The sequence below is a fragment of the Hemiscyllium ocellatum genome, chromosome 11 (assembly GCF_020745735.1).
Source record: "Hemiscyllium ocellatum isolate sHemOce1 chromosome 11, sHemOce1.pat.X.cur, whole genome shotgun sequence".
Lineage (NCBI taxonomy): Eukaryota > Metazoa > Chordata > Chondrichthyes > Orectolobiformes > Hemiscylliidae > Hemiscyllium > Hemiscyllium ocellatum.
In genome coordinates, this window is record NC_083411.1 from 26,348,309 (window position 1) to 26,492,487 (window position 144,179).

General features: G+C 40.5%; 1 protein-coding gene across 2 annotated transcripts; it reads right to left on the reverse strand.

Annotated features, from left to right (window-relative positions):
• Positions 1-47,689: 47,689 nt before the first annotated feature.
• On the reverse strand, positions 47,690-110,602 carry chrdl2 (chordin-like 2). Of its 2 annotated transcripts, none has more exons than XM_060832080.1 (12): positions 110,216-110,602; positions 108,825-108,986; positions 106,732-106,844; positions 105,366-105,462; positions 96,399-96,544; positions 85,984-86,077; positions 82,469-82,536; positions 70,536-70,710; positions 65,085-65,279; positions 61,807-61,989; positions 53,137-53,235; positions 47,690-48,293 (listed from the first exon to the last, which is right to left on the reverse strand). In XM_060832080.1, exons 1-12 carry the CDS (start codon positions 110,301-110,303, stop codon positions 48,163-48,165), a joined length of 1,551 nt encoding a protein of 516 aa, XP_060688063.1. In that variant the 5' UTR covers positions 110,304-110,602; the 3' UTR covers positions 47,690-48,162. The 2 variants fall into 2 exon arrangements, with proteins under 2 accessions (XP_060688063.1, XP_060688064.1); XM_060832081.1 differs by lacking the exon at positions 110,216-110,602 and adding an exon at positions 109,635-109,734.
• Between the last annotated feature and the right edge of the window lie 33,577 nt (positions 110,603-144,179).

Genomic DNA, 144,179 nt, shown 5'->3' on the forward strand with positions numbered 1-144,179 from the left:
CAATTAGAAACGGAGTTGATCTAAAGTTGCTGCAAGATGCCCTTTGACAAACCTATGGATTTGATTTGAACGCGGAACACAGAACAGTACAGGACAGGAACGGGTCCTTCAGCCCACCATGTCTGCTCTGACTATGGTTACCATTCTAAACTAATCCCATCTGCCTTCATGTTTTCTGTAAGCTTCTATTTCCTACCTGTTCTTGAGTCTGTCTAAATGCCTCTTGAATGTTGCTTTCACATCTACTTGGCAGACCAGTCCAGGCACCTTCTATCTTCTGTGGAACAACCTTGCCTCCAAGATCTCATGGGCGGCATGGTGGCACAGTGGTTAGCACTGCTGCCTCACAGCGCCAGAGACCTGGGTTCAATTCCCGACTCAGGCAACTGTCTGTGTGGAGTTTGCACATTCTCCCAGTGTCTGTGTGGGTTTCCTCCAGGTGCTCTGGCTTCCTCCCACAGTCCAAAAATGTGCAGGCCATGCTAAATTGCCCATAGAGTTAGGTGATAGGGTAAATGGGTCTGGGTGAGTTGCTCCTCGGAGGGTTGGTGTGGACTTGTTGGGCCGAATGGCCTGTTTCCATACTGTAAGTAATCTAATCTAATCTCCATTAAACTTGCTCCCTCTCACCTTAAACCTATCATACTAGTATTTGATATTTCCATGATAGGAAAAAGACTCCAACTATCCACCCTATCCATGTCTCTCATAATTTAAAAAATTCCTATCAGGTTACCCCCCTCAGCGTCTGATGCTCGAGCAAAAACAATCCAAGTTTGTCCAACCTCTCATTATTGCTAATACACTCCAGTCCAGACAAAACCATTTTCTCATCCTCTCCAAAGCCTACACATCCTTTCTATAATGTGATGACCAGAACTGCAAATAAGGCTTGCAAAGGTTTCCACTTAATTTTGCACATGACACAGCTGCTACTGCGACAAACAACCCTTAGCAATATTGGACTCTGTTGCAGGAAAGGTGCCAGATGAAACTTCCTAGAATGGAGCTGATGGTCAGATTCATGAACTAAAGAGCTGTTCAGTTTTCTTAAGGTTGATATAATGAGAAAAGGAGAGCCTTCTGAAAAAATAAGAGATGAGAGAAAGAAGGGTTCGGAAGCAGAGAAAAAAAAGGTGGGAGAAGGAGATAGTGGATGGGAGAAAGATAAGGTGAGGGAATGAGAAATGTATAGAGAAAGTAAATGTGAGAATAAATAACGAGAGACCCAGAGTGTGTGAATTAAACAAAAGCAACAATGGGAATGGGTAACAGTGGAATCAGAAGAACAAATGAAAGAAACGTATGAGGGAAGGAGGGAAAGAAAGTTTGACTGCCAAAGTAGATGCAGTGGTTAGAATGGCATTAAAAATGCAGCCAGGACACATTTATAGTCCAGACCTTCGCTTAATGGCATGTCAATTAGTGGAGTTTGCATTCCAATTTCCTTCAATTTTACAGAGGGTTCTGACTTTTATGAATGGTGCGCAGAAGCAACTGGCTACGGAGGGCTGCTTGGTTAAAGTGGTGCCAAAAATGTCAGAGTTCAACGTTATCTTTGCCATGCATTTACACTGAGAGTCAATGTGTGGAGGAATGGGGAATGGAGTCCTTTGCTATAAACTGGCAAAAGGAGTATTAAAATGGAAGCATTAATGAGAGGCAGTGGAGAGATATGTAACGCACCAGTGGGACAGGGATAGGGGCATTGGCTTCATATAGCTGACAGTACTGATAGACAGGAGCAATTCTGCTAGGAACACAAGGGAGCAGTGGCAACTTCTCCCAAAATATAGAGAGGAAAAGGGAAGGTAGGCTGCCACAAATGCACAGGAAAAGGAAAGAGCATAAAGGGCATGGGCATATCCATTCCCTCTTCAGGGTCTTCCTGAGGAAGAGCAGTATTGATGGGAGGAGATCAAGGAACCATTGATGGCTCAGAGGATTGCCAGAAACAACAAGGGGGGTCACTATCCTGATAGGCATGCCAGAGAATGGCATTGACCAAGGAGGATTCATTGTTGCCCTATATCCTGCTGGTTAACAAAAATGTGCATGAAAAGGAAAATAGTTGTGGCACACATGAAATGAGAGGTGTCAGTGTCTTGACTTGAAGGGAAGGGCTGCAACCTTTTAAAGAGAAAGAATGTTACACGTAGAGGCACACAGTGTTCAGGACACAGACTTGTAGGCTCCCTAGTTCCTGGCCATCCAAATTTATTGCCCCTCTGTTTACTGTGTATCCCCCTGCCACAATATCATTGACCAACTCATTCACTTTGAGACACAGAGGCTAGGGAAAGACCAGGGATGTTGTTGTTTTTTGCTTTAGTAATATAGGCCCAGAATCAGATGTCATGGATGCCATGACTCAGGGTAAGTAGTTAATGAGGCACGTTTAGTAAGATGTGGTAAGAAAATTCACTCTGTCTCATGGTAAAAGACCCTCCAGATGCTCTAATGCAACTCAGCCTTAGCCAAAAACGGTAAGGATCAGCCCGTTGTTACAGGGACCATGAAAAGGACCTGGATGATCAATCTTATTCCTTTGACAGCTAAAGCTGATCTCCCAAAAATCTGTATGCCATCATCAATTCAGGTAGTGCTTAAGCCTGACTTAGCATTAACTGCTTCAGATTCATGCACCCTTTATCAACAAACTTGAACAACCTCCTAGGTGAAGCAAAATATCTTGGGGAATTTTTTTATTCATTCTCAGGATGTAGGTGTCACTGACTTGACCAGCATTTATTACTCATCCTTAATTGCACAGGGGGCAGTTAAAAGTCAAGCACATTGTTATGAGTCTGGGATCCCATTTAGGCCAGACCAGGTAAGGATAACAGATTTCCTTCCCTAAAGGACATTAGTGAATGAGACAGGTTTTTCTGACAAACAGCAATGGTTTGTCTCTTAATTCCAGATTTTTATTGAATTCCAATTCTACCATCTGCCATCATAGGATTCGAATGAACTGACTTTGCATTATGGTGCAATGTCAGCTTAGTGCCAAGCAAGCAACACCCAGCGGGCAGCAATCTCTAGAAGGTTCGCAGAAACAAATTCTTAGTTGAGTAACAGAGGACATTATTTGTAACATTAACCTTCTGGGCTCAGACTTGGAACAATACACTGGAACTTAACTAGTTCATTCTATTGACGTTTTTCAGTGCATAATTACATCTTTATAATTTCATGGAAAATATTATTCTCAAATATGCAAAGGAACTGAGCAAGTATTCATGGACTTTTTTTTTGTGCCAGGAACCTTATTCCCATATGTAACATACTTGGGCTTGACTCACATCAGGACTCAAAGGTAAATTATTTGACTATGAATTTGTTGCTGGCGAGTCACTTAACTTTAAAAATGCACTACTTAGATCAAGATTTTCATGCTTAAAGCCAATAAGATTTTATTGAGTGAACTTCAAAGATTTTTGTCTCCTTTGCCACAAATGAATGAAAATAATATCTTTTTATTTGAAAAGTTTATTCTAAGGATCTGATTATTTTTACTGGACCAACTATGGTGAAGAGTTTTGCACTAAAATCAGCACAAAGGTCCTGCCATTATTTTAGAAGACAGGAAATACTAAAACAGTGAACAATTTATGGTAAATATTTAGCAATTCACAGAGTCAGTTATTTTGCGAAAAAGGATAAGAAATAGACTTACGTACCTGTAGCGTTTAAATGTATGATTTTGAAACCAAAACAATATTGAAAGATCTAGCATCAAAAGTGTAATAGCATTGAAATAACATAGAACGAAGTTATGTGGATTGCTAGATAATGTGGTCAATAACATTAGAGAATTACAATGCCATTTATTGTGACAAACAAAATGGAGACAGCCAAGCCACATTCTGAGTTGCAGTTGTTACTACAAATTACTAGCTGCAACCCACCACCAATATAAAGCAAAGCAACTGCAGAAATAAATGTCAGTTTGATGGTGATTCAGACATATGCTAAGTGGTGTGAATTGTCATGAGAGTAGCAATCTATGATGTGCAACTTAGATAGTGTTGAAGCCCAAAGAGATCAAATTTTAACTATCTCTTTATGTTAGCAAACTGCTTCAAATCGGTTCTGTATTAGTATAGGTTGTTTGCTCTTGTCACCTTGCCCTTGCCCTGTTCAAGTGTAGATTCAGCAGGAACAACTGGTTTCACATCCACACCTTGCAGTGTTCGAAAATCATTTTGTTGCAGCTATATTTTTGGCTGGTAGACCTCCTTCAGTGATGAGGAACATGTGTGCAAACTAATAATGGAAAAACCTGCAGCCAGAACAAATAGCGACCTCTTCATCACAAAACAGTCAAAGTCTGATATTTCTGCTCAGGTACTTTTACCCTTGGAGGTATCACCTCTTCCTTTACATCTCAGCATCTCCCAGGGGAGTACCACTCATTTATGTATTCGATATGCTCAGAGCTGATATATTTGTAAGGCGCTGTAAGTAATGTCCTAAAACTAATGGCCAAGATGTTGCAAAGTCATTCACGCAAGCAGACGTTCTGCCCTTTAGAATAATGCAGTCCAGATCCCAGCCAGTTTACAACAGCCACAGTCTTTTGCAATTTTCAGATATGTTTGCCATCCACCTACAGTGGCTCACCAAGAATGATTGTGACAGGCCAAGCAGTTGCAGGAAATTTTAAGCCAAACGTATTCAAAGAGAGTTAAAATTCTTTCTAAAATGAACCAGTGACTGTATGTAATTAAACACTCAATGGTCTTCAGGCGCACACAGTTGAATTTCCATTAATTGTGTTCAACCAGAGTTTAGTTGCTTATGTTGGGGCAGATGTGTCATATAGCTGATACATTTTCAATACAAAATACAAGAAATTGAGAGGTAATGGTGTAACATCATGTCCATACTCAAACACAGACTGTGGTGGTTACCCAACTTAACTGTCCTGGCAAGAAGTCTCATCCACCTGGCACACATATTGGAGACATTTGTGATGATCAATTATAAAGCCATAAATTTAAATAATGCATAGGAAGCAGTCCAAAATTTTGGCAAGTGCTTCAAATGCACAATATTGCCCGCCAAAAGCATGATGTCAGAAAATACCTTGTTTTCTTAATCAGTAGAATGTGAAGTTTTATTAGATATTAAATTTTATGTGCTCAAATGGACAGACCTTTTTGATTAAATTGATATGCATTGAAGAAAAAGTTGTTGCTTGGCACCAGGTCACATTTTGAAGGTAAGTCTTATTGAAATCAGTGAACACATCTAAAGTCTTCTTAGGAAATCACACTATATAACTTCCACAGCCAATAGAGAGATGAACTGGTCCAAACAAAGATGGCAGGGTGAGCTACTCAGATGATTTTGCCACTCACCATTGTAGCTCTGGCAGAATGCCTCAGAAACTCAGTATAACAGTGTAAGAACAGTGTAAACTCTGAACAGAATTTTAATCCTTAAACTTGGGCTGGAAGGAGAAGTGCAAAATGTTTCAACTGTGAAACTAACCTGTCTTAGGCCTGCCCATCTCTGGAAGTAGACCACTCATTTAAATACTTTGATGAGGCTGACTGCCTCCTTTTTCTCCCCAGATTTCAGCTTTACCATTAGCTGATTGGGTTTCCTGGGGCATAGGAAACTTGGCAGCTAACAGGATGTGGAGGTGCTGTGGGGAAGAGCTAAATTGTTATTTCTACTTCTCCCTCTTTTTCACACTGAGTGCAACTTCTCTCCTGCACTTCTTGGTTTCACTCTTACAAATCAGCTAGTCCTCACTGTCTCATGGATCTCTCTTAATGTTGGAGTCCTCGTTTCGACATTTCTTACACTGAAGTTATGGCAGACGACAGTAGAACTACACAGACTCAAATATAACTTGATGCAGCAGTCACAAACTATTTTTTATTTTCTCCTGAAGAAGCATCATATTAGAGTCCAAGTACTAGCTGTTACACAGATAGTGCTGTGCCTACTGAGTTTCTGCAGGACTTGCGTTTCTTTTTTAATTTCAGAAAAGAAGATTGGTAAAGGCAGAGCAGTAGATGTTGTCGATATGGACTTCAGCAAAGCATTCAACCAAGTTCCACATAGTAGACTGGGTAGAAAGGTTAGATCACATGGGAACCAGGGAGCTCGCCAACTGGACACAAAATTGGCTTGAAGGTAGGAGACAGAGTGTTTGTTTTCAGACTGGAGATCTGTGACCAATGGTGTGCCACAAGGATTGGTGCTGGGGCAGCTGCTTTTTGTCATTTATATAAATGATTTGGATGTGATTATTGGGGTCATGTTTAATAAGTTTGCAGATGACATGAAAATTGGTAGTGTAGCAGTAGTGAAGAAGATTATCTCATTGTGCAACAGGACCTTGATCAGATGGGCCAATGTGCCATGGAATGGCAAATAGAGTTTAATTTAGATAAATGTAATGCAATGCATTTTGGTAAGACAAACCAGAACAGGACTTATACAGTTAATGGGAGGGTCCTGGTGAGTGTGACTGAACAAAGAGACCTAAGGGCGTAGGTGCATCGTTATTTAAAAGTGGGGTCACAGGTAGACAGGGTGGTGAAGAAGGCATTTGGCAAGCTTGCCTTCTTTAGTCAGAACACTGAGTATAGGAGTTGGGATGTCATGTTGCAGCTGTAGAGGACATTAGTGAGGCCACTTTTAGAATACTGTGTACAATTCTGCTCACCCTTCTATTAGGAAGAATGCTGTTAAACTTGAGATGGTGCAGAAGAAATTTACAAAGATATTGCCAGGATTGGAGGCTTTGAGTTATAGGAAGAGGCTGAATAGGCTGTTTTTTTTTCCCTGGAGCATTGGAGACTGAGGGGTGATCTTATAGAGATTTATAAAATCATGAGTGACATGGATAGGGTAAAAAGCCAAGGTCTTTTTCCAAGGGTGGGGTGGGGGAGGGGGGAGGGTTGGTGGTGCGGGAGTCCAAAATAGAGGCTATAGTTTTAAGGTGAGAAGGGAAAGATCTAACCTTTCCATACAGAGTTTTGCATATATGTAACAAACTGCCAGAGGAAGTAGTTGAGGCTGGTACAATTTAAAGGCATCAGAATGGGTATATGAATAGGAAGGGTTTAGAGGGATAAGGCCAAATGCTGACAAATGAGATGTCTTCTTGCCCCAAACAAGTTGAACTGATGGGTCTGTTTTCAAGCTGCATGACTCTTTGACTCTATAACTGTATCTCCAGCATCTGTCGTATTTTGCTCTTGTTATTATTATTTTCTACCATTCTAATAATTTGCTGAAGCTTTCCAAATCTGTAAACATACATGCGACAACTGTATGCATTTGTCCTGTTCCTAATTAGTGAACTCACCAGCATGTTCACAAGGGCAACTAGGGATGGGCAATAAATTTTGGCCACGTCAGCAATGCCCACATCCCAGGAGTAAATAAAAATAAAGTTACTGCAGCACTTTCTGAATCAAAGACAGTACGAACTCATGAGATAAAGTAGCGACTGAAATAGATTTATTTCTTGGCCATACAACTGACTTACTTTAAATATCTGGGCAATTGAAAATGCCTTTCCTGAAATTCTTGTAATAAGCTCACCTGTTTGAGTAGTCTGAAACTTGGAAGTGAAAAATATTTAGAGTGAGAAGCTGAGAAAATAAAAACGTAACAGTAATAGCAATTCATAGGAGATGACCGTCAACTGCTTCATCCTTGAGCTGACACACAAACACATGCCAACCTGCAAAACATTCATAAGATTGCCAACAGCTTCAAAATAGCTGCCTGCTCAAAAGCAACTCTTGGATATAGACTCAAAAAAAAAGCTGTACTCACAACACAATAAGGCATTCATCTACCAGAACCTAAGTTGCAGATTTATCCAACATTCCATTATTTATTCAGTGGAAGGAAGACCATAAGCAAAATAACCAGCTAATCTCTTGAAAGGAAGTTCCAGTCTGTTGGGGATATGTGTTGACAGAGTCCATTGATACTTTTTTGCTTGTTGAATTTCTTTAAAATCCTTTACATGGTTGTTACATTGACGGAGAGATACTTTTCTTTTCTCCATTTACCAAATCCCTGTTCCATTCAAAATTCCTCAGAAAGTGCATGGAATTTAATGTAGCTTGTAAACACGAGAAGCATGTGAGGCTGTAGAATCACATGGGACAGTGCATCTTGGAGACTCTGTGTTGGAAACTGAGGGCCAAGTCATGCAGGTGACTGGAAAGCATAGAGATGAAAATGCTACACGCAAATTGTTGAAAAGGTCTGCTACTTCATGGAATCAAATGTACCTTGCTAATTTAACCATCAGTGAACAGGCATCAAAGCCATGGGTTCCTGAGAATACAACAGCGGTGGTTTCCAGGTGGGGTCTTGGACTCTGTCAGCAAGGTCAACCATTCTGCAGCTACATTCTGCAGGAGGATACAGGAGGCAGCTTCAAGAGACAGTGCAGCAGTGTAGCTGAGGGACAAAACTGCACAATACAAGGGCAGCTGGACGAGGCTGAAGGGGCAACTGCTGGACATTTCCTCCAAGGACAGCATGGAGCATCTTCTAAAGATGATTCACATCCAAACAGACCTCCAGGATCCAAGAGTGTTGGAAGACAACCACAGAAGAAGGTTATGCCAGCCCCTACAGCCTCCATTCTTGGGCCCACCGGAGCAGCTAATGGAGCAGCTTGCACCAAGATGCTACTGGGGATTGCAATGCAAGAAAGGCTGACAGAAACATGTTCTCTATCCCGGAATCTTCAGAAGTTGTTCATGTCAATCTGCAGTTGTTGGAGCAGCAGTGCCAGAGAAGAGTACATCTCTGTCACTGAACTTTACATGGATGTAAAAGGACAGCCTGTGTGCAATGGGACTGGATGGGCATCTACACCCATGTTGACAGAAATCACCATGTGTGTTGAATTTCTACACCTGCAGATCATTAAAGGATCCACCAGGGATATGTTGAGAATATCCCAGGCAACCACACACTCCTGAGTTAGGAAGATGACCAATGTGCTAGTAAGAGGGCTGGAGAGTATATGTGATCCCTAGCTATTCCTGAGAAGCTGAGAAGTATGCTGTCTTCAGGTCACCTGCAGGTTTTCCACATGTGATGGGCATAATAGATAGCATCGATGTGGCCATCAAATCTCCAATGGACCACCTTGCGGCCTTCAACAGCACAAATAACTTCTATTCCATAAATATTCAATTGTCAAAAATCATTCAAAGTGAACCCTGAAGCTATGTGCCCAATTTCCAGGGGATGTTAATGATACATATTTACTTCAGCACTCCCAGATGCCACAGTTATTCCAGTCATTCATTGACCTCTCAACTCCTCCACAGATTGATCCTCAGTGACTAGGGCTGTCCTCTCGAGACATGCCTACTAATTCTAGAGGGGAATCCTGGTCCTGAAGTGAGGACCAGTATGAAACCTTCCCATGGCTCACCCTAAGCTAAAGATAGACAGAGCACTTGCTCAAGATGTGATTCTGTTCTCTGGGTTCTTCTATAGGAGGTCTGCAATATAAGACAATGAGGTTTTCCACAATCATTGCCAGCTGCTGCACCCCGTACAACCTGGTGCAGCACAGAGATGACGTCTTACATCCACACAACACTGGGAAGAGTAGCTCCTCTTTGATAAAGAGGATGTGAAGGAGGAGGCAGGGCAGCAACATAAAGCACCTGGACTAGAAACCAAAAAAGAAAGATACATACAATGGAGGCTTATGATGATCTGATTCACAGCCATTATTTTATTAGTATACTCATGAGAATGGGGAATTTCTGGGTGGCCAGTATTTATTGCCCATCCCTAGTTGACATTGAGACAGTGATGATGAGCTACCTTCTTGAACTGTTGCAGTCCACATGTTGTAGGTTGACCCACAATGCCGTTAGGGAGGGAATTCCAGTGACAGTGAATGAGTGGTCACATAGTTACAAGTCAGGTGGTCGTGCTCCTACATATCTGCTGCCGTGGTCCCTCTAGATGGAAGTAATTATGGGTTAAGAAAGTGCTGTGTGAGGATCTTTGATGAATTTCTGCCATGCATCCTATAGATAGTACACATTGCTGCTACTGAGTGTCGGTGGTGGAAGAAGTGAATGCTTGTGGATGTAATCCCAATCAAGTGGGCTGTTTTGTCCTGATTGTGTCAAGCTTTTTGAGTGTTGTTGGAGCTGCATCTATCCTGGCAAGTGGGGAGTATTCCATCACACTCCTGACTTGTATCTTGAGGATGATGGACAGGCCTTGGGGAGTCAAGAGGTGAGTTACTTGACACAGTATTGTGAGCCTCAGGCTGCTCTTGTAGTTATTGTGTTTATGTAGCAAGTCCAGCTGAGTTTCTGATCAATGGTAACTCCAATGATGTTGGTAGTGTGGGATTCAGTGATGGTAACATCATCAAGGAATGGTGATTAGATTGGAGAAGGTCATCACCTGGCATTTATGTGGCATGAATGTTACTTGCTACTTGTCAGCCCAAGCCTGGATATTGCCCAGATCTTGTGGCATTTGAACATGGACTGCTTCAGTATCTGTGGAGTTGTAAATGGTGCTGAATACTGTGCAATCATCCACTTCTGACCTTATGATAGAGGGTTGGTCATTGATGAAGCAGCAGAAGATAGTTGGGCCTAGGGCACTCCCCTGAGGAACTCCTGCAGACATATCCTGGAACTGAGATGACTGACCTCCAACAACCAAACTCAACTTCCTATGTGCCAGCTATGACTCCAACCAGTGAAGAGCTTGCCCCCTGATGTCATTGATTACAATTTTGCTAGGCCTCCTTGATGACACGCTTGGTCAAATACAACCTTGATGGCAAGGGCTGTCACTTTCACCTCTCCTCTAGAATTCAGCTCTTTTGTCCCTGTTTGAACCAAGGCTCGAACAAGGTCAGGAGCTGATAGATACTATGCGGCACTGAGAGGTTGTTGCTGAACAGGTACTGCTTGATAACATTGATGAAACTTTCTACTACTTTACGAATCGACTGGATTGAATTTTTCCAGCTTTTTGTGTCAAGAATACACTTGGTCAATTTTCTACATTGTCGGGTAGATGCCAATATTGTAACCGTACTGGAAGAACTTGGCTTGGGGAGTAACAAGTTCTGCAGCACAAGTCGCCAGTACTTTTGCCAGAATATTGTCAGGGTCCATAGCCTTTGCAGTATCCAATGTCTCGAACTGTCTTTTGATATCACATGGGGACCACTGGAAAGGCTGAGACGGATCATCTACTTAGCACTTCTGGCTGAAGACTTGAGGTTGATGAGCTAATTGTTGAACACCATCAGCAGGCCACAGCTCCCCCTGCACCTCATCAAATGTAATACTATCAATCTCCATCACCCACCCCGTCTAAACTAGTGTCCCATACATGGAGATGAGTACATTCCACCTTCACAAACAGATCACTATCTGAGGATTTTCAGAGCAATTGGTTAGTTTATCCTGCTCCTGTATTCAAATTCTCTCACTACAAAGACCAAAGTACCATTTGTTTTCTAACTTTTAGCGGCTCATGTGCAAGGATACCCAGCTGTCATTACACTTCCCCCATTCCCCATCTATTGCCATTGAGATGATAATCTGCTTTTTTGATTTTTCAACAGAAATAGTTAATCTCACATTTACCCACTTTCTTACTTCATTAGCCATGCATTTATCCACTAATTCAACTTGTTCACATCACACTGAAGCATGTCCGTATCTTCCTCATAGTTTACCCTCCTACCCAGCTTTGTGTTACCTGCTGACTTGAATATATAATATTTAGTTCCCTCATATATATTGTGAACAATGAGGTGTACTGATTCATCAACTGACCCGGGATGGGGGTAATCAGCAGAAGGTTTCCTTACGCCTGCTTGACCCCATGTCATAACATTTAATGTGGTTTGGAGTTAATTTTGAGAACTCCCAGGACAATTACAGCACCACTGCTGGATGAGAGCATACTCGATGATGGTAGTGTCTCGGAAGTCGTCAGTAAGGCACGATTCTTTGATTATCATTATATCAGACTGCTGCTTGACTCATCAGTGAACAGCTCTCTCAATTTTATTGCTAGTCCCTCAGAGTTTAATTTGTCTGTCCGGTTTCACTCCTTTATTTTTTTTTACCATTTTGAGTGGCTTGCAAGGCTATGGCAGAGAACAGTTAATAGGTTGTATATTGCAGGGGGTAGGGAGTTCCTCAGATTGGCCAGGCCAGCGAATGGTAGAGACAAAAATGATGGCAGATTTCCCTCCACAAGGACATTAGCGAACCAGATGAATTTCGTGGTCATTATTAGACCTTTAATGCCAAGCCTTCTTGAAATTCAAGTTTCACTATCTGCCCAGGTGGTATTTGAATGTTATGTGGATCTCTAGATTACTTGCTCAATGGCAATCTCACTACATCATCGCTGCCTTCCCTCTAATTTACACATTATACTGCAAAAACAAACAAAGCCTATTTTGACAGCAAGGCACCAACAGAACTATTTTCTATTTTACGTTCTGAATCTATTTTCAGAAAGATTGCGAGTCAAGCTATATTATATAATTATTACTGCACATATATTCCAGCAACCTGGAAGTTTATTTTGCAAAGTTGTTGGATAGTATATCTGCTTTTGAAATAGTCTAAAATGGCCTGCTTCCAACAGTGTGAGAGTTATATCATATTAATAAATCTGTCTTGTATTTATAGAACATTTATAGATTCAGTAATTGGAACATAATGCCTACTGATTCTTTTAATATAACAATAAAACAATCAGGGTGGGTAATGTGTATTTCAAATTAACTGAATCATAAATATGTTTTGGGAAATGTGTGTAATTTATAATATTTTATATAAATGAACATAAGGTGTGTTGTTATTAAAACAATGTTTACTTAGTGGCTACATGTGATCACAGTTGAGATGAACTAAAAAGTCCAGTTTATTTCTCCCAATTGATGTTACTTTTTACCTCTTTTCTGCCAGTTTCATTTTTATGTCTACATAATGACTACCAATTTCCCTTTGGGAAATGTTACTCTAAATTGAATTATTTTAGTCTGATATCCTTATTTGAACAACATTCTAACTTCACCACTCGCTGATCCAACGTCTTGGATTCAATTGAAAAAAAAAGACAATTTTCTTAATAACTTTTTGAAATGCCTTAAATTTCAGTAGCCTCCCTCTAGAATAAAACAATAGGTGCAAAACCTCTTTTCAACAGAATAATTCCCATCAAATCAATCATACAATTTAAATTGCAAATATAGCATTAATAAAAACTTTCAAAAAAACAGAAATGCTAAATTTGCTGGAATGAGACTGGTTGGATAAGACAATTTGGATTTGATAATGACATATACAGAGATCACTTTTTAAGGCTGTCTGATTAATTTAAATTTTAAGAATGGCACTCCAACTTTAAAATTCTCTGAATATTTGAACTATTGGAACAGATCTCTTTTCTCATGTATACCCATACAGATGCTATTTATTTTAGGCCAGAACAATCAGAGTTCAAAGTAAGCAAATTCCAAGCAATTGTGCAACTGATTGCTCTGTGCAATCATGACCAGTCTTGGATCTAGAGATCATCAGACTAATGACAATTTTTTGGTGAAAACAAAAAATGCTGGCAATCACAGTGTATCAGGCGCATCCATGGAGAGAAAGCAAGCTAATGTTTCAAGTCTAGATGACTCTTCATCAGCTGTCAGCTTTTTGGTTCCTGGATAGCTGAACAGCTTTTGGGTTTGAATGTTACAGTGAGAGATACTCATATCTCTGGAAAGGGATGGTGGTGTGTCCCCCTCTCCAGTAAAATACCTGAAGCTAAAGAAAGTCAGTTGTTTTTGAAATAACTCCATAGAAGTCAGTATCCCGTCACCAAGTCACCCTTTATTGACATGTGGAAAGTCCTTGACACTGATTCAGCTTTCTCAGAGCTAGCTCTCAGAGTAAACGAAATCTCAGACACTCCTGTTTTTGTCAGTCAGCCGGGGCTCCCTGATGGGACCAAATTAACAGCACCAATTAAGAAAGTTGTACTCTGAGGTCCACCTAGCTGATCTTATTATAATCACTATGGCTTTCTCCCACCCATTGATTTAATTTGTTGCTTTTAACCAATGAGTCAGAGACTTGTGAATTTGTGAATCAGTTGCTCTGCTCATGTGAAGAAGTGGAAAAACCTGAAGGAAAAGCGGGAAGAACTAATGGACTTGGGAAACAAAAGGAACTCCTTTATCAAATCTGACCTGGTGCCACTAAATGATTTTATCAGTATTGTTCTCCTCCATTCATAATGCCAGTATTTTTGTGCCTATCTATATATGTGTGTAGGGTTTTTGAAGGGAGTTAAAGTTTTGACAAGTAGAGTTGTATGTTGATAGTTGATAGTTGTTTACCTGGGATTAAGATCTATTTATTTGTAAGTACAGAAACCTGGTCCATGTTTTCTATCAACCAGGGTCCAACAGAATGCAAGTTAAGCATCTTTCATACTTTAATAAAATGTTTAAGTTTTGTGACAACCCTGGCGATAGTGGAACTTGCTTTCCAATGCTTTTCCCCAGACAAGTATAATGATAAGAATTTGATATCTGTCAACATCTCTGAACTTAAATTGGCCAGTAAAGTTGAATAAATCAACAATGCAGTTTAGAACCCATTAGTGCTTTTAAAGGCAATAAAAAATCTTGCTTGCAGGCAGCCAAACAGATGGCTGAATGATTTGTAAAAAGTGAATGAAAGACATTGGAAGAGTTTGAACTTTTAGCTCTGGACTTCACACTGGACTAGGATTTTAATGTTGTACAATACAGAATAGAACTTTATCCAATGGATAATCTATTCCAATACAGACTGCAGATATTTCTACTTTATAGTGCACTTAACAGTCCTTTTTTTCACTTGTTCACAGGACTGGAGCATTACTAGCTAGACCAGCATTTGTTGCCCATCCCAAATTGCTCAAAGTGGAGTTAAGAGTCCACAGCATTGCTGAAGGTCTGGAGTTACATGTAGGCCACACTAGGTATGGATTGTAGATTTTGGTCCCGAGAGGGCAATTAATGAATCAGATGTGTTTTTCATCACAATCAACAATTTTGCACCATTGCCATTAGATTAGCTGTTTATACTAGATTTTCATTGATTTCAAATTTCAGCCTCCGTCATAATGGAAATTTACAGAATATTAACCTCTGGTTCTGGATTACTAATTCAGTGACTTTACCACTAGGCCACTTATCAGAAGTAACAATCCAGCAATCACATTATTTCCTGATCACTTATCATGATCACATCACTAATTACCGGCTGTCACTGCTCACTTTACTAAACATGGAAGTTATTCAGATTACAGCATTTCAGGATGACCTCTAAAGGTAGTAACTCCGTTGTTATTATTAACCTTTTTATATTCACAGAAAGAGTTGGGAAAACTTGAACTCTCTACCACAAAATACAGTGAATGCTGAGCCAGATGTGGGTACAGAAGTGGGTGTGAAGATTGATTATGACCTAAGATTTAAGGGTGTGTGTGACTTGCCATGTTTCTATGGTCCTGTGCCATTCTGATTTAACTGAAGATGTTTGTGATTACTTCTGTCTTATCTTTGCATTCCTATGTTGAACTCCACTATCATTGATATGTATTGTCACAGGGCTTCCTTTTCCTTGATAGATTGGGGAAGGTTACTTAAAGGTATAACAGTGGATAGGCAATGGCAAACATTCAAGAAATATATGGGAGAACTGCAAAAACTGTATATTCCTGTCTGGCACAAAAGCAAAATGGGTAAGAGGGATGATCCATGGATTTTAAAGGAAATTAGAAATAGTATCCAATCCAAGGAAGAAGCTTACAGATTGGCCAAGAAAAATAACAGATCTGAGGATCGGGAGCAGTTCAGAATTCGGCAAAGAAGGCTCTAGGAATTGATTAAGAAGGGGAAAAGACCGTATGAAAGTAAGCTTGCACGGAACATAAAGACTGACACCACTGGTATATTTGGACTTTCAGAAAGCGTTTAATAAAGTCCAGCATACGAGATCATAGTGCAAGATTAAAATGCACAAGATTAAGGGAAGTGTATAGAAAACTGGTTGGCAGGGAGGGGCAAAAAAGACTAGAAATTAATGGGTTCTTTTCAAATTGGCAGGCAGAAACTAGTGGGGTGCCAAAGAGATTGGTGTTAGGACCTGCGTGATTCACAACATTTATTATTGACTTGGATGAGGGAACAAAATGTAGCAGTTCAGAGTTTGCAGATGATGCCAAGTTGGGTGGGAGGATGAACTGTGATGAGGATGATCCAGAGTAGAGTCAAGAGTGTGGTGCTGGAAAAGCACAGCAAGTCAGACAGTATCCGAAGACCAGGAAAATTAACGTTTCGTGCATAATGCCCGAAATGTCGATTTTCCTACTCCTTGGATGCTGCCTGATTTGCTGCGCTTTTCCAGCACCACACTCTTGACTCTAATCTCCAGTATCTGCAGTCCTCGCTTTCACCTATGATCTAAAATAATTGGTGAGAGGGCAAATTAGTGGCTGATGCAGTATAATATGGATAAATGTGAGATTATTCACTTTGGAATCAAAAACAAGAAGGCAGAAAACTGCCTGAATGGCTGTAAATTGGGAGAGGGGACTGTCCTTGTGCACCAGTCACTAAAGGTAAGTATACAGGTGCAGCAGGCGGTATAGAAGGCAAATGGTTTGTTGGCCTTCATTGTGAGATGTTTCAAGTATAGGGGCAGGGATGTGTTACTGCAGTTATACTGGGCCTTGGTGAGGCCAAACCTAGAATATTGTGTGCAGTTTTGGTCTCCTTCTGAGGAAGGATGCTCTTGCTCTCAAGGGAGTGCAACAAAGGTTAACCAGACTAATTCCAAGGATGGGTGGGACTGAAGTATGAGGAGAGATTGACTAGGTTAGGATTGTTTTTGCTGGAGTTCAGACGAATGAGGGGGATCTCATAGAGACTTAAACATTCTAACTGGACTAGATAGGGTAGATGCTGGGAGGATGTTCCCATTGATGGGTGCGTCTAGGACCAGGGGTCACAGTCTCAAGATTTGGGGTAGACCATTTAATACAGAGATGAGGCGACATTTCTTCACCTTAAGAGTGGTGGGCCTGTGGAATTCATTATCGCAGGAAGTAGTTGATGCCAAAACATTGAATGTCTTTAAGAGGCAAGTAGATATAGCACTTGGGGTGAATGGGAGCAAAGGTTATGGGGAGAAAGCAGGAGTAGGCTATTGCATTGGACAATCAGCCATGATTGTGATGAACAGCAGAGTAGGGTCAGAGGGCCAAATAGCCTCTCCCTGCTGCTATCTTTTATGTTTCCATGTTTCCTATTAATTAGTTCATCACCATTTAATCACAATGTAACTGCAATGTTTTGCCCTGATTTTTTTGGGACCACTTATCTCTCTCTCTGTAGAATCCTTTTTATCCTGTTCAGAATGCATGTGGTTTTGTGATGTAACTTCACCAGATTGGCTCCTCATTTTTAGATATGTCCAGATGTTGTTTTTGGCATGTTGTTTTATACTTTTTATTGTTGGTCATCTGGGGTGATGGTCATTAAAGAGTTAGGAATCTGCTGAACTGTGAGCTTACACATTGTGGATATAACAAATTTTCTGATGCTAATAGCTCACAGAACTTTATTGTAATCTAGTTTTGAGATCTAAAGTTGTTCTTAATCAATATCAATCTGTCCCAACCAGATGCTGGAAATCTGAAACAGAAACAGAAATTCCTGGAAAAACTCAGCAGGTCTAGTTGCTCTGCAGAGAAAGAAAACAGAAGTTGGATAGAACTGTTCTCATTCATAAAAGGATCAAGAATTACAGGGCACAGATTTAAAGCAACTTGCAAAAGAAGTAAATGAGATATGAGAAAAAAACATATTCACTTCCCATGTAGTTGAGATCTGGAATATTCCAAATGTATTTCCTGCAAGAGTAGTGGAGGCAGGCTTAATTGAGGCATCCAAGATGATTATTTGAATAGAAACAATGTGTAAGGTTACAGGGAAAAGCAGAAGAACAGCACTAAGTTATAATGTTCATTTGGAGAGTTGATGCAGCTATGATGGGCTGAATGGCCACCTTCTGCACCATAACAGTTCTTTGATTCTGCAATTCTGTAAACAACTGCTGCAGAAAAGAACTTAGAAATATACAAATAAGGAAAGTGCTTCAAGGACCCTTAAGGCAATCCTGTATGAAGAAAGGCTAAGAAGCTGTAGGCTCTCCTTCTGTCTTTGAAAGTGATTCTGCAAAAGTGACCATCAGCCACAGGAAATCAACTGTGAACAGAAATCTTTTAAAACATGGAATTCTGCTATATACAGCTGCATCAATAAGGACTGCTGAACTAAAGAGAACAATGTTGAATTCTGCAAATAGAGATCAAGGTACAGCTAACTTTGACTATGTTGCCTCAATTTTCATGAAGGGTAAAATCCTTGTAAGCCTATCCTATAGTAATGTCTGTATGCAAATACAGATAAATGTGTTTGACTCTAATAATGGTGCCACACTACTTAGACTTTGTTAGCTCAATAAACTTCTCCTGTACTTTGTTTAACCTAAGGTAACCTGACTAAATAACTTCGTCATAGCCTCAAAAGGTAAATAGTGGGAGACTTACAGAGTTAGCAACGTATATGCTCTCTCAATTCTAAAGCAAAAGCCTTATTATGGTCAAATTACGAGTGGAATCATAGGGAAGTTTTTTCATCAATCCGCCTCTGGTCATAACAATGTGAAGATACAATCACCTCTTAATAAAGGATAGCAGATTTATTTCCATAAAAGACATTACTAAACCAGTTGGGTTTTCAGATCATTCAGCATATTTCCTGGTTTCTTTAATCACAACATCTTTTTATTTCCATAAATTGAAATTGAATTCTCAAATTTCAATGGAACCCAAAATGCTAAAACTGCAACTTCAGTAAATACAACTACTGGATTACAATACCTAAATGACCATCCCTAATATATTAATACAGTCTGTTAATAATTTTTACTCAATTCTTGAATCACCTCCAAGTGACAACATTCTTTAATGAGTTATGTTGATTTTTGATATCACATTTCAATCAGTTTTACTTCCTAGTGTGCTCATAGCATTGACTAAAATGGTTGTTCAGCACACATTGTCCTTGTAATAAAGAGAACCCATAAAAATTAAATCCCAAAATATTCAAAATATTCCCTAACATGGTAAAATTAGTGCAGTGGGTCAATATTTTTCAGATTTCTAAAATGTTAAAAGCAGTAAGTGAGAAGCAGATGGAATATTGGCAAGAGGGGCCAGTCTTAAGGATATGTAATTAGAAGGTGTTGTTGGCTGGAATTGAAGTTTACTCCATCATTCATTATTCTACAATGATTTAGTATGTTGCTTTTTTTCTCACTACATTTAACGAATATCACGATATGAGTTTACACTCTTCATTTGGGTTTGCACAGTTTGTCAGGGCATCCTTGATTGTTTTAATATTTTTTTTAAAAGGAAAATTCTTTGCTATTGCCTAAACTGAGTGAAAGTCAAAAGTCTTATGACACCAGATTATAATCCAACAGGTTTATTTGAAATCACAAGCTTTTGGAGTGCTGCCCCTACACCTGACGAAGGGGTAACGTGATGTTGTGTGACTTCTAACCTTGTCCACCCCAGTCCAGCACTGGCACTTCCACATTATAAAATAAGTGTGGTTAGCAGCAGCAAATAGGAAGGAAGGCTCAGTTAGCGGTGGGGGGGAGAGAGGAGGAGGAGGAGGGGGGAGGGGGTTGACATCAATAGTTGCACAATCATTTCATGCTGAGGGTGACAGTATCAAAATCAGGCTGAAGTAGGACTGCTGAACCTCATGTTGTACTGAGAGGCTGAAAGTTTCAAGCGTGCTTCAATCACATTCTTAAAGCATTCAACAGGCTTCATGAGAGTCTGAAGGGTAAATTGAAAAAAAAATGTGCAAGTAATCAACAGATACAACTTGCCTATATTTACATCGTGGGCTGGATGTTACATGCTCTTGTCCAGTCTGGTGGGGTGAGTGGCATGTAAAATCGATAGGATTTCCCAGTCTATCACTGTTCTACCAACCCCAAACTTCCTCTCATAATATGGAGGATGGACTGCTGCTAGAATTTCACAGGGCAACCATGGTGTTGAAAAAGTAATTAAGTCTTAATTGAACTTGTTAAGAGCTTGATTGAGCCTGATGATACACAATCCATGCATGAATATGGTTGGCGTAGGCAGTCAGACTTGACGGGGAAACTTGTTTTAAATGTCTATTTGAAGAAAGGTGGGAAGGGAGGTGACACTTAAATGCATATAAAACAAGACATGACACCACATCACATTATGAGATCTTGGGTTAGATGAGTAAAAGCCTAGTGAAAGAGGTAGTTATTAATGAGTGTATTAAAGCAGGAATGCATTGAGAGAGAGGCAGTGAGGTTTAGGGAGGGAATTACAGGGCTTAAGGCTAAATTAACAAAAGGCACAAGCACTATTGATTGAAGTAATTGTGCTCGAGTGGAGCACAGCACTTTGAAGGGATATAGGGCAGAAAAAACTAACCGAGGTAGGGATGAGTGAGGCCCTGGAGTGATTTGAAAGTAAAAGTGAGATTTTAAAACAAGCCTATGTTTGATCTGAAGAAGGGCTTATGCCCGAAACGTCGAATCTCCTGTTCCTTGGATGCTGCCTGACCTGCTGCGCTTTTCAAGCAACACATTTTCAGCTATGTTTGATCTGGTGCTAATGTAGGTTCATGAACACAAGGGGGACAAAGAAGCAAGACTTGGTATGACTTTGGAGACAAGCAGTAGAAGTTTATGAAGGATAGCAAGTGTTTATCTAAGAAGGCGAATTTAATCTTGGAATGCAGTTTAAAAGCAGTGTACGCAAGATTACATACATAGGACATAAAACACAGAAACAGGCCATTTGGCTTGAACAATCCTTGGCAGAATTTGTAATTGATTTAAGGATCTTTCCATCTTTCCTCATTTGAACCTACCACTGAAACTTTCTATTCCTTCTCTGTCCTATTATTGTCTTGACACATAGATACTTGCAGCACAGAGGGAGGCCACTTGTACAATTGTGTTCATGCTAGTTAACAAATATGACTCCATCATCCATGGTGAAAATAAATCTCTCCTCTGAGCTTTCTACACCTTAGGTTAAATCTATGCCCCTTGTTATTGACCCATCTACTAACAGGAAAAACTTGCTTACTATTGACACCTCATATTATACACCTTTATCAGGGTTCATCTCCACCTTCTCAAGGAAAGCTACCAAAGTCTATCCAAGCTTTCTTCATTGCTCAGACCCTCCAGCCTGCAGCATTCTGGTAAATCCCCTCTGCACCTGCTCTAATACAATCATGTCCTTCCTATAATGTGCTGACCAGACTTGCACGCAGTACTCCCAATGTGTCATGACCTGCATTTTATGCAATTCTAGCATAACCTTTTGTACTTGTGTTCTATATCTTGGTTAATAAAGGCCAGTATCCCATATACCCATTTAATCACCTTATCTGTCTGGCTACCTTCAGAGATCTGTAGATATGTAAACCAATTTCCCTCTGATCTTCAGTACTTTTTAGGATCCTCCCATTTATAGTGCATCCCTCGCCTTGTTAGTGCTCCCAAGTACATTACTTTGCACTTTTCTGGGTGGAGTTCCATTTTCCACCGCACTACCCATCTAAGCAGTCCATTGATATCCCCCTGCAGATTATTCTATAATTCTCACCATTTATCACCCCACCAATTTTCATATTATCTATGAATTTCTCAAATTAGTAAGCTTCCTTTAAACCCAAATCATTAATGTACATCACAAACAGCAAGGACCACAGCACTGAGCCATAAGACCATAAGACATAGGAGTGGAAGTAAGGCCATTCGGCCCATCGAGCCCTGCAGAACCTCACTGTAAACAGACCACCAGCCACAGAAATATCCCTTTATCATCACCATTTTCCTTCCTGCTTCTCAGCCAATGGATCCAATGTGCCACTTTGTATTGGATCCCATTTGCTCTTAATTTCTTGGCCAGTCTGCCATGACTTTATCAAGAGCTTTACTAAAGTTTAAATAGAACATATCAAATGCAATGCACTCATCAACACTGCTGATTATAACATTTATAAAACCCAGCCTCCCTTTAACAAGTCTACACTGAGTATCTCTGATGCATCACAGTATCTCCAAGTGTAGATATAATCTGTTCCTCAAAGCTTTTTCTAATAACTGCCTAGCACCAAAGTTAAACTGTGGTGAATAGTGAAGAAGGTTGCCTCAGAGTACAATGGTATTCTTGATCAGATGAGCCAATGGGCAGAGGAGTGGCAAATGGAGTTTAATTTGGATAAAAATAGGGTGCTGCAAAGGTAAAAATCAAACAACTCCAGGCTATAATCCACAGGTTTATTTGGAAGCACTAGCTTTCAGCTGATGAAGGAGCAGCACTCTAAAAGCTAATGCTTCCAACTAAACCTGTTGGACTATGACCTGCTATTTTCCTCTCGGGATTCTGTCATATTGAGCCTTCAATATAAGCCATAAGATTTTTTTCTCTTCATCCAAATCCTTATGTCACTTGACACCCAGGATCTTTCAGTCATGCTCCTATACTTTGTTTTGACAGGAACATAGGTGACCTGTACTCTTGTCAATTCCTCCTTGAATGCCTCTCACTGCTTTGGCATACTTTCATCTGCAAATAACTGCTCCCTGTCTATCTTAGTAAAATAAACCAATCCTTGGTAAAGATTTTTTTTGTTTCTGGCCCATCTTTATGCTTTTCCACAACTATCCTATTTCTAATTGAGTCATGGTCACTATCTCTGAAATGCTACCTTATTAATATTTCTTCCACCTGCCTGAGCTCATTTAGATCCAGAACTGGCCCTTTGCCTTGGTTGACCTTTCTAAAAATATTCAAGTGGAAGCAATTTAACTATTTAGTTCCCTCCTGATCTTCCACAATGAAACAGTCCCAGTTCATATTGAGTTAAACTTCCCAATTGTTATTGCCTTCTGATCCTTACACTTCATATCTGATCCTCTATCTGTTTGCAGAGCTGTGGGACACAACCAACTACCTTTTCGTCATTTTTTGTTTTCAACCTCTACTCAAGAAGCTTTATTTTATGATCCTTCCAAGATACTATCCCTCCTCCTTGCTCCTATTGATTGCTGGATTAACATTGTGACCATACCTCCCCCTCTTCTAACACCCCCTCTATATCACCCTCTCTATCACCCTCTTCTATACCTTCTCTATCACCCTCGCCTATAACACTCTTCTATCACCCTCTTCCAATACCCTATCACCCTCTTTTAACACTCTCTCCAACACCGTCTTTATCACCTTCTCCATCACCCTCTTCTATCACCCTCTCTATCACCCTGTCGTATGACTATCTCCTATCACCATTTCCTGTCACCCTATGTATCACCCTCTCTATCTCATCACAATATCCTACAATCAAAAATGTTGAGCTGTCAATCCTGCCCATCCTTCAGCCAAATCTTGGTACTATCATAGTCCTAAATGCCTACCAGTAACTTCTTCTCATTTATCTTATTCCTCGGGCTTCCTGCATTAAAATATGTTCCATTTAGCTTTATAAAATCCAAAGGAACTGCAGATCCTGTAAATCAGAAACAAAATTAGAAATTGCTGGAAAATCTCAGCAGGTCTGGCAGCATCAATGGAGAGAAATCAGAGTTAACATTTCAGATCGAGTGACTCTTCCCCATTTCTGAGGAGGGGCTGCTCGATCCAAAATATTAACCCTGATTTCTCTCCACAGATGCTGTCAGACCTGCTGAGCTTTTCCAGAAATGTCTATTTTTGTTTCCATTTTGCTTTGCTAAACTCAATTCTATCCTTTGTTTCCTGGCTTTTTAAACTCACTTACTCACATTTTAACTTCTAATTTTTCTCAGCTTTCCTACTAGTCAAGATCCCATTCCCCTAGCAATCTAGTTTAAATCAGCCCTTACAGTATTTGCAAACTACACCACGAGGATGTTGGTCCCATTTCTGTGTAGACCTAACCATTCCAAGTTGTACAGTTCCCACCTCCTACAGAAAGAGCTGGAATCTGTCAGGAATATTAAGCCCCCAAGTCCTGCACCGTCTCTCCAGCATCAGATCTTCTATTCCTAAACTCACTATTATGTGCCATCGAGATTAATCTGATGATTACTACCTTTTTAAGTCCTGCTTTTCAATTTCACTAAAGTCTTCCTATAGGACCTCATTTCTCTCTCCCCATGCCACTGGTCCAACAACACCACCCCAGAGTCACTTCTACAGCTGTTATACCCTGAACTAACGAATCCCTTACCACTATTGCCTCCCCACAGCAGTCGAATCACCCACCATGCCATTGCCTTGGTTCTGTCTGGTGTCTACATTACTCTCACTGGTTTCCAAGACTGAAGCGCTCAGAGGATTCCCTCACGCTCTGGTCCCCTTCTTCTATCTGGCAGTCAACCATTGCTCAGCTGCACTTCCATAAGCCTCATTCCAGGAGTGACCTCATTCTGAAACAAACCTCTCAGTCTCATGAATGCGTCATATTGCTCTGTTTGCTGCCCAAACTTTGAAACCCAGAGTTCATATTGTTCTAGCTGGAGGCAGCTCCTATATGTATGGTCTTCCAGACTGCCAGAGCACGTAGGAATTTCCAGATAGTGCACAGTATGCAAATCATGGAACTGAGTTCCCCTAACATAACTTAACTAAAAAGAATATTTAGAATACAATTTTAGTTTTATTTTACCATTACTGCTATTTAAGTATAGACTAGAAAAACTTTATTCTAGTTTACGTTCCGTCCCACTCAGGTCCACCAGCAGTCTGCCTACCTACTTCTCTGTGATGGTTCTCAGCTCACCCCTTCCTCTCAATGATGCTTGCTGCCTATCCCGAGTCTGCATTTAGTCCACTCTTCTTTGTGATGCTGACTACCTGCCGCAAGTCACCACCTTGCCTATTGTCTCAATGATGCTGACTGCCTGTCACAGGATCCTCACCTGGCCTGTTTCTCTCGGTAATGCTGACTGCCTGTCACAGGGTTTGCAACTTATCCCTTCCTCTACCTAGCTCCCAAATCCTTTCAGGGCAGAGTAAGAGTCTAGCTTATCTTTTAATGCATCTATACTATTCTTTCCAGTACGTCCTTTGGTAATGAGCTACACATTGCATATTCTCACCACCTTTTAGTTAATAAATTTATCTGAATTGCCTTTTTTCTTTGGTGGTAGCCTTACACTGATGGGTAAAAACAATGACTGCAGATGCTGGAAACCAGATTCTGGATTAGTGGTGCTGGAAGAGCACAGCAGTTCAGGCAGCATCCGAGGAGCAATAAAATCAACGTTTCGGGCAAAAGTCCTTCATCAGGAATACAAGCAGAGAGCCTGAAGGGTAGAGAGATAAGTGAGAGGAGGGTGGATGGGGAGAAATTAGCATGAAGTACAATAGGTGCGTGGGGGAGGGGATGAAGGTGATAAGGCAGGGGCGGGGAGCAGGGTAGAGTGGATAGGTGGAAAAGAAGATAGGCAGGTAGGACAAGTCATGGGGACAATGCTGAGTTCGAAGTTTGGAACTGGGGTGAGGTAGGGGAAGGGGAAATGAGGAAACTTTTGAAGTCCACATTAATGCCCAGCAGGTAAAGGGGGTGCAGTGGTAGGCTGGTGCACTGACCTCTACACCGCTGAAGCCAAACAAACTACCTGGATTACACCTCTTCCCATCCTACCTCCTGCAAAAATGCCATCCTGTATTCCCAATTTCTCCGCCTCCGCCGTATCTGCTCCCAGGAGGACCAGTTCCACCACAGATCACACCAGATGGCCTCCTTCTTTAGAGACCGCAATTTCCCTTCCCACATGGTTAAAGATGCCCTCCAACGCATCTCATCCACATCCCACACCTCCGCCCTCAGACCCCACCCCTCCAACCGTAATAAGGACAGAACGCCCCTGGTGCTCACCTTCCACCCCACCAACCTTCGCATAAAACAAATCATCCGCCGACATTTCCGCCACCTTCAAACAGACCTCACCACCAGGGATATATTTTCCTCCCCACCCCTTTCTGCCTTCCACAAAAACCGTTCCCTCCGTGACTACCTGGTCAGGTCCACGCCCTCCTTCAACCCAACCTCCCATCCTGGCACCTTCCCCTGCCACCGCAGGAATTACAAAACCTGCACCCACACCTCTTCCCGCACCTCCATTCAAAACCCTAAAGGAACCTTCCACATCCAGCAAAGTTTTACCTGCACATCCACCAATATAATTGATTGTATCCGTTGCTCCCGATGCGGTCTCCTCTACATTGGGGAGACTGGATGTCTTCTAGCAGAGTGCTTTAGGGAACATCTCCGGGACACCCACACCAATCGACCACACCGCCCAGTGGCCCAACATTTCAACTCTCCCTCCCACTCTGCTGAGGACATGGAGGTCCTGGGCCTCCTTCACCGCCGCTCCTTCACCACCGCTCCCTTACCACCAGACGCCTGAAAGAAGGCGTTTGGTATGCTTTCCTTTGTTGGTCAGAGATTGAGTATAGGATTTGGGAGGTCATTTTGCAGCTGTACAGGGCATTGGTTCGGCCACTGTTGGAATATTGTATGCAATTCTGGTTGCCTTCCTATCGGAAAAATGTTGTGAAGCATGAAAGGGTTCAGAAAAGATTTACAAGGATGTTGCCAGGGTTGGAGGATCTGAGCTATAGGGAGAGGCTGAACAGGCTGCGTCTGTTTTCCCTGGAACCTCGGAGGCTGAGGGGTGACCTTATAGAGGTTTGCAAAATTATGAGGGGCATGGATAGGATAAATAGAGTCTTTTCCTTGGGGTCGGGGAGTCCAGAACTAGAGGGCAAAGGTTTAGGGTGAGAGCGGAAAGGTATAAAAGAGACCTAAGGGGCAACTTTTTCCACGCAGAGGGTGGTACATGTATGGAATGAGCTGCCAGAGGATGTGGTGGAGGCTGGTACAATTGCAACATTTAAGAAGCATTTGGATGGGTATATGAATAGAAAGGGTTTGGAGGGATATGGGCCCGGTGCTGGCAAGTGGGACTAGATTGGGTTGGAATATCTGGTCAGCATGGACAGTTTGGACCATAGGGTCTGTTTCCATGCTGTATATCTCTGTGACTCTAACTTTAAGTCTTGTCTAACCACAATTTTGCAACAGGTTTAACATAACCTCCCTAAATCTCAATTCAATCCCCCTTGGAATAAAGCCTAGTGATGGATTAGATTTATTTACAGTACTGCTAATCTGTGACATAACTTTCAGCCATTTCTGTATTTCTACTCTGAGATTCCTTTGCTCATCTTCACCACCCAGACTCATACCTTTCGAATGATAAATAAACTTCTTCCCTTCTTCCTGCCACAAGTTTATATATGTCTATACTCAATGTCATTTACCAATTATTTAACCATTTTGCATGTCTACTAATGTCCTTCTGTAATTTATTGCCGAACTCCTCAATATGCAAAAACCCTGAAACTGATGTAATCTGTGATTTTAGAAATTTAGACTTCAAAAATCTAAATTGGTAAAGGATAGCAAAGATAATTATCAATAGGAGCGAGAGTGACAGGGTAGTTGTTATGAGGGAATTTAACTTTCCAAATATTGACTGGGAATACTATAGTTCAAATACATTAGATGGGTTAGTTTTTGTACTATGTGTGCAGGAGTATTTCCTGACACAGTATGTAGAGAGGATAACAAGGGATGAGGCCACATTAGATTTGATACTGGGTAAAGAATACAGGCAGGTGTTAGATTTGGAGGTAGGTGGGCACTTTGGTGATCGTGACCACAATTTGGTTATGTTTCCTTTAACAATGGAAAAGGATAGGTATATATGCAGGTCAGGTGTTATAGCTGGGGGAAAGGCAATTACAATGCAATTAGGCAAGATTTAGGATGCATAAGATGGGGAAGGAAACTACAGTAGATGGGCACAATTGAAATGTGAAACTTACTCATGGAACAGCTATTGCGGGTCCTTGATAAGTATGTACCTATCAGGAAGGGAAGAAGTTGTCAAACGTGGGAACCGTAGTTTACTAAGGATGTCGAATCTCTTGTGAAGAGGAAGAAGAAGGATGAGATATGAAGGCCCAGTTAGGGCACTTGAGAGTTACAGGTTAGCTAGGAAAGACCTAAAGAAAGAGTTAAGAAGAGCCAGGAGGGGACATGAGAAATCGTTGGCGGATCGGATCAAGGAAAACCCTGAGGGTTTCTATAGACATATCAGGAATAAAAGAATGACTAGAGTAAGATTAGCGCCAATCAAGGATGGTAGTTGGAAGTTGTCTGTGGAGTCAGAGGAGATAGGAAAGTGCTAAATGAATATTTTTCATCAGTATTCGCACTCGAAAAAGACTATGTTGTCTCGGAGAATGCTGAGATACAGGCTATTAGACTAGATGAGTTTGATGTTCACAGGGAGGAGGTGTTGGCAATTCTGAAAGTATAAAAATAGATAAGACCCCTGGGCCAAATGGGATATATCCCAAGATTCTCTGGGAAGCCAGGGAGGAGATTGCTGAGTTTTGGCTTTGATCTTTATGTCATCTATGTCTCCAGGAATAGTACCAGAAGACTGGAGGATTGCAAATGTTGTTCTCTTCTTCAAGAAGGGGAGTAGAGACAATCCTGGGAATTATAAACCAGTGAGCCTTACTTTGGTGGTGGGTAAAGTGTTGGGAAAGGTTATAAGAGATAGGATTTATAATCACCTGGAAAGCTGATTAGGGATAGTCAACACAGTTTTTTGGAGGGTAGTTTGTGCCTCACAAACCTTCTAGAATTCTTTGAGAAGATGACCAAACAGGTACATGAGGATAAAGCAGTTGATGTGATGTATATGGATTTTGGTAAGGCTTTTGATAAGGTTCCCACAGTAGGCTATTGTACAAAATATGGAGGCATGGGATTGAGGGTGATTTAACAGTTTGGATCTGAAAGTAGCTCAGTGAAAGAAGACAGAGGGCAATGGTTGATGGGAAAAGTTCATCCTAGAGTTAAGTTATTAGTGGTGTACCACAAAGATCTGTTTTGAGTCCACTGCTGTTTGTCATTTTAATAAACGACCTGGATGAGGGCGTAGAAGGATGGGTTAGTAATTTTACAGATGACACGAAGGTCGGTAGAGCAGAAGGATGTTGTAGGTTACAGAGGGACATTGATAAGCTGCAAAGCTTGGCTGAGAGGTGGCAATTGAAGTTGAATGCAGAAAATTATGAGGTGATTCACTTTGCAACGAGTAACAGGAATGCAGAGTAGTGTGCTAATGGTAAGATTCTTGGTAGCATAGATGAGCAGAGGGATCTCAGTGTCCATGTACATAGATCCCTGAAAGTTGCCAAGCAGGTTGTTAAGGTTCTTAAGAAGGCATACAGTATGTTAGCTTTTATTAGTAGAGGGATCGAGTTTCGGATACATGAGGTCAAGCTGCAGATGTACAAAGATCTGATGTGGCCACATTTGGACTTTTGCATACAGTTCTGGTCACTCATTATAGGAAGGATATGAAAGCTTTGGAAAGCGTTCAGAGGAGATTTATTAGGATGTTGCCTGGTATGGAGGGAAGGTCTTATGAGGAAAAGCTAAGGGACTTTAGGCTGTTTTCAGTAGAGAGAAGAAGATTGAGAGGTAACTTAATAAAGACACATTAGATAATCAGAGGATTAGATAGGTTAAACAGTGAGGGCTTGTTTCCTCAGATGGTGATGGCTAGCACGAAGGGGCATAACTTTAAATTGAGGGGTGATAGATATCGTCAGGTGTCAGAGGTCATTTCTTTACTCAGAGAGTAGTAGGAGCATGGAATGCACCACCTGCAAAAGTAGTAGATTCACCAACTTTAAGGGCATTTAAATGGTCATTGGATACACATATGGATAAAATTGGAATAGTGTAGGTTAGATGGTCTTCAGATTGGTTTCACAGGTTGGCGCATCATCAAGGGGTGAGGGGCCTGCATTGTAATGTTCTATGTTCAATGTTCAAATTTTGAAGTGTAGAGATCTCAGTATTAATCCTCGTAGAAGACCATTTGCCACTCTGAATAAGTACCTTTAATCTCCGCTTTCTGCTTTCTATATTGAACCTAGATAGCAATCCATTCTGTCACTTGTCACCTCTGTTCTCATCCCTAACATTATGTATCAATCAATTATATTGCAGTTTCTCAAAAGGTATTTTGAACATTTAGAAAAATCACTTCTAATGCATTAACATTACCTGTCATGTCTGTTAAATTGCCAAATTATTCTGTAAGGTTGGTAAAGCAAGATTTCCCCATTTGAAATGCCTGCTGATAATTATATTTCTTTTTGTGAGATATTCTTCCATTCTCTTCATTGTAATTCCATTAATTTTCTTATCACTGATGTTAGGCTGACCGGTTTTTAATTCTGTCTCCCTTGTTATCTGTATCATCCCAAAAGGCACCAAAGCACTTTAATTACTGTGGACAGATTATATAAATCAAGTGGTGGATTGGCAATATATCCATCTGCTTTACTTAATTACCGCAACTTGAATTGCTTGTGCTTCTACATTCACTGTCGAATGAAAAACAAACAGCTCAAATGACAAATTACACAGTAACATCTGCACGCTGGTTGCATGTGAATAGTTTCTGTTCCCAATATTTACTTTAACTGTAAATTGGACAATTAAATTTGATATTATTTCTAATAGCATTTCTTAAAATAAGGCATTTATGTTTAGGTTTCAGACATTTGTTGCAAATGTTGAGGGGAAACAATTTCAAATAAGATTTTATACCATGAATATGGGTTAAATTTTTAAACCTATGCAGAAATATCATTAATATTAAATTGTACTTGAATCCATGCAGTGATGTTTTGTATGGGAAGTGGAATAAATGAAACTTAGTTGAGCAATGCAAATTAGGATTGCTTGATGTTAACAATGAGAAGTGGAAATGAAAATATATGTACATTTCCCAGCATTTAGGCAATTCACCGCATGATTAAAAGACATTAATTTGAATAGGTTTCTTCTTAAATATTCAAGGAGAGATTAGCTATGTAAAAACTGAAAACTGCATTTGCTTTATTTTAATAATTTTTCTTTATATTTTTTGTTTACATATTCTATTTGAACATTTTGACCTTTTTTGACTGGTTGTTGCCATTAATACCTTTGCAGGTCTTGCACAATGAAAGATTGTTATAGTTATACGGTAGCTCAGATACTGACTGAGCAATGTGAATCCTGTACTGGAAACTCACCACTGCTGCAATGGCAGTTGTCAGCCAATAGCTAGTTAACTGCTGTCTTGCTGTCCAGTTCTAGGATCTTGGCTGTTAGGTTATATTGGTCATATAATGGATGAATTTCACGTTCCCACTGTAAGCAGTGAGGACCATACCTCAGTCCAGGCACCACTTTCCATATATTTATCTGGACAGGTGCATTTTGTAACTTTTTGGTGGTTGGTTATTCTACATCCATGTATGTGCACTTCATGGCAGGAAGACAGAGTAGTAATTCAGAACAGGTTACTTATTTGCCTAGCCCAAATCATGAAGCTAGTTATAATGCTGAAAATGTGTTGCTGGAAAAGCGCAGCAGGTCAGGCAGCATCCAAGGAACAGGAAATTCGACGTTTCAGGCATAAGCCCTTCATCAGGAATGAGGAAAATGTGTCCAGCAGGCTAAGATAAAAGGTAGGGAGGAGAGACTTGGGGGAGGGGCAATGGATATGTGATAGGTGGAAGGAGGTCAAGGTGAGGGTGATAGGCCGGAGTGGGGTGGGGGCGGAGAGGTCAGGAAGAAGATTGCAGGTTAGGAAGGCTGTGCTGAGTTCGAGGGATTCGACTGAGACAAGGTGGGGGGAGGGGAAATGAGGAGACTGGAGAAATCTGAGTTCATCCCTTGTGGCCACAACCTCCACTATGGCTTAGATTAAATCCTTCGAAACAAAGCAAGAATAACACAGGACACGTTTAGCCTGGTATGTCTACATCCAATTATGTCTATAAAAATGGATACTTAAAGAAATGTTTTTCTTTTAGATTCCTTCATCACAGTCAGTTATCATTTCTTGAAAGAGAGGATGGCCAGACAACAATTTTTAGAGTGCTGTTGAATTCACTTTTTGAAACTCTTAATTAGGAGATGTTTAAAGCCACACAATTTAGAGGCGTATTCAGCTTTCACTGGCTGTCAACAGGCAGAAAGTTGGAAACTAGTTGCACTGATCACAGGGACTAACCACAAAGCAAGATATATTCTGTCTTTTTGTGGCATAACAAATTGGAAAATTACTACATTTTATACCATTGTGCGTATTTAAATCTTAAACTTGAACAAGTCTAAAATCAATTGTCTGAAATTGTAATTTTAAAATACAAAATATTGGCAAGCATAATTTACATATTACTGACGTGTCACCCTAAATTCAACTTCAATCTAAATTTAATCTTGGCAATTTGAGATTACTTATATAACAGTAATTCATTATAATTAATGCTTTTATTCCACCAGTTTTAAATTAATACATGTGTTATGAATAAAGTAATTGCACGACATTCTGTGGTAACACTCTAAGCCATTAATTTGTTTTCATAGCAGCTAGCAGCGAGTCCACTGCCAAAAACATGCCTTTGACATTTCAGTGATGTCATCACTCGAGGTGGAAGAGCCAGATATTTTCGAGGTCAAGCCGAGCTTTGAGCTGAGTCAAGAATTTGGCTTCAATCTCTGAAGCAAAGTACTGCCTGGGCCAAATTGATTTGGAACTCACCACCTCTTCTTTTATATATACACGTACAAAAATTGTACGGGAGAATGACTATGTATTGTATCCTTAGCAGCATCATAGTGTTTTGTTTGTTTTTTTCAGATTTTCACACTTTTACCTTGAAGATCATCATAAGGCAATGAAAAGATTGCTCGACTGATGAACAGTCTGAAACATCAACACTCCTTCCATGGCCATAGCCACCTTTATATCAGCAGCTTGGAGTGGTTAGTGTTGAATGAGGATTAACCACATACAACAATATACAAGCTATACAAGCATCACACCAGGTGTTAGTATAAGACATAGAATGGAGAACCAGTCTCTGTACACCACTGCACCTCTGCACCTTCTGACTCATGGCCAGAAATGCTAGCATTAAACTAAATAATTACTCTACTATGTTTACAACCTAAATGGATATGTTGATTGTTGCTTTGCTGCTACTTCTATAACATTGCGACTAGCATTTATTGGTGTCGAGTTTGAGTTAATGGAGTTTATCATTAGAGTGACCTTTGTTGCAATAATATCTTTTGTCTTTAAGATTTTCAAAAGAGGTAGCCCAAAGTAACAATTTGCATTTGATAATTTCTCTCAGAAATAGCTCAAAGTGCTTTGCATATCTAGAGCTACTTTTGATGTTCTGTGATGTTATGTCTGTTAAAAGAAAGCACTTTGGCACAAAACAAGATCCCAAAAAACAGCAATGCTATGATGTGGAGATGGTGGTGTAGTGGCAATAATACTGGGTGAGTGATCCTGGTTAAAATTCGAGGAACAAGTATCAAAGCCCATGATGACAGCTGGTGAAATCTGAATTAAATCAAAAGTTGAACTGAAAACTGATTTCAGTAATGATGACCATGAATGGATCATTGTAAACACTCACATGGTTCACTAATGTCCTTTGAAGAAGGACATCTGCTGACCTTACCTGGTCTGGCCTAAGTGTGATTCCAGTAATGTTCTTAAATGCCCTCTGAAATGGCCTAGCAAACATTTCAGTTCAAGGGCTATAAAAGATGTGCAACAAATGCTGGCTATGACACCTTCCTTGAAAGATTAAATAAAATCGGTTCATTGTCTTGCTTAAAGGAGGAATTTCCAGCAGGATACTTTTTGTCCTATAGAAAATACAGCCAAGAAATATTTAATTCTGACTTGAACATTCAGATATGTAAACTATGAGGTGTAGTTCCAGTGCATAGAACACTGAAAGTAGGGAGGGCATGGTCAGGATTTTACGGTCACAGGAATGTGCTGGCAGACAGCAAACTGGTTTGAAGTGTCTCTACTTCAAAGCCAGCAGTATCCGAAATAAGATAGGTGAGTTTGCAGCATGGATAGATATCTCAGACTTTGATGTTGTGGGCATTTTGGAGACATGGATAGAGTTGGGTCAGAAAAGGATGTTGCAAGTTCCAGGGTTTATATCTTTCATTAAGACCAGGCAAGATAGTAAAAGAGGGGGAGGTGTGGCTTTGTTAGTCAGGAATAGTATAACAGTGGCTGAAAGAACTTTTGACAAGGGGTAGTATGAGCTGAGGTTAGAAAGAGGAGAGGAGAGGTCACACTGCTAGGAGTTCTTTGGAGGGATTCTGGGTAATCCAAGATGGAGGACTGGAAACATTTCTGGCTGTAAGAGTTGCTCCTTTTTTTTGAGGTATTTTAGGTGCTGGAAGTGATTTCCTCGAATTCCAGGAGCAGCAATTACTGTTTTATATGATGTTGCATTGTTTTGGAACTTTGGAAAAAAAAAGGCAAAACAACAGCAGCTTAAAGGGGAGAAGAGCAGACAAAGGAAGTACATGGTGAGGACAGTGCAGGAGAGAGAGAGAGAGGGAGAAAGAAACCTGCATAGTTACTGCCTTTGCTGTTTGAATTTGTGTATCGCTGGACATCGGAGTGCACCTGGGAAAATTAACAAACAGCGAAATTCACAACTAATCTTGGAGGAACTGTTCGGCAAAGTTCACAGCACTGAATCAGATAAGATAATTGTTGTTTTAAGTCTGTCCAAGAGAAAGGTTGCAGTAGTGAGTATAGTGGGTTCTTTCTTGATTATATGTTTTTGGAGATAAGACTATTAAACTTAAAATATAAGCCATAACTATTAATTTAACCTGGTGCCGTGTTTTGTAGAGGAATAAGACGGTCTTATTTTCTGGGTCTGTAGATTGTGAAGGAACAAAAATGGCCTTTCCAGTGATATGTACTTCTTGTCAGATGTGGGAGTTTAAAGAGAGTTTAAGGATTACAGCGGATTATATCTGCCATAAAAGTTGTTGGATGCGAATCTTATCAGATCAAGTGGATCGGTTGGAGAGACAGATAGAAATTATGAGGAATTTGCAACAGGAACAGTATGTGATGGATGGCAGTTATAGGAAGGGGGGAAAGTTTCAGATACAGTCACATAGATGGGTCAACTCCAGGAAGGGTAAGAGAGGTAGGCAGCTAGAGTAGGAGTCTTTTGTGGATATACCCATTTCAAACAGGTATGCTGTTTTGGAAAATGTAGGGGGTGATGGATTCTCAGGGGAACGTAGCACAAACAGCCAAGTTTCTGATATTGAGACTGGCTCTAATGCAACGGGGGGGGGGTATGTCAGCTTCCAAGACATCAATTGTGTTATGGGATTCTGTAGTCAGAGGTACAGACAGACATTTCTGTGGCCAGCACAGAAAAAGCAGAATGGTGTGTTGTTTCCCTGGTGCCAGGATCAAGGATGTCTCAGAGAGGGTGAAGAATGTTTTCACGGGGGAGAAGGGTCGGCAAGAGGTCATTGTCCACATTGGAACCAACAATATTGGAAGGGAAAAGGTTGAGTCTCTGAAGGGAGATTACAGAGAGTTAGGTAGAAATTTAAAAAGGAGGTCCTCAAGGGTAGTAATATCTGGATTACTCCCAGTGCTACAAGCTAGTGAGGGCAGGAATAGGAGGATAGAGCAGATAAATGCATGGCTCAGGATCTGGTGTATGGGAGAAGGATTCACATTTTTGGATCATTGGAATCTCTTTTGGGGTAGAAGTGACCTGTACAAGAAGGACGGATTGCATCTAAACTGGAAGGGGACTAATATACTGTCAGGAAAATTTCCTAGAACTGCTTGGGAGGATTTAAACTAGTAAGGTGGGGGGGTGGGAACCACGGAGATAGTGAGGAAAGAGATCAATCTGAGACGGGTACAACTGAGAACAGAAGTGAGTCAAACAGTCAGGGCAGGCAGGCACAAGGTAGGACTAATAAATTAAACTGCATTTATTTCAATGCAAGGGGCCTAACAGGGAAGGCAGATGAACTCAGGGCATGGTTAGGAACATGGGACTGGGATATCACAGCAATTACAGAAACATGGCTCAGGGATGGGCAGGACTGACAGCTTAATGTTCCAGGATACAAATGCTACAGGAAGGATAGAAAGAGAGTCAAAAGAGGAGGGGGAGTGGCATTTTGATAAGGGATAGCATTACAGCTGTGCTAAGAGAGAATATTCCCAGAAATACATCCAGAGAAGCTATTTGAGTGGAACTGAGAAATAAGAAAGATCACCTTATTGGGATTGTATTATAGACCCCCCAATAGTCAGAGGGAAATTGAGAAACAAACTTGTAAGGAGATCTCAGCTATCTGTAAGAATAATAGGGTTGTTAAGGTAGGGAATTTTAACTTTCCAAACATCGACTGGGACTGCCATAGTGTTAAAGGTTTAGATGGAGAGGAATTTCTTAAATGTGTACAAGACAATTTTCTGATTCAGTATGTGGATGTACCTACTAGAGAAAGTGCAAAACTTGACCTACTCTTGGGAAATAAGGCAGGGCAAGTGACTGAGGTGTCAGTGGGGGAGCACTTTGGGGCCAGCGACCATAATTCTATTTGTTTTAAGATAGTGATGGAAAAGGACAGGCCAGATCTAAAAGTTGAAGTTCTAAATTGGAGAAAGGCCAATTTTGACGGTATTAGGCAACAACTTTCAAAAGCTGATTGGAGGCAGATATTCACAGGTAAAGGGACGGCTAGAAAATGGGAAGCCTTCAGAAATGAGATAACAAGAATCCAGAGAAAGTATATTCCTGTCAGGGTGAAAGGGAAGGCTGGTAGGTATAGGGAATGTTGGATGACTAAAGAAATTGAGGGTTTGGTTAAGAGAGAGAAGGAAGCGTATGTCAGGTACGGACAGGATAGATCGAGTGAATCCTTAGAAGAGTATAAAGAAAGTAGGAGTATACTTAAGAGGGAAATCAGGAGGGCAAAACAGGTTCATAAGATAGCTTTGGCAAATAGAATTAAGGAGAATCCAAAGGGGTTTTACAAATATATTAAGGACAAAAGGGTAACTAGGGAGAGAATGGGGCCACTCAAAGATCAGCAAGGCGGCCTTTTTGTGGAGCCACAGAAAATGGGGGAGATACTAAATGAATATTTTGCATCAGTATTTACTGTGAAAAAGGATATGGAAGATATAGACTGTAGGGAAATAGATGGTGACATCTTGCAAAATGTCCAGATTACAGAGGAGGAAGTGCTGGATGTCTTGAAATGATTAAAAGTGGATAAATCCCCAGGATCTGATCAGGTGTACCTAGAACTCTGAGGGAAGCTAGAGAAGTGATCGCTGGGCCTCTTGCCGAAATATTTGTATCATCAATAGTCACAGGTGAGGTGCCGGAAGACTGGAGGTTGGCAAACGTGGTGCCACTGTTTAAGAAGAACGGTAAAGACAAGTCAGGGAGCTATAGACCGGTGAGCCTGACCTCAGTGGTGGGCAAGTTGTTGGAGGGAATCCTTGAGGGACAGGATGTACATGTATTTGGAAAGGCAAGGACTGATTCGGGATAGTCAACATGGCTTTGTGCGTGGGAAATCATGTTTCACAAACTTGATTGAGTTTTTTGAAGAAGTAACAAAGAAGATTGATGAGGGCAGAGCAGTAGATGTGACCTATATGGACTTCAGTAAGGTGTTCGACAAGGTTCCCTATGGAAGACTGATTAGCAAGGTTAGATCTCATGGAATACAGGGAGAACCAGCCATTTGGATAGAGAACAGGCTCAAAGGTAGAAGACAGAGAGTGGTGGTGGAGGGTTGTTTTTCAGACTGGAGGCCTGTGATCAGTGGAGTGCCACAAGGATCGGTGCTGGGCCCTCTACTTTTTGTCATTTACATAAATGATTTGGATGTGAGCATAAGAGGTACAGTTCGTAAGTTTGCAAATGACACCAAAATTGGAGGTGTAGTGGACAGTGAAGAGAGTTACCTCAGATTACAACAGAATCTGGACCTGATGGGCCAATGGGCTGAGAAGTGGCAGATGGAGTTTAATTCAGATAAATGCGAGGTGCTGCATTTTGAGAAAGCAAATCTTAGCAGGACTGATACACTTAACGGTAAGGTCCTAGGGAGTGTTGCTGAACAAAGAGACCTTGGAGTGCAGGTTCATAGCTCCTTGAAAGTGGAGTCGCAGGTAGATAGGATAGTGAAGAAGGCATTTGATATGTTTCCTTTATTGGTCAGAGTATTGAGTACAGGAGTTGGGAGGTCATGTTGCAGCTGTACAGGACATTGGTTAGGCCACTGTTGGAATATTGCATGCAATTCTGGTCTCCTTCCTATCGGAAAGACGTTGAAACTTGAAAGGGTTCAGAAAAGATTTACAAGGATGTTGCCAGGGTTGGAGGATCTGAGCTACAGGGGGAGGCTGAAAAGGCTGGGGCTGTTTTCCCTGGAGCGTTGGAGGCTGAGTGGTGACCTTATCGAGGTTTACAAAATTATGAGGGCATGGATAGGATAAATAGACAAAGTATTTTTCCTGGGGTCGGGGAGTCCAGAACTAGAGGGCATAGGTTTAGGGTGAAAGGGGAAAGATATAAAAGAGACCTAAGGGTGACTTTTTCACGCAGACGGTGGTATGTGTATGGAGTGAGCTGCCAGAGAATGTGGTCGAGGCTGGTACAATTGCAACATTTAAGAGGCATTTGGATGGGCATATGAATAGGAAGGGTTTGGAGAGATATTGGCCGGGTGCTGGCAGGTGGGGCTAGATTGGGTTGGGATATCTGGTCAGCATGGATGGGTTGGACCGAAGGATCTGTTTCCATGCTGTACATCTCTCTGACTCTGTAGGCCTTCGCAGAATTCCAGGGAGGTGGAGGAGAGGATTGGCAAAATTATTCTGGGTAGGAATGAAAAGAACAGGGTGGTCATTATTGGGGGACTTTAACTTCCCCAACATTGACTGGAAATGCTGTAACTCTAGTACATCAGAAGAATCAGGTTTATGTCCAATGTGTACAAGAGGGTTTCCTGGCATGGTATGTTGAAGGGCCAACAAAAGGGGAGGCTGCGCTAGATCTGGTGCTTGGGTAATGAAGCAGGCCAAGTGTTTGATTTAGTTGTAGGTGAGCACTTTGGAGACAGTGACCATAATTCAGTACATGCCACAGGGCAAGAGTTATTGATGGGGCAAGGGCAATTATAATGCGATTTGGCAAGACTTGGGAGGCATAGAATGAGATAGCAAAATGCAGGGGATGTGGACAGTCGAAATGTGGAGCTGGTTTAAAGAACAGGTATTGCGTGTCCTTGATGGGTGTGTCCCTGTCAGGCAGGGAGGAAGTGATAAGGTAAGGGAACTGAGGTTTACTACAGAAATTGCATCTCTCGTTAAGAAGAAAAAGGAGGCTTATGTGTTGATGAAGCAAGATGGTTCAGATGAGGCGATGGAGAGTTACAGATTAGCTATGAAGGATTTAAAGAGAGAGTTAAGAAGAGCAAAGAGAGGACACGAGCAGTCTTTAGCAGGTAGAACAAAGGAGAGCCCTAAAACTTTCTATAGGTATGTAAGGAAGAAAAGGATGACCAGTCAAAGACAGAAGTGGAAAATTGTGTGTGGACCCTGTGGAAATCAGAGAGATGCTAAACAAATATTTCTCATTGGTTTCCACTCAGGAGAAGAATAAGATATGAAATATTAGGCTAGAAAGGATCAAGGTTAGTAAGGAAGAGGTGTTATCAATTCTAGAAGGAGTGAAAGTAAACAATTCCCCTGGGCCAGATGGGATTTATCTGAGGATTCTCTGGGAAGCTAGGGAGGGACCTCTGGCTTTGGTATTTGAGTCGTCATTGTTTACAGGTTTAGTACCAGAGGACTGGAGGATTGCAAATGTTGTGCCCTTGTTCAAGAAGGCCAGTAGAAATGACCCAGATAATCATAGACCAGTGAGCCTTACGTCTCTTGTAGGAAAAGTTTTGGATAGGATTATAAGAGATAGGATTTATAATCATCTAGCAAGCAACAATTTGATTTCAGATAGTCAATATGGTTTCGTCAAGGGCAGGTCATGTCTCACAAACCTCACTGAGTTTTTTGAGAAGGTGACTAAGCATGTGGATGAGGGTAGGGCAGTTGATGTGGTGTACATGAACTTCAGTAAAGCCTTTGATAAGGTTTCACATGGTAGGCTGTTGGAAAAAATGTGGAGACATGGGATTGAGGGCGATTTAGCAGTTTGGATTAGAAACTGGCTTTCTGTAAGAAGGCAGCGAGTGGTGATTGATGGAAAATATTCAGCCTGGAGTCCAGTTACTAGTGGTGTGACACAAGGATCCATTTTGGGACCACTGCTATTTGTCATTTTTATAAATTACTTAGATGCAGACATAGGTGGATGAGTTAGTAAGTTTGCAGATGACACTAAAGTCGGTGGAGTAGTGGACAGTGTGGAAGAATGTTGCAGGTTGCAGGGAGACTTGGATAAACTGCAGAATTGGGCTAAGAGGTGGCAAATGGAGTTCAATGCAGCTAAATGTGAGATGATGCACTTTGGACAGAATAACAGGAAGGCAGAGTACTGGGTCAATGGAAAGATTCTTGGTAGTGTGGGTGTGCAGAGTGACCTTGGAGTTCATGTACATAGAGCCCTGAGAGTTGCCACCCAGATGGATAATGCTGTTAAGAAAGCATATGGTGTGTTAGGTTTTATTGGTAAAGGGATTCAGTTCTGGAGTCATAATGTAATGCAGCGACTATACAAAACATTAATGCAGCCGCCCTTGGAATATTGTGTACAGTTCTGGTCACCCCATTACAGGAAGGATGTGGAAGCATTGGAAAAGGTGCCGAGGAGATTTACCAGGATGTTGTCTGGTCTGGAGGGAAGGTCTTATGAGGAAAGGCTGAGAGACTTGGATCTGTTCTCAATGGAAAGAAGAAGGCTAAGAGGGGATTTGATACAGACATACAAGATGATCAGAGGAATAGATAGGGTAGACAGTGAAAGTCCTTTTCCAAGGATGATGATGTCAGCTGTTAGGGAGGAATTCCAGGATTTTGACTCAGCAATAGTGAAAGATTAGATTAGATTACTTACAATGTGGAAACAGGCCCTTCGGCCCAACAAGTCCACACCGACCCTTCGAAGAGCAACTCACCCAGACTCATTCCCCTTCACCTAACACTACAGGCAATTTAGCATGGCCAATTCACCTAACCTGCACATCTTTGGACTGTGGGAGGAAACCGGAGTGCCCGGAGGAAACCCATGCAGACACGGGGAGAATGTGCAAACTCCACACAGACAGTTACCCGAGGTGGGGATTGAACCCAGGTCCCTGGCACTGTGAGGCAGCAGAGCTAACCACTGTGCCACCCAAGAACGGCGATATATTTCCAAGTCAGGATTGTGAGTGGGTTGGAGGGGAACTTACAGGTGGTGGTGTTCCCTTGTCCTCCTAGGTGGATAGTGGTCATGGGTTTCAAGGTGCTATTTGAGGATCTTTGGTGAGTTTCTGAAGTTTATTTTGTTGATTGTACACACCATTGCTCCTGAACGTCAGTGGGCGATGGAGTAGATGCTTGTGGATGGAGTGCCAATCAAGTGGGCTGCTATATCCTGATGGCATTAAGCTTCTTGAGTGTTTTTGGAGCTGTACCCATCTAGGCAAGTGGGGAGTATTTCATAAATTCCTGGCTTGTGCCTCATAGAGTGAAAGACAGGCTTTAGAGAGTCAGCAAGTGTGTTACTCTAGACAACAGTGAGGACTGCAGATGCTTGAGATTAGAGTCAAGAGTATGGTCAGGCAGCATCCGAGGAGTAGGAGAGTCGACGTTTTGGGCAAATACCTTTCATCAGGAATCAGTGAGTTACTCTCCACTGTATTCTAACCTCTGACCTGTCCTCATAGTCAATGTGTTTATATGGGGGTCCAGTTGAGTTTTTGGTGAATGGTAACCCCAAGGATGTGAGAATGGAGAATTAAATGATGGAAATACCATTGAATGTCAAGGGGCAGTAGTTAGATTGTTTCTAATTGATGATGGTCATAGCCTGGTATTTGTGTAGAGTGAATGTTACTTCCACTTGTCAGCCCAAACCTGAATATTGTCCCAATCATGGACTGCTTCAGTACCTGAGGAGTCGTGAGTGGTGTTGAACATTGTGCAATCATAGGCGAACAACCCCACTTCTGACATTATGATGGAGGGAAGGTCATTGATGATGCAGCTGAAGATGGTTAGCCCTATGCCATTAACCTTGGAAACTCTTGCAGAAATGTCCTGGAGCTGAGATGACCACAAACATCTTCCTGTGTGTCAGGTATGACTCCAAACTGCAGAGAATTTGGCCCCTAATAACCCATTGATTCCAGTTTTGCTAGAGTTCTTTGATGCCACACTTGTTTGAATGCGGTCTTCATGACAAGAGCTGTCAGTCTAACCTCACCTCTGGCATTCAACTCCTCTGTCCACATTGGAACCAAGGCCATAATGAAGTTAGGAGCTGAGTGGCCCTGGTAGAACCAAAACTAAATTCAAAACAAATGGTTCTGCTTTGTAATTTCAAGCATAAGTACCCTTTAACATTGGAATAAGTGGTAATTATTATCAATGAACACCACTGGCATGAAAATTAATTGAACTAGAGGCAATGGGAGATGGTTAAAGCGGGAATGGTAACATTGGGGGAGAGACATCCATGTTGACGTTCTCCCTCTCTTACTCATTTTCAATTGCAGCCTGCTACTTCTTTCAAGTTGGAAGGCTTCAAGACCCTTTTTGGCATTCTTAATTTGGACGGCCAACATCCCCCTTGGCCATTAATCATTATTCCTCCCCAGAGGCAAGTCAGGATTGCAGAAATAATCTCGACCCTGGGTTTCCACCCTGGATGAAAAATCCAGGGTACTTTGTCTCCCTTTAGGGTTGAACAAGATTGCTTCAATAAGCTGAACAATGTTGTGGTGGAATGTAAAATGTCCATGCCATTTCTCACACAAGTAGTTTCTGTTTTCAATTAAACTTGGCTTTCTTACATGGAATGTGGGGATCACCCCTGCCTCCTAATATTTATTTTCTAGTTCCACCATGTGTTCCCAAGGCTGCATGCTTTCGAAATTGTGACTGCGAGTTGTGGCTACCTGCATTCTTACTGCAATGTGTGAAAAGCTGCAGCACACGTTCCCCTTATGATTATAACAATATGTTACACTCTGAAAGCAATTTGGAAGTTTGGGCTCCAGATATCTGGACATTCGTAGCCACCAGCTGTGGAGCACGAGGCAGAAGGTGAGGACTGCAGATGCTGGAGAGTCAGAGCCGAAAAGTGTGGCACTGGAAAAGCACAGTAGGTCAGGCAACATCCGAAGAGCAGGAAAGTCGACATTTTGGGCATAAGCCCTTCATCAGGTATGATCATTCCTGATGAAGGGCTTATGCCTGAAACATGAACTCTTGTGCTGTTCTGATGCTACCTGACCTGCTGTGCTTAGCCCCTCTAAGCTGAACCCCTGGTTTGTATAACTCTGTAACCTGTATATCATGCAACTGTATCTTATTAAGTTCAGCTCCTTACTGCCAATTGGCAGAATGCATCCTTCTTTGAAATTTGCCTGAACATGAAACATACCTCTTAGCACATGCCCCTCTGGATGGCATGCATTTCTGTTGTTCTTAGGACTACAGGTGATGGTAGTGGACAGGCAGAGGCAGGAGACGTGAAAATCAACATACCGAAGTTCATTCGAGGTCACAAGGATATTTAAAACAGCATAACAAAAAGGGCAAAGTTTATCCTTGAAAATAGCTGATAGAACAATGAGGGAAAGGAACTGTGGAAAGCATAACTAGGAGTCACAGAAGGTAGAGTGGACAACAAACATACCAGCATCATAAATTTGAGATCTGGGCTATTTTATCTCTAAAAGCTATTACATTTGACTAGCTGCCCATGACATTGTGTTGGAAATATTAGAGATCACTTCCAAAGGTGTTGTAAATCCTCAACAAAGAGCCTAAAGCGTCAAAGTAGTGGAAGGCAAATTAAATAGTTGGCAACAAACAAATAGTTTTTAAGAGCCTCTAACCAATAAGGTTACATGTGAGATATGTGCATAAGCAGAACATTCTATCTCTTCATATCTTCTCATTAAATTGGAACTCTTTTCTGGAAAATGTGTTCAGTTCTTATCCAAATTGTAAGAAAAAACAGTACATTTTCATTTTCACGACAGTGCTGTCATATTCATTTTTGTGATAAGTCTGATTTAAATTATTGCAGCAAACATAACCACAATTTGACCAGCATTTTTCATGAAGATAATGAGGGCCAATGTTTTTCATCTGACTGTAAGTGAGATCAGCACTGGATACCTCCTGATTGTTATTTCTATTCGCAGCTAGAAGGTATAAGTCATCATTCTTGCTGTTGCAAGTCTCTCAAGTCAGCAATGCTGCTTGAATTACCACAACTTTTTTATAATTGCAAAGGGGAGAGTTTAAATGGTACACTGTCCTAGGTGAATGACCTGAACCTTTATTTCCAACTGGATTCAGGTCAGGTCAAATAGACTGCATTTTGATTGAATATTGGCTAATGAAGTTTAGATCAATGGAAATACCAGGCATACATAAAAATGAGGTGTCATCCTGTTGAAGCTATCATCCTTAATTTTATTAATTTATGGGACAGCGTTTATTGCCTATCCCTAGTTGCCCTTGAGAACGTGGTAGTGATGATGAGCTGCTTCAGTCCATACAGTGTCAGAACAACCACAATGCTGCTGGGGAGAAAACTTTGTGATTTTGATCCAGGAACAGTTCTAACAGTTAAAATTTGAAGAAATCAGACTTTAAACTTGTAGTGAATAATTTTAAGCGGTGTTGATTGACAATAACTCCCAATATTACATAGCTAAAAGGGTATTTACGCGTGAAATGACAAGCCATAACTTTCTCTATTGAGTTTAGTTCTTGGATGAATATCACACATTTGCACCATTCAGTAAAGGACATGGTTAATCAGACAATGAACCATTGTTTTTACAAGTTGAACAGTGATGCTCCACATCTTTGTCAGTGTGGCCTGGTGGCTAACAGTGCCAGGAACCAGGGTTCGATTCCACCATTCCACGACTGTCTGTTGGAGTTTGCACATTCTTCCTGTTTCCATTGGGTACTCTGGTTTCCTCTCATGGTCCAAAGATATGCAAGTTAGGTGGACTGGCCATGCTAAATTACCCATAGTGTTCAGGTATGTGCAGGTTAGGTATGTTAGCAATGGGGTAACAGGAATAAGACAGGGGAATGATTCTGGATGGGATGCTCTTCAGAGGGTTAGTGTGGACTGATTGGGCTGAATGGCCTGTCCCTACAATGTAGGGATTATATGGATAACACCTTTTTGGTCAGGGGGAATCTCTAATTAATCTCCTTGTGTAGCTTGTTGAGTAAGCTTGGTGACAGGCAATGGCTTGCCAGGTTGTAGTTCATCACCTGAGAATGTTATAAAGTCGATACTGATGAGGACTCTTATGGTGCAGTTCTAGTAATTGAGCCAGGAGACCAGGGTTCAAGTCCACAGGTGTGTGACAAAATCATTGTACAGATTGACTAGAAATAGCTGATAAAATAAATAAATACACCAGACACCAAATTTCCCATAATGGACTTTGCTTGTAAATACTGGACTGGCTACGCTACATTGGTGATCACTGGTGATAGTTAAAGGGAAAAAAAAAGTCCTGATGATCTTGGTGGTAGGAAAGTCATTTGCTTATGCATGATAGCACATTGGAGTATATAAAACCAAGAATAAAGCAGACCCTCCCAGATGACCGCAGTTTATAGACTCCCAATCCAGCTGTTTACTTTATAGTGCTGTGGAATCTGTGAAACATGTTTATGTTGGTTGTAGGCAATTGCACTCCCTTTTCAGTTATTTGAAAAATCTTTTGTTGTGTATTTGGTTGCACTTCAGCCCGACACTCCTGATCTTTGGACAATTGGGACATGGGCAGATCAGAGGACTTCCTTGTGAGTCTGCACCTGGGCCTGGCCAAACTGGAAATAAACAGGTCCAGACAGTGGGCTATGGAGAGGGTAAATCTACTGAATGTCTGCCCTTTTTCTGTGGCAATGTTCATGCCTGGATGTCCTTGCAGAGGGAGCAGACGGTATCCATCAATGCTCTCAATGCCTTTAGAGGGAGATGTTTACCAAAGGGTATATAGTGCTTTAATTTCCCTCCAACTCCATTTTGATTTAGCCCCTTCCCTCTTGCCCTACCCTCACCATCATTTTTGATAGTTTGCAGTGCCCATAATAGGTTTTGCATGTAAACACAGGTGTTTTTACTGGTGGCATTTAATGCTTGAAGGAAAGGTCACAGTGATTTGGTGATGGGAAAGCCGTAACTTAATATACAGTTCATTGTTCATCTCCATCAAACTATTTTAAGCTCTCAAGCATTGTTACATATAGTTCACTATTTTCTCCCGTTAGGCAAAATATTAGCTATTGATCTACAAATTCACATTGTAATGGTTGATCTACTGCCCTTAAAGATCTTGTCAGCATCATATCTATTATTTTTGCTTTACTCTAGCAGTCAACACTTTGCCTCACACTGCAGGCAGGAACACTTGAATTTCTGTTTGTTGGTTTAAGAATTTACCGATGGATGTGTTCTGAAGCCTTAAAGAACATCTGAAGTGATGTCCTGGAGCCAATCTGACTGATCTTCAACAACCATAACCATCTTCCTTTGTGGTAGGTGTGAATCCCACCAGCTGTGATTTTCATTGACTCTAGAATCAGAGAACCCTATAGTGCAGAAGTAGGCCATTCGACAATCGAATATGCACCGACCCTCTGAATAGCATACCACCCAGTCCCAGCCTCTTACCCTATCACCGTAACCCTCTATTTCCCATGGCTAGTCCACCTAACCTACACATCCATAGATGCAACAGGGCAATTTAGCACTCTAGTTGTGCGAGGGCCCCTTGATTTCAGATTCGGTAAAATGCAGCCTTGATATTAAAAGCAACAGTCAGCTTACTTCTGAAGTTCAGCTCTTTTGTCCATTCTTGAACAAAGGTTATAATGAGGTCTTGAGGTGAGTGGCCAAACAGAATCGGTGAGCAGATTAGTACGAAGTAAGTTGCTTGATAGCACTGTTAATGAGCTCTACCATCACTGACATGCATGTAGTCGTGGGAACAGTAACAGTACTAAGAACAGCTTCATTCTTTTATCGTGAGTGCTAAGATACATATTATTGGTGACATGGGAACAGAATGTATCTTTAAGTATCCAATACAGGTTGTTTCTGCTGTGGCTTTAAAAATGATACAAAAAAGAATGCATGAGACATTTATATTTATAATTGTGTGGAGAAAAAGATAAATCCAGTTTCCTGTTAATCCATAGACATTAGAAAATAGATGACAAAGGAATAAAATGTTATACAACTGGCTATACTTTATTAGTTTCAAGAAAAATGAACTGTCAGTACATAAATAAAGTACAAATACCTTCAAGGGTAATGTCAACATATTCCGCAGATTTATACGATGAAGAAAGAAATTTTACATAAAACCAAAGTATGCATTATGTGTGACTTGAATATTATTCATACATTGACAGACTAATTGCATCCTAAGAATTAAGATCATGTAAGTAATTTCAATAGTGTTTTATAATACAAATAAATACACATTAGGACCACTCTCCATTCTTTATTGCCTCTGAAGGCACTTTTTTTTCTCTCTCTTCCTTGTAATAAAGAAAGCTAACACAGTGATTTTTCTTTATTCATTTTTTTTTGTTGTATACATTTTGGTTCTGGGGTGCTCTCAATCATCACCAGAGTCCCACTGCAGTCCAGCTACAGACCAGTTTTCAATGAACTGAATTTTCCCTTCTAACATTATGGTACCTCACCACCGACAACACCATCCCCCCACCTCCCCACCTCGCGAGCTTCTCCACTTCAGCAGTGCTCCTTTTCTGGCTTGTTCAGCTGTAAAACCTTAAGCAAGTCTTCCAACTCTGTTTTGCACTCTTGGTCCATACAAAACTGGCTGATTCGAGCTTCTCCCTCTTTGAAAATTTTCCATCGACCTAGAAAATATGTGTTTGAGGAATGAATAACATGCAGTATTTTCCTGCAACATTCAGTGACTATACACTGCAGTCTCAGACAATTACATCTGCAATGAATGCCTGAAACTTGCATAACTTTAGCTCTGAGTTGCTAAGCTACAATCTAAGTTACGGATATTACAAGGCAACAGGAAGAGGGAGGATTATGTGTTCCAGGAGGCACAGGCCCATTAAATAAGGCAAAACTTTAGAGGTGGTCAATGGTCTGGAACAGGAGAGGTCATTGGAAGTCAGACACTATGGGAAACCAGCATGTAGTGATGGAGTAGCCTTAGCCCTGACATTGTTTGAGAAGTGCAAGAATTCTTCTACATATGTGGACAAGGAGAAAGACTGCTAGAAGGATAAACAGACTTGCCATGGACCACAATGTAGAACGTCATTCAAGTGCATGCAATAAAGAGGAATATGATAGTAATGGGGATATTGTAGTCAGGTTGAAATGATGCAGTTCTTTGCTGATAACAGTATGTTCTCAGACTCTCAGCCATAGCTAGAAACTTCAAAGATTGTGTGGCCTGTCCAATGTCATGAGATCTCCTTTCAGTTGGAGAGGAGTTTTCAGTGCCAAGAGGAAGATCTAATTGTGACCCAAGCAGAAAGCAAAATATCAATACAATTCATAAAGTATTCAGAGAAATTGAGGAGTTAGGATGCAAATTAAATTGGAGAACATCAAGCATAATCTCTGGAGCTGTTCATATTTTGTTTTTCTCTACATTGGGAAGACAGATTGCAGACTGGGCAATCACTTTGCTGAACACCTTCATTCTATCTGCAAACACCACCCTAAGCTTCTAGTTGCCTGCCACTTCAACACACCATTAAATTCCTGGGTCAACATTTCTGTCTCGAGCCTACCACTCTGCTCCAGCAAGATACAGTGTAAGCTCAAAGTACAACATCTCATTTTCTGCTTGGGGACTCTGCAGCCTTCAGGACTCAACACTGAGTTCAATAAATTTAGGGCATCAATACCGTATCCCTTGTTTGTTTCCTACCATAGGTCCTGTCATCTCATGCGCTGCTTTCAACGCAGACAATCTATTTTCGCCTACTTTTGGTCTTCATTATCAGCTTTTCTTTCCACCTGGCTTACCAATATCTGTTCCTTTGTCTGCCTAACTGCCCTTCTTTCCCTCTGGGATCTGTCCCCACCTATCACTTACTCCTTTACCATCCTGCCCCACCCTAAGTCTTCATCAAATATATCACCTCCTCCTAGATACCATCAGTTCTGAAGAAGCATCGTTGGATCCAAAACATTAACTCTGTTTTCTCTCCACAGATGCTCCCAGGCCTTCTGAGTTTCCCAACAATTTCTGTGTCTGTTTCATAATCTCTGGATTGTTATCTGAATCATGTGGCAATTGCCATAGAGTCAAACAGGTTGAAGGAAATGAAAGGGCTAAATACTGACAAATCCCTGGACACAAAGGGCTACATGTATGTAAAAGATAGAGCTGCAGTGATAGTGAATCCACTAGCTATGATTTTTCAAAATTCCTAAGTTTGGGAATGTTCTTATCAGCTTGGAAGTTGGCAATATTTTATTAATTTATGGGATGTGGGCATTGCTGACTCAGCCAGAATTTTTTGCCCATTCCTAGTTGGTCATGAGAAGGTCGTGGTGAGTTGCCTTCTTGAACCATGGCAGTCCATTTGCTGTAGATCCACCCATATGTTGTTGAGAGAGGAGTGCCAGTTTGCCACGGCAACACTGAAAGATTCATTTTCAAGAGAGAAGGGAAATACAAAACTACAGGCCAACTAGCCCTATATCAATTGTTCAGAAAATGCTTCGGAATCTCCTTTCCCGATTTTAAAAATAGTCTACACCTCTATTCTTCCTATCAAAATGTACAGCCTCACGCTTTCTCACATTGTATTCTATCTACTACTTCTTTGCCCACTCTCCTAACCTGTCCAAGTCTTTTGTAGCCTCCCCTTTTTATCAACACTACCTGTCCCTGCAATGATCTTTGTGTCATCTGCAAACTTAGTAACAATGCCCTCAGTTCTTTTGTCCATCTAATAAGTTAGATAAAGGGGAACAAATAAGTAGATGTAGTATATCAGGAATTCCAAAAGGCATTCAATAAGATGCTACAGCATCTTTTAATAGGCAAGGTAAGAGTGTATGGAGATGGTTGTACATTAGCATGGATAGAGGATTAGCTGTAGACAGTGGGCATAAACAGAGCAGTTTCTAGTTGGCAGGCAGTGCTGGGACTTCAGCAATTTACAGTCCACCTTCATTACTTAGGTGAAGAGTTGGAGGGAAAGTGGTCCCTCCACCACATTTTTTGAAAGCCAGCATAATGGAATCCAACTTTTTGTTGATGAATGCAAGAACCTAATATGATTTTCCAGAATCGTTTAGAGTCCACAATACACATTCATATATCACACTGTAGGAACAAATGGACAACTCACCTACAGCCATATGGATGACTGTGTTGGGAAATCAAAAAACATAATCCTGTCACAATAGTACCATTGAATTATTACGATTCAGAAGGCGGCCATTTGGTCCATTGTGCCTGTACCTGCTCCCTGAATGAGCATTATGATTTAGTGCCATTCTACGATTTTTTCTGTATTACATTGTTTCTATTCAAATAATCATCCAATACCCTTTTGAATCCCTCAATTGAATCTGCCTCCACTATACTTGCAGGCAACACCTTCAGACCTTACCTGCTCGCTGTATGCAAAAGTATTTCCTCACCTCACATTTCCTCATATAATACTTCCTTATTTGCAACTCACTTTAAATGTGTGCTGTCTCATTCTCAGCTGGTTTGAGTGGGTACAGATATGCCCTATCTACTCTGACCCCTACTGGTTTTGAAGACTTCTGTCAAATCTCCTCTTACCTTTCTCCTCTCCAAGATAAACAGTCCCAACTTTTCCAATCATTCCTCATAACTCAAATTTGTTATTCTTGAAATTATTCTTGTCAACCTCTTCTGCACTGTCTCCAATGTGTTCATATCTTTGCTGAACTGTACAAAGTACACTAGCTTAGGTCTAATTGGTATCTTAAAGTTCAGCTTAACCTCTTTGCTCTTACACTTAAACTTAGGATACTGTATGCTTTTTCTAATTGCTCTCCATCTAATCTGCTATCTTTAATGACATGCCATTATAAACCCAGATCTGGCTCCAGCACGACCTTTATAGTATCTTTTCTTTTAATGTATTTCAATGTTCTTGCTACCAAAATATCTCATCTTACACTTTTACCTATTGAATTTCATCTGCCATCTAAGTGCCTGCTCCTTTTGAATTTTACACTGTTCTCCTCACAGTTTACAATGCTTCCATATTGTATATCATCCAAAAACTTTGAATTTTGCCCCTGTACACCAAAAGTACACCATTGGTAAATCAAGGGTCTTAATACTAATCCCTTGGCTAACTCTACTAAGAACGAAAAATATTCATGAACCACTAGTTTCTGTTTCCAATCATTCAGCTAATTTTGCACCAGGTTGCTACCATACCTTTTATTCCATGACCTCTAACTTTGGCACAAATCTGTTGTGTGGCACTGTACCAAATGCAATTTGCATTTTCATGTACCTGCTGTCAACAGCATTTCTCCTCATCAACACTCTTTGTTGTCTCTTCAAAAAGCCAAGAAAGTTGGTTAAACAAGCTTTCCTTTAAGAAATCCATGATGGTTCTTTTTAATTATTCCACAGTTGTCCATGAGGCATTAATTTTACCCTATATTATTGTTTCTGGAAGATTTTCCACTTCCAAAGTTAGTGGTCTGTAATTTCTAGCCTTACCATTTTGCTCTTTTTTGAATAACAACACAATGTTTGCAATTCTCCAGTCCTCCAGAACAAGCCTATCTCCCAACCCATGATTCTGATAAAGATTTCAAAATTATGGCTGTGCCTCCACAATTTCCACACTTCCTTCAATATCCTTGGACATAGCCCATCTGGCCTTGTCAACTTAAGCATCAACAGCTTATCCAATACATCCTCCTTATCAATTTTGAACCCTTCGGTGACTGAAGTTCTTCCTCCATCACCAAGGCCTGAGTAGCATCCACTTCCTTGGTAAAGACAAATACAAATATTTATTTAATACCTAAGCCAAGCTTCATGACAACATATTTAATTCCCCATTTGGTCCTTAATCAGTTTTACTCTTCTTTTACCATTATATCTCTGTCTATAAGAAACGATTTACAAGGATATTGCCAGGCTTAGTGGGTTTGAGTTATAAGGAGAGGCTGAATAGACTGGGGCTGTATACCCTTGAGCATGGGGGCTGAAAGGTGACCTTATAGAAGTTAATAAAGTCATGATGGGCTTGGATAGGGTAAATAGACAAGGTCTTTTCCCCAGAGTGCGGGAATCCAAAACGAGGTTTAAGGTGAGAATGATAAGATGTAAAAGGGATCTAATGGGCAGATTTTTCATGCAGAGGGTGGTACATGTATGGAATGAGCTGCCAGTGGAAGTTGTGGAGGCTGGTACAATTACAACATTTAAAAGGCTGGATGGGTATATGAATAGGAAGGGTTTAGAGTGATATGTTGGCAAATGGAACGAGATTTATTTAGGATATCTGGTTGGCATGGACGTGTTGGACTGAAGGGTCTGTTTCCATGCTGTATATCTCTACGATTCTATAGAATACTTTGCCTTTAACATTAGCTGCCAGTCTGTTTTCACAATCCCACTTTGCTTCTCTTGTGTGACACATGCAGTAAAATAATTTATTTATTTATTCCATTGTTGTTGTGTATTGCAGACCCTGAGCTGTTATTACTTACTCTGAGTAGTCCGTGTGAGTGGTTTAAAAGATCCAAGGTTAACTTGTTTTTCAAAGTCTCTTCTTGATATTTTTTCCACGTGAAAATGGTGTAGAACACCTGCCATGGAAAACAATGAAAGCTATATTAAAGATCCTAACTTCTGAGCTAATATGTAAAACAAATCCACTTTTCAAATTTCTTTTGATATATTTTTATAATTTCATGGGATGTATGTTAGATTTGCCGACGATCCATCTTGTCCTTGAGCTGATCGGCTTCCTACAGAATCTTAGAGGACAGTAAAAACTCAACTATATTGCTGTTAGATCTTGAGTCACACAAAGGCAAGTTTGGGTAGGAATGGCAGATTTCCTTCCTTAAGGATATTCATGAACAGCATGTATTTTCTTACAATAATCAATGGTAGCTTCATGATTCCCATCACTAAGCCCAGCTTTCAATTCCAGATTCTTAATTGAACTCAAATTCTATGAGATGCCAAGGTAGAATTTGAATACATGACTGAGCCTTTGAATCACAAATCTACTCAAATCCACCATATACTCCGATTCAACTGTAGAACTAGAAATCATTGAGTGCCAGTTATAAAATACATCATTCAACAAATGTAAAGCTCAACTCCTGAGAAACACATGTACATTCTAACGCAAAATTAACTCTTGTGGAACAATGTAAATAAAAACTCCATTCTTAATAGAGTGCTTTGATTACACATTTGGTGTCATGTTTTACAAATCCGTTAACGCAGAAGGTGTATAACATAGCTACAACAACTCTCAATTTGCACTTTGCATTAAAGGCTTATAAAACAGAAGGTAATCTTCTGCTCTATTTCAAGCAAATTGGAAATTGTACAGAATCAAACAGTCTTAATACAGCCTGATTCCAGTAATAAAAATCTATTTTAAGGATACATGTCAAGGTTTGCCATTAACATGACTAATTTAGCAACTTATCCAAAGGGTGGTACAATGTGGAATGATATCTTTATTGCATGTCACCATCTTTCACTACCAAGGTTTAACAAGACTATAAAAGAAAATTTATGTATGTTGAAAGAGTTCATTTCAAACACTTTTCTTTGTAGAGATGCTGTTCAGGAGGTCATAAAAATAATTTGAGTGCATACTTGTTGGGCTAAGAGCATTGCATTACTCTCTCTGGCTGGTACAATCCACTGGTTCTTATAGTCTGGCTATAATTACAGGAATAAAACAGTTGCATAGCACTGCTAGGAATCTTCAGGATGACATATTTTCATACATAGTCTGAACTTAAACTACTAATGTCTTTTTATCTCACAAGTGCAAAATGCCATGTTAAATTTAACAATTCTCAAGTCAACCTAAAATGGTTTTCAGTGCATTTTGGTGTGAAAGGTGAAAGTATAATTGAAAGACCATTGCCAATCTGACACTACACTCCGGAAACCTTTACAAGTGGCTGGATACATAAGTCCCGATCATTTCAAACAGGTTTATTTTCACCAGCAGAAGGAAGTGAGCAAGTAGAGAATCACACAAACAAAAACCAGGCTTAGCAAGGCAGGTAAACTCAGCAGAATTTAGTGTTGAGTTCAAACAGCAAAAGTTGTCACTATTTCAAGGAATTTAACCAACAGAATGGAAGTCATAAATTTATGGAGTAATCATGAAAGCTCTTTTATGCAAGGATCTGAAGTTATTTAAATCCCTAGATCTTTACAAATTAAAGGGAAATTCAGGCAGAAGCTATGAGCCAGATTTTAAAACAATGGCTGTCGGACTATTTCACTTGTCAAACTATCTGGTTACAACTTAATCCTGACCATCTGTTCCTGTGGTTTCATTACAGTTTATTGTTGACAATTCCCAAAACCATTTATTACAGCTGTATTCACTATGAATGCTTAGCTGGAATTCGAAAAACTACAAGAGGATTCATATCAACATTTGGCTGAATTCACATTTGGATTAACCGATTAAAAAAGCTAGGTGTTATTGAGGACGGCAGATGCTGGAGATTAGAGTTGAAATTCCTGATGACCATCAGTTTTCCTGCTCCTTGGATGCTGCCTGACCTCTGTGCTTTTCCAGCACCACACCCTCGAGTTTAAAGAAGCTGTTGAAGGATTAGCTATCTTTGATGTCATTACTGAAGGGAAGTTTGTTTTTTTTATAACAAACCTAACACTTGAGAGAACTTCAAATCTTTGAGTGGGTTTTATGACTGAAGGTTTTTTGAAAACAATGTGTGTATGACGGAAGGCTTTGTTAAATGTTGAGAGACAGGTCAAACATCAATACGCTATTCTCATGTAGAATAAACTGAATTGTTCCCTTTTACGTTTGTATTCCTATGAATTGTCTTGATGAGAGCAAAATGAAAAACCTTAACATATTATGCTTTTTTTCAGTAATACTCAAATTCAGTATTAACAAATGGCTATATTTGAAAGGGTTTGGCTCTTCAGTATTAAGTATGTAACCATCATATAGTCATATATCAATGTTTATATTCATGAAAAACATTCTCAGATCACTCTTACTGTAGTTCCTCCGCATCTTTTTGTTTTACTACCATCCATTCTCTATTTTCTCTCCCATTATGCATCTTTTCTTTATTGATGATTCCTCTGATTATCAATCTTTTGTTGATACTTTCAATCTATATCCACCAATTTTCTTCCAATCACACAGTTCCAGTGGTCACAACCTCTAATTTCCCCACAGAAACAATTGAATCACTTCATCTTCCATTCTCTACAATACAATAGGAACATTTTATTTCCTTCAATTTTTCAAAGATGCATTTTATTCCAAGAAGTGCCAGTTTTAATCTTTGATAGTCCCACAGTAAACTGCAATGTCTCTTTCATGATCTGGAGCTATCTACAAGAAGGTCAATTCATTTGTTGATATCAGATTTATCTGCTTTGTTAATCAATAACTCTGTATAAAGCTCAAATGATGCCAAGTTGTTTTGGAATTAAAAAAAAAGGGAAACTTGACAAGAAATGTTCTTGTATACTTGTCACCTGACAATATCTAGCCTCTAATGTATCTTTTCCTGACACAAACTGTCTGATCATTCTTTACTTTTTAAATGATATTATAATCTGTTCACCTCTGAGTATTTCACTGTTATTGAGTAAAGGAAATGAGTTGGATGCCAAACAGGAAGACCATTAGCTGCATGCTATGCCAGTCATTGAAAGTAAGCACACAGGTGCAACAGGGAGTGAAGAAGGCAAATGGTATGTTGGCTTTCATAGCAAGAAGATTCAAACGTGGAGCAGGGATATTTTGCTGCAATTCTACAGGGCCTTGGTGAGACCACACTTGGGGGACTGTGTACAGTTTTGGTTTCCTTATCTAAGAAAGGGTGTTCTGGCTATGGAGGAAGTGCAATGGAGGTTTATCAGACTAATACCTGAGATGGCAGCTCTGACCAATGAAGAGTGACTGTTTTGGTTAGGACAATATTCAGAAGAGTGAGAGGGGATATCACAGAAGTGAAAAAATTCTAACATGACTAAACAGGGTAAACTCAGGAAGGATGTTCCCATGACTGTGGAGTCCAGAACCAGGGTTACTGTCTCAGGATATGAGGTAAGCCATTTAGGGCTGAGATGAGGAGAAATGTCTTCACTCAGAGAGTGGAATCCTCTGCCATTGAAAGTGATTGAGGTCAAAACATTAAATGGAGGAGAAAAAAACATTTTCATGGAGGTGATAAACATAGTTCTAATGGAATCAAACAATACTGTCAGAAATGGGAAAAGAGTATGAAGTCAGATGATCAGCCATGATAATACAGAATGGGTGAGCAGGCTCAAAGGGCTGAATAGCCTACTCTTACTCCTATTTTCTAAGCTTCTATCTCAATGGAGCCTGACCAACAAATCATTCAAGTTTCCCAAATCCCTTTTAAATTCAAACCTTGTTAACATTTAGCCAACAAAATGTTGAGGAAAAATGTGACTTTGTTCTGGATTGTCAGTTTCTTTCATGGAGGCACTGTTAGGTGACAGCAAATAAGGTTTTTTTTGGAGGACAGCTGGAGTTGCAGGCGCTAAAAGGCTCAAGAAATAGCCAGCAGGAAGTCAGTAATTTGTCAAATTCAGGCAACAAACAAACCTTTATATTTTGGTAGTGGATACAGCGCAGAAACCTGTAAAAAAAATCCCAACCAGTCCATGCTGGCACTTATGCTCACTCCAAGCTCCTCCTGTCTTCACTCATCCAACTTATCCATTTTCCATCTTTTTATAAGTTCATAAGGCCATAAGACACAGGAGTAGATGTAGCCTGTTAAGTCCATTTAGTCTGCTCTGCCATTCAATGAGATCATGGGTGATCTGTCAATCCTCAATTCCATTTTCTTCCCTTTTGCCTATAACCCTGGATTCCTTACTGATTTAAAAATATGTCTATTTCAGCAGGACTGACTGATTTACTTTTGCTCCTATGATCTTATAGTTGTATCCCAGCTTTCTGTCTTCTATTAGCCAATTCTCAATCCATGCTAACATACTACCTCTAAAACTATGGGCACTTATCTTAGTAAGTAGACTAGTGTATGGTCCCTTACCAAACACTTTCTAAAACTTCAAATATATAACATCCACTGCTACCCCTTTATCTATTCTGCTTGTTAACGCCTCAAAGAATTTGAGTAAATTTGTCAGGCATGATTTCCACTTCATGAAACCATGCTGATTTTGCTTGATCATATTATAAAATACTAAATGCTCTGTTATTTAATCCTTTATCATAAACGCTAACATTTTCCTAATAATGGACATTAAGCTAACTGGTCTAAAATTATCTGTTTATTTTGTCTTCTTCCCTTTTTAAATGAAGGTGTACATTGGCAGATTTCAAGTCCTCTGGAACTCTTCCAGTATCAATGGATCCCTGGAAGATTGCTACCAGAGCATCCACTATCTCTTTAGCTACTTCCTTCAATATCCAGGGATGCATTCCATCAGGTCCAAGGACTGTATCAGTCTTTCGCCCCATTCGTTTCCCTGGCACTTTTTCTCCAGTGATAGCTATTGTATTTATTTCCTCCCCTCCTTTTCCCTTGAATAGTTACTAATTTTGGAATGTTATTAATGTATTCTAAAGTGACTACTGATGCAAATTATTCATTTTACTCCTCAGTCATTTCATGGTTCCACATTATTATTTCCCCACCTTCATTGTCTAAGGGACCTATGTTCACCTTGGCTTCTCTCTTTCTTTTTATATATTTAAAGAATCTCTTGCCAATTGTAAGTTTCTCCTTCTTTATTACTTCTGACCAGTTTATCTATATTCCCCTTAAATTCATTATACCATGAGCTTTAACCACTCTCTGTGGTAGTGACCTCCACATTCTATTCCCTTTTTGTTTTCTTGATGACTATTGTATGTTGATAACCATCAGTTTTGCTCTTCCCTATAAGTGGAAACATTCTTTTTGTGTCTATCCAATTCATATTTCCAAAGACCTCCCTTAAGGTCATCTAGCAGGTTTCTATTTTCAAGGGAAAACAGACTCAACCTATTGATTTCTCCTAATAGATATAAGCTCACATTTGAATACACTTTTGTAAAACTTCACTGGTTTTCTGCTAACAATGCATCCTACCCTGCATCTGGTGTTATCTTCAGATTTAGAGATTGTGCTTTTGATTCCAAACATTAAGTTATGAATATAAATTGTCACCAACCATGGAACATTGCTTGCTAACCTCTGTTACTCTGAATAAGTACATTTTATGCCTATTTCTCTTTTTGTATTATGAAGATAGCCAAGCTTCTTATTGCCATCCTCTTAAACATTACCAGTTAAACCTTGTAATGCCCAGGTAAATAGTACTGACATGTGCTTTGCATTCTCTGAGCATTTATCTTTGAAAGCAATACATTTTCATTCACTTGCCTGGATCAGCTTTCTGTTAAGATTAGAGTGGTGCTAGAAAAGCACAGTAGGCCAGGCAGTATCTGAGGAGCAGGAAAATCGACGTTTTGGGCAAAAGCCCTTCATCAGGAGACTTCTGTGGGGCCAGGGGAAGGAGGAGTGTTCTTCTACATTTTATCGAAATCTTTCAGCCTGTTCTTGTCCCTCAAAAGCTATTATTCCACCCCCTCCCCAACCACTACCATCAGGCCTCACATGCAATATTTAGCCAATTTATTTGCTAAATTTAGACACCATTTGGAGTCAATCTTTGTGGATGTGGTGCCAATCAAACAGACTGCTTTGTCCTGGATGGTGTCCAGCTTCTTGAGTGTTATTGGAGCTGCACACTTCCATGTAAGTGAGCAGTATTCAATCACAATCCTAACTTATATCTTGTAGATGAAGGACAGGCTTTGGGGAGATAGGAGGGGTTACTTGCTGATGGCACATCAGGTATGCCCAAGTCAAAACTAACCACCTAACTATTCTAATGGCCCATAGTTTTGTATGCCTATTGTCAGGTATGACTCCAACCAGTGATAATTAGTTTCCCCTAATTACCATTGACTCTAGTTTTGCTAGGAATTCCTGGTGCTACAGTCAGTCAAATGTGGTGTTAATGTCAAGGGCGGTCATTCTCACCCCACCTCTGGAGTTAAGTTCTTTTGTCCAAGTATGAGCTAAGACTCTAATGCCTGTCATGGCCCTGGCAAAACCCAAACTGAGCGTTAGGGAGAAAGTTATTGCTGATAAGGTATTGCTTGATTGCAAGTTTACATCTCGATACCTCTGGTATAAGGGTTTCTATCTTTATCATCTTTACAGGTAGTGAATTCCAGAAACCCAGCACCCTCACATCCACTCGAAACCTCCTACCCCTTACCTTACGTCTATGCCTCCTAGTCCATCCACCAATGGGAAAAGTTTCATCCTGTTCCCCCCTGTCTATGCCCCTCTTAATTTTATACATCTCAATCATGCCTCCCCGCCCTCAGTCTTCTCTCTCTAAGGGACATCATGATCATCTTGCCTTGTTTGCCCTGCTGAAGTACATCACCTCACACTTATTGAGAATGAATTCCATTTACCACTGATCAGCCTATCTTACCAACCTGTTGTAATCTCCTGTAATCTAAGGCTATTCTCCTCCCAATTTACACCCCACCAATTTTTGTATCATCTGTGAACCTACCAATCAACCCTCCTACATTTATATCTAAATCATTTATATATAGCACAAATAGCAAGGGTCTAAAAACTGATCCCTGTGGGACTCCACTGAATACAGGCTTCCAGTTTCAAAAATATCCCTCAACCATCACTCCCTGCTTCATGCCACTTAGCAAATTTTGTATACAATTTTCCAAATTTTCTTGGTTCCCATGAGCTCTTTCCATCGCTATCAATCTGCCATGCAGGGCCTTATCAAAAGACTTGCTGTAGTGTAATTAGACTGCAGTGTATGTACTACCCTCATCTCGACATCTGGTTACCTCACTGAAAATTTCTGTCAAGTTAGTCAAACATATCTCCCCTTAACAAAATCATGTTATTTATTCTAGCTTAATCTCGGCTTTCCAAGTGTAGATTAACTCTGTCCCTCAGAATTGTTTCCAATAGTTTCTTTATCACTGAGATTAAACAGACTGGCCTGTAGTCTCCTAGGTTATCTCTTTTTCCCTTCATGAGTAACAATAGCACATTGGCTGTCCTTCAACCCTGTGGTACCTTTCTTGCAGCCAGAGAGGGATTGAATGCTAATGCCAATGCCCTGCTATTTTCTGCTCCCCCAACAGCCTGGGATACCTTTCATCTGGCTTTGAGATTTAATGTGGAACAAATGATACTTGTCACTTGTCAGCCCAAATCTAGATATTGTCCAGGACTTGCTGCATTTACATATGGACTGCTTCAGTACCTAAGAAGAAATGAAAGATGCTGAATAATGAGCAATTATCAGCAAGAATCTCCACTTCTGACTTTACGATGGAGAGAAGGTCATTCACAAAGTAGATGAAGATAGTTGGGCCTAAGAAACTGCCCTGAGGAACTCCTGCAGAGATATCCTGGAGTTGAGATGACTGACCTCCAACAACCAGAAACATCTTCTTATTGTCAAGTATGACTCCAACCAGTGATAATTAATTGTCCCTAATTACCATTGACTCTAGTTTTGCTAGGAATTCCTGGTGCTACAGTCAGTCAAATGTGGTATTTATGTCAAGGGCGGTCATTCTCACCCCACCTCTGGATTAAGTTCTTTTGTCCAAGTATGAACTAAGACTCTAATGCCTGTCATGACCCTGGCAAAACCTAAACTGAGCATTAGGGAGATTATTGCTGATAAGGTGTTGCTTGATCACAAAATGGATGGCACCTTCCACTTAAATGCTCCTTTAATGATAATCAAGTGCAGGGCTGTAATTTACATGGTTGGATCTGGCCTGCTTTTTATCACAGGACATAGCTTGGCAATTTCCTATATTACTGGATTGATGCCAGTGTTCTAGCTTTACTGGAATATCCTGGCTCGGGGTGTGGCAAGTTCAGGAGTACATCTCATAAATACTATTACTGGAATATTCTTGGAGTCCAAAGTCTTTGCCGTATCCAGTGGCTTCAGACAGATGGGTAAATAAGCAGATAACTAGATAAAATGAATTGAATAAGAGTGAAGGCAATATTTTAGCACAAGTAACAATTATTAGTTTTGACATTGTGGTGCATAAAACTCACCTTTAACTAGAGGCCAGACATGGATTTCTACATCTGGAAGATTGTCAATCTCTATAGCAATTTTCTTGCTGTTTTTCTGAGAATCTGTTTCCTGGGTCAAGAGTGATTCATAAACAAGAACAGTCTCTTCATCGCATTCTACTTCCTTACTGCCATCTTGTGAAAAGTCTGGTACTTCTGGTGCTGTGGAATGAAAATGTGTCTTTAGTTATAGCATTGGCTGTCAGCCCTAGTTTTATTTTCCCTGAAAAATATCTGACAGCTAAATCCTAAATGCTACTTGATTGAAATTAATAGCATTGTCCAAATGACGTTAGATCAGATGAGCAAGTATAGACTATTCCATCCATCAAAACTGCTCCACCACTCAATAAGATCAGTGCTGATCTGATTGTGCTTAACATCACTTTCAGGCCTATTGCCCATAACCTAATTCCCATGTCAATCAAAAATTTAACTATCTTGGCCTTGAGCATATTCAATAGCTAGCCTCCAGTACTCTCTGTGGATGAGAATTCCAAAGACTAACTATGCACTGAGAAACAAAAATCCTCCTCTTAAATGGGATATCCCTTATCTTTAACCATATTTCCTAGTCCTATATTCCTCTAGAGGATGAAACATTTTCTCAAAATCTTCCCTGTCAAGCCCCTCAGAGTTTTATACTTTTCAATAACATCACCACTCATTTTTCTAAACTCCGTTGAGTAAAGTCTGATCAGCTTGTTCTCAGAAGATAACTCCTGCATCCCAGAGATCAGACGAGGGAATCTTTTCTGAACTGCTTCTAATGCAATTCCTTATGTAAGGAGCCCACAACGTCACACAGTATACTAGTGCAGTCTCAGCAGTGCCCGGTATAGATGCAGCAAGACTTCCCTATATTTAGATTCAATCCCCCTTGCAATAAGGGTTAATAGTCCATTTGCCTTCCTTTTTACTTGTTGTGATAAAAGAATACCCAAATCACTCTATGTTGGAAAATTCTTCAGTTTTCAAACTTCAGACGTTCTGTTCTTGCCAAAGTGGGTAACCTCAAATTTTCTCACATTATATCTTTTTTGCCAATATTTTTCCTACTCACTGAATCTATCAATATCCCATTCTAGATTCTTTGTATCTTCCTCACAATTTGTTTCAGTACCTATTTCTGGGTCATCTGCAAATTTAGCTATGACATTGTCAGTCCTTTCATCAAAGTTATTAAAAGAGATAGCAAATAGTTAAGGCATCCCGCACTGATATCTGTCACACTCTACCAGTTACAGTAGATCGTTGGTGACTCAGTTGATAAGTGAAATGTATTCAGTTACACTAAGCCAACAGATTATGAAAATTCTGGAAATTCCTATTAGTAGGGCTCTACCATTAGACGCGAGACTGTGGTACTGAAAAAGCACAGCAGGTCAGGCAGCGTCCGAGGAGCAGGAGAATCGATGTTTCAGGCATAAGCCTTTCATCAGGAAAGAGACTTGTGGATCAGGGTTGAGAGATAAATAGGAGGGGGTGGAGTTTGGTGGAAGGTAGCTCAGAAAGCGATAGTTGGATGAAGGTGAGGGAGAAGGTGATAGGTCAGAGGAGGGAGTGATGGACAGGTCTGGAGGGTGGTGCCAAGTTGGAGGCTTGGGACTGGGATAACGTTGGGGGAGGGGAAATGAGGAAGCTGTTTAAATCCACATTTATCCCGTGTAGTTGCAGGATTCCAAGATGGAATATAAGGCATTCCTCCTCCAGGTGTCAGGTGGTAACAGTTTGGCGGTGGGGGAGGCCCAGGACCTGCATGTTCTTGATGGAGTGAGTGAGGGAATTGAAGTGTTCAACCACGGGGTGGTTGGGTTGATGTGTGCGGGTGTCCCAGGGATGTTCTCTGAAATGATCCGCAAGAAGGTATCCTGCCTCCCAAATGTAGAGGAGACCACACCGGGTGCAGTAGATGAAATTGGTAGAGGTATAGGTAAATTTCCGATGGATGTGGAATGGGGCCTAGGATGGCAGTCAGGGGAGTAGTGTGGGCGCAGGTTTTGCACTTCCTGCGGTGGCAGGGAAAGGTGCCAGGAGTAGGGTGTGGGCTTGTGGGGGGTTTGGACCTGATGAGGGAGTCATGGACGGAATAGTCTTTACGGAATCCTGAAAGGGGTGGGGAGGAAAATATGTCTCTGGTGGTGGGGTCTGTTTGGAGGTGGCAGAAGTGGCAGAGGATGGTGCATTGAATGCGGAGATTTGTGAAGTGGAAGGTGAGGACCGGGGGGTTCTGTCCTTGCTCCATTGGGAGGGGTGGGGTTCATGGGCGGCGGTGCATGAAGTGGAGGAGATGCACTGGAAGGTATCGTCAACCATGTGGGAAGGCAAGTTGCGATCGTGGAAGAAGGAGGCCATCTGGGACTTTCTGAGGTGGAATAGGTCATCCTGGGAACATTTGCAGTGGAGGCGGAGGAATTGGGAATAAGGGATGGCATTTTTACAAGAGGTAGGGTGGAAGGAGGTGTAGTCTAGGTAGCTGTGGGAGTCGGTGGGCTTGTAGTATATGTCTGTGATTACTCGATCGCCAGAGATGGTGATGAAGAGGATCAGGAAGGGGAAGGAGGTTTCCAAGATGGTCCAGGTGAATTTGAGGTCGGGGTGGAAGGTGTTAGTAAAGTTGATGAACTGTTCAACCTCCTCATGGGAGCACGAGGTGGCGCTAATACAGTCATCGATGTAGTGTAGGAACAGATGGGGTGTGGTGAACTGATGAAGGGCTTATGCCTGAAACATCAAATCCCTGCTCCTCGAATGCTGCCTGACCAGCTGTGCTTTTCCAGCACCACACTCTTGACTCTGATCTCCAGCATCTGCAGTCCTCATTTTGTCATTTAGGATTTCCTTCCCAATGAATAATCAGCAAGTTATTTTGTAAATAACATGTAAAAATGTTATTTAAGGACAGAATGTTTTGATGCCATCCTTAGAAATTGCTTTCTGACACTCTGTATACATTCACAAAATAACATTAACTACTAAAGCCATGAAAATACACACTACCATAATCTAGAGTTATACAAGAGGCAGAAGAACAGGAATTAAAAACATAATAAAATGGAATTGTTAGTTTCAATTAAAAAGAGTTATTGCAATCTTAAGATTTAAAAAAATTGTCTGAAGAGACAATGTGCAAATTCAAAGCAACTATTTATTTATTTGAGCTGTATTGCTATAATACAAGACTGTCAAATCTAATCCTCTCCAAATTTGTAAACATGATTAGCTTTCAATTAGAGCTTAGATGAAAACATCTCTACCTGGACAAACTTTGCAACATTTTCCGTTGATTTTCTGTGGGTATTTACATGGGTAGGGATCAGGACAATGGATCTTCTTACACTCCTGTTTGCTTATGTTGCAAGTACACAGCACACATTCCATTAGTCCAAATAGACGCAAGACTGGATGCCAGGATTCTCCATGAGAGTAGGTTTTCCCATTTGAAACACAAACTGAGGATGCAAGAAAAAGAAGCTGAATCTTCTGAATAGCAATCAATTGTCTTGCACAGTGCTCTATAAGTTTCTAACTAAATGTTAATTTGCATTAATATTGGCATCTGCACAATGAAATACTTTTCTGTATTTCCTGGTATATTTTCAATTTAAATATACACTCTAAAATTAATGTGATTCAATTATTCAAGCCAGTAGATTTTTCCCACATTTTGGAGATCTGACTGCTCATAATTTATAGGGATTATTCTTACTGCAACTCTGTCCTCTACCTTTTCACAGGCAAACATTACTATAATCAAAAATAGGAGTAGATGCAAAGATTAAAATTTTAAATTGAGGTAAATGGGCGAAATTCTGTCTTATCCCAGTCTGTTTGATTCAATTAATAGGAATTTGCTAGTCAGTGCTTAACTGGTAATGTAGATTTAGTTGACAAAACAATGTAAAAGTTGATTTACATTCAATGTGAATAAATTGTGCCAGTAAATTGCATGGTTTCAGCCAGTTAAATTTCAGTAATGCCTTTGCACATACCTTGGTTCCATGCCAACCTGCATCTAAATCCCAATAAATGTGTCACCATGGGGGGAGTGAGCATTATCAAGCAAGAGGAAATTCCACATATTGATTTTTCAGTAGTTTGGTTTGGAGACTATTAAACATGCTAATGTGTTTCTGTGCATGTCAGACATATGGCTGGCCAGAAACAAATCATATAGTTTTCTTCAGAATAGGATAATTACAATGACTGCATTATTTTAGTCTTTCAGTGATAGATATAACCCTAACAGCTACAGTGAGTGTACTTAGACCACATTGACTGCAGTGGTTCAAGAATATGACTCACCATCATCTCTTCAACTGGATTAGACAATTGATGCCAGCCTCATCAATGACATTTATAAACCATGAATAAGTGACAATGATTGCTGAATTAATTTTACAAATGAGGGCATTGTTGACAAACAAGGGCATATATTAATGTGGCTCCATTCCATTAGTAGTTGGCAATCTGAACTGTACTCATTATTCAATATAGTTCTGACATAACTAGACCCCAAGAGTTAGCTGACACAACTCCTGAATCAGTAGACCAAACATAATAAATGGATTTATATTGTTTTTAACAGGTAGAAAGAATTGACACAGATGGAGAATCAATTAGCTTTTCAAGACATCAATCAAATAAACAAAAAGCTGAATCTTACTTTTTTGGGTAAGTGTCTGTTTTCTTGAACATCTGGAGGATTTTTTTTTGCCACAGGGCCCAATGGGATTTCCCACCAGATCTTACCAGACTCATTTCATTAGCTATCCTGCCCCTAAACTACCCTTTTGCCCACCTCGAGGCCCATCTTACCATGCTCTGTCCCCAGAACAAATCACTACTTAACCAATTTGCTGAAAGACCAGTATTCCTGGTACCAGTTCCATCTTTAAAAGGCCACTGTGCACCCAATGGCAATCTGCCATTGCTTCCTCATCAGCAATGTAAGGGCACACCAGCCACTGTTCATAGAACATAGGTTAACACTCCCTCAGACATACAATCCCATTCTCTCACTCTAGTCTCTGATTAGCCACCATAGCATACTGTAGTTACATACCACCTAAACACCCTCTTAAAGTCATCATACTCTGTCCCTAATTCCAAATGCAGACTTGCAGCTTGTCATTGTCCAATAAGGAACCATCACATGGCAAACAAGTGGATAAACCCATACATAAGCTTTTATTTACAGACAGCAAATTCAAACACAAACAGAATGAATATAGGTTGCAGTTCAACCCCACAATGCAAACCAAATACTGGCATTAACAGTGACCATTTCGCATTCCATAATGGCCTGCTGCACCCAGCTCCCATCTACTAGAGCTGGGTATTAATCAGGTCCTGTCTGGCTTGTAGCACCTCAATCAGCTGAACACTGTTGTGGATAAGAAGACTTCCTCCTTCCCAATGTCCTCATCGCCCTCCTCAGAAACCTGCTTCCATTCTCTCAGCTCCTCAGCATTTGCACAAGCACCTTGTTGCCTGCTCCAACTGTGTTCCAAGAGCAAAACACATTAGGATGTTGCAGCACACTATGTAAAGTATACATTTGAGAACCCCCAAGACTGGTTCAAACAGCATCTTCAGCAGCCCTATCATCTGTCCCACCACAGCCTAGGTCATAGCATGTATGCAAACCTGGTTGAAGGTGACACGCCAGCTGAATGACCAAAACATCATATTAGAAAGGGAGTACCTGCTGTCTGATGCTATTCCCATTCTAGACCTACACCAATCATTCAAATTGTTATTATGTTCAGTAAAGTCCACTGTCATACTTACATGACATATGATGAAGTGATGTTCCCCTCCTCCCACAGCACCTTTGGAGGTTTCAGCGGTTTAACCTTTTGGACAGCAGTCATCTCGTTTTAAGTCATTGCCACTAACTGGTGCATCCTTGTGATGCCAATGTTAATTTTGTAAGCACCAATGACATGGTACAAATTATCTTTGACCAGCATTTGAACCTAAGTACATTCACTCTTTGTGCATTGCAAATGGGTGAGGAATGCTTGGAAATTAAATAAGCTAAAGCTTGCAAATAGCTGTTTCATGTACTTTCCCCTTCAATGTCCTAGCATGCAGTGGATATGGATCCTGCACTTTTCCCTTTCAAACTGACAGCAACTCTGCTCACTCTGGTGTTGTGTCAGACATTTTCCAGTTATTGCTAGCATCTAGAGAATGACAAATGATGGTAGGGAATGCAACTTGCAGTGGACCCCATCAGTACTGGGCTGAGCTTGTTGCCAGGCACCTTCCAACACACTCAATGCTACCATTTTCCCTTTTAACTAGCATGAGCTAAAAATGTGTTGCTGGAAAAGCGCAGCAGGTCAGACAGCATCCAAACAGCAGGAGAATCGACGTTTCGGGCATGAGCCCTTCTTCAGAATTCTCCTGCTCTTTGGATGCTGCCTGACCTGCTGCACTTTTCCAGCAACACATTTTCAGCTCTGATCTCCAGCATCTACAGTCCTCACTTTCTCCTTTAACTAGCATGACCCTGACAGCCCATTTCCATCCATTCATCCCATGTGGAGACCCACCACTTTGATCTTTGCTTCAATTGACCCTCAACTGAGCCCCCATTACATTATAATGACACCAAACCTGGTTGTTGCTGTAATGATGGTCACTGCCATTAGCTCTCCTCTCATGGACCTTACCATGCCCTCCAATGATGTTCCACACCACTCCCCCCGCGCCCCCCCCCCCCATTATACCTTAAGTTTTCCCACTGTCACCATCCTTGTCTTAAGCTCAACACATGCCTCTATTTTTCAAATCCCAAACTTGACTTTCCCACCCTCTTTTAGTCAGTGAACCACATTTGCCTTTGCAGCCCACCTTTGTATCTTCCTCAACAACAATGCACAGACCCATAGTTGTCCTAACAGTCTTTACTGCAGACCTCTGACCAACGTCAACAAGTAATTTAGACATCACTGACCAAGCCACAGACCATTGTTTTGCCGCTCCCTGACTGATGGTATGTGATTTCCCCGACAACTCGTGATGGCTTTACAGGACTAACCATCGCCCACTCCCCAAACTGTGGTCAGACCTGCCTCCTGACCATGACTGACCCAAGTGGCCACACCCCTGGACTCTGTGCAGACTGTGCAGGACCACTATTGACTAAAGCCTCCACTTGACTAGACTGAGGACTAGATTAGATTAGATTACTTACAGTGTGGAAACAGGCCCTTCGGCCCAACAAGTCCACACCAACCTGCCGAAGTGCAACCCACCCATACCCCTACATTTACTCCTTACCTAACACTACGGGCAATTTAGCATGGTCAATTCACCTGACCCGCACATCTTTGGATTGTGGGAGGAAACTGGAGCACCCAGAGGAAAACCACGCAGACACGGGGAGAACGTGCAAACTCCACACAGTCAGTCGCCTGAGTCGGGAATTGAACCCGGGTCTCAGGCGCTGTGAGACAGCAGTGCTAACCACTGTGCCACCGCGCCGCCCACTAGTCCTCACTCATTTTGCAATATAGCCATTTGGTTGAATAAACATGCAATGAGTTTGCTGTGCAGGCAACTGGCAAATGCAGTGAGTGTTAGATTGACATCACTGTGTACTGTACAACAGCAAGGCTCTGCTGGATAGATCCTTACTGACAAACAGGATAAGCAGTCTGCCTGTGCATCTGCGCAAAAGAACATGTCAATATGGCAGTACTGATAGCCCTCAGGCAGGCAGGCATGGCATGGTAAGGCATGAATGCTGTCAGCATACAGACAGATGTTAAGTGAGAAAGTGCTAAGAGAATAAGTGGGCAGGCCTTAGATGCAGGGTGGTCAGCAAGATTAAATTTAATAATGAACAATGAGTCAGATTTAGTTAACAGCCTAATGGTAAGTGAACATTAATTATAGAGCAATCATTATAATCAAGGCTGTCTTGAAATATTTCACATTACTTATGACATCAAGGGATGTGGCAATAGCACGGGAATATGGCCTTGAGATAGGTGCTGAGCCATGATCTAGAATAGCACAGAAAGCTCGAGGAGGTTAATGGCCTACTCCTGCTCCTATGTTTCTAATATGATCAAGCTCAAAACAATTTATCCAATGGAGAAACATGACACAGCTACAAAAAGCAAACATTTTCAAAGGGCTATGGCATAGGCACCCGGTATGGGTGAGAATTAAAAATCAGGGTCCCAGAGGTGATATTGAAGTCCCAACACCTCTGGAAAAGCTTTGACTTTTGAAAGATCCAACAAGGGGCTCGAGTGTGTAATGAAGTGGCTGAAAAGCAGTGGCCATCATACTCTTTCAAAAGCTTCTTAACGGGCATATACGTTCAAGATTACAATTACTAAACTGTTTTCCAGTGAGTACTAGCGGCCTTGTGCTATTTAGTGTGCAGGGTTTGGGTTTATCATAGGGACCATGTCATTCTCTTTGTGAAAGTTTCCTGAATATCCTATAGGGTTTAGAAAGAGCTTGCTAACATCTTTTTATGAAGTTGGTCACTTCTTTCATCTTCCTTCTCAGGATCTTACATTGCTCATGTTGAAGTATTAAGACTGAATCATATAATTAATAGAATGAGCATTGATGGTCCTTTCAGTTGTTTCTCACTTACCAACATATGTTGACTTCAATTAAAAACATCAATAATGCAAAAACAATTGCTTAGCACTTAACTTGTGAAATTTTATTACCTCTGCCATGTCTGTGCTTATTGTCAATCACTATTTGCACAATAGTACCAGACCCTTGTTGCGGATCTGTTAGCAAGCCTTGATGAATCCTCGAGTTGGAAATTCTGGGTAAATTGGCACTAGAGCTTGCAGAACCTCCCCATGATTCGTATTGAGTCCTCTGGTATGAATGTCTCTATTTGAACAAAGTTAGAATGCCATTAATTCAAATGTGCATGTTGTCCTGAAACACAAAATAAAGTATTCTGATTTTACATATTACATTCTGCTCCAAGTATGAAGCAACAATTTCTTCCTAGTATTATTATTAAGTTTTCAACATTACAATATTCCCTCAAAATCATGCTCTTTGCACAATGGATTTTCAATGGCCATTGACTGGCCGTGTGTTACCTGGCAGGTGTTACTATTTCAAGTTTTTTGTGACATGTGTTTTCTGCTTCTACTGATCATTAGATTTTGCTGAAATATGGCTTGAATGTGACATCAAAGCCTCACTTTTGACTGAGTGGCATCATGGAGCCCTTGTAAAACAAGAGTTAAGGGGAATCAGGGAAAACCTCTCCACTAGTTCAGTCATACTTATCACAAAGTATAATGGCTGTGGTTGATTGAGGTCAATCTCAGCTCTAGTAGAGCTCTGCAGGATTTCTTCAGCGCAGTGTCCTATACCCAACCAGCTTCAGCTGCTTCATCACTGAATTTCCCGACATCACAAGGGCAGAATTGGGATGCTCACTGATGATTGTAAAATGTTCAGCACCGTTTGTGCCTCCTTGAATACTGGAGCAATCCAGACCAAATGCAGCAAGACCTGGACTGTATCCAGGTTTGGGCTGAATAAACTGGCAAGTAGTATTTAAGACATGTAAGACACATTGAGCATCTCCAAGAAGAGAGAATCGAACCATCACCCCATTATATTTAATGGAATTGTTATCATTGAAGCTCCCACTATAATTATCCTGGAGCCACCCTTAATCAGAAACTGAACTGCAATGGATATCTCACTCCATGTTACCCAAAGCCTTTCCTCCACCAACAAGACGATTGATGAGGGCAGAGCAGTGGCTATGAGCTTTATGGCAAGGCGTTCAAAAAGGTTCTCCATGGGAGACCAGTTAGCAAGGTTAGATCACATGGAATACAGGAAAAACTAGCCATTTGGATACAGAACTGCTTGAAGGAAGAAGGGTTGTTTTTCAGACTGGAGGCCTGTGACCATTGGAATGCCACAAGGATTGGTGCTGGGTCTACTACTTTTCATCATTTAAATAAATGATTTGGATATGAACATTAGAGGTATAGTTAGTGAGTTTGCAGATGACACCAAAGTTACAAGTGTAGTGGACAGTGAAGAGGGTTACCTCAGATTACAACAGGATCTTGATCAGATGGACCATTGGGCTGAGGAGTGGCAGATGGAGTTTAATTTAGATAAATGTGAGGTGCTACATTTTGGAAAGGTGAATCTTAGCAGGACGTATACACTTAATGGTAAGGTCCTTGGGAGTGTTGCTAAACAAAGAGACCTTGGAGTGCTAGTTCACTTGAAAGCTCCTTGAAAGTTGCAGGTAGATAGTATAGTGAAGAAGGTATTTGGTACGCTTTCCTTTATTGGTTAGAGCATTGAGTATAGGGGTTGGGAGATCATGTTGCGGCTACACAGGATGTTGGTTAGGCCACTTTTGGAATATTGTGTGCAATTTTGCCTCCTTCCTACTAGAAGGATGTTGTGAAACTTGAAAAGGTTCAGAAAAGATTTACAACAATGTTGTCAGAATTGGAGGTTATGAGCTATAGAGAGAGGTTGAATAGGCTGGGGCTGTTTTCCCTGGAGCATCATAGGCTGAGGGGTGACCTTATAGAGGTTTATAAAATCAATTATAGAGGTTTATACTATCACCTGATGAAGGAGCGTTGCTCCGAAAGCTAGTGTACTTCCAATTAAACCTGTTGGACTATAACCTGGTGTTGTGTGATTTTTAAACTTTGTACACCCCAGTCCAACATGGGCATCTCCAAATTATAAAATCATGAGGGGCATGGATAGGATAAATAGAAAAGGTGTTTTCCCTGGGGTTGGGGACTGCAGAACTAGAGAGCTTAGATTTAGGGTGAGAGGGGCGAGATATAAAAGGGACCTAAGAGCCAACATTTTCACGCAGGTGGTGGTGCATGCATGGAATGAGCTGCCAGAGGAAGTGCTGGAGGCTGGTATAATTGCAACATTTAAAAGGCATCTGGATGAGTATATGAATTGGAAGGGTTTAGAGGGATATGGGCCAAGTGCTGGCAAATGGGACTAGATTAGGTTGGGATACCTGATCGGCATGGACGAGTTGAACTGAAGAGTCTGTTTCTATGCTGTACACCTCTATGATTCTATGACTCTGAATCAGCAGTGGGATGAAATGCTCCCACTTGCCTGGATCAGTGCAGCTCCAGTAACATTCAAGAAACTTGACACCATCAATGGCAAAACAGCCTGCCTGATTGATGCTAAATCAACAAACATTTATCCCTTTTACCACCTGCACTCAGTAGCTTGTTCATTTACGAAGTACACTGCAGAAATCCACCAAATAATATCCAGACAGCAAGAGCCTCTCTAATTGTATAAAAAGCAAGAGACAGGAAAAAGTAAATATAGTCCCCTTGAAGAACGAGTCTGGGGAAATAACAATGTGGAACAAGGAAATGCAGTGGAGTTGAACAAACACTTCAGTGCAATAAGCATCAGTCTTCATAATAGAGTACACTAATAAGATTCCAAAATGATAAATAATGAAAGGACAAAAGGAGGAAAGGAAATAAATACAATAACTATCGCCAGAGAAAGAATGGTGGGAAAATAATGGGGCTAAAGATGAATAAAACCCTTGGACTTAGTGGAATGCATCCCATATTATAAAACATAGCTACAGAAATCATGGATACAATGGTACCAATTTTTCAAGAACTCTCAGATTCTGGAAAGCTACCACAGGATTGGACAACTTCCAATATAATACCTTTGTTTAAAAAGGAAAGTTTTTAAAAATAAATTAACTAAATAGGCCAGTTGGCTTAACATCAGTTATTGGGAAATGTTGAGAGTTTATTTTAAAGAATGTCATAGCAGAGCATTTAGATGTACAAGCAGAGCCAGCATTGCTTCACAAAGGGAAAATCATGCCAAAAAATTCTTAGAATTGGAGGTGACACGCAAAATAAATAAAGGGGAAGCAGTGGATGTAATATATTTGGGTTTCTGTCAGGTTACTTAATAATATGGTGCTCACGGTGATGGAGATGGTATATCAGCATGGATACAGGATTCACCAACTGAAAGAAGAAAATGAGTTGGCATACGTTGCGGGGTGGGTGAGGGGATATTTTCAGGATGGCAACCTGTAGCTACTGGAGTACAACAGAAATCAACATTGAGGCCACAATTATGTACAGTGTATATTATTAACTTGGATGAGAAAAGTGGATACAATACAACCAAGCTTGCACTTGGCACAAAAATAGGTGGGATGATAGCGGTGAGGATGTCACAAGAGATTGCAAGACATAGAGACAGCTTAAGCAAATGGGCAAAACCTTTGCAGCTGGAATGTAAAGTTGGAAAATGTAAGGTACTTTGGCAGGAGTAATACAGGAGTTAAGTATTATTCAAATAGAGATTTGAATAAGGGATTTGGAAGTTCTTGTGCATGAATCATTTTTAAAAACTGGCATTTTAAGTTCAGCAGGCACAAGGAAGGCAAATGGAGTGTTGCCCTTTTATTTCAAAGGGAATAGAGTATAAAAATTGGGAAATTTTGCAAAAACTATTCAAACACTAGTTAGGCAAGACCTCGAATCCTGTATACAGTTCTGGTGTACTTCTCTAAGGAAAAATATGCAGACATTGAAAGATATACGTCCAGAGAAGGTTCACTGTGATGATCCTGGATATGAGGGATTGTCCTATGAAAAATATTGATCAGATTGGACCTGCATTACTGGAGTTTAGAAGAATGACTTTATTGAAACAAAGAAATTTCTTAGGGGTTTTTTCAGGGGAGAATAGAATTGTTGGCTTTTCCTTGTCCAGGACCAGAGGGCATAATCTCAGAGTAAAGGGTCACCCACTCATGATGGAAATAAGGTGGAATTCCTTCTCCAAAAAAGTAAGTAAACTATGGAATTCTTTGCTGCAGAGGGCTATAGAGGTTGGGTCATTAATTATATTCAAGGCTCAGTTAGACAGATTTTTAAACCGTAAGAGAATCAAGGGTTCCCCGGAAAAAGCAGGAAGGTGGAATTATCAGATCAGTCACAATCTCATTGAACGGCAGAGCAGACTAAATGGGCTGAGTGGCCTACTTCTGGTCCTAAATCTTATATCAAGTCTCCTTCGACAGCATCTTCCAAATCCATGAGCATTACCATCAAGAAAAACAAGAACAGCAGATACATGGGAACACCATCACCTGCAAGTTAATTTCCAAGCCAATCATCATACTGAGTTGGTATTCCTTGAGTATCACTGGGTCAAAATCCTGGAACTCCCTCTCTAACTGTATAACACCAATAGACTGAGTCTACTCAAAAAGCAGGTCATCACTACCTTCTCAAGGGCAATGGGGAGGCAATGGCTTAGTGGTTTTATCACTGGATTAATAATCCAAAGAGTAATGTTCAAATCCTATTATAACAGATGAATCCAATAAAAATCTGGGATCAAGTGTCTAATGATAATCATGAGACCATTGTTGATTTTTGGGAAAAGCCATTTGGTTCACTGATATCCTTTAGGGAAGGAAACTGCCATTCTTATCTGGTCTAGCCTACATGTGACTCTAGAACCACAGCAATGTGGTTGACTTTAGCTGCCTTCTGGTCAATTAGGGATGGACAATAATTGCTGGCCAAGCCAGTGATGCCCACATCCTCTGAATGAATGAAAAAAAAAGATAGTGCAGCTTGTGAAGACCACAGTTCATGAATGAATACAAATAAACCATGGAGTTAGAATGTAGACATTGCAGGGTAACATGGTCATCTGAACTCAGCACAGGCAGTTTTAACAAGGCATTTAGCTAAAGAAAATCAACAACAAGGTTTTTGTCCCAAAATTAGAAATTGTTGGAGAAATTCAGCATGTCTAGGAACATCTACAGTGAGAAATTACAGTTAACATTTCAAGTCCAATAATGCTTCTCCAGAGCTATCTGTAGATAGGAAAAGGTTGGTATAAATGCTGAAGATAGGGTGGGGAAAGGGAGTAGAAGTAAATGACAGATGGAGATGGATCCCAGAGAGAGAGAACAACAGTTGTGCAGATAAAGCACTGGGTAAAGGTCAGCGTGGGACAATGAATAGGTGCTAATGGGGATCATTATTATTAAACAATGGGTTGGTTGTGGCAGCAGCCCATATGATGACAAGGCCTGGTGTTTCAGGGTTGGTGGAAGGACATGGAAGAAGATACTCAGGCCCTATAATTATTGAACTCACTATTGATCCTGGAATTTGCAGGGCTCCCAAGCAGAAAACGAGATGCTACAATCAGTTACAAACAATTCTGAAAAAGGGTCATTGGACCTGAAACCTTAGCTCGGCTGACTCTCCACAGATGCTACCAGATGCACTGGGTTTCTCTAGCTATTTCTGTTTTGATTCAGATTTCCAACATCCATAGTTGTTTGGTTTACTTTCTGTCCCACATTAGATAATACCACTAAATGACAATAGGAACACAAATAGATGTCAATTTGAATTCAGGTTTTGAATTGAAAATGTATTTCCACCATATGAAAATTTAACAAAACATTTTTACTCAATTTGCAATTACATAATGTGATAATGTTTAACTACATAATGTAATAGTAACTGCATAATGCTAATATAAATCAAAGTCAAAGGTTGTTACGTTGTAATTACCTTAACACATAATTTTTGGATGATGAAATTGGGCCTCATTAATATAATGGCCAGAAATTTGTCAATGTAAGTACTCAGCGCATGGCATTAGAACTCTTTGAAACTGACAGCAACTTCTAGCACCTCCACACATCAGAAATCTGAAGGCACAGTGAGTAATATCCTGCTCCTACATAAGGAGGGCATTTGTTGTCTTTATAGATGCAGTCTATGGAATGTTTCTGATTTAATGTGAACTTTTCTCATATACTCTTGCTATAAAAACCGCTGTCGATATATCTTGTTGAGAAAATGTGAGAGGTTTTACCAGCATCCTAGGTCAAAATTGTTGCTAAACTACCTCTGCGATGTTGACAACTTTTTTTATCAGTGTGGAGTCCCTTTCGCTCAGAAGAACATTTTTAAATGAACAATGTAGAATACTACTTACAGGGATAAAATAAAAGACAAAATGACTTTTAAATATTTGGCATTTTAAGTGTTATTATTATATTCCAGTGTTTACCATATTCCCATGTGCTTGTCACAATCTTTAATTTGTCTTCTGTAAAGTCATTAAAAAGGGAATTATAATTCGTATCTTTTAGTTCATGTTTTGCCTACTGTGAGTATTTTAATTATCTCGCTATACCTGGTCACTACCTAACCTTAACAGATGGGGAAAGATTCGAAGGATGGAAGAGATCAATAGGATAGAGTTTCTTATACCTTTGTGATAGGTTTTCTCTTAAGGCAAACTAGGCATTGCTTCTTCACTCTCGCCATAAAATCCAGGTTGTTATTATTTGAGTGAGTTAATGATGCTTCTATCTGTTAGAAAAAGATGGCAACACATTGGGAATCCTTTTGTTTCGTGGCTTAAATAATATTTTTAGTTTTCGGATATACTTAACCCTATTGGTCCATTCAGAGCCTTTGGAAAAACTCTTGTTTGGCCCATGCAGACCCTAATGGACCTGTAGACACGCTAAGTTCAGGCCTCTGCAGGGAAAAGAAACTTTACATTTAGATCTGTTCAAATCTGTTTGGGCTGAGCAAAGTATTTTTCCAAAGGGCCTGAATTCCAGCGGCTTTGCAGGGGCTGGGAAGTTGGATAAACACTTCACCCCTCCCTATTCCACATAAGTGATTTTTGAATGTTTCTTAAAACAAGTTAGCATCCACTTGGGAATTTTAAGCAGACCAAGCACAGCTCTTGCCTCACTCATTGCTGGATAATTTCCCAAAAGAGGGCTCAAAAAAGGTGGTGGACCCTCAGTTACATTTATAAGCAGCCTAATGTCTGTTTGAGGAGACCACCAGGGTGTCCACAAAAAGATCCAATTCAATATTTTGTTGGACTTTTAAGGAGCAATAGATTTTGGTCCTAAAACTTAACTCTCATCACATGAATTTTACTCCAATAGAATGGTGCAATAAAGTCCAATTTCTGTCCATTGTGTCAAAAATATAATGTGTTCTATGTATCTCAGCTAATATGCCTCAATACATCAATAAAAATGTGTATTTCCTTTCTGACTAGTGTATTACTGACAAAACCTGAATGGCCTGCACTAAGCATTTCAGAGCTCAGTAGAGTCAGCTTCTTTGCACTTACACATATATCAGAACATACAAGGTCAATGTGAAAGACACTGGAAATCCTATGTCTGGCCATCAAATCAGGCATTTCCCATTTTCATGGATGGGATTTAGAGTGGCATTGGACATGTGCTGTGGTTAATGCATGCGTAGATCACAGAGGGAACTGGCCATTTAAATGATCAGCTGCCTACACTCAAATCAGATTTTGGAATACCTGCTGTCTGAAAATTGGAATGTGGAGATTAGACCAGGTAAAAACAAATGTCTTTGCTTTGGAAAGCAAGAGCACTTTGTTTGCTGAGCAGAAGTACCTCTGCAGGTATGGTCACAGATTATATTGAACCTCTATGTTGGATGCTGTGGAGAGGTTATCCAGGTACTCTTTGGGATTGTTAACTGTACAACAGATTATATACTCCTTGTAATGGTCAAATCTGTAAAATTCCTGTCAAACTCTTGATGACCTATCAAGAAGTGTCAACAATCATCAAGAAATATCAAAAACTGTCAAGAACTGTTTCGACTTGTCAAAAAGTGGAAAATCTGTCTACAGCTGTCAACATTTCTTTTAATGAGTGACAGTGTTTTTTTCTCAAAAGACTTTAGTCTGCAAAAAGGAACTTGACGTAATTAGATTTTATTTTTTCTCCTGTGTCCTTAGGAGCTAGTGGCTATTGTTAAACTGGCCTGGCTGCTGAAAGGGGAAAGGGTCGAACTATGAACTGGTACAAGATGGCATCATGGTAGGATTTGACTAGATTAGATCTGATTAGATGCTGACGAAGGATCAACAGACTTGGAATGTTAACTCAGCTTTCTACCCACAGATGCTGACAGACTTGCTGAATTTCTCCAGCAAGTGCTTTTTTTTGTTCCTTTACATATATCTTAACTATTCACAACAAGTACTGCCTGATGGTGAGTTCCATAGTCACACTATTTGGCTAAAAATCGTTTATTCTAAATTTAAGTTTGATTTCTTGGTGACTATCATAGCTTTTACAGTTAAAAAAAAATTGTGCACTCACCGAATCTTTCCCTTTTTAGCATTAAACTGTTCAGTGCAAAACTAAGAACGTGCCAGAAAGCTGGTGTTTCAAGTGTTTAAATTTATTTCAATATCATTTGTTCATTTTGTAAACATTAGTTTAAAACTGTGTTTTCCCAGTGACTTCTGCTGGGATGTAAGACCAGAACGTTCATGGACGCATAGCGTTGTTTATGAAAGATTTTGGTTTTTTTTGTTCGCAAAGCATTCTGCCAAAAGTATGTTTGATTTAATAAAATCTTGACCTGAGCTTGAACAGTTTCTGTTTGAACAATTCTTACATTACTTCTAAATTTGGTGCACTGGCACGTCTGTCTGACTTCAACTTGAATAAGTTCAGACGCTGTCTCCATTTTTCTCCTTTTCGTTGTTTATTAGTTTCAGCTATTGCACTTTGAGTCAAATGCTTGATTCTGTTTAAAATTAAAAATCAAGATGAAGGAACCCAGTTATTTCAATATGATTTGTAATATTAAGTTTAAAATGCTAGGAGCTCAAGTACTGCTCCGTATCACTTGAAGATTTTGATTGGATTAATCTTGTTGCAAAGAAAATCCAGTTTCAAAATGAGAAAGTATGCAGAAAAGTATATTTAATATTGAGGGAAAATACAGAAGGCTATTAACACAAAAGCAACGTACAACAAATGTTGGAAATCTGAATAAAATACAATTCTGGTGAACAGGTCAGGCAGCATCTGGAGGTGCAAACATAGCTAACATTTCAGGTCAGGGTTTAATGATAGGTAATTGACCTGAAACACTAGCCTGAATATTTACTCCTGAGATGGGCAGTGCAGGAGAAACTCCTCCAAATGCTGGGATCTTTCGTCCTGAATGACTGTATGCAGTATAGAGCTGTGCCTACCATCCCAGAAACAGATCATACTAGATCACATGGTTTTCCAAGTGCTAAGCCTGTTTAAATGGATTGTCTCAGTGCTTTGACACTTACGTGTCAAAGGAAATTTCAGGCCCTCTAATATTCATGCCACACCTTCTATCATACCCTACTTACTCCCCATGCCAAATCTATGTTCCAACGTCAATTCATGCACCCTGACTCACCACCATGTCCTCTTACACCCATCACGTTGGTGAAAATTAGGTCTGTTTAAACTCTGCACCCCATTCAAATGGTCCTGCTGAGTTCAAATTTCTCTCACATGGGAGTCGTGCCTTTTCCCAACAGGAAAAAAATGGAATTCATTGGAAATTAAATTGAGATTTACAGATTTGGGATTCCCCCACATTTTTAAAGGTCTGTGGAGTCTGCAACACTCTTTGAAAATTTGGGCCTTTAACTCTGTTTCTACAGATGTTCCAAAAACTGTTGAGTATTGACAGAATGTTCTTTATTTTGCACTTACTTTCACGGTTTGTCAAAATCTGTTAATCTTTCATTCACTATTAGCCTGTTCATTCACTGTCAGTGTGTTTAAATTACACTCAGTTTTATTCTGAATTTCACAATTATTCAAGTCCCCACTCCTTTCAATTTGCCTGTCGCACATTATTGATTCTGATTTTCTTCTGTTTCCCTTTTCCTGTGTCTCTCCTACACAATTTCTGTCAACCAATTATTGCATGTGATTATCTGTATCTCCTCAGCTCTGCAATTTATCTTCTAAAAATTGAGACTTTCAACAATTCTATTGTCCTCAATCCTTGTCTTTAAACCAGTTTCCCCTTATTTTCACTTACATCCAAGAATATCTCTGGATTATTCTATTTCCTATGCCGAGATACACACTCTGGTCTGCCTCATCTCTATATCCTTGGTTCCTCCTCTTCAAGATTATTATATTCTATTCTTCAATCATATCATGTGTAATCATCGCTATTTAATCATGTTTGATCATCACTAGATCAGATTTTACATTCATACTAACATCCATCTTTACCTTTCCGCTTTCTGCATCAACTCCAAAACTGCTTCTATATCTTGTTAATTGTGCTTACAATAAATTAAAATGTTTTCTACCAATCAACAAAAAAACAATTTTCTTTGAAAACACATTCCTCTAACCCTCTGATCTCAACTTCACTAACCTCCCTAACTGTGGCCTCAGGTAAATCTGGTTCTATGCAAATATGGCATACTACATGAATCTACATTTGCAGTTCCATTGATAAAATTGCTTCTTTCACCTTTGTAACATAGCCTCCCTGTGCCATTTCAATTTACTTCTGGCAAGACCTTAATCCTTACCATTACCACCCTGCAGCTTACCCTTTAAACATTGTTCTATACAAACTTTACCCTGCATAAATTACAAAATATGCAGAATCATCACGGAACAAGGTTCCACATATTCCACTTGTCCTTTCTACGCAGGTAATTGAATATTGACTGTTCACTTTCACTTTCATAATTTTGGCCCACCCTATTTTGGTCACCTCCTTATACTGTTAGTGCCCTTCACTGCTACCATGCTTTATGCCCAGTCCCTTCATTTTGCCCCTGGAGTGATCTTTGAACTGTGTAATTCCTGAATACCTGTCATCTCCTACCTTCCTTTCAAAAACTTTCAACATTCCTTGCCTTCAGCCATGTTGCTTCAACCCTAGAAGTTCTACCCCTTCCTCAACCAGCTAAGCATCAACTTCAGGCTCCCTCAGTATAAATACTTTTTAAGTGATTTTATCTGAGGAGTGCTATAGAAATGAATTATTGCACAAAATAAACTTTTATCTATTGGACTATCAATGCATGGACAATACAATCAGCTGGCAAAACATTTTTGTTGTCATTGAATGATGGTAAAATATTGCCTATATTTGTTTTGTAAGATTGTTATATTTTAGGACTGTGTCTTTAGGGTGAAGTGGAGGAAAGAAGGAGGTAATGTGACCTGTTCTGAAATGTACCCAACACATGTTTCCAGTTTGTGTTGTTAAACATTCAAAGAGGGATAAGGTTGAATTAGTAGGAAGAAGTTACAAAATATTCACATATGTAGACAATGAGCATGGTGGCTGTGCTGATGGTTTATAATCATGAGGATTAAAGCAATTAATCACAATATACCATAGAATAATCCAAAAGCATTGTCAATGAGATAATCAAGAACAGATACAATATGCAGAAAATATTTTCATGTGACATCAAAACTAGTCAAAAAAAAATCAATAGCAAATTTGATGTTATTTGCTAGCAAAGGCATTCTATGTAGACTGCTTACTACATTTGATTGTCAAATTATTCAGATAAATGACTTGGAAGGTGAAATGTGGTGTAGCTAAATAAAAAAAAACAGTTGTATGTCTGACTTTTGTGTGTTTTTTGTACTGCTTCATAGGAAATAAAGCCTGCTCGCCTAATTTCAACATATTTTGAAACATCACCTCCAGTATTATATTAGGAATTGTATTCAGTTGCTTACTGCTTCCCTGTTGGATGGTGGCCGAAATATTTCTGCACCTGCTGTGTCCCACGATGAGTCTCCTTCTCCTGTCAACAATGTACACGTTCAGAAATGGGAAACATACTAGAATATTTGAGTAAACACTAGTTACCATATTTCTTCTGGAAATGGTCCCGCCTCGTAAGGAGAGCATTCAACAGACAGAAGCAACGAGTACCATTGGATGAAAAATTCATTAAATATTTTAGACACCAATACGTTATTATAATGCCCTTTGTAAATTTTCAGCTACCCAATTTGTATATTTAGCAAATAAACTAATAAGAAATATTTCCTACAGGCCAGTTTGGTTGTGAAAAAGTCTTTGCCAAACTTTTTTGAAGATGGACAAGAGCTCTCTTTTTCTGTTCATTTTAAGTGCAGCACACATAACATTGACAGGGTAGAGACTGTGAGGATGTTTCCATATTTAGGGGATACCTATTATCAGTTGCAGTGTTTGAAAATAAGGGTGTTTCAAATTATGAAGAAAAGGAGCAATTTCTTCAGTCAGTGGGTAATTGGATTTTTTTTTTCCTCAGTGGATACTGGAAGATGGATCATTGCATAAATTCAAGGAAGGGTTAGGCAGATTTTGTTTTGATCCGGGGCAGATAGGAAAGGGCAATTAAGGCCATAATCAGATCAGTCACGATCTTATTGAATGGTGGAGCAGGCTTGAAAGAACAAAGGACTAATTCCTGCTCCTATTTCTTATGTTAAGACCATAAGCAGAAATTAGGCCATTCAGCCCATCGAGTCTGCTTAGCCACACAACCGTGGGTGATAGGTTTCTCAACCCCATTCTCCAGCTTTCTCCCTGCCACCCTTGATCCCCTTGACAATCAAGAACCTACCTATCTCAGCCTTAATTATACTCAATGACCTGAACTTCATAGCTTTCTGTGGCAATGAATTCCATAGATTCACCTCTCTGGCTGAAGACGTTTCTCTTTATCTCCATTTTAAAAGGTCTTCCATTTACGCTAAGGCTGTGCCCTTGGATTCTAGTCTCTCCTACCAATGAAAGCATCTTCCCAACATCTACTCCGTCCAGGCCATTCAGTGTTCTGTAAGCTTCAATTAGATTCCCCCTCATCCTTTTAAACTCCAAGTATAGCCCAGAGCCTCAAAAATTCCTCATATGTTAAGCTTTTCATTCCTGGAACCATTCTCATTAACCTCCTCTGAACACACTCCAGGGCCAGTCCATCCTTGCAGAGGTATGGGGCCCAAAACTGTGCACAATACTCCAAATGTGGTTTGACCAGAGCCTCAAAAGTACATTCACGTCCTCTCAAAATAAATGACATCATTGCATTTGCCTTCCTAACTTCTGACTCATGCTCCAAGTTTACCTTAAGAAAATCCTTGACTAGAACTCCCAAGGCTCTTTGCGCTTCAGGCTTTTGAATTTTCTCCCCATTTAGAAAATAGTTCATGCCTCTATTCTTCCTACCAAAGTGCATGACCTCACATTTTCCAACATTGTACTCTATCTGCCACTTCTTTGCCCACTCTCCTAACCAGTCCAAATCCTTCTGCAGCCTCCCTACTTCCTCAATGATACCTGTCCCCCTAACTATCTTTGTATCATCTGAAAACAGAATGCCCTCAGTTCCTTCATCTAGATTGTTAATGTATAAAGTGAAAAGTTGTGATCCCAACACGGAGCCTTGCAGAACACCACTAGTCATCGGCTGCCATCCTGAGGAAGACCCTTTTGGCCCCACTCTCTGCTTTCTGTCAGACAGCCAAGCTTCTATCCATGCTAGCACCTTGACTCTGACACCATGGGCCCTTATCTTACTCAGTAGCCTCTTTGTCAAAGGCCTTCTGGAAGTCCAGGTAGATAACACCCATTGTCTCTCCTTGGTCTAACCTGGTTGCTACTTCCTCAAGGAATTCTAGTGGATTTATCAGGCATGACCTCCCCTTGATAAAACCATATTGATTTTACCGTATTTTACCATGCACTTCCAAGTATTCAGAAATCTCATCCCTCACAGTGGATTCCAGGATCTTACCCACGACCGAGGTTATGCTAATCAGTCTATAATTTTCCGTCTTTTGCCTTACTCCTTTTTTAAACAGGGGTGTCACGTTAGTGATTTTCCAGTCCTCTGGGACCTTCCCTGATTCTAGCAATTCCTGAAGGATCACCACTAATGCCTCCACTATCCCTTCAGCTATCTCCCATAGAACTCTGGGGTGTAGTCCATCTGGTCCAGATGATTTATCGACCTTCAATTTTTCTAGCACCTTCTCCTTGATGATGGTCACCATATTCAGCTCTGCCCACTCACTCTCTTGAATTTTTGGGATATTAATTGCCTTCCACTGTGAAGACTGTTGTGGAATTATTCAGTTTCTCAACCATTTCTTTGTTCCCTAACACTAACTCTTCAACACCATTTTCCAGCATGCCAATGTCCACTTTTGCCTCTCATTTGCTCTTTGTGTATTTAAAGAAACTCTTAAGGTCTTCCTTTATATTACTGGCTAGCTTACCCTCATATTTAATCTCCTCCCTCCTTATTTCTTTTTTTGTTGGTCTTTGTAAGCTTCCCAAACCTCTGGTTTCCCACTGCCCTTCGCCACATTATATGCACTCTATTTTGCTTTTATGCTATCCCTGGCTTCCCTAGTCAGCCACGGTTGCCTCATCCTCCCTGTACCATGCTTCTTCTTCCTAAGGATGAATCTCTGTGTCTCTTGAATTACTCCCAGAAACTACTGCCATTGCTGTTCCACTGTCTTTCCTGCTAGGCTCCTCTCCCAGTAAATTCTACCCAGGTCCTCCCTCTTGCCTCCGTAGTTGCCTTTATTCAGCTGCAATGCTGTTACCTCTGATTCTATCTTCTCCTTCTCAATTTGCACAGTAAATTCAATCATATTATGATCACTGCCTCCTAAATGTTCCTTCACCTTAGGTTCCCTTATCAAGTCTGCCTCATTGCACAACATTGCATCCAGCATTGTTTGTTCCCTAGTGGGGTCCACCACAAGATTCTTATGATATAGTTTTGATTTGTGACATTGTATCTTCTGTTCTTCAAATGTATTTTTTAATTACAAACGCTTTTTGGTAATAATGTCCCTTTGAATTTCAAATGAAGGAAGACATGAAATGAGATTAATCTTAAGTTAATTCCTGGTGAGCAGAAATCTACAACTCCAAATTGCTCATAATTTGATAATAATTTGGACTAAACTACTGATCTCAGTCAGGGAGCTAACATTCGTAAAAGGATTTGTTTATTTTGAGGATTTGGGTTTACTGAGATTTACTCTTGAAGACTGTTCTGGCAAAGTAGAGGGAACATAACTCCACATCTGGTACATGTCATACCTGATCTGAAACTGCTTGACACTGACTCAAGATGTCAAAAGTTGAACAAATGCTGCATTCTGAAATGAGTACAAAATGAACTAAGTATTTATATATTATCTGTGTGTGTTCAGAAGCATGTAAAGATTGACATTTAAATTACCTCTGCAAACTTGGCAGCAAGAATCAGGAACAGTTATTGGGAATGGACAGGTCAGCTTTGGGCATGTCCTCAAGCCACAGTACACATTTCCTTCCTTCACATCAAAGAAAAGAAACTATTAACATTTCAAGTCCACAGGAGCATTCCTGAAGTCTTATGAAAACATATTTCCAACACAAACACTTTATTAAAACACTGACTCACTGTCATTAGTATTAATGAACATCATGTGTACTGGTTCATTTGGATTCAATGAACCAGATTTCAATATTTAAATATACTTCTTTTTGCTGCATCTGGAAAACCATTGAATTGCAACTTTCACAGAAAATTGCACAGAATTATAGCACATGAATCACATAATACAAAGAAGAAAACTGAATTTGAATTATTGAGCTAAATTATAAGTATACAAAATTGAAGAATGTGATCCTTAATACACCAATAAAAGCAGATATAATAAAAACAAAATTTTACTTCTTCCATTCTACATAACAGCATCCCTGTACATGGATAAGCCAACATGTTCTAGAGCACAGGGGTACAGTGCTAAAAGTGTGGGTTAATCTGGATGTCAAACCCTTCACGATAAAGAAAAGGCAAAAAAAATGTCAGTCTTTATGCCAGTCAAAATCTTAAAAATATCCTTCATAAATGTAGCAAAGTTAGACGATATGGAGAGAAGCCAGAAAATGAGAAATAAGCTACAAACCTGAATTATTACATAACAAGCATATGTATGAGTAACCTATTTAGAGGTGTGGTGTGATTAAATTATCATTTGGTATGATTCATAAAAGCTTTTTATATCAGTACTATACATTTAAGGTTACACCAATGAAGTAATTACAACACCAATGTAAGATAATAAAATACAGTTACAGGGAAATAGAGAATTAGGCCTAAGTGGTCACTTTTTCAAAGCATCAGAATAGGTGTGATGGGCCACATGGCATTCTGTAGTACAGGCAAATACTATTGATTATGATTATACTACAAAATTATTAAAATATTACAGACTGCTAAATAATTTCAAAATACAGATGTAGTTTTCTTTCTGCCAAAATTGGCCTAATGGATTTCAGTCTTTGGTTTGTACCAAGAAAATTAATTATGTCACACTTTCATTGATGGAGAGAAAAGTAACTGACCAATCAGATAATCTGGTAGTTTAGTATTTGTATTCCTCATGAGTGATTAACCAGAAATATTGTAGGTCAGAATTGTCTATTATAAACTGCATAAAAATATAATACATAAACATGGTATTGTGTTCATTTTTTGAAACAGTAAATTTAAAATTTAAAAACTTTTAATCAACATGTTCAAATATGTTATGGCACAATTCTGGAGTAGATGAGACTCAAACCCAAGCATAGGGACACTACCACTGCACCAAAAGAGCCCTCATATCGGAATTACATGACTTATACATTATGCAATATGTTGACTAGTATACCAACTATTTGGTAGTTCAGTACATAATTTAAAATGTTCTCTTGGTACTTTTTTTCTGCTTTATTATGTGTTGAAGCACTTATCTTAGCATTCTGTGAGTTGTGGTTTGTCACTTTAAATACTTGACAGAGTGATTTATAAATTGTTGAAGAGTTGTATATTTAGAAATGCCAATCCATATTCATTGTTTATCAGCACTTGACATACAAAATAATTACAAACTATTTACAGCACACCATCAGGTCATTCAGCCCAGCATGCTCCAATCAAACCTCCTCATATTAAAAAAAAGTTATGGAAGGTTTGGCTCTCTATTTTTCAACAATTATTTCCACCCCTCACAAATGACAAAAAAGAGGTTTTTTTAAAATCCCTTCATAGACTGATGGGTAAAGGCAACATCTATTATTGAACCATACAATCCCATAAGGTCCTAGATTAGATTTTGCTCGCTGTTAATATAGTTGGTCTCTGTTCTAGAACAGTCCAGGTCTTATTCTTCCTGCAAGTGTTGGGGAGAAAATAATCATCTAAGGGTCCTGTTCCTGATCATATTCCAGAGACCTGTGACCTTGAAGTGAACAGATATTTCTTTCAATTGCTTTTTGGCACTAATATTAAAAAATTACTAAGCTGAGCAAAAATAAAGTAAACTGAAACAATTTTTAAAAAATTTCTTCAGCCTTACTGCTTTAATTTACATAAAAATGTACAATTGGTTACAGTTACTTTGCATTTGTAGTTCTGTTAATTTATTTTCACTAAACGTTATCTTATCTCTCCGCTAGGGGAGTTTAAATAATGAGGTAGTAACCAATTAGATCTCCCAGTGAGCTAGGGTCAATTCAATGAATCTGTCTATTTACTCTGGCTGAGGATCATTTCAACATGGATTCTGCTGCAATTATTTATTTATTATTTCTGCTGGTAGGAGAGGTTGTCTCGGGGTGTAAATTCCCAAGTGAAAGCACAGATATGTCAAATTCTGGGTCTTTTAAGTTAGAACAACTAAAATAAAGCCTAGAGGTTAGTAATAAATACTTTTAAATATGATTTCAATGCAATCTGTTCCCCCAGATCATGCACACTTTAACAGGACTTTGTTTCTAAATTCAAAATATAGAACTCAATCATGTGCATAACAGGAAATGTTTTAGTTCAGTTGTCATATATTTACAAATTATTCTGTCAAAATCTAAAAATGGCTTCTCAGCAAATTGAGCTTTGCAAGTGTGCTGTTCAGATGAGTTTGCCACAACTGCCCACTTCCTAACCAACCAACCTAGAGATATTATTACACATCACTAGGTGGGATCTGAATCTGGGCTTCCTGGTCTAGAGGTAGGGGCTTTACTCCTTCACAAGAGACCCCACTATCCACGTTCTAGAACTAGACTGATATCCTTCACCTTTCCTTTATTCATTGTGAAGCCATTAATCTACTTAAGAGGCACAACAAAAAAAAACACAGGCAGGTCCTGATTTGCCAGGTTACTGCTCGCAGGCCTGACAGAATTAATTCACCCACCAAACAAAATTAAGTAATTAGAAATTTTACTCCCTACCACTAAAATAAGCAAGATATCAGGAATCAGATAACTGGTTTCCAAAGTGTAAAAATGACACAAATGAAGTGAACGTAAGGGTTGGTATGGGCTTCCCACATTGAAATAGTCTGCTCACACATCAGCATGTCAATGGAGTGATGCGTAGGAGATGTGCTTGCAGTCAGGGTTCAAGAAAGGATGAAGATGATTCCAAGACAAACATGCCTGCAGAATATTATCTGTAATCCATACTGACAGCTCCCAGTATACTGCCTGGCTATTGTTTCATTGAAGAGAATGTGTTAGATTTTATTTGGAATAATGAGAAATTCTGCTTTAGTTACTCATTAATTAATTGTGAACTGAAATCATAACTCTGTTTACTGACTGACAGTCCATTAAACAATATTGTACATGCGGGCCACAAAACAGTGAGGGTGTTTCAAATGACTGGATTATCATCAAGCACGTAGAAATGTATTGTTGTAATTAACCTCTCAATTTTTACAAGATTAACACTTCTGTGCGGAAACTGGATTTGTGTCCTGTGTTTTTAAGCAGTGTTTGACCTTAAGCAAAACAGAAATGCAGTCTGCTGAAGAGCATATTCTCAGAGATGTTGGAAAACATATCTTCCAGCCAATCTGAACATACTAGTGTTCCAACATTTTTTTCTAAGAATAAGCTTTTATTTAAAATATATATCATTTGCCTATTTTTAAAGTTGTGCTATTAATGGTATCCGAGAAGATACATTACCATAGACATAGTACACTTGAAGCAAAATCTATTAACAGGCACTACAACAGTTAAATGTTCTGCGTTTCCAAAAGGTAAAATTATTCATTAAATCAACTCCCACCAGGTACTTTTAGGTCGCTATTGCTTGTCTGGGTGTAAACAGAGTTAATTTAGACTCTCATTTTTCTCGAGCAAAAGTAAATATAAAAAGAGAGCACTGTGTGATGTCCGCCCTAAGAGCTTGGCGAAGATGAAATGTTTCTATTAATTTGGCGCCATCAATTTGGCATTCCCGACGCTACAGCGAGTGAAAAACAATCTCGCAAATAAATTTCCACAAGCCGACGTGTGTTTTGGCTCCCCACTGTGGGAATAGTACTGGGACTCGAACATTCGACATGTCAAAAAAAAATGCTGCAAGGGATCGCTCAGCCTGCGAGTGAAATCCGCCTATTCAGCAGTTTCTGTAAGGCTTTCATGCGATTTTATTTTACAAAATCATTATCTAGACTCACATCCCGTTCGTTCAAGCTATGGAAAGCTACAAGGGACGCAGTTGTTCAAGACTCAGATGGTTGTTTTTTCAATGTAATTACCGAGGGTGAACTCAGCCAGGTATGCTTTAAAGGCACAGCTGCCAGGCTTATTTGTAATATTTTGACTTTAAGGACAATCGACCCATGAACCAAGAAAGTACTGTGTGTGTGTCTGTGTGTGCTTTCGCTTACTCATCGTAGTGCTGTTAGCTGGATAAAGCTCATCATTCTGATCTGATTTACTATTTTGTTCGACGTGTACTTTATGACGAAGGTCACTGTAATAAATCGCCTAGGCTTCTCCAAATGATAAAACAACTAAAACTGCGAATGCTGATGGTCTATAGCAAAAATAAATTGCTGCAGAAACTCAGCAGGTCTGGCAGCATCTGTGGAGAGAAACCAGCGTCAACCTTCTGAAGAAGGATAACTGGACTCCAAACATTAACTTTCAACTGATATTTCTTGTGTTTCGTGTGATTGATTAAATGTTTACTATTAGTTGGTTAGTTGAACAAGACTATAGGGAAGTACTAACAATTGTTTAACTCATAAATTTGTACAAATTAATGAAATAAGTTGAGATGGCTGGAAAGGTGATGTGCTGTAGCTGTATGATGTGGGAGCTGGCTGGTCCCATTGTGAATGGCAGTGACCATATCGGCAGCAAGTGTTGGTTGCTGGAAGAACTCCGGATCAGAATTGATGATCTGGAATCTGAGCTTCAAGCACTGTGGCACAGTTGAGAGGGACAGAATTCCCTAGACACTTTGTTTCAGGAGGCAGTCACACCCGGTAGATTAAGTAATTCAAATTCAGTCAGTGATCAGGAACAGGGTGGGACTGCAAGTGAGGCAGGTAGGGGAACAGGCCCTTCGGCCCTCAATGTTGCACCGACCTTGTGAACTATTCTCAGCTCGTCCCCCTACACTATCCCAAAATCATCCATGTGCTTATCTAAGGATTGTTTAAATCTCCCTAATGTGGCTGAGTTGACTACCTTAGCAGGGAGGACATTCCACGCCCTTACCACTCTCTGCATAAAGAACTTGCTTCTGACATCTGTCTTAAATCTATCATCCCTCAATTTGTAGTTATGCCCTCTTGTACAAGCTGACGTCATCATCCTCGGAAAAAGACTTTCACTGTCTACCCTATCTAACCCTCTGATCATCTTGTATGTTTCTATCAAATCACCTCTTAGCCTTCTTCTTTCCAATGAGAACAGACCCAAATTGCTCAGCTTTTCCTCATAAGACCTTCCCTCCAGACCTGGCAACATCCTGATAAATCTCCTCTGCACCTTTTCCAATGCTTTCACATCCTCCCTGTAATGGGGTGACCAGAACTATACTGAAAATGTGTTGCTGGAAAAATGCAGCAAGTCAGGCAGCATCCAAGGAACAGGAGATTCGACGGCTTATGCCCGAAATGTCGAATCTCCTGTTCCTTGGATGCTGCCTGACCTGCTGCGTTTTTCCAGCAACACATTTTCAGCTCTGATCTCCAGCATCTGCAGACCTCACTTTCTCCTGACCAGAACTATACACAATATTCCAAGTGTGACCGCACCAGTGTTTTGTATAGTTGCAGCATGATATTGCGGTTCCAGAACTCAGTCCCTCTACCAATGAAACCTAACACATCGTTTTCCTTCTTAACAGCACTATCCACCTGGGTGGCAACTTTCAGGGATCTTTGCGCATGGACTCCAAGATCCCTCTGCACATCCACACTACCTAGAATCTTTCCATTGACCCAGTACTCTGCCTTCCTGTTATTCTCCTTTGTTACGAATGCTTTGAGCAATCAGCTAAAGCACCTTAATGCTAATTTTCTTATGCTCATGGAAATCATGAGGATTAGAAAATTAGCATTAAGGTGCTTTACCTGAATGCTCAAAGCATTCGTAACAAAGGAGGTGAATTAACAGCATAAATCATTGTAAATGATTATGATGTGGTAGGCATCACAGTGACGTGGAGTGGAGAATTCAGGAGTAGAGGAGCCTTAGCCCTCGACTTTGTCCAACAGATATGAGACTTTTGTTCCTTGTATGGATGAGGAAAAGAGCTGTGGATAGGATGAGCCAGCTGACCATGGCACCATGGTGCAGAAGGCCATTCAAGGGAGGGGGGGGAGCAAAAAGGCAAGTAGTTGTTATAGGGGATTCTATAATTAGGGGGACAGATAGTATCCCTTGTGAGCCGGATCAGGAGTCCCACATGGTGTGTTGCCTGCCGGTGCCAGGATGCCGGACATCTGAATGGCTTGAAAGGATACTGGAGCGGGAAGGGAAGGATCCAGTTGTTGTGGTCCACATTGGCAATAACAATATAGGCAAGGCTAGGATAGAGGACCTGTTTGGGGAGTATCAAGCACTAGGAAGGAAATTGAAGAACAGGTCCTCCAGAGTCATAATCTCTGGATTACTGTCCGAGCCATGTGCAAATTGGCATAGGGAAAAGAATATTAGGGAAGTAAACACATGGCTAAGAGATTGGTGTGGGAAAGAGGGATTCCCTTTCATGGGCCAATGGCATCAGTTTTGGAACTGAGGTCATCTGTACCATTGGGATGGTCTCCACCTGAACCGATCTGGAACCAGTATTTTGGCGAAAAGGATAAATGGGGTGGTCACTCGGACTTTAAACTTGAGTCGAGGGGAAGGGAAAGGGAAAGCAACAGGGACTATGGAATCAAGTAGAAAGATAAGCAGCAGGTTAGCATGTGTGTGGGGTTTAAGTTCGAAGCAGACGAACTTAGGAATGAAGCAAAAAGGAAGGATAACTTAGGTAGAGGTGATGGAAATCATGAGGATAAGAAAATTAGCATTAAGGTGCTTTACTTGAATGCTCGAAACATTCATAACAAAAGAGATGAATTAACAGCACAAATCATCACAAATGAATATGATGTGGTAGGCATCACAGAAACGTGGTTGCAGGGGGTTCAGAACTGGCAATTAAACATCCAAGGATTTACAACTTATTGAAAAGACAGGAAGGTGGGCAGAGGGAGTGGGGTTGCCCTGTTAGTTAAGAGTGAAATTTAAATCTATGGCACTAAGTGATATTGGGTCAGGTGATGTGGAGTCTGTGTGGGAGGAGTTGAGAAACCACAAAGGCAAAAAATGCATAACGGGAGTTATATACAGACCTCCCAGCAATCGTCAGGACCAGGGGTGCAAGATTCACCAGGAAATAGATAGGGCATATCAGAAAGGCAACGTCACGGTGATCATGGGGGACTCCAATATGCAAATGAACTGGGTGAATTATGTTGCCAGTGGATTCATAGAAAGGGGGATTCATGGAATGCCTACAGGATGGCTTTTTGGAACAGCTTTGATGGAGCCCACAAGGGAGCAGATTGTTCTGGACTTAGTTCTGTGTAATGAGCCAGACTTTACAAAAGATCTTAAAGTCAGGGAACACTTAGGAGGCAGCGATCATAATATGGTAGAGTTCAGTCTGCAGTTTGAAAGAGAGAAGGCAAAATCAGATGTAATAGTGTTACAGTTAAATAAAGGTAATTACAGGGGCATGAAAGAGGAACTGACGAAAATCAACTAGAAGCACAGCCTAGTGGGGCAGACAGTAGATCAACAATGGCAGGACTTTCTGGGTGTAATTGAGGACACTATACAGAGGAACACCCCAAAGAAAAGAAAGATGACCCGGTAGTGGGGGGTGGGGGCAAACAACCATGGCTGACGAAGGAACCCAGGAAATGTATCAAAGAAAAAGAGAAAGCCTATGAAGTGGCCAAGAGCACTGGGAAGTCAGAAGATTGGGAAGACTATAAAAGCAAACAGAGGATAACAAAGAGAGATAAGGAGGAGGAGAATCAAATATGAAGGTAAGCTAGCCAGTAATATTAGAAATGATAGCAAAACTTTCTTACAATACATAAGAAACAAATGAGAGGTAAAAGTAGAGATTGGGGCTCTCCAAACTTCATCAGAATGCCTAGTGATGGGAGATAAGGAAAGGCTAGTGATGGGAGATAAGGAAATAGATGAAGAACTAAACAAATACTTTGTGTCAGTCTTCACAGTGGAAGGCATCAGTAATATCCCAACAATTAAGGAGAGTCAAGGGGCAATGTTGAGCATGGTGGCCATTACAAAGAAGAAAGTACTTGAAAAGCTAAAGGGTCTAAAAAATGATAATTCTCCTGGCCTGGATGAGCTACATCGTAGGTTTCTGAGGGAGGTGGCTGAAGAAATAGCAGAGGCGTTGGTTATAATCTTTCAAAAATTACTGGAGTCAGGGAAAGTCCCAGATGTTTGGCAAATCGCTGTGGTAAACCCCTTGTTCAAGAAAGGTTCAAGACTAAAGACAGAAAATTATAGGCCAATTAGCCTAACCTCAACTGCACATACAATTCTAGAATCCATCTTTAAGGATGAGGTTTCTAAATCTTGGAAGTGCAGGGTTGAATTAGAACAAGTCAGCATGAATTTAGTAAGGGAGGTTGTGCCTGACAAACCTGTTAGAATTCTTTGAAGAGGTAATAAGTAGGTTAGGCCAGGGAAACCCAGTGGATGTTATCAATCTACACTTCCAAAAGGCCCTTGCAGGAGGCTGCTGAGTAAGGTGAGGGCCCTTGGTGTTCGAGGTGAGCTACTGGCATGGATTGATGATTGGCTGTCTGACAGAAGGCAGAGAGTTGGGATAAAAAGTTCTTTTTTGGAATGGCAGATGGTGATAAACGGTATCCCACAGGGTTCAGCGTTGGGGTCACAGCTGTTCACTTTATATATAAATGATTTCAATGAAGAGGTATTCTGATGAAGTTTGCCAATGATATGAAGTTAGGTGGACAGGCAGATAGTTCTGAGGAGATGGGGAGGCTGCAGAAAGATTTAGCCAGTTTAAGCGAATGGTCCAAGAAATGGCTGATGAACTTCAATGTGAGCAAATGTGAGGTCTTGCACTTTGGGAAAAAGAACACAGGCATGGACTATTTTATAAACGATGAGAAAATTCATAAAGCCAAAGTACAAAGGAGTGCTAGTCTAGGATTCTGTAAAGGTTGACTTGCAGGTTGAATCCGTGATTAGGAAAGCAAATGTAATGTTGTCATTTATCTTGAAGGTTAGAATGTAAAAGTGGTGATGTGCTACTGAGACTTTATAAAGCTCTAATTAGGCCCCATTTAGAGTACTCTGAGCAGTTTTGGGCCCCATACCTCAGGAAGGACATTCTGGTACTGGAGCGTGTCCAACAGAGATTCACACGGTTGATCCCTGGAATGGTAGGCCTAACATATGATGAATAGCTGAGGATCCTTGGATTGTATTCATTAGAGTTTAGAATGTTGAGGGGAGATTTAATAGAAACTTGCAAGATAATGCATGGCTTAAAGGTATTTCCATCAGGTGGAGATATTAGGACTTGTGGGCACAGCCTTAGAATTAGGACGGGTCAGTTTAGAATGGAAATGAGGAGACATTTCTTCAGCCAGAGTGTGGTGGTCCTGTGGAATTCAATGCCACAGAGCGCAGTGGAGGCCGGGACATTAAATGTCTTCAAGGCAGAAATTGATAAATTCTTAATCTCACAAGGAATTAAGGGGTATGGGGAGAGTGCGGGTAAGTGGCTTTGAAATGCCCATCGTCCATGATTGAATGGCGGAGTGGACGTGATGGGCCAAATGGCCTTACTACCATTCCTATTTCTTATGGTCTTATGGTATAAACTCCACAGATACTGCCAGAGTCACCTAGAATGCCATGGCTAGTGGAGGTACTGGAACACCATCCTCTCCAAGCCACACACCATCCTGACTTGGTACTATCTCTCAATTCCTTCACTATAACTGGGCCAAAACCCAGCAGCTATCTGCCTAACAGCACCATCGCTGTCCTTACTCACTCACCCCAAGAACTGCAGCATTCACTAAAGCAACTCCTCACCACCTTCTCCAGGTCCATTAACGATGGGCAGTTAAAAAAAAACTGACCTGTAGCCAGTGAGGTGCCCATCCTGTGAATGAACCTTAACAATACCCTATATGTGGCTTTAAAAACGTTTGAAATTACATGAAATATTAGCACTCTGGCCAGGAGGTTGAAGGTTTGTATGGCATGTTTTTGTTAATGGTCCTTGGCAGACTGTGTACCTACCGAGCAGCTGCATTGGGCACACTGGTTTGGGTGCCGAGACAGAAATAGCCCCTCAGCCACGAACATCTCTCCATGCTGATAGCTGGTGCCGTTGTATTCACAGGATTTCCCAACGATTTTAGCAGCTGCTGGAATATGATGCTCATCTGCATTGGAGAGGGGAGGAATGGCATTAAAAATAGCAAATGTCTACAGAAAGCCATTTCGACTGGAGTGAAAATAGCAATGAATGTATACTTCATGTTATCAACTGTTCAGAATGTAAAAAAAATGCACCTGCACAATGCGCCAGATGCATCTGTGTTAAAAGGTGAGAGAACCTGCATTCATATAGCACCTTTCGCGACTTTAGGCTGTACCACAACGTTTTACAGAGAATGAATTACTTTTGAAGTTTGGACATTGTAATGTTAGACTTTACTTACACCAATGCATAGTTTACACTTACCAATCACTAAGTACAGTCTCTACTTACTTGATGTATTGCTTCCTTCAGCAGCTATACTGTAGGGAATCTAATCTAATCTATAATGTATTCATCATCTTTTTTTTCTGGCCGATTGGGATAGAATTCGAAGAACGCTAGTCACATTTTTGTTATTTACAAATCGTAGAACAGTCTCGGGGGTGTCTTGCTTTTTTTGGGGGGGAGGGGGACGGCAAAGAGGGTTGGGGGAGGATGGACGAGGAGCTGCAATTTCGCCGCCAGACGTTGCAATACGTTGAATACATGGCGGACTGGAGGTGACTGGAGAAGTTCGTGCCTGTATCTTCGCTGCACGGTGCACTGCCCAGTTATTAAAGTAGCGATAGAGATATGGGGACTGAGGGAATGTGTTTCTAATCAGGCGAGTTACGAGAAGCCAAAACGATTGTTGTGTGACGTGCATTCAGCTAGCTCCTGGGGCCAGGCGTCCACACATGGATACCAAGATACTGCCCTCGACAACAAATAAACATAGACATCAAAAATAGTACATTTAAACACATCCACGCTCCCCTAAAACCGAGAGCACTATAAAATCAACATTTATTCTACTTAATTCGCTTTGTGACGGTTTTACTAGCTTTGCAGCAAGACTTAAACAGAGGTTGACTCAACAGCATATGTTATTCTGGATTCAATCGTCACGCTATTCTTTTCATGTTACATTAAAAACAGTTCAGACTTACAGAACGATACAACACAAAGAGGCCATTGAGCCCCTCTGCTGTTTGGTAAAACTCCCATTCTTCTGTTCTGGCTTTGGAATGTCCTTATTAAATCTACTTCAACCCATTCCAACTAGGCATTCCGGACCAAGGAAAATAGGTATATTTTTAAAAATCTTAGCCCTTCTAATTTTTCCCTCTATTACCTTAGATCTGTGCCTTACTGATTTTTCTAATGCTTTGAAAATAATTTTTTGCGTTTCTGTATCAAAATCCTGCAACGTTTAATGCCCTCTATCAAAGGGTAGCATGGTGGCTCAGTGGTTAGCTCTGCTGCCTCACAGCGCCAGGGCCCGGTTTAATCTCACCCTTGGGCAACTAGTCTGCCTGACTTTACACTGGATGCTCTGGTTTATTCCACAGTCCAAAGATGTGCAAGCTAGATGGATTAGTCATATGGAATACAGGGATAGGATAGGTGGGACACTGTTTGGAGGATTGTGTGGAATTGATGGGTCAAATAGCCTGCTTCCACATTATAGGGATTTTAAAGCTACTCTTAATCTTCTCTGCTTTCAGAAGTACAGCTTCCCCAAACACCTGAAGTCCCTAGTTCTCCATATCATTCCCTCTCCTGCATATTTGCAATTTTGTAAATGTGTTTTACCATCACTAAATTTGTATAAAGCTAAAGTAATATTAAGTATACTTTTTGGAAAGTCAGTTATCTCTCAATCAACATTTCTTTGTTAAGGAATTCAATTAAGTTTATTTTTAAAATGATTTACCTTTAACAAATCTGTGCTGATTTGCATTTATTTACATACAATTTTCTTAATTTCATTTTCCCCACACCACCAAGATGAGGCTGTCAGGTTTGGAATTATTGGATTAATCACCCATTATTTTATAAACCAATGTGACATATTTGAAATTCTGCAATCCTCTAGGTCTATTACCAAATCTAAGAATGATTGGAAGATTGTGGCTAGAACCTCCATTTCTACCTTTACTTATTCAATAACCAGTAACTTGACAGGATAAGTTTTCTGTTTTGGTTGCTGCCATTCTTTTATGTTCCTACTTTTATAAAAATTAATCATATCCAATATGGATAGAATATCCACCTTTACTGCTACATTAGCAATATCCTGCTGTTTAAGACAGATGCAAGGTATTTATTTAATACCTCAGCCATACCCTCTGCTTCACTTGAAATCCTTTTTGTCTCTTACTTGGCCCTACCTTGTCTCTGACTACCTTTTTAATGTACAATCAATATCTGGACTCCTTTTTTGTTTACACTTTCTTACATTTCCCCTTTGCTCATCTTATTCTTTTCTAGATCTATTTTTTTTTTATTTTCCAGCAACCTCAAAAATGTCATAAACCTTTTTGATCACTTCGTTTTCATCTCTAAATTTTTAATCATACATGGAGCTCTGCTTTTAGCTGTTATCCCTCTCCCTCTTGCAGGCTTATGCCTATTCTGACAATAAAAACAGAGACATTCTCATGAAGGGTAATTGTCAGCCTGAAACATTGATTCTCTCTCCACAGATACTGCTTGATCCAATGAGTATTTCCAATATTTTCTGACTTCAACACAAATTTCCAGCATCTACAGTACTTTGCAACTGTATCAGACATTTCTTCCTTGAAGACTTCCCATTGTTCATACTGTTCTGCACGCCAAAGTTTGACTCTATTAAACCTGGGCTAGATCTCATTTTAATTCCCAGAAATTAACTAGCTAAGTATTTGCACTTTCAATTCTTCTTTGTTCCTTTTCATAAGTATTCAAAATGATATTAGGATCACTATTTCTAAATAGTCAATCATTGGAAATATGCTTCATCCACTCCATTGTCTTAATCACATTTAGCACTCTTTCTTTCCTCATGGGATTGGCAACATATCTGTAATACACATTTTCAAGAAATCTTCCTCCTTTTAGAATGTTACAATTGATCAAATCTGTTCCTGGCCACTGTAAGAGTGACTCCACTAATCCTACATGCCCCTGTCTCTCTATGTAATGCTGCAAATTCTTTCTTCTTCAGTTGTTTCTCCAGTTTCAGTTTGAAAGATTGATTTATTGAATCTGCCTTTGTACTCTCATTGCATACTAAATATTTATTTAATATAACACTACCTCCTGTTTTACTGTTAACAACACCTTTTTCTTAGTGTACAATGAGAGTGCAAAGGCAGATTCAATAAATCAGTCTTTCAAACTGAAACTGGAGAAACAATAAATCCTTTACATTTGTCTTCAGTGGAGAAGAAGGTGTTGTTATAGCAGTAAAACAAGAGGTAGTGTTACACTAAATATTTTATTGCAGATCCTAATCACTTGCTACATCATTGCTCCTTGAAAGTGGAGTCGCAGGTAGATAGGATAGTGAAGAAGGCATTTCGTATGCTTTCCTCTATTGGACAGGGCATTGCATATGGGCATTGGGAGGTCATGTTGTGGCTGTACAGGACATTGGTTAGGCTACTTTTGGAATATTGTGTGCAATTCTGGTCTCCTTCCTATTGGAAAGATGTTGTGAAACTTGAAAGGGTTCAGAAAAGAATTACAAGGATCTGACCAGGGTTGGAGGATCTGAGCTATAGGGAGAGGCTGGGGCTGTTTTCCCTGCAGCATCACAGGCTGAGGGTTGATCTTTATAGAGGTTTATCAAATCATGAGGGACATGGTTGTGGTAAATAGGCAAGAACTTTTCCTGGGATGGTGAAGTTCAGATCTAGAGGGCATAGCTTTAGTGTGAGAGGGGAAAGATATAAAAAGGATTAAAAGGCAATGTTTTCATGCAGAGAGTGGTGCATGTATGGAATTTGCTGCCAGAGGAAGTGGTGGAGGCTGGTACAATTACAGCATTTAAAAGGCATCCGGATGGGTACATGAAGAGGAAGGGTTTCATGGGATATGGGCTAAGTGCTGGCAAATGGAACTAGATTAGGTTAGGATATCTGGTCAGCATGGACAAGTTGGACCAAAGGGTGTGTTTCTGTGCTGTACATCTCTATCATTCTATGACCTGTTACTATCCTAGTTTATACTGGAATAATTAAAGACCTCCATTACAGTTAAATAGTTCTTGCATCTTTCTGTAATTTGATGTCCATATTCTCTATTCAGTATCTTAATAGGACTTCTTTACTCCTTTAATTGCAAGCAAATCAATTCTGTTTTTGATTCCTCAACTACATCACCCCTCTACATGGCGAAAAATAGTTTCTTACTGCCACCCTCTTTTTATTCCAATCTATTTCTTGTATCCAATAATAAAAAGTTCCCAATCTTCCTGTTCTCTGAGCTTTGTCTCTATCATTACCATAGCCTAACATGGTGTCGTGTACCTGCAGTTCAACCAATGTATTTCCATGGTATATGCAGTTACACACGTGCAAATGAATTATGATGCTGTGTTTCTCTGCCATTTTGATTAACAGGTTAGGGTCTTGGGGATAGCCCAAGGAAATACTGGTCACACCTGCAGTCAGGGTAGAAACTAGTTTTCTGTCTCTTAGACTGGAAAGCCACCTTGATCAGAGGCTGACAGCTCTGTTGTCTGAGTAGAACATTGGAAACAGTTGTTACTGCTAGCTCTGCACTTGTTGAGGTAAATTAAGCTGGGTAGGAGCTTTGAAAGTATTTGGAAGTCAATGAGGGGTTTGGGTTGCAATTTGCGAGGCAATGAGGAGAGGGCAACATACATTGTTACAACTTGGGAACCCTCTAATGGGCCAGGTTAAAGAATGACTACCCTTCCATGCCTGCCAAACTGATCATTTGCTGGGGGCTTCTCTTATGGCCAGTCAAATGGCAGTCATGGCAGGATGAGACTCTTAAGTTGGTATCAACTTCCCACTTAAGGACCTTAATTGGCAACGGGTAGACAAGTGGCTCAATGCTATTCTCACCACTGATATAATTGCTGGGGAGGAAGGGGTGGGGAGTAGATACTGTATTTAGTGGATTACTCATTGTATTTAGCATGCTGATTCGAACACACTTGTGTTCTTGGATTTAGAGGGCATGAACTCAAGAGAATGAGCTAGAGTAGGCCATGTGATATGTTCTGCTAACTATGCCATTCAGTATGATCATGGCTGATCTTGGACCTCAACTCCACTTTCCTGCCCACTTTATAATCCCTTGATCCCCCTGGCAGTCCATCATGCCCACATTATTTTCCGGTAATATTGCCTCTTTAGCAGAAGCATGTTCCAAAAGAGTTTAAGCTTTTTAAATAAAGAAAGCAATCTTATGAAACATGATGCCATTTTGATGATATAGCACATTATTAATGACTAATATATTATACTGCATTTAATAAAAAATCAAAAGTATTTTGCACCAGAATAAAGCAATATATGATGTATTGTCAAGCTTCACAATTCCTGCCCTGCAGAAATATGAAAGCCTTGACTATCTAGTACGTATTATGCCCCTAAAATAAATTGTTTGCTTGCACCACAGATCACCCAAAGAATTTATGCTAATTAACAGCATGTGGCTCTCAAAAGCCACAAGCCTGGATAGTGTAGTATGTCACATTTATGGATGTTTTTTGTGATGGCCTTTTGAACGCACTGCTTCTCTACGATGTGATATTTTAAAAAAACAATTTAAATATTTTAAATCTCAAAGATAAAACTCATATCTTTTGTAACACTACGCATAGATGTGCTGAGTATGTTTGAAAACTGAGCCACTATTTGAGATTATTTTGAAAAGGTACAGCAGAAGCTTTCAGTTATGTTACCTCTATTTTACCACCACTTCATTCTTTCCAAAGGAGCTATTAAACTTGCTGTCATCTGAAAACATCTAATAGGTCATATTTGTTAATTTCAAAAGAGGCTATTAATTTAGGCTGTTCATGGAGACTGGAAATTTGCAATATTTTACCATTATGAGAATAATGACACCAACCAAAGAACACCTTCAAATCTGCTTTAAAACTTGTCCTGTTTCACCATCTGTCCTCAAAACTGGAACAGAAAACTTTGGTAAAAATATAAAGCTAATGAAGGTTTTTGAATATAAGTTGGGAAATTACATCTGTCAATCTCACTCTGCTATTCATGTTTTCACATTAGGATTGATGTTACAAATTTTCATATATTAACAGGCCATGTTAATGTACCCAATCAGCGGTGTTATAATCTATCATAATATAGACAGCTATGGCTACAGTAAAAGAAAAAATTATATTACAACAAGTTATAATATATAAATGTGACTGTTTTATAAACTTTGATGTGTGATATAATTGATGTTTTATTTTGTAACATGCACATTTTATACAATGCTTCTTAAAATTCTTGTTTATTAGAGATATCGTTGCAGAAAGTTTTGTATGGTTTTCATCATTGTTCTGTTATCTGCACTGTCATATGTTTCATGTTCATAAGCCTGTGCATTTTTTTTTAAGTATTGGAACTTTTCTAGCCATCAAATTGCACCATAATTCATGATATAAATTGGCAATCAAAATTATACAAGAGCTCTCACCCAAAGTATGACCTGTTTCCCTCTCTGTAGGGAATGCCACCACACTGTGGAATACTTCCAGCATTTTCTGTTTGTCTCATAGTTTCAGCATCCATTTTATTCTAATATATCTATTTATCCAATCAGTGAAGAGTCAGAATCAGGAAAAATAATTTAGAATTGTGAATTCAATGTTTTCTGTACCTCATTTGACAATCTAAAGGGAGATTATATTAAGAGATTAGTTTTAAGAAGTTTTTATTTTATTAAAATTGAAGTAGTGATATTTCATACCTGTAAAGTTAGTTTTCTGCTGGTGTTTGAGACTTAACTGGCTGTTCAAAGGAATTTAGTCCTGATCTACAGTGCAAATATTTTAACATTGTATCACTGAATACACTCATATGAAAAGCCAGGGCAATGCAGATATTATTTTTGCAAAGCTTACACAGGAGCTTATGAGTTCATCAGCAACTTCTGGATTTTTGTTTTTACTTTTCTATACATTCTTGCTAGAAATTGTTCCCCAAGTTATACAGCAACAAGGAGCTCTTTTAAACAGAGAAGTAGTCAGTCCCAATTTTAGTTAATTCTGAAGCAACCTTGAGCTGTGAATGCAACAATGGAATCTCAACCAAAATAAATCCTGAGAAACATTCGACAGAACTGACTTTCAGTGCATAGTTTGTGCTGGACTTGGACACACTTCAGGTGATGGAAGGCTGATGTCCATCAGTAATACCTGTTGAAACTTATGTATCTTTACATGTGTCTATATATACATGTGTAACTGTGTTTGTGGAAAGCAGTATGCTTGGAGCCCAGTGTACAATGTATCGATGATGTGTATCTTCTGACAGATTAACTAAATAATTGTAAAAAGGTATTTAATACTGATTCATGTCCTACTTCAAAAAAAAACCCACCGGAATAATGAGCAATCTATCAGCAATGATTGTCATCCTTTGATAGGTGGGTGCATCAATCAAAATTCTCTACTTTCCCAGCTACAAATACTAGGGCTAGTGAATGTAGATTTTGCAAAGAGACATTCTGATGTGGCTTTGGTGAATCTTCTGGTAGTGGTAATTTAACTGATACCTTGGTCAGAAGAGAGTATTCATTTCCTAATATGCCTTCGATAGCTGTACTGAATATTATTCTACAGTGAGAAATATTTTTCTACATTCGTTTAAGTAATGTCCAGTCTTTATGTGATCATATAAAAAGCCAGTCACAGGGGGATATGTTCAAAACTCTATATACTGGTTCTTTTTATTAAAGTTAAAAAAGTAAAATTCAGATGACAGTGCTAGCTCACCTATGAGAAATTCAACCTGATAAACTTTCCTAAGCAACTATAATTTTCGGCAGTTTTTATTTAACAATGGGGATGTGTAGGAAGGAAGTGTGTCATATATTATCCAATTTAGATTAGATTAGATTCACTACAGTGTGGAAAAAGGTCCTTCGGCCCAACGAGTCCACACCCGGACCCATTTCCACTCTGACTAATGCACCTAACACTATGGGCAGTTCAGCATGGGCAATTCACCTGAACTGCACATCTTTGGACTGTGGGAGGAAACCGAAGCACTCAAAGGAAACCCACGCAGACACTGGGAGAATATGCAAACTTCACACAGACAGTCGCCCGAGGCTAGAATCGACCCTGGTCCTGTGAGGCAACAGTGCTAACCACTGAGCCACCATGCTGCCCCTAATTATACGTGCTATATTTTACTTTAGCCTATATGGACTAGCACCTATCTGTTACAGTTTTCAGGCTGCACATTAGACCTTGCTTGATTGCTGTCAAAATGAAGCAAAAATTGAAATGTTCAATGCATGAATATAGTAGGTAGTTATTTATACCAGTTCATCGAACATTTTAACAGAATCTAGATTGTTCAATGTGTGGAGGCAAATTCTAAGTGTGAGAAAATGTACCTACACACAATAATTCAATTTTGGTGGTACATTTGCACCACCAACTTGCAATTTAAATTCTGAGGCTAGAGATCAGGTTGTTAGTACCCTGACAGACCAGGGATGTAGGCAGTCTTTCATATCAAATACATCAGAAACTGTTTGCAGCTTGACTTAGTTCATCTTCAATTTGTGTAGCAGATGTTTTTTTAAAAAGAGAAACTAATAAACCCAGTGTTTCCTTGTGGAATTTATTGGCAAACTCTCACCAACTACAGTCCATAAAATGAAATCAAATAAGGGATCAGACTACTTGCCGCAATCGCCAACACCTCTGACTGAGTAGATGCTGAAGAAGAGGCAGACGGTGTCCTTACCTGGCACGCAGTGAGGACAGCACTGCTGTGGGACTGTCACTGGGCTGGAGCAGTGGATATTTGGGCATTTCACTCGATTGCAGGCCACGTGTCCATTCTGGAAATTTAAATCCTTTGTCAGTCATTAAAATACAAATTCAGACATTACACCGAAGAGAGTTTACATGGCTTAGAACTGGGCTATCTACATTGTACTATCATCAAGGAATCATTGTCAGCAGGTAATGTGCTCATCTCACAGTCATTAAAAACTCATTTTGTTGTCTTATTTTGCTACATCTAAGACTCTATATAACCTCTAAAAACTGGACCTTTCTCCAGTGCAGCGTTTATATGGTCATTTCTAATTGATTCTTTTTCAATGCAAATTGTATCTATAAATATTTTCATCTCTGACTCATTCACTTTATTGTTTATGGTCAACTTTGAAAAGTTAACCATGATGAAGTTTGTGCAGTGCATTTCCCGATGCAGTGATAAACTGCTGAGGAGAACGTTCCCCTCCACCTCATCACTGACCCTACCCCTCCATCCCATCACTGACCCTATCCCTTCACCTCATCACTGACCCTACCCCTCCATCCCATCACTGACCCTACACCTCCACCTCATCACTGACCCTACACCTCCATCCCATCACTGACCCTACCCCTCCATCCCATCACTGACCCTACACCTCCATCCCATCATTGACCCTACACCTCCATCCCATCATTGACCCTACACCTCCACCTCATCACTGACCCTACCCCTCCATCCCATCACTGACCCTACCCCTCCACCTCATCACTGACCCTACACCTCCACCTCATCACTGACCCTACCCCCTCCATCCCATCACTGACCCTACCCCTCCACCTCATCACTGACCCTACCCCTCCACCTCCTCAATCACCCTTCCCCTCCACCTCATCACTGACCCTTCCCCTCCACCTCCACTGACCCTACCCCTCCAACGCATCACTGACCCTACCGAACCCTTGAACACTGGGGGGGATGCCTCTCTATCGAGCTCCGACACTGTTCCATCAATTCTAACTTCGCCAAAAGCGATCACAGTCAAGGGGTGAGGCCAGGTTTTGAGTTACGGATCTCGGTACTCCAATTTTTAAAAGCGAGACTAACCAACATATGCCGGAAATGTATCTCCGTATCATCTCGCTGTTTAAACAGGAGCTGCGCTCGGACGCTGTTCGCAAGCTTGAGCTGTTCCCGCCAAGCTTGGAACGATCACGGTATTTCTATTACAACAGAGCTCAAGTATGGTTCTGTTTGGCTGTACACACTTTCTACACACTTGGGTTTACACATTTACGCCCAGGATCGCAAACGCTGAAAGGAAAAAAAAATGAAGATACCAATATACCTCCAAACAGAGACAGGTTATACAATACACGAATCCATAGGGCTCCAGGTAAGGGTGCCATCTCTCACCCAAGCGGTACTTCTTATCCTGGAACACGCAAAAGGCGTCCGACTCTGTTCAAAGAAATGCAACAACCGGAATGTGAGCAAACCGACCCGATGATAGCTGCCTTTCATTTAACATTAACAAGGAAACAGCCCGAGATATCTCCACAGACCGAATCTAGTGTCTAACCACACACAGTTCAAAACCACACAACTCCAGGTTATAGTCTCAACAGGTTTATTTGGAAACACTCCCTCATCAGGAGCAGCGCTTCGAAAACCATTGCTTCCAAATAATCCTATTGGGACTATAACCAGGTGTTGTGCCGATTTTAAGGTTGTACACCCCAGTCCAACACCGGCACCTCCATATCATTGTAACCACACATATCCAAGTCATGCAAATGTGAGATGTGGCGGCCCAGTCAGGTGTGATGATGTATTGAACCTGCCCAGACATTGAAGTGCTCAGCCTTGGTTACCGAGCGATTGGACAAGATTAGAATGTTTTCTGTTGTAAATAACCGGTTTTTAAAAAAAACTGAAATGAAGGAGAGATAGGAACTCGCACACAGCTGGGGAACATGCAATGGATTCCACTCAGTTGTCCCGGAATGGGGTTCGTTTTCCCCGTTTTTGAGCGATCAGCAGCCGATTATTGCAGTTAGTTTGCAGACGAGACAATGTTAGTTGGAGCTAACCAGTACTGTTAGATTCTGGATTAGTGGTGCTGGAAGAGCACAGCAGTTCAGGCAGTTCGACGTCTATTTTACTGCTCCTCGGATGCTGCCTGAGCTGCTGTGCTCTCCCAGCACCACTGATCCAGAATCTGGTTTCTAGCATCTGCAGTCATTGTTTTTTACCACAGCACTGTTAGACCCGAGCGGAATCCCGACAAACACGGCATCCGCAGTATTCCGCTTTTCGAACATTCCGCCCTGACCCAAGACCGGTTGTTTTCACAAACTGGTCCAGTCCAACCCAGCCCTGAGACGAAATTGTCTCTCAAAGGAAGAGAGCGTGTCAGAATCCGCACACTTCCAGCTTTATCTGGTTATTTCAATGTTGGAACCCCATCCCTCTCTCCCCCCCCCAAAAAAAAAACTGAGTGGCACTTGTATGTCAAACGTCAAAATTCTGCAATGGCTTTGACCAGAGGGAATCCTTGACATTAGTTTCGGGTTAGAGTTAGTGTAACATGCGGTAGAGGGGAGGGTTGGCAGGAACTACAGCGATTCTTTCCAATTGAGGTCGGAGATAGCAGTAACCTATATCGGCTTGGGGTCAGATTGAAGTGAAAGTTAACCAGTGCTCCTGGGTGAAGCCGGTAAAGCCATCATTCAGGTCTGGGTGCACAGTGATGGGAAACTGTAGGCGGTGCTCTCAGTTTAAGCAGGGCCATGTGATAAAGCAAAGCAGCAGTGGTGGTTTGTGGCTAGAAAGGTGACCTGTGATTAAAACTGGGCGGCTCTGCATTTTCGGTGATAGAACATTATACATTAAGCTCAGAGGTCAATGAAGATAAGCCGGGGGGGGCAATTGTTCATGCATTGCCCCACAGCACAATCCCCAGGCTTGGCTCAAGGATTGGAAAGGGCAATAGTTCCATTCCTTGGCGGGCCACTAGGATCGATAGCCTTGTTTCTGGACGGAAATGATGGAGAGGGCCGGGTTAGGTTAGGAGCAGGGAGCTGCGGCTGTGGAGGAGCTGAAGAACGGCATTTGCATGGGGTTCGGGTTATTTGGATGGAGCAGCCCGTCTCCCCAATGGAAAGGGCTCAGGGGCCGGCTTCAACATTAGCTCCTCCGCTGTGCTGTAGCTCTGGGAGCCGCCTGCCCGGCTCCGAGCAGGGTGGGAGAATAACAAATGAAGAATCCTTGAAATAATAAATAAAACCGTTCGCAATTGGGGGTGAGTTGTATGCGCTGGACATGAACCCTGCTTTGAGGACACGCCTGCATGTGTTTGGGTGTGTTGTTGCTGTTGGAGTGAAGTTGCTCTCCCTCCCCGGTGAAGGGATGAGGCAGGGCACCGAGTTGCCCACTTACGCTTGTCTTGCTCAGGTTTGCCCGCGTCCACCTTGAGGAACATGAGCGCGCAGTAAAGGACCAGGCGGAATCCCTCTCTGCCCGTCAGTCTCCAGCTCGCTCGCATCCTTCCGCACAGTCCGGGGGCCAGGTCTCCACGGCAACTGCTCAGCAAAACGGGCGCTGTGTTTTTGAACGGCGGAAAAAAGAGAAAGCGGGGTGTGGGGGGGGGGGGGGGGGGGGGGAAACGTCACTTGAATGAACGCGGCGGTGCAGCCCCCTTCCTTCCTCTTTTGGTTTAGTTTGGTCGGAAGATACAGCCAGACTGCGCAACAAATTCCACCAACACGCCTGACTTTCCCCTTCCAAAATAAATCACGGCATATTTTAAAACACATTGCACACACGCTCAGACACTTCAAGGCGTACGTTCCCCCCCCCCCCCCCCCCCCCACCAATCCTGGGCTGGAAAGTTTCAAGGTATATTTAAAAGCGGACGCTTTACTTCTGACTGGACTGTTAAAACGTCAAACTACTGACCCGACACTAAGTTAAAGACATCATCGCACCCCTCTCTCAGCGCAGACCGTCCTTGGATTTCACGCATTAATTTTTTTTGTCAGGAAATAGGCATGTCTTTTCAATGTAATTTCTGAAAATGACTGCTGAGATAGTGTTGCGTTTAAAAACCCACTTCACTGTTGACCGTCCATGTGAGATTACTTTAATACCCATTTACACGCTCAACTGTGGCTCTCTATAATATTCAGACAGGATTAAATGTCAGGATTAATTGGCACTCATTCAGTTTTAAATTGTTTTTAAAATTACCTTCTTCAAAACCTGTGCGATTGATTGACTATAGTTCAGTGTTCCTTTCAGATGTGATACCCCCGTCCTTTAATTGGGCAGCTGCTATTTTCCATCACTCTCTGAGTGATCGGCTTGACTTGCACAAGACCATTCTATTTTTGAAGTCTGTTTCCAGTAGACCAGTGAGGACCTTTAATTCCTGATGCAACCTCGCCTGAGTTACTGGAGATGTCATCCAGTATTTTCTGGCAACACTCTTGGTATGTTGCTGGCGAAAGTTGACGAAGGTTTGAAATAAATCACTTCTACTCGAACCTCGAATTTCTCAATGCTAAGACTCCCAAGTGACATACTGGTAAAGTACATGATGGTCATGCAGCACATGTAAGGAATAACTGTCCAACGCAAATTACGTTCGTGCCTCGGAGTAACTATATTGGAATATTGGTCAAGAAAACGGTTCTCTAACCAATCACAGCTCCAACTACTGTATTACAATACCAAAAGAGTTTACACATGAGTTCGAGTTTGTTTCCAATCAAGTATAAAGATTTTAACTCGGAGCACCCTTATCCCATTAATACGAAGGAATGACTTACCGATAGCTGTTGACGCTGCAGTGTTTAGGCGCCTATTATTGGTCCCCTTTCTGCCTGAGAAGTCGGTCCAGTTACACAGCGCGTTCATACAATGCACTGTCCTTCGTACTGGCTGACGACAGGTTTTTCAAACGGTGTGGGGTATAGCCGAGTTGCTCAGGGGCACAGCAGCTCGGATCAAAGAATCAGTTCAACTGTGCAGTTCCAACTAGTTTGGTAGATCAGCGACTGTCTTCTTCAAAATCCACCCCTTAACACAAAACAAACAGAAAATTGAGCACCTTGTGTGCAGGACTGTGCGTGTGTGAATTTCTGGGCAGCACACATGCAGACAATGAAGTCATATCCCCAAGCCTCTCTGACAGTCTAATGACCAGACACTGCCCCAGTGTTTAATGTTCACACTTTCATTTTCTGCCAAGTGTAACTTATCGTTTCTGAAATCCCTCGGGTGGCCGAGCTGCTGCAGGGGATCAGAGTGACTCAGCAGCGACCCCCACTGGCTGCTACCCCTATGACAGCCTCAGGGTCTGCAGCGTGGGCCGCGTGGATTCAGCGCCGCTGTACACAGCGTGGTCACTGCATAACCATTTGGAGCGGATCAATCATTTGGGGAACTGGTGGCTGACTTTTAACAGGATTCTCCCTTCTTCTCCACCCCCCCACCCCCCACATTTCAAACCCCTTTCGCATATGTGATCTGGCGCGGAGATTTCAAACAACCAAGACGCCTTGGGCACGCATTGGATGCTCAGTGAGGGCGCATCACACACCAGGAAGGCAGTAACTTCACTTGCAGCCCTTTGGCAAACTTGGTGCAACTCAATACTGACCATCAGAACGCTAAATTGGTGTCAGAGAACCCCGGAGAACAAAAGAATGTTCGCCAGCGAATTGCAAGTTCTAAAACACGTCTTAGGAGAGTGGTAATGGAATTTATGATAAATTGTTTAAAACAAAATGCAATGAAGCGTACTTTGGTCAAGCCATTAAGAACTGTTATTTAAGCTCGATAAGGAAACAGATTCAAGTTGGGGTTAGTACCCGGAGTTGCCTGCAATAAAAAAAAACTCCTGTGTCTTTGCTGGCCCCCCTCACACGGAATCCACTGTGTTCTCAGTTTCTGCGAAAATTATCTGTCTTGGACAAAAGCCATTTCATTTGTGACATGCACAAAATAAAGCGATTGTACTCGACTCATTGTGGCATGGCCCTATATTAAATAGTTTGTCGGCATTGCGGGGAAAGCGAGGGAGGCAGAGTCACTTCAGAACGCACCAAACAATCCCATTACCGGACGTAAAGTTCAGAAAAAAAAATTGTATTTAACAACAGACTTTTGCAATTTGCTTGCTGGTTGGTATATAGAATGAGGTCCAATGAAACAAATAATTTTCCCAAACGTTGCACACCGTCAGTCACTTTTAGAGACATGCTGTCAAAGGCTCTGTTTTCAACGCTTCTTGAATCCTGGAAACTCCGGTTATATTTATAAAGGTTCTGTATTTGAAAAAAATAACGAGAGGGTCGCAAAAATAAAACGGTAATGAATAGATTTTTTTTTGCCTCTCCTATCACTGAGTCATCTGCAAATCAAATACAGAAGGATTAGAGCACTAGGCAGTCCGAACCGTTACACAAGGAACTCAGAAATGCTTTGTAAATGATTGAATATTTAAGGAATTCCATCTGACATCATATGGTTTCCGGACTTTAAAACAAAATGCAACATGCCCTAGATAGTGGTAGACCTTTTGTAATTTTGTAAATTAGGGGGACTGACAATTTTCAAATTATTTCAATCTATTTATTCTGCCCTGACAAACACCATTACTTACGGATATATTAAACTTTTAAGTACCACGTGTGTTTTTCAAAGGACATCCAAGCGAAGGTTGGCTGAGAATGTAAATTTGTGACTGTCATATCCCTGTGTGAAGCATTCAGCCCCCTAATTCATCAGGAGATATCCCACCAGAAGAGTGTCAAGGCAAGTTTAGACAGCAACTCAAAAGGGGAGAGAGGCCATTCAAAAAGAAAATAAGCTCAGATCTCCTGTGGATACAGGGACAATAAGAAGCTGATTACCCCTCTCAGTAGAAAACCCTGCCTGTTTGTTGTGTTGCAGAGTGCAGGCATGGTATGAGATGGAAGAAAGGAAATTCTGGCTGAAAGGCATCTTTGTGTTTTATCCTTCGCAGAATATGTTTAGAAAGGCGTTTAAATAAACAGTTACCATCGCGGCAATCTGTGCTAGTGTGTTGGTTGGGGTTTGAGTTGCGCTGTGCTAAAGTGTGACATGAAGTCAAGCTGATCACTTCCACTAGACACTCCTGCATGGACAGGTGAGAAGGATTAAAACCCCGGTCTCTTTCTGATTGCTTACAGCAAGTTATCAGTAGAGTCACTGTTTAAGGAAACTGGACAAACTCCTTTTAGCTAACTGCAGAACCAAGAATCCCCAAACACCTACTCAACTGCCAGAGGGAGTACTATTGAAATCACCTTGTCAGCTACATCATACTTTTACAATCCATTCATCATGGTCAAGTCAAAAGCTGATTTGTATATTTTCTTTAACATTTACTTTTTAGACAACTCATTTCTAAACTATGTGTATGTGTGTGCGATTTAACATTTTTTCTTGTGGTTTATTCACTATAAACTCACTCTTTAACTCAAGGAAGTTGGTGAAATTGCTCCATTTATAACGTAAGTACATTTGAGCTGGGAAAAGTTACTCATAAGGAAAGAGTTTTTTTAAAATTGATTCTGTTATGACCAACCAAATGAGGGGTGGAATTAAGAATGGGAACCAGTTCATCCCTCCTTACCCAGGTGCATGACATTTTATGGGCATCCCATACGGAATCATCATTAATTGGGAAACCATGCCCACAGACCAATTGTAACAATATTTTTTTAGTTTGCTAACTGAAAACAGGTCTAACCCACATCACTATAATCTTCACCATAGGTAGTTCAAGGAGGCAGGTCATGAATCTACCTCAGTTGGAACAGGGATCAAATCCCTTGCATATATTTGCCTCCCATTAGTTGTACAGTCCACCGAGCAAGCACTCCCAACAAATGCAAGTTGTTGCACCAATGTACACTTTCACATGTATGGTGTAGCCTGGAGCTTTGGGTGGTGTTGATTGAGGCTCTAGGTTCTGACCATCGCATGGCTGACCTTGGTATACGGTAGAGGGACTTACAAGTTAAAACTCAACCTGAATAATTATATTTCAAATATTCCTTCTTTTACGATTGGTCCTGGAATAGGTCTTGAATCCAAGGATTCTGCCTCAGAGGCAGGAGCTGCTGCCTAATGCTTTACAAGATCCCCAACAATTGTAAACTTAGATGTTCATAATTTTGCAATAATTTATGATTTTACATCTTAGGTTCATTTTAATAGTTGTGTTTATCTATGTAATGAATTTTAACTACTTATTTGTATAATTAAAGCAATTGAGGACCTGCAACCATGGTAATTTTCAATGCACCACAAAAGAAGTTCCCATTACTTTATGTATATTGCTCTACAAACAGAACAAGGGGTCCTGGTTCAATTGCTGTTCAATCATTATTGTTAACTCACATCCTGGGAGATGGGACGGCAAATCCCAAGAGGAAAATGGGGATTTGGTGTTAGGGTGGAAACAGCTGACATGACAATAGATATAGCGCTATTGGCCCAAGCAATCTCACATTAAAGAGGGAGCAATCAGCCAAGTGTTTGATTCTGTGTAATTGTAAAGCCCTGTAAAAGGGTCAGAGGTTCACAATATAAATTAACATCAGTTGTTGCTTCAATCATAAGCCAAATTCATGTTCACGTGACTGCGATGTCACAGCATCATCAGATATGCTGTTGAGTGCCTTCATAACTGAAGTGGAAATGAAACATTGTGAGATGTTAAACTGCGTTAATGATTGCAGTTAATGCTGGAGGTGAATGAAGAAGCTACAAGAAGAGGAACTGTGGTGCAATAAGAGGAAGGGAGAACAACAGTAATTATTGTCCATATTAGTACTAATGATATAGATACAAAGAAAGGTATGGTCCACAGCCATAAGGTCTAGAACAGCACTAGAGAATTTGTTGTTGATCATAATTATAAGGTTGTAAAAAATAGGAGCTGAAGACCATTTCCTCCATTGAAACTGCTTCACCATTCAAGAAGATCATGGCTGATCTGATTATGACCTTAACCCCACTTGCCTGCCTGTTCTTCCACAACCTTTAATTATATTCAATGTACCTTTCAATGGAAAATCTGCCTAAGTCAGAAAAACTCACTGATTTAGCTTCCATCACTCTCTGGTGAACCTTCTGTGAACTGTTGCCAATATAAGTATATTCCTTCTTAAGTTATGAGACAAAAATATACACAGAGTTTTAGATGCAGAACTCCTGTGACAATGAAAAGAAGAGTTACCTGCTTTTTACACCAACTGCCTTTTAATAAAGGCTAACATTCCATTTGCTTTCTTAATTGTTTGCTGTATCTGCCGGCTGCAATATAGTCTGATCTTGCATCCAAGTGTGGGCTGGTTTGAGTACATTCTGTACTCGATAAGCACACCAAGAGGCTGGGTTGCAAAATGCAAAAACAAAATTTCTACTGTTAGATGTGATTCTATACAGGGGCAATGCTTACTGAATAATCCTGACCGTGCTAATAGATAACAACCAATTTAAGGCAATCAATTGAGCTCAGAACTGATTTTTATGCAGGAAGTGGTATTCATTTATATGTAAGTATCTGTTCTCTCCAAACAAAAAGAGCATTTTAAGACTTTTTTTTAATTAACCAGGGTATGGGGAACCAACATTTCTGGTATCTTGATAATATTATGACCATTTGGAGTTGACTTGCCAACTAATAGGAATCACTTTTCTGATGTGGAATAAATTGTAGTGATTGTTTGAAATTTGGAATATTTGTTTTATTCTGGTGAGAGAAAGCTATTTCTTTTCTCAGCAGTAAAATATTTCAGTTAATTTCCCTCTGAAATAAAATTATATCCCCAGCAGAAGAGGAGCAGCCTATTGATGAGTAATGGCTGTATCTTTATTCATTTAGCAAGTTTTGTTGTCTAATACATAGAGCCAGGGTGCACATCCTGTTTCATGTGGGAACTCCAGGACTCTTCTCATGATCGAGGTAATGGTATGTACAGGAAAACTGTCATCAGCAGTAACAGCTCAGTCTCTGGGTTTTGGAGTTAGAACAGCAGCTAACATCTCTGCCATACAGAGCAAGGTTGAGAGATTTATAGATTGCATGCTTATAAGTACAATCACCTCAAAACTCAGGGGGTATACAGGAATTGAGGACGGAAAAAAGCACCAATCATGTAATTGTTCCCTGACTGCAACTCATCAGTTCATCCAAGGTCTTGAATCTTGGCAGTTAGAACCAAGTCAATGGCACTGTACAGGGGCTCATGAATAAGATTGGAAAAACAATAGTGATAGGAGATTTGGTGGGAGAAGTTTTGTACAGGCACAGACACAATCCAGGATGATGTGTCATCTTTCTGCTGCTAGAATCATGGGTGTCACTGAGAGCCTGCAAAGCACTTTAAGGGGAAGGAAGAACAACAGTAATTATTGTCCATATTAGTACTAATGATATAGATTCAAAGAAAGGTAAGGTCCACAGCCATAATTTAGGGAGCTAGGAAAGAAATTAACCAGCAGGATATCAATAGTAATTACCTCTGGATTACTTGCAACACCATGTGCATGTGAATAGAAATAGGAGGAAAGGGCAGTACAGTGGCACTGTGGTTATCACTGCCGTCTCACAGTGCCAGGAACCAAAGTTCGATTCTACACTCCATTCTCCCTGTGTCTGCAAGGGTTTCCTCCCACAGACCAAAAATGTGCAGGTTACGTGAATTGTCTGCGCTAAATTGCCTTGTAGTGTCCAAATATGTGCAGACCAAGTGAGTTATGGTAAATGTGGGGTTATGGGAATAGAATGGGAAGCTATTCGGAGGGCCAGTGCAGACTGGATGTGTTGAATATCTGCACTCTAGGGATTCTAGAGTGATTCTAGGGAGTAGATAAATGTTTTGTTTTAGCCGTTTCCTGGACATTGCGACCAATTCTGCTGAGATAGAACCTGTTTAGGAATCTGATTGTGTTATACCTAAACAGAGGTAGGACAAATTTCCTTGTTATACAATTTTCTGGCTTGGTTTAATCTAATATAGCAAGGGTCTGGGGGCCAGGAGATAATATGAGGGAGGAACAACTTGGTACACAGAGAAGTGGGAGAGACAAATAGCACTGGACTATAAAATAGTAAGGTATTACGTAAGGTTAAAGTAAATGAAAAAACAATAAAAAAATAAAATTGGGTTACTGCCATTTTTATCAGTGTGGATGATCATGTTGACCTGCTGGCATCTATGTGGACACATAGAGTTGCAGAGATGTATAGCATGGAAATAGACCCTTCGGTGCAACCCGTCCATACCGACCAGATATCCCAACCCAATCTAGTCCCACCTGCCAGCACCTGGCCCATATCCCTCCACACCCTGTCTAATCATATACCCATCCAAATGCTTCTTAAATGCCTCTTAAATTGTACCAGCCTCCACCACTTCCTCTGACAGCTCATTTCATACACGTGAAAAGTTGCCCCTTCAGTCTCTTTTCTATCTTTCCCCTCTCACCCTAAACCTATGTCCTCTAGTTCTGGACTCCCCGAGCCCAGGGAAAAGACTTTGCCTATTTACCCTCATAATTTTGTAAACCTCTATAAGATTACTCCTCAGCCTTCGACACTCCAGGAAACCAGCCCCAGCCTGTTCTGCCTCTCCCTATAGCTCAAATCCTCCAAACCTGCCAACATTCTTGTAAATTTTGTCGCAACAACAGACTTGGCTCAAAGAAGGACAGGACTGGATACTAAATATTACTGAATACAGGGTGTTCAGGAATGATAGAAATGGAATGAAAATAGAAGAGATGACAAAATTGGTTAAGGAGACTATTACCAACTGGGAAAAGAAGATTTTTGCAGTGGAATGAAAATCATACTGGGTGGCACGGTGGCACAGTGGTTAGCACTGCTGCCTCACAGCACCAGGGACCCGGGTTCAATTCCCGACTCAGGTGACTGACTGTGTGGAGTTTGCACATTCTCCCCGTGTCTGCGTGGGTTTCCTCCGGGTGCTCCGGTTTCCTCCCACAGTCCAAAGATGTGCGGGTCAGGTGAATTGACCATGCTAAATTGCCCATAGTGTAAGGTAAGGGGTAAATGTAGGGATATGGGTGGGTTGCGCTTCGGCGGGTCGGTGTGGACTTGTTGGGCCAAAGGGCCTGTTTCCACACTGTAAGTAACCTAATCTAATCTATATCTGTTTGGCTAGAACTAAGCAACAGTGTGCCGTTCTATTGATCAGCATATTCTATAGAAAAGCCACTCACAGGAAGAATGTGAAGGAACACATTTGCAAGGAAGTTAAGGATGAAATGCATTCTAGAGTTGAAATAATTATCTGAAGTAAACCAGCTTTAATGGATTAAGGACGGATCTGGACCAGGTAAATTAGAATCAAAAGCTTCCAGGCATATTGATAACAGAACAGTGAGCTGCTGTACCTTGGCACAGTCAAGGTATATTCTCATGAAAGTTATGGATAAGAGAAACAAAATGAATGATACTGAAATTAAGAGGAAGAAGTAAAAGTGAGCCTGTGACTTATTGGCTTGGAATCGAATGAGAAAGGGGAGTAGGAGGTAAGAGCAAGTTGGTACTAGATACTACTTTGTAAGTAGCTGCTGTTTCAGCTCCTTACTTTCTTTATGTTCCACTATTCAATGATAATCAGAGTAGTCTTGTCCAAGGGAAATGATGGTTTGTGATTTGTATCCTTATGTCCCCTCCGAAATGTTCCGAAACTGACAGATAAACAAGCAGCATCAACTGTTGTAAATTGAAGGGAATGTGGATTAAACAGGAACTAGTCCAAGGCTAAAGTGCGTGCTATGTTATAAATCAATTATATGAATTGCATGTTTCATTATGATTGAGTGCTTTCTGAGATATGGGTAAGTTTATGTTGGATGACAGAGCTGCGCAATTGCATGGGGTCTTGGCATAGGCATACAGCAATTGTATTATATAATTTTGAACACATTTGCATGAAGCATTGTCAGATTTTCTCAATGTGCACCACATCTGGTGTATTCATGCAAGTGATGGATCATCAAATCTATCAATTCCAAATCAAGCCAATATCCTTTGGTACACCTTTAGTGTAGTTAATCATTTCTGGATATAATTCAGTGGCACTGAGTTTGAGTTCTAATAATCACATTGAAGGTGGGAGGTTATAATCCAGAGGTCCTGGTTAACGTGCTGGGGTCATCTCACAACTTCAGCTGGAGCTATTCCTGTTGTTGCATGTGGGGTGGCCCTACAATTGAACAGGAACCAGGAAAATTTAGTCTCAGTTGACGTTGTAGGCTGTTACTTTAAGCCTGCCTTCAATGTTTGGACTCCTCTTTCTGCTATACCATTGGATGACAGATAGTGTGCAGGTTTCCTTATGTGCCAACTGAGATTGGACTTTACAAAATATTCAAATTCTCTGTGGTAAATGAGTTCCATTGGCAGATACTCCAACAGTGGTGCCCCCGCTGGGAGAGTCCATTTTGATTTTAAACTTCTTGGACACTCTTCCAGTCACCGTGCACAACATCTAACGGTGAATCCAAAAAGACCCAGTCCTAGCAAAACTGAACCAGCTGGTGGCAATGAGGGAAACATACAGGCCATCGCAACCAGGATTGAAATCTTTTTGAACCTGACGAGACCAGATCACTGTAGAGGAAGGCATATTACTGTGGGAAGCAAGGGTGATTGTCCCGAGTAAAGATTGGGAATAACCAGAAACATTGAGTCCATGAAAGGATTGGCATAGTCAACATACAATCAAGTCCCAGGTTTTTCCAGCCATTCACTCGAATATGGGGATACTGCTGGTGGCAACGTTTGTCCTTTCTGGCACTCCGAGCACTGCCTCACCAATACAACTACGTCAGCATCCAACCCTGGCCACCAGACATAGCCTCTTGCTGGCACCTTAATCCTGGAAATCCTGGATGACTCTGGTGGAGTTCGGCCAGTATCTGGTGACGACCTTTACTCAGGATAATCACCCTTGCTTCCCACGATAATATGCCGTCCACTACAGTGATCTGGTCTTGCCGGGTTCAAAAAGATTGCAATTGGCCCTGTGTTTCCCCATTGCCACCAGACGGTTCAGTTTACTAGGACCAGGTCTTTTTGGGTCCATCGTTATATGCTGTGCATGGTGAATGGAAGGGTGTCCAGGAAGTTTAAAATTAAAATGGAGTCTTAGAAGGAGGCAGTACTGTTGGAGTATCTGCCAATGGGAGGCAGCTCAAGGCATCCTCATTAACCACTTGACTTCCTGGACGGTGTTCTAACTTGTCCTTGTATGCGTTGAGAATAAGGTCCCAATTATTAATTCTACTGGAAGCTATGGGTGGCACTGCTTTGTCTCCTTTCAATAGCCATAGCAGAGGTTTATGATGTGTTATGATGACAGAATACCGTCCATAAAGGTACTGGTGGAACTTCCTCACACCAAAGACGACTGCCAAACCTTCCATCTCTAAGAGGGCATATTTGCGTTTGGCATCAGCCAATGACTGAGAAGCATACGCTATTGGGCATTCCTCTCCTTAGGATCACCAGTGAGCTAACACTACCCCAATACCAAATGGAGAAGCATCGCATGTCAGCACTATTTCTCAGTTCAGATTATTGTGGGCCAACACCTTAGATGACACTAGCTGCTTTTTCACTTCCCAAAAGGCTGCTTCTTGGCTATGTGACCATTTCCAAGACTGACCCTTTCTCAACAGCAGGTGTAATGATGGAGGCCAGGGTTACATATGACTTTTCTGTAATAATTCATTAACCCAAGGAACCCAACCTCTAATACAGATGTGGGAGCCAGGGCTCCTTTGATTGCCCTCATACTGTCTTCCAATAGATGTAATCCAGTTTTGTTGACTCTGTAACTCAGGAGGTCAGTTGGGCACCTGGAACACAAATTTTTCTCTTCTAAAGCATACACTCTCCTGGGAAAAATGGTTAAGCACTACGTCCAAGTTCTCCAAATTCTCTTTATTGGTCTTCCCTGTTATTAGTTCATCATCCAAATAAATGGTAACCTGAGACAGCCCTTGTAAAATGTTCTCCATAGTCCACTGCATAAGAGCACAGGCTGGTGGTACCCCAAATGGCAGTCTTGGATATTGATATAAACCCTTATGGATATTAATTTTGGCATATTTCTGGGATTCCTCATCCAGTTGCAGTTGCAGGCAGGTGTGGCTCATGTCTATCTTCATAAAGGATAGTCTCCCTGCCAACTTTGCTTATAAGTCCTCTCTGTGAGGACTTGTCCATGTGTGAGAAGCAGTTTACCATTTGCTTGAAATCCCCACAAAGGCGAACTGAGCAGTCAGGCTTCACAATCGATATGACTGGTGCTGCTCACTCAGCCATCTGCACTGTTTTGATGATTCCTTTGCTGCACAGCCTCTTGATGATTCCTTCGCTCTCCAGCCTCCTGATTTCCACCTGTATTTTTGCCTGCAAGGCAAATAGCACCAGGCAGGCCTTGCAAAATCTTGGAATTGCTTCTTGGTCAACATGTAAAAAGGCCTTGGACCCTTTGATCATCCCAAGTCCTTCCTGAAAAACTCCACAATATTTTGCTGGAACTTCACTGAGGCAGCCATTTTCCAGTTGTAAAATGTTGAGGCAACAAGGTGAATATTTTTCAACCAATTCTCCCTCAATAAGCTTGGGCACAAGTCTTTTACTGCCATCTCTGGTAACTGTATCAACTGCTTCTTATAGGAGACCAGAACTGAAGTCATACCCTTAATTTGCAACAGTTCCCCAGTGTATGTTCTCAAACTGGCTGAGGTTTTGGGCAAGCTTAAAGGTTGAAGTCCAAAGCAAACCTTCTTAAAGATTGATTCTGCAACCACAGATACAGCTGCCCAGTTTCAAACTTCATGGGAACTGGGTGACCAGCTAACCAAATATGAATTTTAATTGACTACAATTTGAATGTCATAAGCAACTTAATTGTTCTGACCTACATGTCGGGAGACTTTCCAAGGTGTGCACTCTCCTGGGTAGCAGCCTTAGAGTTTTCTTATTCAAGTCAAGCCTTGTCAGGCTCCTCTGTTGTCTCAAGTTTTCATTCTGGCAGCAATTATAATGGCTTGCTGGCCCACATCCTGAAGAACTGTTTAGCCACTTTGCCAAGGCTTAGCTTTGTTGTGGGGTTCTCCTGTGAGCTGGCATAGGATTCCTCAGCTCAGAACATTCTCTACATGAGGCTGTGCGATTGCCTAGACTCAAGTGGTGTTCCTTAAGCTCAGTCAGACAGGAGAGGGTGTCCACTTCCATTGTGATGCCCTATAGTTCCCATGCTCCACTTGCCACATTTTCTAAAGAAAAGGCCAGCTGCAGTGCCTGTTTGAAGACCAGTTGGGTTTCAGCTAGTAGGCACTTCTGCATGGTTATGTCATTAATCCCACATACTAAATAGTCTCTCAGCATTTCATTCAGGATTAACCCAAAATCACATGCCCTTGCCAGAAGTCGTAACCGCGCCAAAAAACCTGATATGGGTTCCCTGAGTTCTCTAACACCCAAATAAAACCAATAGCATCTCAGGAATGGAGGAGGTTTGGAGTTGTAACATTCCTTAAACAACTCGTCAACTCTTGGAAGGTTTTAGTGTGTGGTGCCTCTGGGAATGTTAAGCCTCTTTTAACTGAAAATGCTGCAGGTCCACAAGCAGTCAGAAGGTTTACTTATTGCTTTTCATCTGCTCCAATGTAATTTGCCTGAAAAATATATTACAGTCTTTCCACATACAGGGCGCACTCTTTGACAGCAGGGTCAAACAAGTCAAGCTTCCCAAATACAGGAATGATGCCAGAAATGCTTACCCCAACTCAAAGATGACAGTTGCAAGCAAATGTTCTTCAGGCACATTCTGTTTTCTCCTGTCATCACTGAAATAACTGCACGGAGGTTGTTATCCCATCATTAAATCACCCTTTATTTACTAGTGCACAGTACACTGGTTGCAATCAGTCCTCAACTGAGGAGATTCTAATCTCCTGGTTATATATATTATATATATTATTTTTCTTCCTTTGTTGTGTGCATGTAGGTCTAGGACACCATGAAGAAACATCAAGTCCAGAAAGCCTTATTCGTATTCCTCCACCAGGAATTTAAAACACTGAGTGGCCAGTGACAAGTAGTGCCCTTCTCATCGAGGACAATGCCTAAAAGAATAAAAAAGTGAAGGGGAAGACAGGGAGTAAATCAAAATACAGTTGGACGGGCAAATAAAACACTCCACTCCCTGCAGTGCCCTCCTCTCCCTGAACAGCTCAAGGGTGAACACCGTGTGCTCCTTCTCCAGGGATACCCGCGCTCTGACATAACCGTGGAGTAGGGGTCAGGCAATCAGCCCTAATGACCCCCTCCACGGCTTGCTGCCTAGACCTGTTTTTGGCAAGTTTGGTCAGGCCTTCTCCTGTTTTTTTAATCTTTGTTTTTCTTTTTTTTCTTAACCCCGCACTACCACCTAAGTGTGGTAGTGCTTATATTCTCCTCTCCTGGTTCTTTTTATTTCTTTTTATGTCTGACACACCTGTTTATCATCTTTTCCCACACCACCAACTGGCAGCAGTAGTGTTTATTTTTCCCCAGCACCCATGTCACGTGTGTGCAGGTGTTGGACACAGTGAAAAACAACATGTGTGTAAATCTTTATTTGTATTCCATCACCAGGAAGAAAGGAAACCACCCGAATGGCCAGTGACAAGCAGTGCCCTTCTCATCAAAGGGCACTGCTGTGTGAACAAACAGTGCAGGGGAGGGCAGGAATTAAGTCAAAATAGAGTTGGAGGGGGAAATAATGCACTCCACTCCCTGTGGCGCCCACCTTTCCTTGAAAATCTCAAGGGTGTTGGTGGATACCGCATGCTCCTTCTCCAGGGACATGCAGGCTCTGACATAACCGTGGAAGAGGGGCAGGCAATTGGCTCTAACAACCTTCTCCATGGCCTGTTTATGGCTAGTTTGGCCAGGCCCTCTCCTGGTTATTTTTTGATTTTTTTTTTCTTATTCCCCACCCTACCACCTAACTGCGGTAGTGCTTATTTTTCCTCTCTCCTGGGTACTTTGGTTTTCTGAGACTTTCCTAACAATGCACTCATAGTTAATGAAGTCCACTTGGTTCCAATCACTACACTGCCTTTACTGGCCCAATTTTTTTATTGTGAATCACTAAAGTTATTCAACCCTCTCATGCATTTCCTTAACTTTCATGTAGACCTCATAAAAGTTATATTTAACTTTTGTCCAAAAGTAGTTGCAGCCTTGTATCAATAATGGGGACTATGTCACACACTGAGAGTTGAATTTGCATTGCAATTCATATATTTTGTTCCATTTACTTCGTACATCTGTGTAAAAATTATTTATTTGGACCTCATAACCTAAAGTGACTTTCTACTCAAATGCTACACACACATACTTACTCCTCTCTCGCATTTACGAGTTTAAAGCTGTTATACTACCATATTTTCCATCTTCACTACTCCCTTGTCACATTTGGTCCAAGTTAACTTTTTCCAAAAGGACAGATCTTTCCTGAGCCACTATTTTTTCCAGTCTGTCATGAAATCACTCTTTCAGCCATCTGTAAGTCTTATTAACCTGTGGAATTTTTGCATGACTTGTATACTAGTGTGGTGAATTTCTAAAAAAATTCCTGATTTTTAACTTGACTCCTGTTTCCCACACTCCCAAAACAGTACTTCATGTACATTCTTTGCAATGTTGTCAGAAGAAACATGGATCACAATGACTGAACTCTGTCCCTCCCTCTCCGATACTCTTTGAAATTGATATTCCTCACTCTGGCGCTGAGTAGATATATACTATGCAGGGCAACATTACTCACAACGGATGCTATCCATTGGCTTAATGTCTGAATCCACTAGAACCACTTCATAGCCCGTGCCTTCCTTCTCCTCTCCAGTTTGGACAGTCTATTTATCATCCTCCTCACATAGGCCAATGTATTGTGTCTGCACAAAGGGCTTGGTTTCTGTGAATCTCCTTTCTCTAGCTCACCTGGATTCTCGTTACTCTGCTAACTGTCAATCAGGCTCACCTCTCTCCAAGATTTAATAAAGACTGGCAAAAACTTTCCAGATACTGCTCCTTCTCTTTTAAATGCCAGCATTCCAAACTATCACTCTCATTCAATAATTAAAAGCACAAACTCTTACATACTTTATACTAGATAGATAACTTGGTCTTCCATGTTTTAACTGCTATTCTACTTGCAAAAAAATTTAAGTGTATTTTTAGCAGACTAATGTAATTGCACTAAACATTAAAGCATTCAATAAAAATTAAGATGATGATTATCTCAAGCTTGCACAAGCCATACCAAATATTGAAGGTGAAAAGCAGCACCTCTTTCTCCCTTTGCCTTATATTCCCTGTCTCACAAAGTCCACATCTTTTGCAATCTGCACACAATATATTCTAATTATAACACTGTGGAACTTCTCTGTGTGATAGCAGATAACTATTTATTTTTGTTTCCCTGAGGCCTTGAAGAACAATGAGACCAACAATGTTTTTCCTTAACCAAACAAACGTAAGGTTAGAAAAAGAAACATAGGAATGAGTGAGATGGAAATACAGCAAATTAATCAACTTAGTATTAGAAACAGAAATAAAGAAATGAAAATAAATCGTCGTTTAAAAGAGAGAAGTGAAATTCCAAGATTCAATTTTTTCCTTTTTCCAACCTCGGTTGTTGAGTGATAAAGTAGCAATGCAAGCAGATAGAGAACAAAGAGAACAAAGAAAATTTACAGTCTAGGAACAGACGCTTTGGCCCTCCAAGCCTGAGCCGATCCAAATGTACTGTCTAAACCTGTCGGTCAATTCCTAAGCATCTGTATCCCTCTGCTCACCACCTACTCATGCATCTGTCCAGACGCATCTTAAATGAATCTACTGTGCCTGCCTCTGCCACCTCTGCTGGCAACACGTTCCAAACGCCCACCACCCTCTGTGTGAAGTGCTTGCCGCGTGTATCCCCCTTAAACTTTCCACCTCTCACCTTGAAAGCGTGACCTCTTGTTATGGAATCCTTCATCCTGGGAAAAAGCTGGTCTCTATCCATTCTGTCTATACCCTTTATGATTTTGTAAACCTCAATCAGATCTCCCCATAATCTCCTTTGTTCTAATGAAAATAAACCTAACCTACTCAACCTCTCTTCATAGCTAGCACCTTCCATACCAGGCAACATCTTCGTAAACCTTCTCTGCACCCTCTCCAAAGCATTCGCATCGTTTTGGTAATGTGGCGACCAGAACTATACACAGTATTCCAAATGCGGCCAAACCAATGTCCTGTACAATTTTAACATGACTTGCCAGCTCTTATACTCAACACTCCATCCAATGGAGGCAAGCATACTATATGCCTTCTTGACCACTCTACCTACCTATGCAGTAACCTTCAGGATACAATGGACCTGCACTTCCAGATCTCTCTGCCCATCAACTTTTCCCAAGGCTCTTCCGTTCATTGTATTATTTGCTCTAGAATTAGTCTTGCCTAAATGCATCACCTCACATTTGTCAGGACTGAAATCCATCTGCCACTTTTCCGCCCAACTTTCTAGTCTATCTATGTCCTCCTGTATTCTTTGACAGTCTCATCTTTGGGAAGGGTTTGTTAAATAGGAAGAGGCATTGCTAAATATCAGTTCTAATGTTCTACATTGTGTTTAAATAATTTTAACAGCACAAATGCAGTAATTTCTTGAAATTATGAGGAGGTTGCAACAAGTTCTCATTTTTACGAGGGTACTGTCACAAATGCTGCAGAAATCCACCATACACTATAATCTCTTCCTCATCACAAACTGCTGGGCATTTTACACATTAATAATAGCATGCATATTAAACTCACCGTTACTTTCCCAGCAAAATCCAAGCCAATATGTTCGAATGGAATCTGTTCTTAGTAATTTCCACGTAGAGTTTAACTATTTATATGTTAAGCAATTTTGGTGTCAGATAAATCCGGAAAATAGTGATATTAATACCCAGCATCCTCAAAAAGTGCAATTTGTAAAAATACTAAACAATTAAGGAGAATGTTGTCAGACATAATCTATTCACATATAATACTGATAGTGGACTTTGCCTCCCAGACATGTCCTTTTCATTTCAAAGAAAATATATAAAGCAGTTCCAGGTAAATACAATTATAGTGGCTGGAATAGGAGTTCATATTATTGAGCTTTCCTGGAAAATTACCACAGCAATCAGGAAAATATGTCAAAATAGGGAGCATAAAACTAAGCTTAATGTTTAGCTGACGCCTGAGTCCATTGCAATCATTTCTGAAGTTGGTGTTAAAATCACATTGAATTTATGCTGATATTTGAAGCTAAATGATATGGAAGGCAGCCCAATGAATCATTAAAAAACTGCCAGAGGAGCAAGACCCACCATCATAATAATTCCCCAGTTGTCCGCAGCAAATCAATTCTAGGAAGTGTTGGGACAACAACACCATGATTATCAGTTTCTTCGTTATAATACAGGTAAAATATTTGTAAGGTCTTTTTGATTAATCCAGTCTTAAGCAGCATTTTGTAGTCTACGGTTTTTTGTTTGCTTTTAATCCTAGTTGGCACATGCTAACTGGTAAGTCAAATGCTGCAACTGTAGCCTGAAAAAGCCTCAGCAATTTGGTCAAATGCATGAGAGCACTTAAGTATTTTGTTCTGCTTCCTTGTTCTGTTTAGTATTATTTTCACTTTTCCATTTTAACAAACACTGAATTTCCATGTCAGACTTGGCAGTGGGAGCCGGATAAGAATTCAGGAATGCTGAATTGCCACAAGAGCAGCAGCTAACTGAGAATTATAATCAATTGTATTTTTTTTGTCTCTTTGATTACAATACCAAACATGCAACATGTATTAATCTCTTACACATGATAACTTTTAAATTTAGTTCTTGTTATTTATAACCTATCCCTTTTAGCTATCTGTAACCTATTTCCTTCTAGTTTGTGTGATACAGTTTAAGAAAGGGAGGGGGTTGAGAGAAGTGGTTTCAACAAGTGTCCTTGAGGAATCCAAAGAATTTGAACCACGCAGTGAAGCATTTGAAAATTACCATAACAGATAGCATTTTGCAGTTATGTAAATGTATTTCATTTCATTTGAAATAATGATTACAAAATGTAATCAGAATGTAAGAACACATTGACAGTATTCAAAGGGGTGAAGTCGCTGAATAAAGACAATAACAAGGTAAAAGTCTAGGTTGAACAGATATTATTGGAAAACATGTTGGAGAGATCTCTTACACCATGATGTAAAGGTGTTGGTAAAGTTCCAAATATAAGACGTCAATAAGTTTGATGAATTTAGAAATTGTATTTAAATCAGTACTTGTTTTCAGTGTGAAATTACTACTCAAATCTAATCATCAAAAAATGGCAGAAATCAGAACTTGTTAAAAAAGGTTAATGAAACCTAAACAATTCAATTGCAACAAATGGTTATAATAGGGGATGTTAAGTCACACAGGGGGAGCGTGGAGCGGTTCAAATAGCAATGAATGTATTGAATATATTCAGTAGGACAGTTTTTTAGATTAATAGGCACAAAGTTGGCTATTACAAACGCTGCTGAAGACCAGCATGGAATCCAATGGGTGTGCACACACAGCTGTTACAGATCACTCCAATGCCACATTGGTAAAGGTGTTAACACACTCACATTTAGCATTGCCAGAGCATACAGAGCAGACAAATTGTGACATTAGTCACCATACACTGCTGATGCTAACACTGCCATACTGAAATCAAAGTCCTGACCAGTACCTTCTGTTACCATCACTTAGTTGAACATTTATTGAGCAACATCAATAACTCTCTACCAATTATGTTGAAAGGGATCTTTAGCTATTTAGGATTTCTTCCAGTTTTTGATACAATCTTATACGTGTCTGTTTTTCCTACAGTTGTTTCAAATTTTATTACTCTACACTGACTGGCATAGCCAGCACTAAAAGTCTTTATCCTGCCTTCAGAACTTGTTCACAATTTAATTTCTTCTCCCAGGCATGGTTCATTCAAAAGCCATTCCCCTGATATAGAGCATCACTGGCTGAATGAACAGAGGCTGTTGAAAGCAGGACATGATGCTGGGAGAAACTGAGAGAGATGAAGAGGAAGTGGAACATGAGAAAGATGGAAACCTAGACAGTTTTTTTTGTCTTGGATTGGATATGAAGAATTACATTAACTAATATACTAGTAACAGAAATCCAATTCTGCCTTCACCATGGGTCCAATATTTGAAAGCTTACCTCTATTTCTGATCAGCATATTGTCACCCTGGCCAGATTGCAAAAATGAAAAGAAAAACAACATAATAATAACATTCCAAAGCAAATTTGTTAATAAAATCATGCCATGTATTGCTTACAAATGTAAATTAAATAAATTTGCACATTGCCTTTGAATCTGTCTTCTGTGTGTATTACATTCTTCTGGGTCTCCTCAGTAGTACTACCCCAATAGCTGCAGTGTGGCAGTTAGGAGACTTCTGAATTTCATTACAGGAGCAGGTAGATGGTCTATGAAAATGACCTCAAACAACATTGTGTTCTACGTGTCTTTAAGAGAGTACACTGTTAAAGACTCCATGTGCTGTATGTTAATGCAACTTTGCCTGCCTAGTTAGTCAGTTTTGGCTTTGCAAGCTGCGTACACAGAACTCAATTGACTTGCTGTAATGTTTACTTTATAACTGGTGATGTGTTTTATTGAGACAAGTAAACTAACTCGCAGAGTTAATTAATCCTTGATGAATGATTGATTGTTGGATCATTATCATTAACGTGACATTCTGGGTCTAGAGAAATCAGCTTCGGACTGTATCATCTTGGCATGGGCAGCAGCAGCCTGGATTTTCTAGCTGGCAGACAACTGTAAAAGCACTGGCAAAATGATAGCGATGGGAACACAAGTGTTGCCACTCTGAGTGATAGCAGCACATTCATATTCTATTAAAGTAATGCTTTCACCTTAAGAAGCATCTCGGCAATCCTAGTAATCTATTGGAGGATTCTGTGGCCAGATTGCTGTCACAGTCTGCAATGTCTTTTGTACACTGTAGTCCAGGCCATCAACTAATGCTATGTGGCTTCAGTCTGGGCTTCCACTGTGGTCCTCATATCTCTGGTGAAGCTATTTGTAATGCAATGAAACTTATGACATCAGCTATCAGACATTGCATCATGGTTGCATCCAAAGTGTACCAATCAACAATTCCATGTTGTATAGGGTAGGTCATCTGCCCAGATGCAACTCTGTCCAGAAAATTCTGTCCAGACGTATTCTTTTGCAACAGACTTCCGAACGCTCCATTATGCATATCAATTAGTTATTTTCCAAATTCTATATCTGAATCTTCTGTAATGGAAGTTGTGTGCAACCCACTGTCTAGCAAGTTGATGTTATCCTTGCATTTTGCCCTAGGCATAAGCACCTCATGCCAGCTGTGGAGTTCACGTGGAATGCTGGTCAGTATGGAAGCACATTTAGTTTCTTACCAGTACCTAGGGCAATCATGGACTGTAAAGAACTAAGGAGTGATCAGTTAATGGTAAGATGTTAATGTATACAAATACAGAATTCATCATTTGCAAGTGTGATTTACACATAGCTGTAAAACCTTGAGTTGATGTTTTTGACATTGAGGATCTCATGCTTTTTTCACTCTTGCCATATTCTGCCAACTTTCTTACCAGTGACCATACCTCTCTAGGCCTGGCAAAATTCCGTCCCTACATTTGCCTTCTGAATTAATCTGGAAAGAACCCAGTCTCATGGTGCATGAACCAAACCATACTATAAAAGAACTTTCATACTTTCCACATGGCAACTTCCACAAAATGCTAGACCAATTTGTTTTCGCATTTGCAGATGGACCATGATCTCAATATCCAAGCTCCAGGTTTAAAATAACAAGTTGAATTTTTGAACAAATCAATTGTCCCTCGACGGCAAATGAGAATGATGCGTAAAAGTGACATTAAACTAAATGATATAAAGTTAATATAATGAACAATTGCTTGATTGTTGACTGTCTGTAGCATATGATGAGGTTCCAATCTATTCACTGCGTCCATCTAGAATGATGAAATTGTCCAATGTTAAATGTGAAGTGAGGAGAGTCTGTAACGAAAGGGCTGCTGACAAGGAGTAACAATAGGGAAAAATAGTCACCATCTGGATGTAGAATTAATAGAGTCATAGAGTCATAGAAATGTACAGCACGGAAACATACTCTTCGACCCAACTTGTCCATGCCAACCAGATATCCCAGCCCTCTAGTTCTGGACTCCTCCACTCCAGGGAAAAGACTTTGTCTATTATCCTATCCCTCCCCCTCATGATTTTATAAACCTCTGTAAGGTCACCCCTCAGCCTCTGACACTCCAGGGAAAACAGCCCTAGCCTATTCAACCTCATGCTATAGCTCAAATCTTCCAACCCTGGCAACATCATTGTAAATCTTTTCGGAACCCTTTCAAATTTCACAACATCTTTCAGATAGGAAGGAGACCAGAATTGCACGCAATATTCCAACAGTGACCCAACCAATGTCCTATACAGATGCAATATGACATCCCAACTCCTGTACTCAACACTCTGACCAATAAAGAAAAGCATACAAAATGCCTTCTTCACTATCCTATCTACCTGTGAGTTAACTTTCAAGGAGCCATGAACCTTCACTCCAAGATCTCTTTGTTCAGCAACACCCCCGAGGACCTTACCATTAAGTGTATAATTCCTGCTAAGATTTGCTTTCCCAAATGCAGCACCTCACATTTATCTAAATTAAACTCCATCTGCCAGTTGTCAGCCCATTGGCCCATCTGGTCAAGATCCCATTGTAATCTGATGTAACCTTCTTCACTGACCACTACACTTCCAATTTTGGGGTCACCTGCAAACTTATGAACTATACCTCTTATGCTCACATCCACACCTTTTATATGAATGCTACAGGAAAGACAGAAAGGGAGGCAAGAGAGGAGGGGGAGTGGCGTTTTTGATAAGGGATAGCAGTATAGCTGTGCTGAGGAAGGATATTCCTGAAAATACATCCAGGGAGGTTATTTGGGTAGAACAGAGAAATAAGAAAGGGGTGATCATCTTATTTGGATTGTATTATAGACCCCCTAATAGTCAGAGGGAAATTGAGAATCAAATTTGTAAGGCGATCTCAGTTATCTGTAAGAATATAGGCGGCATGGTGGCATGTGGTTAGCACTGCTGCCTCACAGCACCAGGGACCTGGGTTCAATTCCTGCCTCAGGCGACTGTCTGTGTGGAGTTTGCACATTCTCCCTGTGACTGCGTGGGTTTCCTCCCACAGTCCAAAAATGTGCAGGTTAGGTGAATTGGCAGTGCTAAATTGCCCATAGTGTTAGGTATAGGGGAGTGGGTCTGGTGCGGGTGGGTGTGCACCTTTTGGGCCAAAGGGCCTGTTTCCACGCTGTAAGTAATCTAATCTAATAATAGGGTGGTTATAGTAGGGGATTTTACCTTTCAAAGCATAGATTGGGACTGCCATACTCTTAAGGGTTTAGATGGAGAGGAATTTGTTAAGTGTGTACAAAAATAATTTCTGATTCAGTATGTGGATGTACCTACTAGAGAAGGTGCAAAACTTGACCTACTCTTGGGAAAAAAGGCAGGGCAGGTGACTGAGGGATCAATTTGGGAGCACTTTGGGGCCAGCGACAATAATTCTAATAGTTTTAAAACAATGTTGAAAAAGGATAGACCAGATCTAAAAGTTGAAGTTCTAAATTGGAGAAAGGCCAAGTTTGACGGTATTAGGCCAGAACTGTCAAAAGCTGATTGGGGGCAGATGTTCGCAGGTAAAGGGACGGCTGGAAAATGAGAACCTTTCAGAAATCAGATAACGAGAGTCCAGAGAAAGTATATTCCTGTTAGGGTTAAAGGAAAGGTTGGTATGAATAGGGAATGCTGGATGACTAAAGAAAGTGAGGGTTTGGTAAAGAAAAAGAAGGAAACATATGTCAGTTAGAGACAGGATAGATCGAGTGAATCCTGAGAAGAGTATAAAGGCGGGAGGAGTACTTGGAGAATTACAGCAGGTAAATGCCTTGTGTAAAATAGTATGTTACTTAAAAAACACATGTAGATTACCTTAAATTACAGCTTTAATAAAGAACATTAATGAAAAGAATACTGACAATCATGATGTAACAGGACATCAAAGGTAATACCCTGCTAAGGGAAACTGTAAGCCAAGCTGAATTTCAACTTGACAATGGGTTTTTTTGTAATTGTTTTACAGAACTGTGAAAGACATTTGGAATTCATATCAGTAATCTAGGTGAGGCTGTCAGTAGACACTATTATTACTGGGCAGTTTCTGATTTGTGCATTTTCATTTAAATCTTGAAACTGGAAGCTTCTGTCAATGGTACTCTTCTCCTTCATAGGATGCAAGTAGTGGGCTTGAGTTCCTGGGTATCTGCTCTGACTTTTATGTCAAGAATTGTTGCTGACTGGTTTCTATGAAGGTTCACAGGAATGATTCCCAGTATGGAGGGATTGTTTTATAAATAAAAGTTAATAGCATCAGATTCTACATATCCAGTTTGGAATAATGAGAGGTGATCTTGTTGCAACATTCAAGACTCTTAATGGGCTTGACAGGGTAAGTGCTGAGAGAATGTTTCCCCTCATGGGAGAATCCAGGACCAGCAGGCATAGGCTCAGAATAAGGGGACTGCAATTTAAAACTGAAATGAAGAGGAATTTCTTCTCTCAGAGTCTTTGGAACTTATTGCCACAAAGAGCTGTGCGGGTTGAATCCTTATATATAGAGGAACCTCAATTATCTGAAGGAAACAAGCAGAGAGTATTTCATCCAGTTAATCAAATGCAGGATAATCGAATGCCAAATAACATTGTTAGCCAAGCATCTTGTTCAGATAATCCGAAATTTGATAAATCGAATGCCGGATAATTGAGGTTCCTCTGTATATTCAAAGCTGAGATAGACGGATTCTTGATCAATAGAGGAATCAAGGGTGACATGGAAATTGTACGGAACTGTACATGAGGATTACTGGAATAGCCATGATCCTATTGAATGGTGGAGCAAGTTCAATGGGTCAAATGGCCTACTCTTGTTCCTATTTCTTGTAGTCTTACATCTAGGACAATAGGGAACTGCATATCAGCGAAGCAGATTAAGGTAATGATGGCATGCTAATCCATGCAAGTAGGTGCAATAGTCCTTTTGATGATCGCACATGAGATTTTAATCTCGCTGTTCAAAAGTAGATTAGAGAATTGGACATTTCCTCTTCGTGTTGAGAATGATGGGATTTGGTGGCGTATAAATATAACGGGCTAAGACATCAGTAGAAGTCAGCATGTCTTAATTTTCTGAAATGCTATGTGTTGCTGTGCACCTCAAAACCTTCTTGCAATTTCTGTATGAGATTTGACAAGGGCTCTGTCAGAACATATGAGGTTGGATGAAAACTAATTCAACTGATTCACCATACCCAGAAACCAGTGTAGATCGTGCCATGCTTTGAAGCCATATAATTTATGACCAACTTGGTGCTCTGGGGACCTGTTTGTACCTCATTCTTGTTAACGATGTATCCTACGAAACACATGCAATCTCTTGAAAATTGAGGCCTGCTATTTGTAAATGTTTCAAGACATTGTGTAATCTTCCGTCATGGAGCTGGGTAGCTTCAGCATGTATCAGGATATCATCCTTGTGGCATATGATGCCAGCTAGTCGTGGAGATGTACAGCACGGAAACAGACCCTTCGGTCCAACCCGTCCATGCTGACCAGATATCCCAACCCAATCGAGACCCACCTGCCAGCACCTGGCCCATATCCCTCCAAACCCTTCCAAGTCATATACCCATCCAAATGCCTCTTAAATGTTGCAGTTGTACCAGCCTCCACCACTTTCTCTGGCAGCTCATTCCATACACGTACCACCCTCTGTGTGAAAAAGTTGCCCTGTAGGTCTCTTTTATATCTTTCCCCTCTCACCCAAACCTATGCCCATCGGGGGGAGTCCAGGAACAGGGGACTTAGATGGATAACCAGCCCAGATCTTATTGAATGGGGAAGTGGTCCGAGAGGTGAAACAGCCTACTCCTGCTCATTTTAATGATATTTCTATGCCCAAAGTGAGGATTGTTAGCAGAATGAAAAGGAGTTCTGCTCCAAAGTAGGCGCACGGGATAGTTACAGTGTAGAAGCAGGCCAGTCAGTCCATCAGGTCACAGCCTTCCTGTTTCTTGAAAACATCCACAGTCTCAACTTCCTTTTGAACATTTCAGCCCTAGCCCAGACTCCATCACATCCAAGCTGCACATTCCAGACCAGAACCACCCTCTCAGCCAGAGAAAGGTTTCCTTGTCTCATTGAATTATGGCCCTTTTATTCTCAATCCTTCTAGAAAATGGGAGAATTTCTGTACCCCCATTGCCCCGCCCCCTCCCTCTCCCCCACTATGTGATTTTTGAATAACTCTCCTCAAAAGCTCCTGTCTGGCTTCCACTCCGATAAGCAATGAACCTCCCAAAGTGCAGAAACCTTGCAGTGCAAAAAGAGGCCATTCAGCCCATCCAGTCTGACCCAACCCCTCTGAAAAAGATCCCACTCAGACACAATTCCCATAACCCCAAATGAGGTTCATTTTTAAAAAAAAAAGCCATGGCTAAGCCAATCAACCTGCACCGGTCCAATCTATGCACCGTACTCAAGCTCCTTATGCCTGGGAACGCTCTTGTTAAAAAACACAAACAAACTGGTGGAAAATCTCAACATCGGTGCAGAGAAGGCCTTTGTATACTGTTGGACATGGTGCATTGGGAAATCTCCAGTGCAGAATGCTGAATTGTTGTCTATTGAAAAAGTACGGACTGAAAGGGGCATTAGAGGTGTTGAGAAGTTAGGATATCTCATCGAGAGGGACCTGCTAATACACACTATTGGCATGCAGCTTTGGAAATATTCTACTGTTTGAACGTTTAGCTAAACTTTCAACTGTACGCATAGAATGAATTTGTCTAGTGACTGCTTTACTGAGATGAGTGGTTTCCATGGAAAATTGTATAGGGTAACTGACCTTTAGAGCAGTGATCAAATCTGAACCCCATTCTGTAGGTTCAGTCATGAAGGAGATGGCACCTATATTGAACATGTACTCCATTGTTTCATGACTTTTTCTGTAATGGGTGACGGCGTTTCCCAGATCTAAAGCGATATACTTCTTCACTGTCAGCTTTCTTGGTTCTTCTCTAAGGCGTTGCATATTTTCCCAAGCAGTAAGTTGGTGCTGAAAGATGTTGTTCTCTGTGTTTGTGAGTTCCTGTCCTTACACAGGAGGTTGAGGGCAAAGCACGATCCCTTATTCAATGAGAAAAGTTACTGCATACTTATAATGTATGCTTTTTCCACATATGCGATCTTTGAATGTCAATATAACATACAACATCCCTTTAACTGTAGGTATGGTATCTCTGACTAATTCCCTTTGCACAACAAAAATTATGTGAAAAATGTGCCATGCTTCTGACCTTGCAAAAAAAGCTCAGATCAAGCTCAATAAGGAATTATTGTAAGAAAGGAACCTTGTATATAATTAGATGGTGCTGGTTGAGCATGTGGAAAAATGTAACCTATCGGTATAAAAATTCAGTTGATCTTTTGTAAAACTTTCCACCACCAAGTGTGTTAGCATTACACTCACATCATTGTTTATGTGACGCACTTCGAAGCCCTGGTATTTACTGTAGAAAGACAACCTATAAAGATTTCCATTGCTGAGTCAGTGTGGGTGTAAATGACAATGTGCTCAAAATGGATACAGTGCTGTTTATAGCTCAGACTGTCACTCAAAGGATATAAAACTTGAAGACCTGAATGAAGCTGTTAGCTCTGTTGTCAAAGTGCAGATCTCTGCATACGTGCTTGTGAGCATGCACAAAGCTCTGTTCACCAATATCAAAATGCTACTTAGATTTTAATACAAGACAAAAGCCATTTGATCTTTGTTGAAAAAAATTATAAGTTGACAAAGTGCAACATAAAATAAATTGCGGTTGCATTGTAAGCTTGTAAGGCTGAGAAAGTTTCACACTACTGCTTCCATTTAGACTGAAAGCTACTGCAAGTGTGTGTGCCACATGCTTGAATTCAAATTACACTGCATCATTTTCAACTTTATGTGGCAGATTTCACATCACTGTAAATCATTTGCGGTATGAGTGGTCTAAATGTTATCTCCTAATTTCAAGTGCTGCAGTGAACAAGATCCTGAAAAAACATTTATTATTAAGATAATTCAAGTCAAGCTCTCAGCTTGTCTTCATTGACAAAAAAAGAATACTCCATAATATATGACACAATTCCAATCTTGCAATTTCAGGCCTAGTATAGACATTTAAGGATATGTTTATTGTTTAAACTGCGTTAACAATAATTTTCCTGGCTTATAAATTTGCTTACAGCTGTCATAGCTTAATGTTTTGAATGCTGCAGATCACATTGTGCAATGCTTCTTTCATTCCTTTTAAGTACCCATTTGGAGCATTAGTTATTTATAATGTATTTAGCTCATTCTTAACAATCTCCTGATATAATTAGCACATATAGTTTGGTTATCAGAACTGGCTTTGAATAACTCAAACTACATTATTCCAAAACTTGCTTTCCCTTGTTATATTACTACTCAGCTACATTGATCTTCTGACTCTATTGTTTCCAAACACATTACAGTACTCATATATTTACCTTCACTGTCCCAGTCTGCCTCATGTAGCTTTTGGATACAGTCTTTAAAGAAGAAAATATTTACTGTGATGAATTTAACTACCAGATTTTTTTTTGACGATGCAGTTACTTGATATCACAATTAGGTTTGTGTGACTACAAGTTATTTGGAATCGATTTCTGGGAAGCTGATGGACCCAGAAGATGCATTTTCAGATGATTAACGGACTCCTAAGTTAACTATCTGAGAGCAGCCTGGAAAACAATGTAACAGGTGTCCATGTTATGTATACACCATGTGGCAAGCCAAGTATCTGAACCACTATGGACTAATGTCCTCTTGTGGTTAAACTTAGTAATTGCTGCTTCAATAATCTTAAAAGGCTGTTGCTATGTCAAATGAATCAAACAAAAAAAATACATGCTGCTATATTCCTGTGAGGAGATAGTGTTGTAAAACTCTCAAGGATTTTTTCTTTTCTGTGTTCTAATCTAGAACCTAGGTGGGGAAGGATGGTATGTTTGTTTACAAGTTGGAGAATTATAAGCAAAATGTCTCCAAACTGAAACACAACACAGTTTCAATAATTGCATCTTCAGTATTGATGAAAAGACACTTTTTATTGAAGCTTTTCATCATTTGTTCATGATACAAACTTGATGCTGAAATAAGGCACATCAAAGTCGTTCCTGCAGGATAATGGCTGCCCTGATCCAATCATTTTTCCCTGTATATCATGTAAACTCATGAAAGACTGCATCATGGTCATTCTTACTCCTGAAAAGTGCCCAGTTTATCTCAGATCTCAAACATTTGAGCAATAGGTGAAGCTACCTGCTTATATAGCCACTACACACTAGCATTAAGTGTGGTGTTTACATAAATGTGACTTTGCATAAGTGAGTAATGTTGTATATGAATTTCAGTGCCAGGGTGATGCCATGTCTGTGGGCCATACATCCCAAAGACTGGTGGATAGTATCAAAGAACATATCCCTTTTTAAGTCTGTACAAGCAAAATGAAGGTTGAGAGGTGACTTAATTGAGACATACAAGATGATCAGAGGGTTAGATAGGTGGACAGTGAGAGTCTTTTTCCTCAGATGGAGATGGCTAGCATGACGGGACATAGCTTTAAACTGAGGGGTGATAGATATAGGGCAGATGTCAGAGGTAGGTTCTTTACTTAGAGAGTAGTAAGGGTGTAGAATGCCCTGCCTGCAATAGTAGTAGACTTGCCAACTTTAATGGCATTTAACTGGGCATTGGAAAAACATATGAATGATAATAGAATAGTGTAGGATAGATGGACTTCAGATTGGTTCCACATGTCAGCGCAACATCAAGGGCCAAAGGACCTGTATTGCGCTGTAATGTTCTATGTTCTATGATTATACCAAACCAGATCAGACTTACAAAACATCCAACACAATGTCCAATATTTGATATGATTCTGCAATTGGACAACATTTAAGTTCCTGGGCGTACGAAATATTACGTTGATAGCCAGTTTAGGTTTGTCAGTCAGGCTCGCAGTGTGACACAATTTCATGTACTAGAAGCTACATAGATGGGGCACTATTCTTTGCTGTTTGAATGAACATATGAACACATTGTGCCTCTTTTAGCTTAATAGAATAAGTTACAGTGATTTGTTGGCTCATTTTCAAGGCAGTGTTCCGACCAATCTGAATCAACTAGATTTAATATCTAAACAAAGACTGGCAGTTACTGTCAATCATCATTAACTGCTGCATTCTCCATGCCAATGCCTCTACTAATCAGAGTCTATTGGCCATCCAATTAGCACTCTCCTGTCACAGAGTACGAATGTTGATAGTGCATTGATATTCAAGCCACTACTCCTGATGAATTCAAGACAAAAACGTCAACAAAATGTATGATTTTGCAGCAATACTTAAGTTCTGTACTACCAAATAAATTATTGTGTCTTTCCAGATGCTAATGTAAAACTTCAGTTAAAGTTCAGCACCTGTGTACAATTAAACACAATGAATATTTTACAGTTGGATATAAAATAAAATACATTTTGAGACTCTCACAACCAGTTTGGCAGCCTGAAGAGCTAATCTGCAACAACTGACTTTGATAAAATCATGGATCGTTCAGACCAATCAGTGATTACTCTCTCTCTTTGAAAGATCTATCTAACCAGTCTCACTTGCACCACTATTTCACCATTATCCTGGAATTGATACTTTTCAAGTACATATTCAATTCCCCTTAAAAGTTACTGTCAAATTTGCTTCCATCAAACCTTTGGACAGTGTATTCACAATCGTAACTACTTTGAGCTTTAATAAAATCCTCATCTATCTCTTCGAGATTAGATTAGATTAGATTAGATTAGATTAGATTACTTACAGTGTGGAAACAGGCCCTTCGGCCCAACAAGTCCACACCGACCCGCCGAAGCGCAACCCACCCATACCCCTACATATACCCCTTACCTAACACTACAGGCAATTTAGCATGGCCAATTCACCTGACAAAAATCCTTCCATATGAAAAGTCTGCAGTAATAGCATTACTCACTGTAAATGCTGGGGATGAGCTTGGGGGCTGTAAGGTTAAAATGGTTCTCTGCTTTTCTTTACAACAGGAATTTGAGACATGGGAATTTGATATGATTATGCCAGAGGAAGAAAAATGCTTTGAAAATTGTCTATTTTTCAAATAAGAATTTTGCACTAAGATCCAACTCGAAACCTTCTTGTTTCCATTCATCTAAATGTTCAAAGAAAGCAACGGAAAATAAAACTTGAGTCTTGTTGGGCTAAAGCTTTAAAAATTAAATGAAAGTTATATGTCATTGATCTATCAATAACATAATCAATTGTTAGCTCAGTTGGATGGACGGCTGCTTTGTGATGCTAACAGTGTAAGTTCAATTCCTTCATTGGTTCAGGTTACCAGAAAGGATTCTCATTCTCAACCTTGCCTGAGGAGTGATAATTGTCAGGTTAAACTATTGCCAGTTTGCTCTCTACAGGTCTTTGGTGACTTTCTGATTACCTCATTAATATTAAAAAACAGAGACTAGCTAATGGATTTTAACTGATTGACAAATAGCTTGCTCTGGAGGAAGATCAATTACTGTGGTCTTCTTTTGAATGATGTGTAGCACATTCTTTTAAGAGAAAATAATATTATGACTGAAACAAAGATCTGAAAATTTTTGAATGGTTAGCTGGCAGAATGTATTTTCTTTCTGACCTGGGGCTGAGTATGAAAGGCGATAAATACAGAGGGAAATTAGAAGGAAGAGCTATGGCAAAGTGAGCAATCTATACTTGACAAATGGGGAATTGGATGTAGATCATTTGCCAAGCCTCTTGTTTGCTGTTTCAGACCTAGTATGGTGAACAATAGTAGATAATAATGCATGGTTGGATACACTGGATACTGCAAAGGCCATGGGTCCTGACAACATGCTGGCTATAGTACTGAAGACTTGTGCTCCAGAATTCACCAGTCCCCTAGCTAAACTGTTTCAACAATGTGGAAAATTGCCCAGGTATGTTCTGTATCTAAAAAGCAGGGCAAGCAGAACCCAGCCAATTACTGCCCATTTAGTCTACTCTTGATCATCAGGAAAGTGATGGATGGTGTCTTCACAGTGCTATCAAGCAGCAGCTACTCAGTAATAACCTGCTCACTGACACACAGTTTTGGTTCTGCCAGGGCCAGTTAGCTCCTGACCTCATTACAGCCTTGATTCAAACATGGACTAAAATGCTGAATTCCAGAGGTGAGGTGAGAGTATTGGCCTTGACATCAAGGGAGACAAACAGGAGGTTGGAAGAACACAGTAAACCAGGCAGCAACAGGAGTTGAAGAATCGATGTTTCAAGTATAACCCTGAAGAAGGGCTATATCCAAAATGTCGACTTCTCTATTTCCTCATGCTGCCTGGCTTGCTGTGTTCTTCCAGCCTTCTGCTGGTCTATTTTGGATTCTAGCATCTGCAGTTTTTTTGTCTCTTGATATTAAGGTTGCAATTGACCGAGTGTGGAATCAAAGAGCCCGAGCAAAACTGGAATCAATGGGTATCGGGATTGTTGGAGACATAACCTGACACATTGGAAGATAGTCATGGTTATTGGAGGTCAGTCATCTCAGCAGAGGCAACTGCAGGAGTTCCTTATGGTAGTGTTCCAGGCCCAACTACCTTCAACTGCTTCATCAATTACCTTCCCTCAGGTCAGAAGTTTGGATGTTTGCTAATGATTGCATAATATTCAGCACTATTCACAACTCCTCAGACACTGAAGCAGTCCTTGTTCAAATGCTACAAGATCTGGATAATATCCAGGCTTGAACTGACAAGTGGCATGTAACATTCACGCCACACAATTGGCTATGACCATCACCAATAAGAGACAATCTAACCACTCTCCTTTGATATTCAATGATGTGACCATCACAGAATCCCCCACTATCAAAATCCTGGAGGTCATCATTGACGAAAAGCTCAAGTGAACACACCACATGAACACAGTGGCTACAAGAGCAAGTCAGAGGCTAGGAATATTGCATCGAGTAACTAACTTCCAGACTCCCCAAAGCCTATCGAACATCTACAAGGCACAATTTAGGAGTGTAATGTAATACTCTCCACTTGCCTGGATGAGTACAGCCCCACCAACACTTAAGAAGCTTGATACCGTCCAAGACAAAGCAGCTCACTTGATTGGCATTACATTCACAAGCATCCATTTCCTCCTCCACTGACATTCAGCAGCAGCAATGCTGAAATTCACCAAAGATGCATTGCAGAAATTCACCAAATATCCTCAGACAGCACCTTCGAAATGCACAACCACTTTCGTCTAGAAGGACAACGACAGAGGAACCTCACCTCAATTATCCGACTATCAGTTATCTGAATAGAGATCTCAAGGTCCTGATAGAAACATTACATCAAAGACGTGTTTCCACCAGTGATTGTGTCTTTGAAATGCTGCTGAGAACAATCCTGGACATTGATGGGAGCCCAGGCACCGTCTCCAAATGATTGACCTCCCCCCTTCTCTCTCTCTATCCCCACACTTTCCCTGGGGTTCTACACCAGAGTGTACCCTAAAACCCCCCTTTCCCAGATAATCTCTCCAACATTGTCCTATACAGGGCAAAGGTGGAACCTGCCAAAATGTTGCAGTAATAAGTTTTGTGTGTGGCTGTGTGTGTGTGCTATTTGGAGATTCACTCCTTAAAAGGCAGCAGCAGCAGCAATTTTATGGTTGTGTCCAGTCCAGCTGCCCTGGAGAGAGGGAGGGAGCGGACGAGATGGGGGGGGGGGAGGGAGACACACGGTTAGGAGGGCGGTCGCACGGGAGACATGTGGGGGTGGAGACAGAGAGGGGGCAGTGTTAAACAGGGTTGAGGGGGGGGCAGGGGTTCACGCGCAGTGTGCTGCTGCCTCATCTCCTGAATGGGGAGCAAATAATCAATTATCCGAACGAAATAGTATCCACCCATCTCGTTTGAATAATCGAGGTTCCTCTGCATATGGGAACACCACCACCTACAGGTTCCCCTCCACGCCACTCACCATCCTGACTTGGAAATATACTATTGTTCCTTCACTGTTTGCTGGGTCAAAATCCTGGAATTCCCTCCCTGAGGGCATTGTGGGCAAACCATCAGCAGGTGGATTGCAGTCATTCTCCCGGGCAGCTAGGGATGGGCAATAAATGCTGGCCGGCCAGCCACGCCCACATCCCACAACTGAATTAAGAAGAAACAAACATGACACTTTAACCAGACATCTCCGTACTTTTAAAGCACATTATAATTAAAAACAAAAGCTGTTTACTCATGCTTCAGGATGATTCCAAAAATATCAGTACCTCTACTTCCTTGTTGAAATTGACAGTATTCATGTGCTAACTGATATGATAAATATCAGTAGATTAATTCAACAATTGGGATTTGTGTGGGAACCCAGGGCTCTATTTGTGAACTTGACAACACCATACTTGGTAGTTTTAGCTGAACTTAAGTTTTCCAAGCCTGGGGCATTGAGTAACATCTGATGGTATAGTCATTCCTAGGGTTACAATTCCAAGTTTGATTCTTTGCTGTCTGTGTCATTCTTGAGTTTGTCACCAAAAGGTTCTCAACAGTAGGTCAAGATGCCTGCTTTCTGGTGTGGCCTCTCCTTTATACACCCTGTAATGAATGGCACACTGAAACACATGTCAAAGAAATGCATTGTTGCACCTTGTGCCAATTCTCCATTGCTGGTGTATTGTATATGTTTCTCAAATCTGAGCCAGTAAGGAATTTATTGGAAGTCAAATTTGCGTTCACCCCTTCCTCATGACAGTCATTTTAAAGACTGTTTGTCAACCATTTTTGTTAACAAAAAGCGCATATCGAACTGAAAACTAACTGAGCGCTGATGTGCAATTGTTCTTGAATGACTTTACATATGTCATTTATTTTATCCTGAGCAAGGAAAATTAACCTGAACCTCATTGCTTTACAGCAAGCAATTACCAGGGAGATTGATGAAAGCTCTTCCAAATCAAGGACCAAACTTTACCTCCAGGCTAATTGCGTGAGTGTGTCTTTTGTTTGAAAAGTTATGGTTCTATCTGAAGTGGGTCTGGACAGCAGCAGATTATAATGGCAAAAGTAAGCAAAACTTTATTCAAATTTGCTAATTCTGCACTGCCTGAACCGGAGTGATCCACACTGATGCAGGGAGGACAAAAGTAAAGGAATGTTCTATTCTCAGTACCGTTACACTTCATTTGATGAACACAAAACAAGGCAAAAAAAACTGTAAAATGTTTTGATGCTATATTTCTTTATGAAATTTCTATTCTATCCAATTGATTAAATAGCATTTCACTGAATATTTCAGAGCAGTTTCAGTCTTTTCCACTTGGTGTCACAATAG

Bases quoted from the DNA above. Each gene is read 5' to 3' on its own strand.
- chrdl2 (XM_060832080.1), bottom strand. From the start codon at position 110,303: ATGAACGCGCTGTGTAACTGGACCGACTTCTCAGGCAGAAAGGGGACC. The intron at 86,078-96,398 runs GTAGGTACACAG...TTTGATGTGAAG, and splicing joins GTGCCCAATGCAGCTGCTCG to GAAGGAAATGTGTACTGTGG. The intron at 48,294-53,136 runs GTAAGTAATAAC...CATATTTTCTAG, and splicing joins ACTCACACGGACTACTCAGA to GTCGATGGAAAATTTTCAAA.